The 144,179-nt window shown below is 35.3% G+C and overlaps 1 protein-coding gene across 1 annotated transcript; it reads left to right on the top strand.

Annotated features, from left to right (window-relative positions):
* Nucleotides 1-60,273: 60,273 nt before the first annotated feature.
* PTBP2 (polypyrimidine tract binding protein 2) lies at nt 60,274-143,693 on the top strand. Its single transcript, XM_088022349.1, has 14 exons — nt 60,274-60,354; nt 62,069-62,099; nt 92,117-92,192; nt 103,556-103,728; nt 104,628-104,771; nt 110,170-110,334; nt 110,426-110,536; nt 116,286-116,481; nt 133,461-133,615; nt 135,064-135,097; nt 135,515-135,607; nt 141,314-141,530; nt 141,629-141,706; nt 141,859-143,693. Exons 1-14 carry the CDS (start codon nt 60,347-60,349, stop codon nt 141,989-141,991), a joined length of 1,614 nt encoding a protein of 537 aa, XP_087878475.1. The 5' UTR covers nt 60,274-60,346; the 3' UTR covers nt 141,992-143,693.
* The last annotated feature ends 486 nt before the right edge of the window (nt 143,694-144,179 follow it).

The following is a 144,179-nucleotide window of genomic DNA, read 5'->3' as shown; positions in this document are numbered from 1 at the left end:
TTCCTGAGATTAGGAATTCCTCATATCAGTGAGGTCATATGATACATGTCTTTCTCTGATTGACTTATTTCACTCAGCATAATACCCTCCAGTTCCATCCACATCGTTGCAAATGGCAAGATTTCATTCCTTTTGATGGCTGCGTAATATTCCATTGTGTATATATACCACATCTTCTTTATCCATTCATCTGTCGATGGACATCTTGACTCTTTCCAAAAGAAGAAGATAGCAGGAGGGGAAGAATGAGGGGGGGGAATCGGAGGGGGAGACGAATCATGAAAGACGATGGACTCTGAGAAACAAACTGAGGGTTCTAGAGGGGAGGGGGGTGGGAGGATGGGTTAGCCTGGTGATGGGTATTAAAGAGGGCACATTCTGCGTGGAGCACTGGGTGTTCTGCACAAACAATGAATCATGGAACACTACATCAAAAACTAATGATGTAATGTATGTTGATTAACATAATAAAATAAAATTAAAAAAATAAATAAAATAAAATAAATCATGGGGATGTAATGTACAGCATGTTGACTAAAGTTAATAAATCTATATTTGAAAGTTAAAAAAAACCTTTTCCTTTTTTGATTGAAAAAAGGTAAAATCACAGAGTATGCCTCAATTTTTCATAATTATTTAATTTGCTGTTTTCTGTATTTATATTAAAAGGATTTTACGGTTTTTCTTATTATTTTACCATCATCCCATGTATTGAGCTATTTAAAATGTTTTCTATAATTACCAAACTTAAAAAAACTTTATAGTTTCAAAGGTTATGGGATATAGTTACTCATATATAAAGCACATTATTAGAGAAGACAATATGCAAATTTTAAATGACCAGTCTTATTTATGAAATTATAGATTTAATAAATTATTTATTATTAATTATATTAATAAGTATACTAAATATAATTCTTTATTAAATTATATTTTCTAAAAGTGAATATTTATGAGTATTTTTATTCAGACTTATTTGTATTACCAAAATCCTATTAAATCAGTTACAGATAAAACTAATTATAGTAATACCTTCATGAAATACTAGTTGCAACATTAAAACAGTACACACTTAGTATAGCATGCTATTAATGATTCTGCAGTAGAGAGAACAAATCATCTGGATGGCATTGTTTAACATAATACCTCAATTTTTTAATTGAATTATAATTGACATACAATATCATATGAGTTTCAGGTATATATCATAATGATTTGATATTTTCATTCATTATACAATGATCCCCATAATAAGTCTAATTATAATCTGTCATCACACAAAGTTATTACAGTATTATTGACCATATTCCCTATACTGTACTTTTCATCCCTGTGATTTCTTTTATAACTGGATGATTGTACCTCTTAATCCCCTTCATGTATTTCACCCAAACCCCCCAACTCTTGCCCTTCTGGTAACCAACTGTTTATTTCCTTTATCTAGGAGTCTGTTTCTGTTTCATTTTGTTTTCAAATTCCACATATAAATGAAATCATATGGAATTTCTCTTTCTCCAACTTATTCACTTATCATAATACCCTCTAGGTCCATCCCTGTTTTTGCAAATGGCAAGACTTCATTTTTTTAAATGGCTGAGTAATATTTCATTGTATATACAGATATACCTCATTTTATTGCACTTCAGCTTATTGTGCTTTGCAAATATTGTGTTCTTTGTAAATTGTTTGTGGCAACCAACCATGCATTGAGGAAGTCTATTCATACTGTTCTTCTAACAGTCCTGCTCATTTTGTGTCTCTGTGTCACATTTTGGTAATTCTCACAATATTTCAAACTTTTTCATTATTATTTTCTTTGTTATGATGATCTGTGATCAGTGATTATGATTTACTGAAATCTCAGATGATGGGTAACATTTTTGAACAATAGGTTTTTTTAAATTAAAATATGCACTTTTTAAAGACATAATGCAATTGCACACTTATTGGCTACAGTGTAGTGTATACATTTATATGCACTGCGAAACCAAAAAATTCTTTTGATTCATTTAATTGCAATATTCTCTTTATTGTGGTGGTGTGGAACTAAACCCACAAGATCTCCAAGATGTGCCTGCATGTACCACATCTTCTTTATCCATTCATCTATCAGCGGACGCTTAGGTTGCTTCCATATCTTGGTTATTGTAAATAATGCTGCAATAAACATAAGGTGTTCAAATTGGTTTTTCATTTTCTAGGGATAAATATCTAGAAGTGGAATTGCTGGCTTGTAGGGTAGTTCTATTTTTAATTTCTTGAGGAAATTCCATAGTGGTTGTACCAATTTACATTCCCACCAACAGTGTATGAGGGTTCCTTTTTCTCCACATCCTTGCCAACCCTTACTATTTTTTGTCTTTTTGATAATAGCCCATCTGACAGGTGTGAAGTGATATCTCATTGTCGTTTTGATTTTTATTTTCTTGATGATTAGTAATTTTGGGCATCTGTTCATATGCCTGTTGGCCATCTGTATGTCTTCTTTGGAAAAATGTCTATTTTAGTCCTCTGCCCATTTTTTAACCTGGTTGTTTGGGGTTTTTTTTTTATATTAAGTTGTCAACGTGATACTTAATTTGACATATACTTTTAATGCCCTCTTTAGATTAATTCATTTTTCCAGATGTTTAAGATTATTTACTTGTAGAGTCAAATCTATATAGCCACATCTACCTGAGCTTTTCATGTAAAAATTTGCTGACAGTTACATTAAATATTTGTACTTGAAAATTTGAAAATAAACGGGAAAGATGTTTTCACAAGGAGTGAATATTATACACTAATTTTTAAATAAATGGTGTGAACCTGAAGTGGTAAGAGCAGTCAATTAAATCTAGTTCCTCACTTTTAAAATATTTCAATTTCTTAGGAAGAACAATGGGACCATTGAATTGTATAGTATACACACTGACTATCTTTGTTCTGAACTTTCTTTTTAAGCATGTTTGTATGGCAAACAACCTTAGAAGTGATACAGTCTCCCTATGGGGTAGAGGGCAGATTTGTTTACTGTCCGGTGTGATAAAGATAATGTCTCCCTTCAGGGCAAAGGTCTGTCAGGTTTGTTTTCATTTTATTATAAAAGATTTGGGTCCCCTGAGCTCAGGGTTCTTCATCTGTGACACAATCCCACTGTGTGCACAGCATCTACTTGGATGTCTCCCATTACAAGTCAAATGTAAATCTCATGTAAATTTCTGTGCTGTGAATAATAGTCTTTTGTCTCTGACCCAGGAGTCTCCTGTCTGTATTTTGTGTCTTTATAAAATTCTACCAGGCTATCTTGCAAGTAGTGTTCTTGACAATCCATAGCTTGTCATTTAACAGGCATTACACAATCAAGGATAAGCTTCTGCTTCATTAAACTTTTCATTATTCCTTGGATGTCACCAATCTTCTAACTACTAGGATCCTCTTCACAGGCTTTTCTTTCTCCTAGAATGCCCTGCACCACGCTGGTCAGAAATACATATTGAGAGACTTGCCAGGGGCCAGTTGGTGCACTAAATGTGGACAAGACAGTTCCTACCTTCATGGAGAATATAATCTGAAGGATCTTCTGTGTTAGCAAACTGCTTTGCCCTCTAAGACCTAGCTCAAATTTTACGTCTTCAGAGAATCCTTTCCATTCTTCTCTAGGTGTGCTTGGTTGTTCTCTTCTCCATGCTCCCATAGGGTTTTGACCCATATCGCAACTTTACTCTATCTCCCTGCAGAGACCATGTCTTATTTTTTTTTTAAATTCTCATTATGTACCTCAGTGCCTGGCACATACTTGGTAGTTAATAAATGTTTAACAAAGAAAAGAAGAAGAGATGAACAAACAAAGAAGAATATAGATGCCATACACTGTTTAGTCTGCTCTCATGCTAAGGAAGAGATGAGGATTAGGCTTTGACTCACATTTTATTTCATTTGTTTGTACTTTGTCTCCTAAATGAACCAGAGGTAAGTTTCCATGTCAGCACACATCCTTACTTTTTACCCAGAGTTACAGATAACCTTTGCTTAGGAGACCCAACCTTGTATAAAAAGAAAGGTTATGTGTTTTCACAGAAGCTGCTGGAAGCCTGGGTCCATAGTACAGGTGCCCTGGGACTCAGAATAAGGGACACTAAGACATCAATAAAAATGTAAAGAAATGGAGAAAATTGTTTTTCCCAGGATTCCTCTCTGGAAAAATACTATAAAAGTTTGGGAAGAATCTGCAATATGTCAGGGATGATGGAGGAATAGCAAAATAGCTGATAGCAATTACCGGCTTTCTCAGAAAGTGGAACATATAAACTGCGGGGCTCTGGTTTCCACAAGGGGTGTGTAGATTTGAAGGCAAAAGAGGAAAAAGCTGGGCACTCTACTAGGGATCTTTTTTCTTCTCCATTTTCCCTCCTCCTAATTCCTCAGCGTCTCTGTTAAGTAAATGTCAAATAAACAGTTAAAAAATTTCAGTTCCTTGGCATAGGTAGAGAGGAACAAAGCTGGTGTTTTATTCTGGCTTTGTATTTTGGAGTGACACAGACCAGCGTTGAAATCTTAATTTTGGAAAAGGGGGTTAGCCTTTCCAGGCAGGACCAGCTACAAAATTTGTGGGACCCAGTGCAAGATAAAAATGTGAATCCTACTTGGATAACTGTAGTAATTGTAGAGCTAATCCATGCCCAAGGGCACTGCCTCCCCTTCTGTGGGGGAAATGCATGCATTTATCAGATGAAATCCAACCTGTCAGCCTCCCCATTGCTACGGAGGTGGGGGGTGGGGGGGCGTCCCCTGGCGGCTTTGATGACTCCAGATAACCTCAGGCTGATTGCACACCCCCTCTTCCCTAATAAAATCTTCCATAGTCAGAAAAAAAATGTGGAGCCCCTTGTGATAAAATTAAGAATTTCAAGATAGTGAGAGTAAAGCATTAAACCAAGCATGGGGGCCCTTCTAAGTGTGGGCTCTGTCAACTGCAGAGTTCACATGCCCTGTCTCTGGGGTGCAGATTCCTTATGTGAAAACCGTTGGTGAAATTGATGCCCTTGCAGGGATCCTGTAAGGGTTACATGAGTTACCAGGTAAAAAGTGTCTAGCCTGTTGTAAGCATTCAGTAATTACTGGTTCTCTTCTTTCCCTTCCCCTACCCTCTCCTTCTCTTTCTTTCCCCCCTGCACCCTTCATTATAAAAGGAATAATATGTTAAATACACCTATGCTATTGGTTAAATTAACTGTCAAAGAAACAAATATAACATACATGCGGATAATGTTAGAGATAATTTTCTGTAATAACAAAGATAGTACAGGAAGACTGAAATCCATGAATTATCTCAAATCACATCTAAGCCATAACATAAAAGTTCTCCCCATCAATTACTTTTTAATAAGAATGAATAGGAATCAATTTTTCTAGTGCCATATTTTACAATTACACAATATAGTGCTGGAATTAGAATAAAGATCTTTTCTTAGTTCAACTTCATATACATTAGAGTACTATGCTTTAGTTATCTTACAGTTCACAGCACAATCACAAAAGAATGGTATCTCCTGCATGTAAATTTTTAACAAGAGTATAAATCAGAAGAATTGGTCTTATTTTGGTTATTTTTTAAATAGTCAATCCAGACAATAGCAGAAATATGCAGCATGCCAAGTCTCCTGAATATGAAACTGAAGTATTTTCTATGATATTCCCTCCTGAAAATATTGAGAAAATGCCAAAGCGTCTGTTATGTAAATTAAATATCAGCCTTGGGCAGCTATGAGTTATGGGTCATTCACATTATACAGTAAAATGTTTTACTTTTTCTTAACTAGCACAAATTCCCTCTAGACCTGAAGTCAGAGTGACTCACAATCACACTTAAGTACAGAATATGCAAATGACAGTGCTTCTGAAACCCAGTCATGACACCAAAGAAAATGTATTGTACAATCACTGAAAATTATATTTTCGCATAAATTTTCTAATATTTTTGTTTTAATTGTCAAAAGAGTTGATGCTTTTCTTTCAAAATGCTTATGCCTAGAAAAAATAAGTGTTGTAAAATCAAATTAAGTTTTAACAGAATAAAAAAATATCCATTGGTGGGGTGCCTGGGTGGCTCAGTTGGTTAAGCACCTGCCTTCGACTTAGGTCATGAACCCCGGGTCCTGCGATCAACCACATCAGGGCTCCTTGCTCAGCAGGGAGCCTGCTTCTCCCTCTCCCTTTGCCTGCCACTCCCCGTGCTCCTGCTCTCTCTCTCTGTCAAATAAATAAAAGCTTTTTAAAAATATATCCAATGTATCTTATAAGCAGGTGCATCATTTCGATTTATAACATGGTTCATATACCAAAAGATTCACTCTCTCTTCATAAAACTTAACAAAAGCATTATATACATATTTAAAGAATGTGTGTGTATACCTAAGAAAAGATCCTTGATCTTTTTCTACTTACTGTTTATTGAAATTTAAATAGCCCCAAAAGACAAGTAATCTTTTGTTCTCCTCTGGTGTTATTATATAATAAAGCCTTTGTTGCTAACTTCATCACAAGCAGGAGTTCAATGGTTTAAGAGCTTCCAAAACCCCTATAAATATAAATGCAATCACATCAATCTGTGTAATTTAAAATGAGGATAATTCCTATTCTGCCTACCTCTGAGGGTTGTGATGAGGATCAGTGGGGATAAGGTGTAAGAAAGCTTTCTTCAAGTTCTAAAGCTTTCTGTAAGTGTGTGGGAATACGGTAAAAGGGTGACATTGTCATTTCTAAGTATTGTCAAACACTACTTATTAAATGCATGATTGCTTGTAACACTGTGTTACGTGTGAAGAACTGGACTGAGATGGTGGCACCACCATTGTGTTTGCAAGTTAAGATGATATAGTTTACTTCAGAAACCACAAACTCCCCATGGAATACAATGACTCTTTTCCCAATATCCAAAGGAATATTTGTTACTAATATTAATGGCTGGAAAAATATTTCCTTTGTTTTACTTATCACGTGGAACTAGGATTGTAGCTTTTGTCATGGACTAGTCAATTTAATAATATTTTTTAATTCAAAAAAGCTCACTGCTATGCAACAAGTCTCATAGTAATTTTTCCCAAATGTTTCTAAATGCCTATGTTCTACTACAAAACATTATCTACCAATAGTTTTCATTTACTTGTATTTGGTTTTACACACTTCAGCTAGAAATATTAGAAATTTGAGAATTCTGAACTATGTCCTAGGCCTGCACCAAAGTTTTAAGTCATATATGTGCAATGTTAAATATTATAATGAAAGTGCCTTAAGAAATATATATGCATATATATTTAGAAAGTGCCCTAAGAAATATTTTGTGGGTAATAAGTATATGTGTAGTTATTATCTTGCTACTTAAATGTGCTTTCCACCTAATTTGTTTTATTACTTAAAATAGCAAAAACATTGCATTTTATAATATTTTCAGTTTTCTTCACCAGACTGTTTTGGCATGTATGTGACCAAGGTAGTCTAAATGTAGAGGAATATGACAGCCATTTTCTTGCTACTTCTGACTCTTATATTTTGCTTAGCATTTTTCCATATAAAGATATACTTATCAGGAAGTATATTTTTAAAAATTTTCATCCTTAAGTAGGGATCTAACTAAGGATTAATTAGAAGGCATACATGATTTATAGTGACACAGTGATCACTGTGGTATAAGCTTATATATGTGGATAATTATCTCTGAGTTTGGTAATAGATAAATATGGATATTCAGGAAACTAAAACTACATCCTGAAGTTAATGTATCTGAAACAACAAAAAAAGAGAAAAGACTGAGGAAATTAGAAACTTCATCTCCTCCTGAATTTACTCTCTACTTCTATAGAATAAGAGCATTTGCGGGGGGAGGAGAGGCAGAGGGAGAGAGAAAATCCTAAGCAGGCTCCCTGCCCAGTACATCAGAGCCCTACGCAGGGCTTGATCTCACAACCCTGGTATCACGGCCTGAGCCAAAATCAATAGTCAGACACTTAACCAACTGAACCACCCAGGTGCCCCTAGAATAAGAGCATTTTTGAGGGATACTCCAGCCTCGACATTCCCTAATGGAATGATTCTACCTAGGCTTTGCCAGTGGATTTTGACAAGTCAAACAAAAAAATGCTGCTTTAGAAAATCACATCAGGACTTTCTGCTTTAAGTTTAAAGCCTCTGGGGCGCCGGGGTGGCTCAGTTGGTTAAGGGTCCAACTCTTGATTTTGGCTCAGGTCATGATAGGGTCATGAAGTAGGGTTCCGCACTGGGCATGGAGCATACTTGAGATTCTCTCTCTCCCTTTTTTCTCCCCTGCCAACCCACTCACACTCTAAATAAATAAATAAATAAATAAATAAATAAATAAATAAATAAAACTTTGAGTCTCTGGATTGGTCATCTGCTGGCCACAATCCTAATTACCATGAAGCACTTTAATTTTTGAATAACAAACAAGTCATATAGGGAAGAGAGAAATGGAAAAGGACTTCATGTATATGGAGTGTCTAGTATATATTAGGTATCATATTAATTGACTTATGTTAGATATTTTATTAAAAAAGAATGAGGCCCCCAAATTTCTGAGAGATAGAACACATACGACCAAGAAGTTACTTGACAGCTTAATATGGATACAAATATATATGTGACAGTGCTACTTAGTGAGTTCTAACCTAAGAAATTATGAATAATAAAAAAATGTCTGCAGTAATCAAGAAAGTGTGGTACTGGAGATAGGACAAACACATAGATCAATGGAACAGAATCAAGAAACCAGAAATGGATCCATTAAGTATACTCAACTTATTTTTGACAAAGGTGCAAAAGCAATTCAATGGGGAAAGGACAGTCTTTTCAGTAAATGTTGTTGGAACAAATGAACATCAAATGCCGGGGGGAGAACCTTGACCTTTATAAACCTCAAAATGGATCATAGATCTAAATGTAAAATGAAAAACTAAAAAAACTTTTATATATGACCTCCAATTAGACCAAGAGTTCTGAAATATGACAACAAAAGCAAGGGAAAAAAATCAATAACTTGACTTCATAAAAATTTAAAACTTTTGTTCTGTGAAAGACTGTGTTAAAAAGATGAAAGACAAACCATTGACTGGGCAAAAACGTTTCCAAATCCCATATCTGACAAATGACTTGTAAGCCAAATATATAAAGAACTCTCTAAACTCAACATTAAGAAAACAAACAATCCAATTAAGAAATGGGCAAAAGACTTGAATTCACCAAAGAGGATATGCAGATGGAAAAATAAGCACATAAGCACATAAGCACAAAATAAGAAAAATAAGCACAAATAAGTTCTGATGAAAAGCATCAGTCCTTTTGAAAAGATTTTCAAAATCACTAGGCATTAAGGAAATGTAAATGAAAGCCACAATGAGCTACTCTTACACACCTATCAGAATGACTAAAATGAAGGATACAGATAATACCAAGTGGTACCATGGATGTGAAGCTACTAGATCTCTCATACATTGCTGGGGGGTGGGTGTAAAATAGTACAACTACTCTGGAAAACAGTTGGGCAGATTCTTATAAACATTCACTTAATGACAGACACAACCCAGCAATTGCACTTTGGGGTATTTGTCATTGAGAAATGAAAACTAAGTCCACGTAAGAATCTGTATGTAAATGTTTATAGCAGTTTTATTTGAACAGCCTGAAGCTGGAAAAAACCGGAATGTCTGTCTATGGGTGAATAGATAAGAAACTGACCGTTGTATGAAATAAAAAAGGAACACACTATTAATACATGAAAGAACATAGATGGATCTCAAGGGCATTATGCTGAGTGAAGGAAGCCAGTCTCAGAAGGTTACATACTGTAGGATTCTATTTAACATTCAATGACAAAGTCGTAGTGATGAAGAACAGATGAATGTTGGCCACAGGTTAGGATTAGAAAGAGGGTGTGATGGCAAAGGGTAAGCTTGAGGGGCTTCTTTATGGTGACAGAACACTATCCTTATTGTAAATGTGGTTATATGAATCTATGCATATGATAAAATTTCATAGGACTACATACACACATAAACATAAAAGAGTGCATGTAAAAGCTGGTGAACTGTGAACAAGTTGTGTAATTAAGTTAATAACATTATACCAGTGACAATTTCCTGGTTTGATAAATAAGTATGGTTACTTAAGATGTTATTGGAGAAAGCAGGGTGCTGTTTGCAAAGAAAATCTTTGTACTATTTTTGCAACTTTTTGTGTCTTACATTATTTCAAAATAAAAAGTTTTTAAAAATTAATGTAAGATGCAACTGGAATGTAAATTTACTTCCACCTGCAACTTCAAGTCTGTATGAATATCTATACTGGCTAAAAAGAAGAAAAACCTTGACACATCTAAAATATTCAAATCCATATGACAACAGATATGTAAAGAGCCTAGATTTTTGAGTGATTTCTCTAGTAATAAAGTATTCTAGAAATAATGTTTATAAAACTGGGAAAATAATGATTTATGGGCCTGGCAAGAGCTTTAGAAATGAAAAAAGGAAGGAGTAAGGAGATTTGAAGCTAACACCAGAGGCTACCATTGGAGATAAATTTAGGGAAAATAAACACAAGAAAAGTGGAGTTATCAGAAAAAATTTAGTGATAGGCTTGCCTAGCATTGAGTTTCTTAGTGATGTTAAGACAAAGGTTGCAATCTTGACTTCAAGTTGCTGTTTCTGTTACTTACTGTCATTTTAAGCTAATGATTGAATTTAAAGTTCTGCAAATAGGCAAAAGACTTGAACAGACAATTCACCAAAGAGGATATGCAGATGGATAACAAGCACATACATTTTCATGTGCTTATTTGGAAATTCTTATCTAGTTCATAAAGTGACAAAGTTTATAAGTTATGGTAACATTTGTCTCTAAAACTGTCTCAAAATTCAAGGAGTTCTTTTACAGTTGGAAGTATTCTGTGATCATTGTAGGGTCTTCATTCATGTGATGTTGTTTACAAATATCTTACCATCTTGGAAATATAATTGGCCTTGGCCCACAGTTTCAAATGATTCTTTTATCTAAAGAGGGCAAATTTCTCCAAAGTTACAATAGGAAAGGTTACAATCTCTCTAGATAACTTTTTTCCTGAAGAGAATTTGCTAACATTTTACATCCTTCCTCTAAATTAAAGATTATAAGTGGCAACATCAGAAAATTGGGTATTTGTGATATGGAAGACAAGCATCAGTCCTTGGATGAATACCCAACGCACCAGATTATAGACACTGATGCAGCCACCATTGCAGCAAATGGACTGCAACTACATATTTTGAATTATTGAAGCAGTGGCTTGAAACTATTCAGTAGATCAGATGTATTGCCTTCCTTCAGGAGATTGATGAGAATTCAGTTCTGCTTGCTACACTCCAGCGCAGAGGACTGGAGGGCATTTAGCACACTGAGAAAGGTCAAGGTAAGACTGTTTTGGTTTCTGAACCTAAAAATTCCAAATTCTTTGCTTCCCATTAAAATGAATGAAGAAAAGCTATGTTTTGATGGGTAACATCCAAAGACTTGCTTGAGGCATAAAGGAAAGAAACTACCATGGTTAAGACCAGGAAGTGCTTATTTGCCGCCTTCTAGAGCATATAAAGGAGGACAGTCCTGCTCACTATCTTGTTCCTAAAACATTATCATCTCAAAAGTTATATGCAGCTTAAATAATGGAGTTTCCAACATGGAAAATACATTACTAGGGGGGAAAAGAGAGAGAGGCAAACCAAGAAGCCAACTCTTAACTATAGAGAACAAACTGATGGCTGCCAGAGGGGAGAGGGGTGGGGGATGGGTTAAATATGGGATGGGGATTAAGGAGGGCACTTGTGATGAGCACAGGGTGATGCATCCAAGTGTTGAATCAGTATACTATGCACCTGAAACTAATATTACACTGTACATTAACTGGAATTTAATAAAATCTTTTTAACATACTTTTTTTTTATGTATTAGAGAGAGAGAGCGCACGCGCACAAGCAGGCAGAGTAGCAGGCAGAGGGAGACGGAGAAACAGGCTTCCTGCTGAGCAGGGAGCCCGATGCAGGGGCTGGATCCCAGGACCCCGGGATCATGACCTGAGCCAAAGGCAGTTGCTTAACCAACTGAGCCACCCAGGCGCCCCTGGAATTTAATAAAACTTTTTAAAAAATAAAATACATTACTATATTTGGCTCTTCTTTTTGGCAGATATTCCAGGAACAAAACAGCAAAGTAATTTTGCGATTCAAATTGATTGCGAAATGCATTTTTCATTACAAAAGCTGCAGTCAGATTTCACTGTAGGCAAAAGTTTAAAAGTTTAGGAAAAGCACTAGTTATGTGGAATATTAGATTTCTGAGAAAACACTTGCACTAGTGACCAAAGATATTTAACTCTTGAGTTCAACTCTTTGGCTAAATCAAAACAGCTTCACATTGTACGACATGTTTTAGGATGTGATGAATACCCTCAGTCAAACATGTTCAATGGAAATGTTAAAAGGAAACAATTGTTCATTGAGCTGAAATAGTGGGGATTTGATATGATGAAGGTTTTTTTCCCTGCTTATGTTCTTCTTGTTAGCATGTCAGATTGATCAGAACTAGAATTCTATCAGTCTCTCCCACCATTTCCCCCCTCCTCGGACTCTCTCTAGCATCATAGATCACAAAGAGCTTGACACATCTATTGATAAATTCTGGAAGAAGGAAATGTGATAAGTAATGTGCATGGACACACACGCACACATACACACACACACAGTTTCTTCTCTTTGAGTTTATTTCTGAAATTTTTTCTACTATTCTTAGCCAAATTAAATAATAAGGCTCAAAATAAATCTTCCTTTGAGACCCCAAGATTGGTAATCTCCTGGAGAAAAGAGGAGCACTATTTGTTATTTAGAATACCCGTGGTAACAAAAAGGGATACATACATCCATCAATTAGGTTTCTATTCCACCCTTTTTATTAACATTTGACATATGTATATGAATACATGTAACATTAACTATTTGAGACGCGAATTGAACAGTTACTAACCTACCCCTAACTGAAGAATATTGCCAAAAGTATTGCATCTATCTGTGTGTCTTTTCCCCATATCACTTCTTCACCTCCCCATGCCCCAAGAGGTACCACTATTATGAAATTTGTGTTTATCCTTGTTTCCCCATGTCCTCTAGTTTTATCACAAACATATTTAGGTCTAAACAATACACTGTTTGATCTCTTGGTTTGAAGATTGTAAAAACAGTAACCTACTGTACACATTCTTCTATGATTTTCCTTGTTTAAGCAACATTTTATTTCATTCATGTTGTTGCATACAATTGCAGATCATTCATTTTCACTGCTGCATGAAATCACATTGTGTGAATATTCTACAATTTGATGACCCATGATCCTGTCAACAGACATTTGGAGCATTCTAAATGCTACCCAGTTATCCAAGCCCTTATCATCACCCATTTCAGGTTGGGTAACACTGACTATCAATGAGCTAAAAAGTTTCTTCAGTTAGAACAGGATTAGCACCATGATAAATTATAGCCTCTTTTAAGGAATAACCCGAGAAGGCTCTTTAGATCCTTTTGATCATGGGATGCTTAGCCCTAGAGTAAGTCACACAACTGATTCTAATATTCATTCCCTCCCTTTATGGTACACAGGTTTTATAATACTGTATTCTGCTTCATGATTACTTTGAATAAACATGGTCTGAGAAACATTTTACATAATGCAAAGAGTTTGTGCTTTGGATTCAGTCACATTTGGATTGAAATCCCGATTCTGTCACTTTCTAGCTATGAGAGCTTGAGTAATTTATTTAACTTCCCCAAGCCTCAGTTTCTCTTTCAATAAAATGGAAACAATAATACATATTCATAATATTGATATCATTATTAAATAAGGTAATATATTCATGCCTAGCATAATGTCTAGCATATAGAAGGCACTTAATAAATGTGTAGGGAATAAAGGACTGAAGAATGAGTGGTAGAAGTGGTGAACAAGGGGGCAACAGAGATAGCTGCAGAGCACAGAAGGTAACAAAGTTGTGTGAATCGGGTGTGAGAAAACACTTAGTGGTGGGTCCCTTTCAAAGGAGGGAACACATGCCCCTTATTTACAGGGCTGCCACACACACACAAGTGGTATTCTCTGGTATTGTGCAACATGGCAGCCTTGTTTTAAGACATTTATATTCTTTTTTTTTTTTTTAATATAATATGCTGGTCAAACAAAACCTATCTGCACATGATTGGCCTGGATAATTATTATTCAATCCCTGATTTATAGAACTCTCATCCAGGGTTGGAGGAATGATCAAATAGGTGGCAAAACCAAAGCTAGTATCTTTTGTGTGCCTACTATATGTCATGTATCTTCTGGGATGAGACAAGAGGAAAGTGCTGTTGAAAACATCTCATCCCTTTGCCCAAGAACCCAAAATTCGCACCTTCTGTCTTGTGACATAGTCTCCTGGCACTGTCCACTTGCCTGGGGAGTTTCTCTTTGTCTAGGCCTTGTGGAGTCAGCCCAGGCCAAAGGGCTTCAAACACCTAAGATACCCTTCAAAACTGCAAAATACATATACTTAAAATAAGCTCGTCAGCTTCTCCACAGCAAGGATACACTGGATGTTCATGTCCACCTCCCTCATCCCTCCTGTCCTCCAGCCTCGTTCTAGTATTTCCTATTTCTGTCATCTTTTCTTCAAAGCCCTACTCCCTAAAGCGAAGATGTTCTGGGCAGTCAATCTCTAATCCCCTTTATTCACCTCATCCTGGGAACAACTCTAAGGAAACAATCATTTTGCTTGACTAATTATTGTAGTTCAAGTTCTTAGTTTGTATTATACATATTATCTACAACATTAGTGCTGTGAAACCTTTCTCTCCCTCCCATTATTAATTCAAGTAAGTTACAGTCAACCATACAAAATTTAAAACAGAGCTGAGCATATTTCAAGGCCAAAATTTGCTAAAAAATGGTGGCTACATCTACCAAATTCTGACTTGTAAAGTATATATTGAACTTGAAAAGTGTTAGTCATTCTGGCCTCATGCCACCCTTTTGAAAACCTGGTCTTTCATACAGTGCCCACTATTGCTGCTGGGTGATTAACCTAGGTTTGTCATCAATCTGACCTGCTTGCCTTGCATGCCTTAATGATTTCATTTTATTTTGCCTAACCTTACCATATATTGCCTGGCAATTTCAAATAACATCCCTGACAACTTTCTTTTTGTCACTATGTCAGAGATCTCTGAAACACCGAACAGGTATAGCCTTACCTGCCCATTCTATAGCATTCTTATGACCAGATTAGTAGAAAAAATAATTAATATACAAATTAAACATTATATGATAGATTACATGTACAGGTTGCAAAATTCCAACCTTTAGGACATGCTGGTTTCATTCATAATGACTGGGAAGTGAAAAGTTCTAATCTGGCTTTCCCACTCGCCTCTGTTGCATGCCTTATGATGGAGTACTCCTGATTCTTCCTTCTCTGGCTCCGTGTATGTCAGCATCACCTCAGGTCTTTCCAGAACCATAAGCAACCTTCTGGCCTATCATTTATTCTCAGTTCTGTGCTCCATTCTCCTGATTACTATGATATCCACAAGGAATCATTCTTCTGAGGAGGAGCTAAGGTAAAACTCATTTCCTTCTGACAACAAGTATGTTACTGTCATTCCTCTTTTGTGTTGCTAGTATGTCAGCTGCTCACCACAGGAGCATGCTTCAATAGGAAGAGTTTGCCTTCTCATTTTTATGCCCTTGGGAGACTCTCCCCCATTGGAGAGCAGGGGAGCAAAAGCCATCCTCTGCCTGGTTGAGTCTGGACCAGAATGCGTTCAGCTAAAATGGAAAGGAAATATTACTAATACTGGCTTAAGCAAACAGAGGTTGTTGGTTTTTTTTTTCTCTTATATAACCACAAATTTAGAGGCAGGAAGTGTACTGCAGCTATTTTACAGTGCCATTACAGACTAAGGCTCACTTAAGCTATCTTTCTGCTCTGTGTGCTAAGCATGTAGTTTTTGTCCTCATATTTACAGAATGGCTACTGCACCTCCATACATCACATCTGTGTTCAAGGCAGGCAGAAAGCAGAGAGTCATTTGCCATTTCATCAGAGTTTGTCCTCTGGACTTCCTGGACCCAAGCAGTCTCTGTTTATGTTATCATTGACCAAAATTGTGTCTTATAGCCAATCCAGCCTCTACAATCATGGCTCAGAAATCAAGTGTTTTAACTTTCCAGCCCTTAGAGTAGAAGAAGACACAAATTTTACAAACATATTACTCCTTCCATTGAAGGGCAAATCAGAGAATTTTTCTTAAAGTTTAAGGAAATTATATTCATGAAATATATATTTCTCTATGTATATCTATTACATTTTATTACAATTTTGATGAGGGTACTTAAGGCACTACATAAGTAACTCTCGAATGATAGATATTTTGCAAAATAACTAATATCTTAAACATGATACTGCAGGGCCAAAGTATGTGAAATAAATAGGGGAAGATAACAGGGAGGGGACAATACAAAAAGAAACACATTAAGAAATGGAAGAGGAGAGAAAACTGAATTAAATATTGTAACAGTACGTGAACAACCATGCTAAGTGCTTGTTTCTCAAAATCAAAGTCAACACTTGCACTCAATCTCATCTTCCCAGGATGTCAAGGAGGATGCTGCAGGAGAGAAAAATTCCAGATGCTTCAGTGCCTTCACAAAAACACACATATAATCATTTTCAAATACAGAAGAGATTATTGATTTTATTATGCTACAAAAAATATTAGACCACAGGCTTTAAAAATGTTGTTTCTATCTGAGGAATTCAAAACAATTAGTAGCCTTTAAAAGGTACCTAGAAGAAATTTGCTAACGATACACTATAATATAGGGTAAAATTATAGTGAATCAAAGATCCTTTTCTCATTTTCTTTTTTCCTCTCCATCCTTTCTTTTATATTCTCTCTTTTCCTTGCTCTCTTTTCCCTACACACACGTGCATGAACACACACAAATTTATCCAAATACTATTGTATTTCCCTAAAGTGTTTTAATAAAATACACATTTAATAAAAAATATGCATATTTGTAAATAAAAGTAACTTATTAGAACATTAAAGCATATGGTTTAATTTAAGAAAACAAATGTTTCAAATTGTTCCCTTTGGTTGTCACATTTTTTTTTTTTTTTAATTAGGCAAGATAGGATGGCAATAACATTTTCTATTGTCTGGTCTACTCCTTTATCCTCGCTTATACCCTTGTGTATAAAAATGCAGATACAGTTTGCCACACATTTATTATGGAGCCTGAAAATAGTTGCAAAAAATGTTATTTACCTTTAGGATATATGTCTCCAACATCTTACTATGATAATAATAATTTTCATTTTCAAAATAACACCTCAAAATCTACTTTTAATATTTGTATATATATCTTGATTCCACAATTGTGAATATGTCTGTGACTGTATTGCAATTAATACATCAAATAGAGATCTCATGAATAGTACTTAATGTTTTATCACAGCAGGATAAATAGTTGCATTTTAAATTCATTAATTCATTAACATAATCTTGGGGGGACCTGCTCTGTACCAAATATCGTGATCGCTTCTTTTCTTCTCTGTAGCCTGTGGTTAAAGACTGGAGACTAAGCCTGGGTCAGTCTTCTTCTCTACTCAGTTGCTGACATCTAACTTAGTGTCTGGCACGTAGTAAGTGTTGAATAAACATGTGTGGAATGCATAAATAGACATTCATCTTAAAAGTCTGTTTCTGTTTTCTGGCCCACTTCTTAGTCATTGTGAATCTAAACTTTTCTTTCCAAAAGAAGAATCCTTTTCCTTGTAGCAGAAGTTCAGGCTTGAATGGTGGTTCCATTTGTTTCCCAGCCATCAACACGTGCCAAATGGCCTGAAGCAGTACACGAGTGAATTCTGAAAGCATCTCTCTTGCTCTTCCCACTCACTATTACCTGAATTCAGATCACCAGCCAGGACCTTCTTGAGTGTCTTCTCAGAGGCATCCTGTTGTGAAAATCAAGCGCTTTTAAATAAAAGCATCATTGAGTCAGCCAAAAGACTGCCCAACCAAAATGATCCTCCCAGCAGAGGGCAAAACTTCTGTGAACATCCGTTTCGGGTTCCCTTTCTTAAAAAGTATAAGTTAGACTTCAACAATCTTAAAATAAATAGTGTTATCAGATTGCTTTCATTTCTGAGAGAAAATTCTCTGGGCACATTGTGACTCCTGGGATTTTCTACATAGGTCTCAGGGATTCTAGAACCACATTGTACATTTAATGGTAATTATGAAGCAGCTAGGGTATGAATTATCTCTCATCAAAAATCATTCCAGGTCAATGAACTTCTAAATAGTTCCTGGAGCTACCTGCTCCCTCGTGCAATTAAATAGGAACCCATATATTTAGACACCTACAAATGTTCTCAGAAGCTGTGAATTCTAATCCTGTTCTGTCACTAAATTGCCTTGTAATCCTGTGTTGCTTTTCTACTCCATGTTTTTTCCCCACTATAAAAATGAGTATGAACATAAAACTTTTCTCTTGAGGACATTGTGAGGTATAATTAATTAATGTACATAGCACATTCTGGGAAACTCAGAGGAGAGATATATTGTATAAGTATAGAGTATTACACAAAAATCTCTAAACTGACTTAATTATACAACAATGTACATTTTCAATATGGATATTTTGTCACTATATTTTCTGTGCCAATATTATAATTTAAAATAATTATAGTAGCTTTACTTTTCAAAAAAAGACATCTTTTTCTTAGAATACCAAATGCCACTAGTCTTTTAGCTATGGTTACAATGATAGCCTTAGTAAATTTCTATTAGGAGCCAAAAGTCAAATATAAGAAATTCAGTGAGAGTGAAGAAAATGACTGCCACAGTTGGCCTGGGTTATGGATGTTTATAATGACATGCTGAAACCATTAGTGATGCATTAGTGTTCTAAAGATGGCCTTACCATGGTTCCACACAGAGAGCCAAATTTGAATTTAAAGCAAAACTTGATTAAATAGTGTCTACGGAGCAAAAGGCAACAATGTTAAGGGGTGGGAAAAACTCTGAATGTCACAATGACAACCCAAAATTTTCTTTTGTTTGTTCCACCAAATTGAAAGCAATAACAACCTATCATCCACCTATTGTGCATTAAGTCCCATAACTTGTCAGCTACTGGAATACTTGCCCAACCACGTAAGTATTTCCAATATATGCCAGCAAGCAATGACAGTGTCAAATTCCACCAAAGTGTAGAATTTATGATCTTAGAATCTACTTCCTTTTCTTATTGAAAATACATATATATATATTCAATAAATATATATATTTGACAAATATATATATATTCAACAAATTTATCTATCTATCTCTATATATATTTAAAATCCTCCCTTCCAGTAACCGAATTATTTGACCTTTTCATGCCTGTCATCTGTTATTCTCAAATTACTTTACTAATAATCATAATCTGTGAAATTTGTCTGTAATGTGGGTATTACTACTTCTGTTTCAGCAGCATGTCCCTGACGCTGGTCCTGTCTATTACTGCCAAGATGTCTGATTAGAGAAATTAGGAGTGGAACTGGAGACCAGAGCCAGATTGCAAGGTGGGTGGCAGGTGGTTCTGCTGCTTTTTTGTGCTATACATGTTAAAAAAAACTTGCAGCTATGGTTCCTCACAGGGCTCAGTTTCAAAGTCTGACTCCCTAGCAGAACAACAGTGCAGTGAAGTCTGGCACAGCAGCGGCAGGCCCAGGACAAAAACACTGCCCTGATCCACATCCTTCGAAGCTCTGGCAGCCTTGCCTTGATTCACTGCTCCTTGCTTGTGTTTCAGTTCCTCCCTCCCAAGAAGCCAGCAGAAGACCAGAATGACCACCCACTTTTTCTGAGATGGTCAAATGGAACTCATAATAATCTTAGAGCATTGGCATCTGGTATGTCTTGCTTATCTGTTTCCTACTTTTTTGTGATAGTAACACTACATAAAAATAAAGTTGCAAGGATAATAAATGTATAAGGGGAGGCACTGGATGGTTGAGTGATCCCCATAAAACAACTTAATAAAGATTTGTCCTTTCAAATATTGTATAATACACACCTTCTTTAGTTTTCTTGTGGTTGTTAAACCTCTGATCCTCAGCACCTAAGAATTATGAGTTTATTACTACCTATTGATTAGTATTGGGGGCTAATACCTGAGTAACACTGTCACCCTTAAATTTGTTTTAATTAATTGCCAACCTGCTTGGCTATTTCTTACAAACTTTCACTAACCATTTACGCAGAGAGGGAAATGTGAGTCTTCTATGGAGGTGGAAATTCTTCAGATTTGTAAAGATGTTGAGTGTCATAAGCATATTCAGAGGTTCCCAAATAAATATTAGACCTGGAGTGCAGTCTTTTTTTAATCAAAATGTGAAAGATTCTGGAGTAATTGATATTGTTCAAATTATCAAAAAAAGCTGCTGAGCTCACAATTTTGTATCCATTGTATCCTTTCCTGAATTCCACGTAGTAAAGTGAAAAGATCCACATCGGCACTGGAAGTGATTAAAAATCCTGTTTGCGGATTGGACACTTCAGTAAATTTCAGGAAAAAAACATGGATGAGCTCATATTCAGAGGGCTAACCACATAACATCTTTGCGAAAATTAGGGAAGGAAACCTCCTGAGGGGATAGAGCCCTGAAGGCACATTCGCATCTCTCTAAATGTTGAAGAGCTCCAACTGTTCAGTTCCCGATCTCTCCTCTCTCCACCCTTACTCATTAGAAATTTCTCTTGCCTTTAAATAGCATCTTAATACTGACAGCCAGATTTGTATTTCAGCCCCGTTTGCCTGCCTTAACTCTTGATTCATGTATCTGTTGTCCACTCAGCATACCCACCTTGATATCCAATCGATCTATCAAAGTGAAGATGGCCGAAAAATAACTCTCGGTTCCCATACCCTCATGCAAACCTGATCTTTCCTAAGTCTTTCCCATTCCAATTAATAATACTACACTTCATGTGTATATTTAGCCCAAATTCCTAGAAATCACCCTCAATTCTTTTCCCATCTCCTACTGCAAACTTGAAGCATGTTCTGTGAGCTCTATATTTATTTTTATTTATTTATTTGTTTATTTATTATTAACATATATTGTATTATTTGTTTCAGAGGTACAGGTCTGCGATTCATCAGTCTTGCACAATTCACAGCGCTCACCATAGCACATACCCTCCCCAATGTCCATCATTCAGCCATCCCATCCCTCCACCCCCCCTCCACTCCAGCAACCCTCAGTTTGTTTCCTGAGATTAAGAGTCTCTTATGGTTTGTCTCCCTCTCCGGTTTCATCTTGTTTCATTTTTTCCCTCTCTTCCCCTATGATCCTCTGCCTTGTTTCTTAAATTTTATATTTACTTTGAATCCCAGTTCAAGCCATTCTCACACGCTGTACTATGACTAGCTAGTACAAGCCACTATCATCTCTCATCACCACTCCTCTAACAGCCTCCTAACACTTCTGGTCTTTATTCTCGTTCCCTGTACAATTCATTCTTCACATAGAAGTTATCTTTTTAAGTTATAAGTCCCACCATGGCATTGTACAGTTCAGATCGCTCCAACAGTCCCCTATCAGAGCTAGAATAAAATCCAAACTTACTATTGTGATGAACAAGGCTTACATCTCTGGTCACTCTCTAGCTCTCAGACCTCATCTAAAACACTCTACTTCTTGTTCTCAGCCCTCCTGTTAATGGCGTTTTGGTTCTTTCTCGAAAAGGTCAGGCTTGTTTCTACTTTAGGACTCTACTATTGTTCTGGTCACCCATGCACTCATGCTACACATGTTTATTGAGCACCTCTTACAGGATAGGTTGTTTTATGCAACAAGGAAACAGCAGTGACAACAGAACCAGCCCTCAACGGGTTTACATTCTTGTGCCTAAAAGACTGTTTCATCATCTCTCATAAAGACTCCTAAAATAGCCTCCTAACCCTTCCCTTTGTTTCTATTCTCGGGGAAAAAAAAAATTAGCAACAATATCTTATATCTCTGACTGCCCTTGTTTCAAAACTTTCTGATCATGTCTTATGGATACAAGAGCTTCTTGAATCCCTTAAAGGATACTATTAGAATTTTACTAGCATCCTAAATTAATTTTGTTTCCCATAGCGTTAATTATCCTGTTTTCTCCTTTAGTTCTTTTTTGCATTGTATGTTTATCTCAAGTGTCTTGTTTTTCTCAGTTTTCATTTCTATTAATGAAGAGAGAACAAAGTTGATTAACATAGGGCAATGACACGGGTTTCTTCTACAAAGACAGTAGAAAAGTATGTTGACCACAATTGAGATTCTCACTTCTTTGTAGGTCACCTACTTTTTCTGTCTTTAAAATGTTGGAATTTTCTCTTGATATTTGGATTTTTTTATATTTCATGAGTTTTCCTCCACATATGTCTTTAAAACATCTTCTCCTACTAAAATTCAACCCTTTCCAATATAAACTTGAATCTCAGTTTATTCTGTTATTGCTTAATTATGCCATTTCTCCAGTTGTCTTCCGTTAATAATGTATCTTTTCTTCCATTTTCCTTCATTCTTTCTTTCATTTCCTCTTTTCCCTCCCACCCTGCCTCCTTTTCTCACTCTCTCTGTCTCTTTCTTGAGCTGTTAACAGTTGCATGTCAGACCTCCTGGGTCAATTTTTTATTAATTACTTTTATCATATTTTAATCTATTTATTTTTAGAATTATGTTTCTTGAAATTTCTCTGCTTCATCTTCTATATCATTGGTTGATCTTCTGTGGTGTTCATTATATTCTTCTGAATTGCATCAATAACTTTGGATATTAGAGAACCATAGAGGAGATCCTGACAAAGTCTAAAATTAGAAACTAAAATTCTTTTTTTTTAAAGATTTTATTTATTTGACAGAGAGAGAGGACAAGCAGGGGGAGCGGCAGGCAGAGGGAGAAGTGGGCAGAGGGAGAGGGAGAAAGAGAGGCAGGTCCCCACTGAGCAGAGATCTTGATGTTGGGCTCGATCCCAGGACACTGGGATTGTGACCTGAGCCAAAGGCAGATGCTTAAATGACTGAGCCACCCAAGTGCCACTAGAATCTAGAATTCTAAATCTAACCAAGGACTAGATACACACAAGAACTCAAAAGCTTTACCTCCCACAGATGTTTTTGTAAAAGTACTGAAAAATATATTTCATGAAACAAAACAAACTATATATGTGTGTGTGTGTGTGTATATATATATATATCATAAAGAGATATAAATGTGCTTTGAGGAGCTATGGAATTAATACAGAATATAAAAGTAAGAAAATTACAGATGACATCTATGCATAAGACTAGAAACTACTGGTCCAAATTAAAACAGAAGTCAAGAGGGCTCTGTGAAGACATCACCTCAAAAAGATAGTAGGTTTCCTTCACAAAAATGTGACTGAAAAATGTGAATTTCTTCTGTCAGTAAGGAAAAGGAAAGGCAATTAGAAACTCAGGGAAGCACAAATAGCTGTACAAGAAAGCTGAGGTTCTAGAATGAGAATTTAAAAATGTGGCATGATTTTTAGTAATTTATGTTCTGTAAGAAAAATACCATTTGACTTAATCTAAAAACATTCAGTGTTGAACCGCACAGTTTTAATCACATATGATTAAATTTTCTTCTTTACAGGTAAATCACACAATTTGAATATCAGTGAATGATGTTTTATAATTGTTATAAATACTGTTTTTAGTTTCTTATTTTTAGATCAACTATTGTCAAAGATCACAAAAGCTTTGATTATATTATAGAATTATTTAAGTTAGTATGTGAAAGAAATGACAAAAATGACAGCAATTGGAAGGTGGCATGACAAGAGGTAGAGAAACATGTAAAGAAGCTAACTCCTCATGTTATATAAAAGAGAACTCAATAGATTCTGCCTAAAGTTGATGTATTAAGATGTGGAACTTTAGATATTTAATATTATAATAATAACTACTTGAGTAATTAAAATCAGAAACAGAGTGGTAGAGGAAGGAAGAGGGGAAATTAGAAGATAGTGTAACTGTAATCACTTTCTTTTTTTTAAGATTTTATTTACTTATTTGAGAGAGAGAATGAGATAGAGAGAGAGAGCATGAAGGGGGGGAGGGTCAGAGGGAGAAGCAGACTCCCCGCTGAGCAGGGAGCCTGATGCGGGGCTCGATCCCGGGACTCCAGGATCATGACCTGAGCCGAAGGCAGTCACTTAACCAACTGAGCCACCCAGGCGCCCACTGTAATCACTTTCTACTGGCAACACTGATTCAGCCAATATCGTCTAAGTCAACAAGCACTGGCAAATACATATCACCTAGAGATATAATGGTAACCTTCAGAAGAACCAATTTTTACCATTTTTATCAGAATTAATTAGCCATATGAAAATTATGAAATTCTTGGTATCAAGGTGACACACTGGTTAAAATATTGCCCAGAGAAGTTAATTAGTCTTCGTGTCATGTGACTAAAAAATAATAAAGCATTATTACAAAGTAAAAGTATGTATTCTTAAAAGAATGAAGTATATGAGATGTGTAAATTAATCTTTAATGTGAATTATAACCATTTCTTAGTTCAACCAGAGGGCAAGCAATTTAAGATAAACAATAATGAATAAATAAAATGTAAAATGTATTTAAACAAACACACTAGTTTTTGCTGAATAAAAACCAACCAAAATATCTCAGTGACATTCAACAATAAACTTTTATTATTATTAATATTACTTTGCTTACGGGGCTACAGGTCAGCTAGGACAACTTCTTTAGCTTTTAGAACTGCTGCAATGACTCAGCTCCATAGTTCAGGAGTGCAGGCTGATCAGGGCAGCAGTTTTCTGAAAAATACTTTTCTCATGATAAAAGAGGAAATTTCTACAGGGATGCATGAAAACACATGTTGCCTCTTAAGGCCGAGGTTCAAAATTTACACATTCACTTCTACCTTCATACCAGCAGGCAAAGCATATCACATGCCCAATCTCAACATCAATGGGGCAGAAAATATACTTCTCATATTTGCTGAACTGTATTCTAAGCTACCACATACACATAGGTGAAATCATTTGTTTCTATTGAGCACTACTGATTTCATTCAGAAATACATATGATACATTTAATAGTAATTATTATTATTCCAACCAGACTTTACCTATATTTGTTTCTCAAGTATGAAAAGGCCAATAAAAGCTTTGCAAGTCAAGCTGCCAAAAAAACTAAGTTAATCGAGTACTATATAACCAAGCCATTATTTATCATCTCACTATGAGCAGACACCAAAGCAAATTGCATGGTAAATTATTCTCAAAAAGGAAAAGTATCATTTGTTCATTGTCTCGGCATACACATTTATGTATACATTATATTAATTCTAGAAACATAACATTCCTCTTTGTGTGAATCGAATATGGATAGCATTTTTTTTGTATAGCATTTGATAGGAAATGCTCACTTTGTTCTGTTGAATAACACTATCATTTGGAAAAATAAAAAAATAGCACATTGGACACAACATAGTCCAGTGAAGGTTGACTAAAAGTAACAGCAGTTCTCCAATGAATTTCTTAGTATACATTCAAAAGCTCTTTAAACATAGAAACATTACTTTTAACCACCAAAAAAAAAAAAGAGTATTGAATAGGGCCTTATCTTCTCTATGATCTAAAAGGAGAAACATTATAGTCTTTTAAGATAAACATTGATTCGAATTTCATAAATGAAACATGGCTAACCATTAAGATTTTTTTATTATTTAGGTACTGCTAAAAAGAACATTAATTTTAGGCTTAGAGACATATGGATTTGGTTGATTGGCCAGCATGTGCAACAATCTAAATTCATTTTAGAAGAATTTTAAATGAATCAGCTGGTAAAACTCCAAGCAGAAGCAACAAGCTAACTGAGAAGTAGGCCATTTTTCTCTTGATGTTTCTTTGTTTCTCTTTTTCATCTTCTTTCTCCATTTCCAGCCCAGGAAATAAGGTTAAGTCCTCATGCAAACATAGCATAATAGTTCTTGTGGTCTTGCCGTGCCTTCCTGGCCCTCCCAACTCCCCCACATTTCCAAACTGTTAAGACCTACACATATTTAATTTATCTGTACTGGAAAGAATGAGACTTTCAAAGTCTTGCATGATCCTCAAACTCTAGAAAACCTATGAAGGGGAAAAAATCAATAAAATTTCCACTGAAGTGAATAATTCAGCAAAGTTCTTTGCTGCAAATACATACAGATAGATGTATAGATGAGTAGGTAGATGATAGATAGATAGATAGATAAGAGAGAGGGGGGATGGACATATAGGTATAGAGATAGAGACATATATGTACACATACATATATATTATATATATGCATATGCATGTGTGTGTGTGTGTGTGTGTGTGTGTGTGTGTGTGTGTGTGTGTGTATCCTTATAAGCCTATGTAGATGCAGTGGTGCACTATTTTCATGATGTTCCTGAATAAAAACATCTCACTAAACCTACCTCAAATGTATTCCTGACTGGGATGTCTGGGTGGCTCAGTCGGTTAAGCATCTGCCTTTGGCTCAGGTCATGATCTCAGGGTCCTGGGATTGAGCCCCACGTCGAGCCTCCTGCTCAGAAGGAAGCCTGCTTCTCCCACTGCCCCTCCCCCTGCTCTCTCTCTAAATAAATAAATAAATAAAATATTTTAAAAATGTATTCTTGACTTATATTTTAATAATAAATCAATAACTTAGAGCAGCAGTATCTGTGGGGCAAAAAAGATTGCCCAAGAAATATATCCAAAAATTATAAATTTTTGTTTAATTTTTTTGAGGAAAGGATTAAATGTAGATATTTACTTTCTCTTTTACTAAGTAATCTTTCATTTTTTGAGTTAAATTTTTGTCTTCAATGGTCTTTCAGGTCTCTACCCGTCAAATCTCTCATTCCTATAATTGCAACCTTTTAAATAAGTAAATAATTTAGATGCTTGATTAATTCAAATTAGCCCATGTCTTCCACAACCAAGCCAAATTGGTGATAATTCGTGGCACCCAAATAGGGAAAGTGAAATGCTTAGCAAACAATGATGACATTTAGTAGGTACTCACTAAATCTTTGTTGAATGACTCAATGAATGAATTCTATAAAACCAAGGACTGAAAGACAAATTTAGCTCATTTTTCTTTATTTCACAAAATTTCAACTCACAAACATTGGAACTGTGACTGAATGAAGGAGAAAGTGGGTATCTGTATTTAATTCCTTCTGCATGAATGCTTAAAAGATTTAAATACAGATTTATAAGATGAATTTGTCCTAGATATATTTCTTGAACAATCTTTTCTTTCCCCACCAGCACCGCTGCTTTAAGTTACTGATTCGTCATTAAAGTATAAGTCAGGAGTACATTTAAAGTAGGTTTGATGAAAAATAAATTAAAATAAAAAAATAAAGTAAGCTTAGTGAGAAATGTTTATATAAGAAAATCATGAAATAGTATTCTTTATGAGTTTATGAGTATGTAAATGAATACATTTATTTTTGAAATATTCTATGAAGGAGTTTTACTGATGTGGTCATGAAAACATGCTCTTCAGGTCTCTTGCCATGAAGAGCAAAATTCACTGAAGGCCTCAGCTGCTTATGTTCATCTAGATCTACCCCAACCCTGGGCCAGTCACACCATGGCCGTGCTTCCAGATAAAGGCTGAACAGAGTGAAAGGGATAAGCTCGGTCTTGCAAGACTTGGCACTACTTTAATAAGTGGCTTTGACTCAAGGACTCTCTTTTAACCTGACCACAACTTTCTTGGAACTGAACTTTGGTCTGAGTCTCTTCCTGCTGATTCTTCCTTCCTCTGCTCTCTCTCACAGGTGTCAAACTTACAAGGCAGTTTGAATGCTCTGTCCCCTTTATCTTTTAGAGTTTTCCCCCAATAAATCTCTTGGACTTCCAATCCTACCATATCATTTGTTTCTTAGACCATTCTAACAGAGCTGAATAATTCAATTTAGTTGAAATATTATTGATTTTCTTCTCTTTAAGATCTTCTCTAGGGTTTGAAGATCATGCAGGCTTTTATAGAACTCTTACTCTATCCCATACAGATAATATATTAGTATTAACCATTAAAATATGTATAGGTTTCAACAGTTTGGAGCTTTTATTTATAATGGGAAGTGAGAAGGGCAAGGCAAACCCAAAATAGGTATCTAACTAAGTTTGCATATGTATGTTAGACTCCCAGGTTGGATATGGAGAAAGGAAATGAAATAGAGAAACATGGTCTACTTCTCCTTCAGCCCATTGTTGTCCCTGCTTAGACCTTCACTTGCTAATTCAATTAAAATACTTACAAAGTGAGTTCAAGTTGTTAAACATAATGGTTTTTGAACTCAATCAGATCCAGGAGATATTGCCGTTATGTCTCTGAGCCCAAGAATGATTATTTTATTAAGAGAGTTTAAGTGTAGTTTAAAAAAATTAATGGTTAGCCATGTTTCATTTGTGAAATTCAAAGCAAAGTTTATCTTAAAAGACCTTATAAAATGACCCTATTTTAGTAGAGGTCACAAAAAATTAAACTAGTCAATATATGACTTTTTTTCTCAAAAAAAGTAGTATTTCTTATGCCTAAGGAGTTCTTGAATATATGCTTATGCTAATTAATTTTAAAAACTGCAGTTTAAGTATGGAGATTCTCAAAAAGTTAAAAATAGAGCAACTCTATGACCCAGCAATTGCATTACTAGGTATTTATCCAGAGGATACAAATGTTGTGATCCAAAGGGGCACCTGCGCCCCAATGTTTATAGCAGCAATGTCCACAGTAGCTGAATTATGGAAAAAGCCCAGATGTCCATTGACAGATGAATGGATAAAGAAGATGTGGTATATATATACAATGGAATATTACTCAGACATCAAAAGGGATGAAATCTTGCCATTTGCAATGACGTGGATGGAACTGGAGGGTATTATGCTAAGCGAAATAAGTCAGTCAGAGAAATTATCATATGGTTTTACTCACATGTGGAATTTAAGAAACAAAACAGAGGATCATAGGGGAATGGAGGGAAAAATAAAATAAGAGGAATTCAGAGAGGGAGACAAACCCTAGGATACTATTAACTACAGGAAACAAACCGAGGGTTGCTGGAGGGGAAGTGGTGGGGGGATGGGGTAACTGGGTGATGGGCACTAAGGAGGGCACGTGATGTAATGAACACTGGGTGTTATATGCAACTGATGAATAACTGAACTCTACATCTGAAACTAATGATACACTATATGTTAGTTAATTGAATTTAAGTAAAATAATAAAAAACTGCAGTTTACTCCAAAATTAATTTTCACTAGATGGTGGCAATGTTTCAGATGTGCTTTGTCTATCCAATGTGACAGTTCTTTTTTTTTCATAATTTTATATCAAGCATGTTTCATTGAATTGCTTTATTGTTATTTTTTATTATAAGCATGAAAATAATTTTGAAAGAATGCCTGGAAGAGGAGAGCAATAAGTTGTATAACCTGTAAAAACATTAAAACATAACAAAAACTGCAATATATAATACTTGAATTGCTTGACAGAACAGAAAAAAACTTTATTTGAAGTCATTATAATTGCATACCTACAAAAAAGCAAGACTATCAAAGAAAAATTCTTTTAGTATGAACTAACATGGGATACTACTGTGACATCTGTAAGACATCTAAGAAAAGAATAAAATGGTGCTGAGAATTTTGAAGGAAGATGTGAATAAATGAGAGGCCAGCTTGTGTTGCTTAGAATAAGTATGGGGTTTGCTGGCCTGGAGAGGAAACCACTACAAAGACCCACCAAGACAAATTTTTAGGTCCCAGCCACATCAGTTTCTATTTCTTAAGTACAAGGCTGTGTTCCCTTGTCCCAGTGGGAATGTCCGTTGGAGGGTATATACTCATGACTATGTCTAACATAAATGTGCCCACTCAGTACCTCTTCTTGGTCATGTATGAGTGGAAATGAGATAATGGAACCCCAGCAGGTGAGGGGGAGTTAGGACACAGGTTAACCACATCCCCCTCCAAAGGCTACTGGCAAAGACAAACCCTGGGTTTTAATCATAAGATCCATCATATATTAATATATTTCCTTCATTGTAAATTGGTTCTCTCCCCAGAAGCCACTCCTGAGAGAATATAAACCCCTCAGGGGCAGGTGTCTTTGCAGATTTTGTTCACTTATGCACCCAAGCACCAAGAATAGTGACAGGTAGAGAGTAGGCACTCAAAAAATAACTGTATTGAATGAATAGGTCAACTCCCTCAGGAGACTGTCAGACCCTCAGGAGTAAAAATCATGTTTAATCAGGCTTTGTAAATCCAGCATCCAGTTCACTGACTGAGACTCTTTCAGCATCAACGAATACATGTTGAATTAATTGATTGATTATTTAGAAATAGAATTAATAGAAAAAAACTTTTCCTCACAATTGAGAGCACGTTGGAAGATATCTTTGAGCCACATGTATATGGCTTTTGATTATCAGGTGTCCTGCAAACTTTTCTAATCAGCTGTGAGTTTCAAGGACAAGAATGAGAAGGTAATTCATTTTTCTATGGCATCCACACAGAAGCTGATGCAATTCTCAGGACAGAGCATGACTGAGGGCGACACTTCCCAGAACTCAAGCATTTAAATATCACCTCTAGAGTTGCTGCTTCTCCCTGCACCTCTGCTGCACTAATATATTTTTCAATTACTTACTATGAAATTTTAGATTTACAGAAGAGTTGTAAAGATAGTAGGATAGTTCCCATGCACCCTTTACCCAGGTCCCCCAATGGTGACATCTTACATAACAATGGTACTTTGGCCAACATTACAAAATTAACATTGGTACACTATTAACTAAGTTACAGACTATTTGCATTTCACCACTTTTTCCACTAATGTCCTTTTTTATTCCAGGACCCAATCCAGAATACCATGCTGCATTTAATTATAATGTCTTCTTAGTCCCCTGTAACCTCTGACGATTTCTTGCCTTTCATCGTTTTTCATAATCTTGACTGACAGACACTTGAAGATTCATGGTCAGGTATTCTACAGAACGTCCCTGAAGTTGGGTATATCTATTGTGCCATGATTAGACAAGACTATAGATTTGGGAAAAGAACAGCACAAAGGTGAACTATATTTGCCCATTAATTTTTTTTCGTTTTTTTGTTTTGAAGATTTTATGATTTATGAGAGAAAGAGAGAGAGCAGGGGGAGGAGCAGAGGGAGAGAGAAAAGCAGACTCTGTGCTGAGCCCGAGTCTGACTTGGGGCTCAGTCTCAGGACCCTGAGATCATGCCCTGAGCCAAAACCAAGAATCAAATGCTTAACCGACTGAGCCACCCAAGCACCCCATTCTTGAGTTTTTATTTAATTTTTTTATTATTCCAACTGATAACTGCTATTTTACAAAGCAGTGTGAGCATTTTGTATCATGTGCAACATGTGTCAAAATTGATGCCAGTTTCTGGTTGTGCTAAGCCTAGAAATCCTGGTAGATAGCTTTTTTGTGTACCAGAACAATTTAGTACATATTCTGGATGTACAAAGATAGGCTGGAAGCCTAGTCTGGAGTGGAGGTCAAGGCCTAAATTGAATGGTTAGGTGAAAACACCTGCTCCTGTTTTGATCCTTCTAGTTACTGATCTCAGCAGCTGCTAGAAAAGAGGAAATAAGAAAGAGACTATTTGGTGGGCATATATCAAGTTACTTATATTGATGTCATGGGGGATGACATGGTATAGTACTTGACACATAGTAACTGTAATAAATGTTTGTTGAATTAATAAGTAAATGACTAAACAGCCAAGTCACAAAAGCATATCTCCTGGTACCAATGACAGAATATTGGGCTTTGGGGACAATGGATCTGACCCAATATGTCTGCAGTTTTTCTCTTCAGGGGTCATAGTGATCTGAAAAATTAGCTTTATAACAGGTAGTTGAAGAGAAATGGAGAGAAAGATCTCATCAAAGATTACATTGAGTATAAAAGCTAGAAATCAAGTTGAGATACACATAATAAGTTTCTTCTTGCTTTCTTTTTGAACCTAAAGGAAGAGTCTAGAAAAAAATATTTTTGTTTCCCCTATTTTAATTAGATCTATGTATCTAAAAACCTTATGTCAAAGCCTTCACATGTTTGACATTGAAATTAATTAAGTGCACTGTGGTCAGTGCTGGCCAGAATTTTCTTTTTCTGGCTAAACCTAACTGTTGTATATATTATTGGTAGTTTTTATTTTTTATTATTTTTAGCATTTCACTTGGAGGAACCTAAAAATGCACATATCGCTGAAAAGGCAGTTTTTCTATTCCTGAAATAATTCCTCCTTAAAGAATGTTCCTGGCTTAAAGAAAATTTGGAAAAGGTTTTCTCTTTGAAAAAACTCATATGATTGAAGAGATTTCACCTTCAAAGAGTTTTACTCCAGAGGGAGCCCCCTTTGAGAATTTTAAGCATTGCATGGGAAATGTATGCTTTGAAGATTTTCATGTTAAAAAACAGTTGCATGACTTGGGTATCCTCTTTGAAGTTTTTTAAAAAACAATATTGAAAGGATTTCCCCCTTTGAATGTTTTCTTGTTACTAAGTACTGCTCTTCTGAAAAATGTTACTCTCCACTCAAGTGGTTTGCTTCTTTTCATTTTTTCCCCATTATTACCATACCTTTTATTATTTGGGTCGAATAAGAGGGATAGAAGATGCTACTCTACCAGGGCTCCTCCTACATACTATAAAACTAGAATTGGATTTCCCAGTCTCACCCTGCGTCAGATCAGAATCAGAAGTACTATAAAAATTACTACCCCATATAAGGAACCAACATGGAAATGTGACCTCATGTAGGAGATTTTATAAGAATTGGTGATGTCTGGATGAATTACTCAAGAACATTATAAATTGGTTATAGGTAATAGAGAACATCTCAATGAATAATCTCTTCATATTATCCCTAAATCAGATACTGCTAAAGAAGAGACAAAAAAATCTTTTGGGGTAGATCAGATGAGGCATATCATGACCAATAGCAGGTTTCCTTCATTTAACTAACTTCCAATGAGACTCTACTACATCCTAGGTGCCAAAGAGGACATGGAATAAATAAGACATCAACATTACCCTAAAGAAATTTACAATCTTACAAGAAGGGATAAAATTCACAAAAATAGCTCTAACCTCGGGTCTTGTGTTAATAAGTGCATCAATACTAAAAAGCCCTTATCAGACTTTAGAGAAAGGAAAGGCTGTTGGTGATTAGGGGGATAACAGTCTTTACACAGAAAGGAACATTTCAGATAAGCATTAAAGCAATGTTTTCAATTGGAGAATAGTAACTCATTGGGTCAAGACTCAATCTGATGGGATATCATTATCATTCTCTTTTAATGAAATAGAATGGTAAAGAACAGAATACAGTACAATAAAAAAGAAATTTTACACCACTCACAGTAAGGGGAAAATGTGCTTTCATGAAAATTGTGTTGCGTTTTATTTTTATGTACATGTATGTGCTTGTATTAATTGCAATGTAAAATACATTTACTACAGTGAGTCTGAGTAAAACAAAACAAAACAAAACAAAAACCACTTGAGAGCCACCACATTTTTTTTAGATTTTCTTTATTTGAGAGAGAGAGAGAAAATGAGCAGGGGTGAGGGGCAGAGGGAGAGAGGGAGAGCAGCAGAATCCCTGCTGAGCAGGGAGCCTGATGGCAGGGCTCCATCCAAGGATCCAGAGATCATGACATGAGTGGGAAAGCAGTCGCTTAACCGGCAGGCAAGCCACCCAGGTGCCCCTGGAGAGCCACTGCATTTTTTGGCAAGCCTAACAGGCTCACTAATGTTACGTGAATGAGTGAATGCTTGTATGTGGGGTTTCTTACTGTGACCAAATACATGTAATAAAATGTACCATTTTAACCACTTTAAATGTACAACTCAGTGGCATTTAGTACACTCACATTGTTGTGCAACTATCACCACAATCCATCACCAGACTTGTTCACCATCCCAAACTGAATGAACCTCTATACCCATTAAACAATAACTCTCCGTTACCCCTTCCCTCAGCCCCTGGTAATCACTATTCTACTTTCTGTCTCTATGAATTTGTCTATTCTAGATTTCTCACATAAGTGGAATCATACAATATTTATCCTTCCTCATCTGGCTTATTTCACTTAACATGTTTTCAAGGTTCACCTATGTTGTATCAGGTATCAGAATTTCCTTCCTTTGTAAGGCTGAATATATGTGTTTTTATTAGAGCATCTTCTTAGAATGCTGGCATAAAGACCACCCTGTAATCCTCATACAGCCTTTCTAGCTTTGCCCTGATTCCAGCACTTTGAGGTCCAGAGTGATGATTCTTCCTATTGCCTATTTACAGCTCAACAGTTTTCCCCTCCCTGCCAGAAGCACTAGGTGGGGTCCGAGGTCAAGACCACCTGTAACAGAAGCATGCAACAAACTGATTCCCTTCTTCTGTCCCTGAGTGTTCCTACCTTCAGCAATCATATCTTCATTTTCTGGACTCTGTAGCTTATCACCCCAATTCTTCCAGACCAGCCACCTGTGTTTTCTAGCTTGGCTGAATTTCCTGAACTCCTGACATATTGTCTGACCATAGATCCCTAACGACCTTCTTTCCAACTGCTATTCTGTACTGGGGGTGATAGTCCATTACAATACATTCAGTAAGCAACTTTAGTAAATATTTGCTAGCATAAGTTGAATTCTTTTTTATTATTTAAAACATTTGCAATCACTGACACATCATTGGCCATTTGAAATGATGTTTAGTTGACTATACATTTAATTCCATAGTAAAACTTTTAAAAATCTTTGGAAATATGTTTATATAATAATATTTTGATATAGCTGAGATTTGTTTAATTTTCAGCTCTATTAAAGCAATTTTGTACCATTCTCCATATATATGAGAGGTTGCTAAGGGAACTATTCAATGTAAATATCAAGTAATTCAGGTTTGTGCTTCAAAGGGCAAAGAGCTAAATTTGAGAGATCAGAGGAAGATAATAGTGAGGTTTTTTTTTTTCTTTTTTTTTTCCACTTGAAAATGCGGAGAGACATTGCAAAGTCTCCTTTTGTTCCTGTGCAAGATGAATCGACCATGGCACCCCGTGACTTGCCTCTCATGATACTTACAATAATTGTTGAACAGCTCTCTTCTGGGCTGGGCTATGTATATGCTACATGGGGACTGTCTTGTGTTCCTTCTTGTTTCCTCCCGTTTCCTGGGCCTGACACCTAGCCAGGCCTGTTGTAGGCTCTCCATAAATACTTCTTGTTTAAGTGAATAAAGGGATAAACTGGCTAGACAAATATAGCAGCTTCTTTGCTTTTCCTCAACTTTGCCTGTATTTTTCTTTCATCTAGAAGCAACAATCAGTTATGCAAGCAATCCAGTGCTGGGCAATGGTCATCCTGACCCTCACTCTAAGTGATTAGCTCAGGAATGGGAATGTGACCCAAACATGGCCAAATCATGATCAATTTTGGATTTTTGCTGGAACTCCTAGAAAAAGAGAGACCCTCTTTCCTCTGGGTCACTAAACTAAGGGATTGTAAGCCAAGAGCTTCCAGGGGCCTCCCCATGAATAAGGCCAACAGAGAGGACAGCAGAGTTGACCAAGAGAAAGGCTGAGGCTTTCTGACGAAGCCTGAGTACCTGAATCCAACTCTGCGTGACCTTTTCTATCTCTGTACTTTTCAGTTTCATGAGCCAATGTATTCCCTTTCACTGTTTAAGAGTTTGAATTTTCTGTCACTTGCAAACAAGGATCCTGCCTGAAATAACAAGTTTTAAGGTCAATGGCCCATTTGAAAAATCATAGTAATTATGAGCAAAATTTCTCATTGTGGAGGTAACTTTAAATAACTCTCAAAGTTGCCTGTTGTTGTTGCTGCTAACCATATAGTTTTGAGAGAGGACATTGTTGGTGTCCTCTCCCAAAGGTATTCCGCAGCTTCACAATGTGCATTAGCCATGCATTTTTAGTAGAATTAGCCTTGCCTCCTGCTGTGTTAATCTAAGCGCTTGAAATTCCTGGCTCACAGTGATAGTTTAAGTATAGGCATGTTGCCTGCTGTTGATCCAAACAGAGTGAAAACTGGAACTCTCATTCAATGGTTGTGAAAGGAAAATCTCCCTTCTGAGTGAATGTGGTGTGCAGCTATGACCTGGATTTGCTGCAGCCATTTTGCCACCATGAGGAAAGCCAGCTTGAGGAAAGAGTCAACACATAGAGGAAGACAAAACTGTAAAAATTAGAAAAAAGTAAAGTCTAATCTTTAATCAATTTAGTCTAGCTCTGGACTTTTTAGTTCATGAACCAGTATATTCTATTTATTGTTGAAGCCAATTTAATTTCATTTTCTGCTATTTGGGTTTGAAAGTATTCTATTAAAATGTCTTAATTAAACCACTAATCAGTCAACTGATAAGAAAATTCACTGCAAAGTGCCTTATTTTGCTAAAATACCTCTTCTGAGGACCCAAAAGTAGCATATGTGAAAGTGTCTACCAAAGATCATGGCACATAGGAGTATAAGAAATGTTGATTGAATTGGTGAGTATTACTTTAAATAATAGCTATCATTTTAGTTATACCAGGCAATGCTAAGGCTTTGACATGCACCTCTTCACTTAATTCTCACATCAAATTACAATAACCATAATGATTAGTTCAGGGATGTTCATATGACCCAAGCAATCCAGAATGAATCCCAAAACTTTTGTAGGAGCTACAGAAAAAGAGGGTTACTTTTTCCCATTGGACATGAAGTTGAAAGAATAGAGGTCAGAATCGTCTTCACACACTTAATGAAGGTCCTCTCTTTCTCTTTCTTTTAAAGACTTTATTGATTTATTTGAGAGACAGAGCACGCACGAGAAGGGGGACGGGCAGAGAGAGAAGGAGAAGCAGACTCCCTGCTGAACAGGGAGCCTGAGGTAGGGCTCAATCCCAGGACCCTGGGATCCCAGGACCCCCAGATGCTTAACGGATCGAGCCACCCATGTCCCCCGATGAAGATCCTCTCCAAGAATGGGACCAACACAGAAGAAACAGAGCTTAAGAGTTAAAAGAAAAAGCTGATCTTAATGTAATTGTTTCAAGTTCCCTTGCTCAAAGTTTTCATGTGTTCTGTATCAGTTATCTGCTGCTATGTAAAACAAAACAAAACTCCAAAGCTCAGTGGCTTAAAACAATAAGCATTTGTATTTGCTCATGAGTCCATGCATCGGCTGAATAGTTATGTTGATCTGGTCAGGCTGGTTCATTTTGACTAGGCTTACTTTATGTACATGGTCATCTGGGGACTGACTGGTGTATGATGGCTTCATTTACGTACCTGGTGGTAAGTTGTCTGTAGGCTGGGGCTAAATAGAACTACAACTGATCTTTCATCATCTGACAGGCTAGTCCATGTTTGCTCACATGGCAATGACAGTGTTTCAAAAGAGAGAGCAGAGTGTACAAGGACTGTTTACTCTTGTATAAGAACCATCACTTCTACCAAATGCTGTTGGCCAAAGCAAGTCACAAGGTAAGTCCAGATTCAAGTGGGAGGGAATAGACTCTGTCTTGATAGAAGTCCCATTGGAACAGATGTGGATACAGGGAGGCATGAAGAATTGGAGACAGTTTTTAAATAAATCTACCACATGGGCCTAAATTGAGTTTTACTCTTAGAGGCCTCAGTTATATGAAGCAATACATTCATTTTTTAGTCAAGCTTATTTAAGTCTAGTTTCCTATCTCTCATGTCTATCAGAGTTTTAACTGATACAATGATTGCCTCTCCTTTGTAGCCATATTTTGGGTTCCTATAGGGTGAGAGCCACATACATATATGTCCCTCAAAGTTACTCTCATTAGGTGTTTGAAAATTTTGCTATTTTAGGCTACTGTAGTGGAGGAAATATACCGGGACTGTCCAATAGTAGCCAATAGTTATATGTGGCTATTGAGCACTGAAGTGTGGCTAATTTGTACAACAAACTGACTTTTAATAGTATTCAATTTTTTTTAATTTTATGTTTAATAGCCACATGTGGCTAATGATTAGCCTAAGAGCACAGGTCTAGACTGATAATTTCACCTATGCCCCAAGCTAGCTGAATGACGATGGGTCAGTCATATAAGCCTTCTAGTCTTAGGTCCCTTACCTATTTGATGAAGTGATCAGACAAAATGTTTTCTAAACAAACTCTTAACTTTAATATTTTATGATTTTAAGTAATTCAGTAACTTTTGCCAGAAGGATGAAAAATTCTGTAGGAAGTTTGATATTTTGTGAGGATATACAAAGAGTATGAAAGATTTTTTTTTTCTTTTTTAAAATAGTATGTATAGCTCTTTTTCCTGCATTAACAGTAGTACATGAATGCTAGGGAAAACTGACAATAAAGGAAAGTGGAAAATAAAAGTCGACTATAACTGGGATAAGCATATCATTTACTGTCCAAACACAGACACTTTTGAGAGTGGACAAGTGGAATCCAGAACTGTCCCAGACAAACTAGGTTATATGGCCACTCTGTATATAATCCACAATATGCCTTAATATAAACTAACAACATAACATGGGGCTAATGTAATGTGTCCAGGTGTATATGTTTTCTGATGTTCTGTCATACTATAGGAATAGGTTTTACAGTATATAAGGAAAGAAATGGATGACATAGCTTTCAGTCAATTCTTCAAAAATAATTGTTTCCTCTGGCTAGAGCTTCAAAAGGTATTGAACAACAGTGAATTAAAGATCAATATATCAGAGAGAACCTCTATAAAATATTGCAGACTAAACCCAGATGCACATCTTCTAACAGCCAGTCAAACACAGGGTAGAATTTGCCTCTTCTATTACTTAGAATTAAGTTTCTTGTGAAAATACTTACTATTGCTTTAATTCTAGGAAAATAGGGGAAAAAAATTTCTCATTTATGTGAATGATAATTTGCTTACAAAATGAGAAGGTAATTTAACTATGACAATAATAATGGTGTTTTAGACTTCTTCATTACAGTATTAGAAATGATTTTGCTTTGAAAATAAAATGGACCTTAAAAAGATCAAGTACTATCATTTTTATGTAGCATTTCAATCTATATTAACTAATTTATTTTCTTTCTCAACCTAACTGTATCTTTATATTTAAAGTATGTTTCTGGTGGACAGTATATAGTTGGTTCTGCTTTTTATCCAGAAACTGATAATATCTACCTTTTAGTTGAACTATTTAGCCATTAATATTTAATGTTAGTATTGATAAAATTGGGTTTAACTCTAACACCTTAGTTTTGCTTCCTCTTTATCCTATCTGCTTCATCATTTCCGTTTTCTTTTTTTGTCTTCTTTTTGGTTTTTGTTTGCTTGCTTCTAAATTTTTATTTAAATTCCAGTTAGTTCATATAGAGTGTAATATTAGTTTTAGGTGTACAATACCGTGATTCAACACTTCCATATAACACCCAGTGCTCATCACAAGTGTACTCCCTAATCCCCATCCCTATTTCACCCATCTCCCCCTACCTCCCTTCTGGTAACCATCAGTTTGTCTCTATAGTTAAGAGTCTGTTTCTTGGTTTGCCTCCCTCTCTCTGTCTTTTTTTTTTCCCCTTTGCTCATTCATTTTGTTTCTTAAATTCCACATATGAGTGAAATTGTATGGTATTTGTCTTTTTCTGACTGACTTATTTCACTTAGCGTAATACTCCATAATAGCTCCATCCACATAGTTGTAAATGGCAAGATTTCATTCTTTTTTATGTCTGAGTAATATTCCATTATATATATACAACATCTTCTTTATCCATTCATTAGTCCATGGACACTTGGGCTATTTCCATAATTTGGCTATTGTAGATGCTGCTGCTATGAATATCAGGGTGCATATATCCTTTTGACATAGTATTTTTATATTCTTTGGGTAAATACCTAGTAGTGCAATTGCTGGATCATAGGAAGTTCCATTTTTTTAAAGATTTTATTTATTTATTTATTTGAGAGAGAGAGAGAGTGCGAGCATGACCAGGGATAGACAGAGGGAGAAGCAAACTCCCCGCTGAGCAGGGGGCCCGATCTCAGGACCCATGAAATGATGACCTGAGCCAGAGGCAGCTGTTTAACTGACTGACCCACCCAGGTGCCCCAGGGTAGTTCTATTTTTAACTTTTTGAGCAACTTCCATACTATTTTCAAGAGTGACTACACCAGTTTGCTTTCAACATTGCAAGGGGGTTTCCTTTTTTCCACATCCTTGCCATCACCTGTTGTTTCGTGTATTGTTGAATTTAGCCATTCTGACAGGTATGAGGTAATAAATATCTCATTGTAGTTTTGATTTGTATTTTCCTGACAATGAGTGATGTTGAGCATCTCTTCATATGTCTGTTGGCCATCTATATGTCTTCTTTGGAAAAATGTCTATTCATGTCTTCTGTCCATTTTTAAATTAGATCATTTCTTTTTTGGGGCTGTTCAGCTTTATAAGTTCTTTTTAGGGGTGCCTGGGTGGCTCAGCCATTAAGCGTCCGCCTTTGGCTCAGGTCATGATCTCAGGGTTCTGGGATCAAGACCCGCATCAGGCTCCCTGCTCAGTGGGGAGCCTGCTTCTCCCTCTCACACTCCACCTGCTTGTGTTCCCTCTCTCACTGTATCTCTCTCTGTCAAATAAATGAATAAAATCTTTAAAAAATATATGTTTCTTTGTATATTTTGGATACTAAACCTTTTCAGATATGTCATTTGCAAATATCTTCTTCCTTTCCATAGGTTGCCTTTTAGTTTTCTTGCCTTCTTTTGGATTGAGTATTTTTATGACACCATTTTATCTTTTCTACTGACTGCTTAGCTATAATTCTTTGTTATATCCTTATAGTGGTGGCTGTAGGTTTTACAATATGCATCTTTGATCACAGTTTCCCTTTAAATATTATACCACTTCATGCATAATGTTAAAAAGCTCACATTATTCTTCCTTTCTTCCCCTTCCATCCCACATATTATTGTTGTCATACATTTACTTCTACATATGATATTTTTTTCATTACAACATTGGAAAACAAATTTATTATTGAAATAAATAAAATAAATTGAAATGAAATACATGAAAAGACCCAATTTTATCATTTTATATAACATTTCAACCAATATTAATGACTTTCTTTTAACTCACAGTAAGTTGTTATTAATTTCTGCTTTAAGTGGTCAATTATCTTTTGAAGAAATTCTAAAAATAGAAAAATTTAAACATACCCACATATTTACCTTTTCCAAAACTTTTTATTCCATTATTAAGACTCAATTTCTATCTAGTACAGTTTCTTTTTATCTGAGAAATATTTTTCTTGTTGTGTAGATTGACTGAGAAATTTTTTCAGCTTTGTTTGAAAAAGAATTTTTTTCCTTAATTTTTGAAAGATATTTGCTCTGAATATTGAATTCTAGTTAGACAGCAATTTTTTTCAACACTTGAAAGATGTCATCGTATTTCTGGATTGCCATTTTTTTTTCCAGTGAGAAGTCTGCAATCATTATTTTCTCTGGCTGCTTTTAACAGTTTGTCTTTATCATTGATTTTTAGCAACTTGCTTTTGATATGTCTTTATGTGGGTTTTTGTGTGTTTATCTTGCTTTTTTTTTGTTGAATTCATGGACTTGTGGTTTTATAGTTTCTATCAAATTTGGAAAAATTTTTAGTCATTAAAATTCCCATCTTCCCCTCCAAGTCAAAACTTCAATTGCATGTGTTTCAGACTAAATATTGTACCATAGGTCCCTGAAACTCTTCATTTTTTTTCAGTCTTTTCTTCCTTTTTGTGTATCAGTTTGTATAGTTTCTATTGATTTCTATGTCTTCAAGTTCATTGATCTTTTCATCTGCTGTCTCTAAAAACTCCATTCAGCCCATCTGCCAGTTTTTTCCTTTTAAATATTATCTTTTTCAGCGCTAAAAGTTCCATGTGATTTTTTCATTTTGTTATATATGTTATATAATAATTTTATATATAATAATCTTTATGCTTTTATTTCTGTCATTACATTTATGTTTTTTCTTTAAGGGCTTGACTCTATTTATAATATCTATTTTATGTATGTGCTAAAACCCCTCATCTCTACAGGTTTTGGGTATATTCCTATTGATTGATTGATATCTCTCTTAATATGAGTCTCATTTTTCTGCTTATTTACATGTCTTGTAATTTTGTATTGAGTTCTGGACAGCAAATTTTATGTTGCTGTGTGTCTGTGTTTTGTTGTCTTTAAAGAGTGTTGAATTCAGTTTGGTAGGCATTTAGGTTACTTTTGGATCAATGTGACTCTTTCATGATTTTCTTTTTGTGACTTGGTCAGGGATGGTCAAGAGCATTCTTAACACTAGTGCTAGTTAGCCCTACTGTTAGGTGTGAGCTTTTTGGGTTTTCTGTTGAATGTCCACGGAGTTCAACAAAGGCTCTGTACTGTGGCTTATTAGAGAACTCAAATCTCTCCCACTCCCGTGTTATCTCCTGGCCCTGTGTGAGTAATGGACATTGCTTAGCCTATAGCTCCTGAATCATTTTTGACCAGCCTTATGGAGTTTCACCCTATGCATGTGTAGCTCAGTATTCACCAGTAGACTCAAGAATAACTCTTGCAGATTTTTGGAGCTCTTTCTCTGTTCTCTTTCCTTTCCAGTTCTCATCAGTTCAAATTTCAGGTGTTTAGCTTCTTTTAAGTCTCATATCTGTCACCTCAATTTATTGAGAATGTCATATTCTGCTTTGCTTATTTTTCTCCTTACCATATTCCAGGAAGTATCTTCAGGCACAAAGCTGAAGAGATCATAAAGTTCACCTCATTTATTTTCTTTTTTCTCACTTATGCACTGCCTGTTGTCCAATGTATGAAAACAGTTGTTTCTTTATATTTTTTCAAGTTTTCTAGTGTTCATTTTATTTTATTTTTGTATTTTTTAAAAAAGATTTTATTTATTTATTTGAGATAGAGCAAGAGAGAGAGAGAGAGAGCATGAGCAGGGCAGAGGGGCAAAGGGAGAGGGAGAAGCAGGCTCCCTGCTCAGCAGGGAGCCCCATACAGGGCTCAATCCTGGGACCTAGAGATCATGACCTGAAGTGAAGGCAGATGCTTAACCAACTGAGCCACCCAGGAGCCCCTCTAGTGTTCATTTTAGGGTAGGAGGGCAAGTCAGGTCCCAGTTATTCTTTAATGGCTAAGGATGTTAATGAGCCTAGCCCAGATTCTTATCTGTGGTTGAAATGTCTTGACTGTTTGTTAGGGAAGTTATTGTTTTCCCCTGCATGCTGCTATATTAGTTGAGAACCCTCATTTTATTATACAGAAGTATGTTCTATTTGATTTACTCCTGAGAGCTGGAGATGGAACATAGCAATCTTAGAAGAAAGAAAAAGAAAATAGAGTGGCCTACTCCCTGTGACCATTATTTCTGCTGTAGCTCAAGGATCTTGTCCCCAGTGCAGCTAAGCCAGATGCCCAGACTGGTGAACTTTGTTGCTACCAGGGTCTCACTCAGGAATTTTGCCATTATTTTTTAAACCAAATGGTATTAATGGTTAATTTCATTACACTCTCTAAACTGTTTACGAACATTTGTGTGCAGTATGTATGAAATATTTCACAATATAAATTAAGAGTTTTGCTTACAATAAGGATAAAATGTTGGAATTATGAAGTTCACATTTTGTATTTTAACCATTGTGAGATAAACACATTCTGGTGGGCACAGTGCTACCATAAAACAACAAGCAAGCAAAGAAACAAACCAAGACATAAAAACTTACTTGCCAATGGACCATGAACTCTAAAGGTATCCAGAGGAAATTTTTAATTATTACGATGAATTTGATTAAATATATTTCATATTGTAGTATGGTAAAAAGAATTGGTGGAGTAAGGTGAAAAAATGTAGTTTCTGCCCTTAAGGATCTACAGGGTATATGTAGTGGTGGAGTTGGGGAGCCCCAAGCTTAAGGAGATAATTGGAAAATAATAGATAAGAATGGGTGATGGAGAACCACAGAATATTATTACATCACAAAAGGAAAGATTTTGTGTTGAAGCGACATATTAAATGACTCTGATAAAATATGCAGAAATTAAATTAGGGAAAGGGCATATGTGGTGTGGTGTGGTGTGGAATGGTATAGTGTGGGAAAGTCGGAAAAGTCATAAACAGACATAAACAAAGGCATTGAGGCAAAAATGGAATGATGGGTGCAGGATATTGGTGTTCTATCTGCCTGGAGCATAAAGTGGGAGACTGGCAATGTCTGGAAATGAGGCTCAACACTATGAAGAGTTTTTACACTATGTTAACAAACTTGGACTTCACCTACAGTGAAATGGAGCCATTAGAAGATTTTAAGAAAGTTAGTTCCATATACAGACTTATTTTTGCACAGATGTCATGGAGTGTAGCATTCATAGGAATAAGAACAGTGGTTAGAAAAGTCAAATGATTATTATAGCAATTGAGTTAAAAGATGCCTGTCCCTAAAAAAAGTTTAATGATAGAAGAGGGGGAATAATTGACAGATCAAGGGCCCAGATAGTATAGCATCAAGGAACTGGAAAAGTCTCCCTTCATCCTCAAAACTAGAGGAAAGGTATACATGTGAATGGTTTATGTAAATTATTTCATAGGTGAGAGATTGGCAAATTCAGAGAGATTATGCATTATGGCCTCGGTGTTGTCAATGAAAGTGGCCTGAAAGTGAGTGGAGAATTGGGTGAGATTTGTGCAGATTTGGAAGAGTAGTTGAGGGAGAGGAAACAAAATACAGCTCAAGGGATTAGTAGAAGAAGCTGAGGATCCAGCTGCAGTTTGAAGTTGTGATTTTATGGTGGCAGCATCTATAAGACTGGGAGATTTTTCACCTAGTGGCACTCAACTGCTCAGGTGTAGGAAAGAGTAGATGGTAGATTAAAGCTCTGATTCGGTTTTTGTTGCATTGAGTTGAGACAGTAAGGGTTCAGAATTTTTCTGAGTAGCAATTAAAAGCTTTCTTTTGATAATCAAAACCTACCTTTTAAAACTTCTCTCTCATCGCCTATAAGGAGGGAAGAAAATGTATTCATCAGGGGTCCTCTTGGGAAGAACAAAGTATAGAAATATTTGGAAGAATTATTTCTTGGAGTTGTGACCTCCAATTGTATATTGAAGCAATAAATGATGCTCACTAGAATGATACTCATGAGCAAGGGAGGAAATTCTGGTTTGCTTCAACAGAGAGAAGGGAGAGTATAAAAACAAGAAGAAATAAAGAAGGAAGAGAGAGGGGCTGCAGATATCTAACCTGCACAATATAACTCCTCATTGTCACCTCTAAATATTCAGGGACAATCTAAAAAATACTTGGTAGAAACTAATTTATCATGTCAATTAGACAAGGGACTGAATTTCACATACAGGTTAATGTAAAATGTACAAATGCAGGAAACACAAACATAGGAACTAAAGACAGAGTAGATGATGAGAATTCAAGCTCCCAGGAACGGACATTGGTGATCCATGACAAGTTTACCTACAGTGTCAGGAAAGCCCCCCTAATAGCTTCTGAAGGACAGGATTCAAACTGATCCCTCTGTATCTCCTGACTGCTTAGCATATGCCTTACACAGAGGAAGCATTCAATAGATGAACTCTATTCTGAGTCATCCTTCTCAAGGATGAATGCTACCTTTACAAGAGGAACAGAAGGAAAAAAAGTGACTGGATCTCTGACCTTTCACTGCCTTCAAATAAACAACTCAAAGCACAGCTCAGCACTGTCATTTTCAAATAACAAGGGCATGACATTTTCAAACATTGGAATACTGTGATAGCACATGTAAATTTTCTAAGAGAGACTGTATAACCAGAAACATATGTGCATTCAGTAACTATTATAAATTCCTGTGGCTAGGCTACAAGGAAAGCCACCCTTGTAACAACTCTGTACCAAAAGCCACAGATACCTGTTCTTAAAGGTAAGTGCTGGCTCTCGGCTCTCTGGCTGAGGTCACTGTCTGGAAAAAAATTTGTTAGGTTGGTCAGTACAGCAGTTAATACTGGATTAACTAATTATCAGGTTAAGTTTGTGTTTAGGATGCCAGCAAAGCTGGGGCACCACATTTTTTTTTTTTTAATAAAAGGCTTCCAAGTATAGTATGGGAAAATTTGTTGGGCAAGGTTTACTTTTTGTTTTTTAGATTATACTGGGAGCTGATGAGATGTGTAGGAGAGGAAAAAGTTTTCCTCAACCTTCTTAGGATCCTTGGCTGGGTCTGAAAATTAAACTGGTAAAGATAGATTAACAGAAGAAAAGTATACACATTTTATTGACTTTTTACATGTACATGGAAGCCTTCACAAGAGAATGAAGAACTGAAGAAGTGACCAGAGTAGGAAGCTGTTGTTCCTTTTAGGAAAAGAAACAATACATTTGGGAAGAATTGACAAAACAGAGAGGTTTGAGTTAGGGGTAGCAAGTGGTAAAGCAGTCACTGGGAAGATAAGGATGAGTTGTACAGATTTCTTGACCCCAAATTCTCCATCTCTGGTGATAAGAATGTCATCCTTCTTCCTTGTACTGGGAAAATGTCTTTTATGGGAGTTTCATGATCTGTTTCAGGGAATAGGGGTGAGGGGGATGGTGGAAGGTCAACGTGATATTCCTGCTTCTGCCCTTTTCTCAAAATCTTCCAGCATAAGATGTTCAGCATGCCAAGTCCCCGTGTTTTGCGGTAGCATGTCCTGGACCCCGTAAGATGGAAACCATACTTTTGTTAGTTTTGTTAGTAATTATGTCTTCAAAAATTACACCGTAGGTAGATATTTTCGGCAGACACAATGGCGTTGCATCCTAAATAGAGAGGTAGCCGACAAGTTGGGATAGTCCCTGAGGAAAAAGAAAATATCCAAGTTCAGTTTGATAAAGATAAAGGGCAGAAAATACGTCAGAATTTTGCCTTACTCATTCAGCTATCAAGTCTTAAGCAACTCAAGCTTAACAGCTGACAATATGTTGACTGATAAAAATCCTTGGGGGACTGATTTAATGAATAGATAAGAATTATTCACATATTAATTATAATTAGCATATCAACTGTATGTAAATTACTTCTGAAGTATTTGAGGGTATTGAAGGTGCTTAGAAACAGTTGATAGTCTATGTTATCTTAAACATTCTGCTTACATTTATACAATTAAATTGTACTGTTCATAAGCAAGGAATTATTTTGACAAAGATGAACTTTATTTAAATTTAACTCAAGCTCAGACCTTCTAAATTACACAAAATCTGAATATTGTGGAGTACGTTGAAAGGTTTTATTGTAGCTGTTAAATTCTTTTTTTCCCTTTTTTTCTCTTTTTAGTGATATCAGGAAGGAATTCCAGAAGATGTGCTCATACTTGACATGAGTAAAAAAGGTCCAAAGATTTATTTCATAAATTATTAAAACCTTATCTTAAAATATGCCCTAATTGGTCACATTGCATTCCACAACCTATATAACATCTGAGTGGCCAGATTGGTATCTTCTTTTTAACTATATCCTTGTGCCCTATGGGATACAGGAAAAGAAAAAAAATCTCTTCCTCTGCCTACCTGAAGTTCTCCAACTGGAACCCTGTAAATTAGGCTGACAAAAGACAGATTAATAAGAGAAAAACAAATAGAAGTTTACTAATATGTGTATTTCATATATACATGAGAGAAACTCAGGGGTTACTAACTCAAAGGGGTGACTAGACCTTGGGCTTGTATAGCATTATAACAAAGGAATAATACTTTTTTTAAAGAAGTAGCAAGACAAAGGAAAAGTACCTCAAGATTCTAGGACTCAAATCACGAGGAGGCAAATATCTGGAAAACTAACAATAGATAAAGGCTATTTAGTAAAGTTGTTATGTAGATTCTTCCGGTGCTGTTTCCAGGCTGATAAGGGTCTAAAGTTGTCTCCAGTGATTCACTTTTGTTGTTCCTAGTGGAGGGGAGGAAGGACATCTTTATAAATTTATGTCCTGCTTTTAGACAAATAGGAGGAGAGCAGATTACATTTTATATATTTGCTTCTCAATTGCCTTCAGCTCAAAATCATCCTTTTGCCAAAGTGGCGTATTTTGAGTGGCAAATTCTTCTATGCTTCAAGGACAAGATTTTGCTTATTCCTGCCCAAACTTCACAAACCTTTCTGTATTTATAGAAATTGTGAGAAAGGGATAGTTTTTTTATGAGATATAAATAAACTGTTTTTCTCGTTAATACCAAAAGAAAGTCCATCAGTCCATTGCATTTACCAGGTAAAATCAAGGCAATATTATCATATTATTAGCAATAATATCAGTGGGAAAATATCCTATTGGCCTATTATAGAAGCTTCAAATCAAAGATAGTTTCCAGGCTATACTTTCCTGAAAAAGCAGCTAATATAAGTATCTTGCTTAAATATCCTTGATGTATTCCAATGTTAAAAGAGAAACTATAAATTCATTGTATTGGCTTTTTTCCCTTCTGAGATATCAAATGTGTCCAACAGGTAACAATTTTATGAAATAGTCTTATGACTTCAAAAAAGTTAAAATTTCAGGGCGCCTGGGTGGCTCAGTTGGTTGAGCAACTGCCTTCGGCTCAGGTCATGATCCTGGAGTCCCTGGATCGAGTCCCGCATCGGGCTCCCTGCTCAGCGGGGAGTCTGCTTCTCCCTCTGACCCTCCCCCCATCTCATGTGCTTTCTCTCTCACTCTCTCTGTCTCTCAAATAAATAAATAAAATCTTTAAAAAAAAAAAAAGTTAAAATTTCAATGTCTACCCTAAATGTCTACCCGAATATCTTATAAGGACCCCATATCTTCCCCTGCTTAAAACCTTCCAACTTCTTACTGCATTGCCTTTAGGATAAGGTTCAAACTCATCAGCATGGTATATATAGACATTTCAGGATCAGGTTTCCTCTTCATTCTCCATTCCTTACACCAAAATTCTCAACACCATTAATATCTCTCTGTGTACAGGTTCTGAGCATTTGATATTCTCTCCTGACTCCCTGCTTTGCAGATGGTGTTTCCTCTATTGGTGATGCCTTCTCTGCTTCGTCTACTGGCAACCTGACAGTTAAAGCTTCAGCCCCCCAGAAAACCTGATCATGTATCCTCAACCTTCTCTAGCTTACATTCAAAAAAACATTGTGTGGGAGACATCTTTTGTGCTTTTCCTGGTTGTGCTGGTGCTGCACTGATTTTTTTTTTTTGCACTGAATTTTAATAATCGATATTCTCATCTCTTCTCTCTACCAGAAATCAAATTAACTGAGGTTGAGGACAGTTGGGTTTTTTTGTTTGTTTTCAGTATCTTGCACAGAGATTGAAATATGATAGTTTTTCAATAAATAAATAAATGTTAGACACCTTAACTTTCAAAAATTTTGAATAGCCACAGTCAATATATTTCTTTATCTTTACAACCTGGATTATCATACCTGTAGTCTCATTCTCTTCTCTTTATCTTCTTTCAAGTCTCTGCTTAAATGTCATGTTATCAGGATGGCCTTTCCTAATCTCCCTATTGAAACCTATCACTCAATTCTCAACTATTACCCTCTTTCTACACTGCCTTGCTATTTTTTGATACAGCAGTTATCATCTCCTGACATACATACATACATGCATAAATATTTTTTCTGTCTCTCCCACTGGAATGTAAGTTCCTTGAGAGCAGAGTCTTTGTTTTGTTCTCTACTATATCTCTAGTCTCTAAAATAGTGTCTGAAACATAGAAAGTATGAATTTCATTCATTTAACAAATATTTATTGAGTGCCAGGTACTGTTCTAAGTGCTCAGGGTACATTGGTGAACAAAGTAAGCTCTTTCCCTTGTGAGTGGCCCGGGGAGGCAGTGGTGAGGGAGGAAAAAAAAAACAACAAAAAATCAACATAATGAATAAGGAAAATATGTGCTATATTGGAAGATGTTATGAGAAAATGAATACAGAGTGAAGAGGATCAGGTGTGCTAAGGGATCAATTTACACTATTAAATAGGGTGGTCAAATAAATATTTATGAATAAATGTTTATTGAATAATACATATTTGTTCAATGAATGAATGAATATCTTCTATTGCATATGGTCAGCTATTTAATATATACTTAAACTTGGATTAGTTAAATAACTTCAGCTCACTAACAACTACAACATGAACGGAAACCTTTGGAATAGAAATTATTTTGTTTGAATGGGATATTTCACCTAATGTAAAAAAAAAAAAAAAAAAAGCTAAATGTTTCATCCCACTCAGTATATGCAGCTAGAGGAATAGTAAACTCTGATAAATTGCCAGTCCATTGTTCTTTCCATTATATCAGACTGGTTCAAATTCAAACTTTCATTTCTGAGTTTACCTACTAGCCTTATGGAAAGACAGCACATTTTATGTATATAGGTAAAGTCAACTTGTTTTTCTGTATTTCAGTCTTCCAAGCTATGAAATAGGATAAGGAAGAAAAGATTTGCCATCTGGTATGCAGGCATATCACTAGAAATATAATGTTCCTAAATGAACCTTTCTGCTAACTTCCCACTCTAGCTCATTTGTCTTATATATCTATGTAATTACTTATTCATATATTCAAACATTTTTATTGAGTGCCAGTTCTGGTCTAGGGACTGTGCTAAGTAAGCACTTAGGATGTAGAGATGATTACCACTATATTTAAGAAAGTCTATTCATTAATTCATTCCACAATTATTTATTGACTATTTACTTTGTGCCAGGCATTGTTCTAGGTGTTGAGAGGGCAGCAAAGAAGAAAAAATGCAAACTTACTGTTCTCATGTAGGTTGTATTTCGGGAGGAGAGACAAATAATAATCAACTAAACATATAGATACACATATAGCCTAATATAATATTAGGCTCTTAATTCCTAAGAAGAGAAATAAAGTAAGGAAGGAAATAGAGTGAGGGGATAGAGTTGCTATTTTAAATAAAATTCTCCAAGGAGGCCCATCTGAGAGGGTCACTTCTGAGTAAGACTTGAATGAAGTAAAGGAGAAAACCCTGTGAAGATGTAGAGAAGAGCATTCATGACAGAAAGCACTGCCTGAGGCTGACTTTCTTTGGCAGTGGGTTCTAGACACAAGGTAGCCTGTATCAGTAGGTATAACCTCAAGAGCCAACTATGCTAGGATCGATTATGCTAATCCATGTTTAGTCATGTTTGTTGCTTGAAATCAACCATGGTGGAAGTATTTATGTCATGTAAGTCAACAAACATAACAAATCAGAGTTTTTCTCCCAGAGAGCCACTTAAACATTCACTGACATATCACTGACTCTGTTCCCAAGTACTGAGGGAGGGGAGAGTGGTAGAGGTGAAATAATTTCCATAGGGGCCAGATCCGACTTCTGTGAGACCAGTTCTCTTGGTGGAGACCTAACCAAAAGGTTCTGGTTGTTTCTTTATGTATCACTTCCTGGACCCCAGTGTTTGAGGTGGGGGAGTAACCTCGGTAGTCACTGCTCTGAGTAATTGGTAAGTAGCATCAGTGAAAAAGCCCTTCCTCCCTACCCTTGCACTTCTATGCCACTCTCAATTTTTTAAAAATGTTTAGTCCATAACACCTGTTTTATCATGTTCACAGTACCACCACCAACTAAACCTGAAAGAATAAAAAAGCTAAGTGGAGGACCGAACAGAAAATACCACCACCTCCTGCTCCCGCCAAAAATGAACAGAACGTAATAACAGCATTAAGGTACCTAAATAAAAATATACAGTTCATTTGTGAAGCCCCCAAATACTCAACATTTTAGAACTGTTATCACAATTTTTTAAGACTTTATTTCAAGTATTAATATGATGGAAATGATGGTGAGGCAACTAATACATTGCAAAAAAATGTCATACAACGTATTTTTTCAATTAATTGACAGTATATGCAGTTACAGTTAATGTGTAGACAGAATCTTATTTTTACCCATTTTATATAAATGAAAGAAGATTTAGTTTATTAACCCAGATCCTATACACATAAATAATACTTTAAAGCAAAATAAAGTGTTACTGATTATAACTCTTTGGTTGCAAGTAATAGAAACAACTTGACTGACTCACAGAAAAGAAAGAGAGAAAGGGAAAGACCTTAGGAAGGACTGGAACTAGGAACTAGAAAGCCTGATAGCCAGGTAGTACAAGTATAGTCTCTGTTAGCAGCTTCAATCCTTTATTCCTTCTGCAGACCAGTTACCTACACTCCTTAGCTCACATGGTACAATATAGTTGTCTATGACTTCTGAGTTAAGATGTTACCTTTCTAATCACTTAGGAACACCGACTGAGAGTTTTTCCTCTTATATCTAAGTTTCTAGGTGGAAGAATTTGATTGACACACTTTGCTAAGCTGCCCGTTCTTGGTCTAACCAGCTATGGCCAAAGGAACTGGGCTTTCACATTACAAATAGGGCTGCTGAAAGTCCATCATGTGAAGAGAGTCAGGGAATTGAGAAAAAGATAGTTCACAGAGAAAGAACATGTATTTATGTGCTAAGCAAATATACTATAAGTGCCCACATCAAAATACTTCATAGCAAATTCAAGAGTAGAAAGGGACTCAAAAAATCACCTAGTTCAATCCACTGCCCTGTGCAGTGATCTCTTCCATCCTGTCTCTGATGGATGCATTCAGCCTCTGCTTGAACATATAATAACAGAGAGCTGACTAAAGCATGAGGCCACTCATTCCAGTGTGAGGCACTTTTATTGTTAGAAGGTTCATTCTTGCACTGAGCTGAAATTTGCCTCTCTGTAACTTTAATCCATTCTACTTTGTGGAACAATAAATAATATGCTTAATTCCTCTTTTTACATGACAGCCCTTTATTTATTTAAGGATGACTAACATGTTCTTCGCTGGTTTTCCCCAGGGTAAACACCTCCAACTCTTTCAAACATCTTTTCTCTGATATGAATCCCTCATCCTTCCCTATTTTAATGGCTAGTTTGCTTTCGATTGTCTAGAAAAGATATTCCTACTCCAAATGTATAAAGCAGTAAAGGAATCTCCCTGGCTCACATCACTGGCAAGTCTACTAGAGTCAGTCTTCAGAATGTAGGTGATCCAGCAGTTCAGTTATTCATTCATCCTTCAGCAAATGTTTGGGGAGCATCTACTTTGTGCCAGGCATTTGTTCTAGGCCCTTGAGATACATCAAGGCCAAAACAAATTGTTGGTTATAGAGCTTCTATTCCAACAGAGGGAGACAGATGGTAAGCAGTAAATGTAAAAAAAATAAAATTATATAGTACAGTAGAATGTGGTGAGTGCCTTTAATAAAAAGAGTAGATAGAGCAAGGAAAGGGGGACTGAGATGATTGGAGCAGGGTGGCAGGTGGCTGTATTTAGTAGTGTGCTCAGTGTGCATCTCATTGAGATTTGAATAAAGACTTCAAGAGGAGAGATTTGGGGGGGCGTGCATGCAAAAATTTGCAGGAAGAGCAGAGCAGAGAAATAGATTAAGTGACAGCCCTAAAGTGAGGCAGTACCTGCCTGGCATGTTCTAGGACCAGCAAAACAAGCCAGTTTTTACATGGCAAAAAATGAGTGAAGGGGAGTCATCAGGGTTGAAGACAGAGGACAGGGGACCAGATCACATAGGATTATAAGCTTTGGTAAGGACCCTGCCTTTTACTCAGAATGAAATCAGATTCCATTTCAGGGTTCTGAGCATAGGAGCGACATGATCTTACTTACATTTTAAAAGAATCTCCCTGGCTCCTATTCAAAATAGATTGTTGGGAGGTAAGAGTTTCTTTCTGTTTTTCTGTAGTCTTTACATTTAGGTAACCAGCTTCTTTTGTGATTATAGTGTGGTTGCCCGCAATGATCAGAGCTATATGCTTCTCATTTGTGTCCATCAAGCGGGAGATGATGATTATTACCACCATCAAATGATGGCAAATTTCATGCTGATTGACCCACCCCTGAACCAATCCCTGGGTTCAAAGGAACGCCATATTGTGATTGCCCTTACTTCTGAATTACCTGAAACTATCACCATGGAAGGGAAATGATTACTTTGACTGGCTTATCTGTGAAACTAGGAATGAAGGTTCAACTTTTTCCACAGTGGAAAACTGAATGAACGTTGAGCTGCCAACAATAACGCCCTCTACAATTATCCTGGTCTAACATTTTCTTAACATTTATTCTAACTAAACATAATCTGTGGGCAAAATTTGAGTACAATACTTTCATTTCGTTAACAAATCCTGAGATTATAATTATACTTTATGATTTCTTTATAGGGTCTGTCATCAAACCATGTATCCCCTAATGTGTAGAGTATTTTGCAGCTATTTCTTTTAACCTAAATAGGAGAACTTACACCTATATTCCTGTTGCATTCCTTTCAATATAAACTTGAATGATGATTCTATCTTCCTAGTGTAGGTTATCTGTGATTTGCAAATTTGGTAAACATACTTCATTGTAAATATTAAATAAGGACAAAATCGTATTCTTCTTTTCTTAAAAAGACACTTTGTTTCTCTAATAGAATATGGGTGTAGGGGATCAGGGAATCATAGACAGAGGTGACAATGCTCCAAGAGAGACATCTATTGTAAAATAATTAAGAGACTTAACCAAATCTGAACTATTTTCGGCTCTCAATTCTCAGTTTTTCATTGCTAGTGTTAAGGAGCGAATGTATCCAAACTACCTTTAAAACTTTCAAAATATTGAAAGATTTTGAAAAAGCTGATGGTTTCCATTTGTTATTTGGTTCCTTTCTTTGTGAAGTTATCAAAGAAGAATACAGCTGGGAAGTTACTCATTCCAGGAATGAATTTAAAACCTGTATTTTTATTTGCAAATCGCTTGTCAGTTATCATTTATGTGGCTATTTACATAAAGCCACATAACTTATAATGTGGATTTTATAATATATTTGTAACATTTCATAATTTATAATATTTTAAAGCAAAATGATGTTTTCTTTGTATGTAGGATTTTTTTTCTCATCTTTTACTTTTCTGTGTATTTTTCTTTACTTTTCTCATTCTCTCCCCTAGTTTAGTCCTTTATGCATGATCATTCTAAAAACTGCTGATCCACTCAAACTATTGTGTTCTCTTCCAAGAATAATCTCTATTATACGCACAGTATAGGAAGGACAGCCAGCTATGCTGAGCTTTTTTTCAGTGAGCATGTAGATAAGCAGTCACTTTTGCTGAATACAAAAGAGTCAATGTTTGTGCTAAGACAGTCCTTTGCTCGCTGCCATCTAATCCTTTCGTTTTTTAATGTAAAATGTATTTTTATCAAAGTAACACATGCACAAAGCTTAACAAGTAAATAGTTCTGGAAGATTTATTATGAAATAAACAAAACCAAAACTATACTCTTCTGTCTCACCCTTTTCTTCTCCCCAAGTACCATTCCCAGAAACAACCACTTTGAACTCTTTTCCCTGATTCTCCTGGTATTTACCTCTATGCTTCTGAATGATATGCTCACTTGCTGTTTTCTCAGCTATCAATTCTAGACATATTCTATTGACTTCCTACTTTGGAATATGAGAATTTATATTCCCGCCACACACACAGACACACACACATGCACACATCCACACTTCTATCCTCCCATGAAATTGTTTCATAACCTTAATTTTATTAATATTCAGTGCTTACATTATTATGAAGATGTAACTATTTTTATGATTGATCCAGAGTGCATTGTGATTTATTTACTTACAATTTTTTATTTATCTCAGAGTTAATTTTTTTCCCCTAAGCTTGCCAACAGCACTACAAAACTCTGCTCAATATAGTCAGACATTTTTGGTCTATATAAGTTCCAGGCTTTTTCTTGGAGACATCTTTCCTGGTGCCTTCTGTTCTCATATTGTATTGGAACCCAAGGACTGTTGTACCACTGCATAGCTCTTGGCCTAGGTCTTCTTTGATCAATATCTAATTTACTTTTCCTCTCTTATATGTTGGATCTCTGGCTTCCTGGATACCATATGTTCTTTACTGATGTATTCCCTCATTGGGAAATACATCTTCCAGAAGATTTCCAAGAAGAAATGCATAGGGAACACACTTTCTGACATACAAATGTAGTATATTTAGAAGTATGTTTATTCTATTTTTATACAAATTGATAGTGTGGAAAGGAATCCTTGTTCTCAGTACTTAGGAAGCTCTGTGCTATGTCTGCTGGGGAGGGAGACAGGTGGGCATTGACAGGTGAAAAAGGGTATCTTAGTACAGTTTTATCTTGAATTTCTCTTATTATAAGTGAGGTTGAGCATTTCTGTTTTTACTTTTCTGTAATATTTATCCATATTCTATTTGTATGCTTACTTATTTTTCTATTTGGTTGTTGACATTTTTATTGGTAGGAACTCCTTAAATATTAAAGAAATCAGCCCCCCTTTTTACAATAGGAATTGCTAATATTTTCTCACAAAGGCTCAAGGACCTGGAAGATAATTTGATAGCATTTTTAAAAATTAAAAATGCATTCTACCCAGGAATTTAGTTTGTGGTATTTTTCCAGCAGATATATTCACACATATGGAAAATGACTTAGAAGCAAGAGTTTTGATTGCAGAATTGCTTGTAAATAGTAAGATTGGAGGCAACCTAAATGTTCATCAGTGAGATCCAGTGAAATAAATCATGATTTACTCATTTGGTGGAATATTATGCAGCCATATATGAAGAATGAGACAGTTCTAAATGTACTGATAAGGAAAGATCTCTATGACATATTTTTTAAGTTAAAACATAAAAAACAGAAAAGTGTATACTATAATTATTACTTCAAAATAAAAACTAAAACTATATATGCAATCAATTTATGCAGTAGAACATTATGCAATAAACTGGTAAGATGGGTTGCTTCTGGAATACAGTAGCTGGGGAGCAGGCGTAGAAGGTATATGCTTTTTCTTTTTGTAACCACTTTATTGATATATAATTTATATACTATGAAATTCACCAATATTAACTGTATAATTCAATGAATTTTAGTATACTTAGTGTATTGTACAACTATCACTACAATCTAGTTTTAGAATATTTCCATCAGCCGAAAAAGAAACCTGTGTCCATTTACAATTAGTCCCCATTTTCACTCTCAGCCTTAGGCAACCATTAGTCTATTTTCTGTCTCTCTATATTTACCTTTTCTGGGCATTTTATATATACTTTTATATCTTTTGAATTAACTTTCCCTATTTTGAATTTATATCACCTATTCAAAAATACATACCAAAAAACCTGATCTAATTGATCATATTATTATTCCTTCTTCTCATAAGAAGAAACTGCTTTATGAAAAAGTTAAAGGAAGTTGTTGGTACTACAAGCAGATGAGAGGTGAAGATAGAAATAAAATCAAAACATTATGAACAAGATCCTATTTCCTACTTTTATTGCATCCATATTAGATCTCATTTTCACTTAGCATACACTGAAATTTAGATTTAATCATTGTTCACATAAGTGTAAATCTCTGTAAAAGGTCAAAACATTTACCACTCAGAAGGGAAAGAACAAATCATTACACTGAAAAAAGATATGGGTATGAAAATGATACTGTAAAGGCACTTCACTTTTTATTGCCTTATTTTGTTAGGAATCCATAAACACTAATATAATCTTGTCATATATTAAAAAGGCTGGCCATCTGCTAATGTTGAGATTAATAATCTGCCCCATGGTTAACTCATAAAATCATACAAATTTAGATTTGGATGAGGTTTCAGAAATTTATCAATGACATCTTCCCAGATTTATTCCACTAGATACCAGCCAATCTAATTACTTCAGTGACATATTTAACCTTTGTGAAAATCTCTATATAGATTTATTTATACCAATATTGTTGGCTGTTAACAATCCAAGAGCTAAATTTGTTACTGGTTTCTTGTCAAGTGAATAATGATACTTAATAACAAAAATAATAAGTATGATGATAGCACCCTTTACTGAATATTTACTGTAACCCATCACTGAACTAGAGAGGTGCTTTACATACATTAAGGCATTTAGACTTCAGAACCGTCTAGGAAGAAGGCCCTATTTTTAATCCCATTTTCATTTTCAGTAAAGTAAATCCCATTATTTTCAGTAACGGAAACTTTTTCCTGGAGAGGTTAATGAACATGCCTAATGTCACACAGCTGCTAAATGAAAGAGCTCAAATTTGAACCCAGTTTTTAATCAACATGCTTTTGTGATATACATTGCTGCATTAGCCCAATTCCTGACTCCATATTATACTTTTGTCCTTTTGCCTTATTCCCTCTTATTTGACTTTATTTCATCTGATATTTTATATGACTTGACTTGTAAAGAATCTTAAATTTTTTCTAGATAGTGATGGGTTTAAATAAGCAAGCATATTGACTATTGTTTGTTCATAGTCTTGTACTTTATTAGGAGAAAAAAAATAAAGAAAAACATGTTTTTGTGAATACTGTAATTTCTTTTGGCACCTAAGGACAGGCTTCCCCTTGGGAGACAGTTTGTCTTTGCCAATAGATCAATATTGATTGAGTCAATGTGGAGAATACAGAAAATTTTGCTAGAGTTCCTGCCCTTTGGGAGCTTACATATTGTTGAGGGAAAATACACGTACAAAACCACAAACAGGTGAAAAGTGATTATTAATGGCATATAATGGGTCCTTTATGTACTGTAAGTCAATGGTGAAGGCAAAGGAAAGGCATTGTTGGAAATAGATATTTTTAAGGATTGCCAATCCCTGAGGTAAGTCAAGAATTTTTAACATTTGTGTGCTTTGAAGAGTTCTATAGCAAAATATTTGGACAAGATGCTCTTTAAGGTCTGTCCACCTTAAAAATAATATAATTTTATGAATTATACAGAAAGTACCATTTAGTACAGTGAAATTCCCATTAGGAATGGGGTAAGAGGGTTGCATCAAGGATGTATAGGAAAACCAAACTGGGCACTGAGAGTAACTGGAGAAATATAGGGAATATTTTTCATTTCTCAGGATTTGAAGTACATTTGTGTTTGTGTTATGGTTGGGGGTGATGGGCGAAGAGGGTAAATTGCTGGTAAAGCAATTCACCCACTGAGCGAATTTCTCCCAAATGGATGCTTGTTCAAACTTTGTTGAACCTCTGAAAAACAAGTTAAAGAAAAGGTCCAATATGGTATTAGAATTAAAATGGAGACCGTGAGATAGATGGAAAAGGGAGTCAATTTGTGTAGCCCATTTTAATGTTCCTTTCCTCTCTAACCAATGGTGAAGACTGAGGTACCACTCTCATCCCCACTTTCCCTTTCAAGCCCCCAAATGGTAGATCCTAATTTATCCTAGCATTTTTCATAACTACCCTCTACCACATGGCTCAACCGGTCTTCTTTTCCATCCAGGGCATTTTGACTATTTCCTACAGGTGCCCACTAATCATCAGCTGAAGTGAGAATCACATTTTCCTCCAGTTGGCGTGGAACTACAAGTGTCTGGAAGCAAAAGCCTAGGTTTCAGTCTGATATCCAATAAGCAGTGGTCTCATTTAAGGGGGGTAAAGGTGTTTTGTTTTTTGTATCTGTTTTTGTTTTAGAGGATGGAGAGGGTCTGCAAATAAAAGATGGCGTAAGAGGAAAGCTATAAAATAGTTTTTCCTTGGCCCGAGCAGGTCGAGGGTAGCCAAGTTGGGACCTGGTTTGGAGCGAAAAGTGGAGGCTGCCTGGGAACAGTCCTACGGTCCCGGGACCACCCTCCTGAGGTGCAGGGCAGTGGGTGTGGAGGGTTGAGAGGTGTACCACCCACGCCTCCCCAAGAAGGACATCAGGGACTTCTCAGAGGAGCGTGCAGAAGGAAGCCAGGCCGCCGAGCTCCACAGCAGCAGGCCTGGGCCTGGAGGGCGGAGGGCCCCAGGCGCGCGGCGGCGCGGAGGAAGCGACCGCGGCGGCGCCCACTCCCCCTCGTCCCCGCGCCCCGCCGCTCGCCTCCTGCAGCCGGGCGCCGGCACGCTCGGCTCTTTCCGCCGCCGCCGCTGCCGCGCGCTGCCCCGTGCGCTCCGGCACCTTCGGCAATTTCCGTCGGGCCCTGGCCGCCATTTTCTCGCCGCTTGTGTGTCTCGCTGGCTGCGTGGCTCGGTTCTTGTGAGCGAAGCTTTGTCCGGTTCGGCAATGGACGGGTATGTAATGGGGCCGGCGAGGAGGTGTGTGAGAGGGGAGTTGGACCGTCCTTCAGCCCGGTTCGGGGTCGGCCAGAAACCCTCCGGCGGCCCCTCCCAGGGCTGGGCTGCCGTTACCCAACCCCCGCCCCATCGCACACACCCCTCCCTTCGTTTCCCCCGGCGGGCTCTGGTCGAGAAAATGAGAAAGAAAGCGGGCTTGTAGACAGGAGAGGCATTGGGGCGATGGCGGGGGTGGCGACCCCGGAGCGGGAGCGGGTACGGGCTTGGCGGCGGGGGATGGGGTGGGAACCCCAGAACGTCTGGCCCGTCCCTGCCCCCTCTAGGAGCCATTTCGATCCGTAACCTGGGACCCGAACCCTGGGTAGCCGCGCCTGTGGAAGCGAGTGTGGTGCCAGGCTGTGGGGGGTGTTGCTGGGGGAGGGAAGAGAGGCATCTGTGTGCACCCCAGCCGTCCCCAACCTCCCCGGCCTCGCCTGGCCCGCCCTGGCTGGGGGAGATGCCGGTGGCGGGAGCTCGGGGGAAAGCTAAGTGGGAGCCGCTGGGAAGGCGGGGGTGGGGGGGCGGGGGGGCGGGGAGGGTTGCGGCGGCGGGAGGAAGGGGGAAGGCAGATGTCATACTCCTTTGTTTTCACTTGAGTCTGGTAGTGGGGGCGGGAGACAGAAAAATGCCTTTTTGTGGGGGCCTAAGAATAATCAAGGCTTGGCAAGAGGGCCCAGAAATTAAATCATCTAAAAAACCAAGTGTTTGTGGTCGACATCAGTCACATGGGCAAAGGCCAAAAGCCATGGCAGAAACAAGAGCAGATAGTCAACACAGGGCCATTTTTTTAAGCCACTTTGACCAGTTTCTGGAAAAACAAAAACAACTACAAAAAGCTACAGAACCGTGCTGCATCTTTGAGAGCCCGAGTGGAGACAGAATGCTGAGTGAGGTGAGGCAAGGGCTTTGGGAAATGACTCGGACCGGGGTCTCCCTGGTACTTAATGCTCTACATCTGAAAAGACTCCTAAGGATTTAACTAATTGTTGGAAAAGAGGCACCCTTGACGGCGAAAATACAGCTGTATTCAGCCCTCCTGGCGGTATAAAAACAGTATCATTTAAAAAGCACATTTGTTAGAATCAGTGACAACATATGAAGAGCCAAATAAAATATGATTTATTTTGATTAAGTGTTTGGAGTTTAGTGTTTTTAAAAGATACTAAGGGAAGACCTTTTCAAAGTTAACAAAGTAACAGAACTTAAATTATCCTAGAGGTTGTTTTCCCCATGAAACATAAATCTGGAGCAGTTCACTGTTTCACCAGATAAACATGGAAATTGATGACAAAACTTGGTAGTGGAATTAATGTTTCCTGATTCTCTCAAGATAACTAAAGAGTTGGTTTAAGTTTTAAATTACTAATCTAAGTGTACAGGCTTTGCAGAAATGGCATTATACTGCTTGGGGTTTTGTTCTTTTTGATATTTAAAGGGTTGTTTAAAAAATACTGGAAGTTTAGTGAATTTATCTCAAGTTTGAAAGCAATTTCTAGAAAACCAAGTTGAAAATAGTACAAAGAAGTGTCACTGACAGCCTGTGTATTTGTTTTCCATTTGCATTGTGAGTGGAGGATTTATGAATGAACTACCCTAAAAAGTTTTAGGGTCCAACAGTGATCATTAGAAAAAGAATGAGGTTGAAACTGTTGTTTTTTTTTTTTCTTTACAGAATTGTCACTGAGGTTGCAGTTGGCGTGAAGGTAGGAAAAAATTGAAACTAATGAAAACTGAATTGCTGTATCTACTATTATCATTAATGAAAATTTTCAGTTAGCTTTTGAAAGTTAACAGTTAAAAGTATAAAGTGTTTTGTTGAATTTTAAAAGTTGGGTTATATAGTTTATAATCTGTGTAGACAAAGCTAAGTTTTTCTAGAAAGGCAGTCAGTGAGAACATTTTAAAGTAGGTATGAATGCTGTTCAGGGTTGAAAAATGTTTTCAGACCTGGCTTTTTGTGACTGTATAAATGATATCCCAGTTTTCTGAGGGGAAATTATGATTTTAAATGGACAGATAAGTGATTTGACCTAAATCATGCAATTTTATTAATCTGGGTTTTTTTTTTACTTTTGATTATGAATACTAAAATATGTATTTCAGTAATGAGCGACATTAGAAATCAGTTATCTTGTTACTTAAAAGAAACTTGTTAAGGCCATTAGCTTCAAATTGGAGTCAGAAGTTAAGGGCTGGTTTGTCTTTCCATGAAAGGAAAATGGGCTTTATGGTAGAGATCATTTGGAATCTTTCCTCACTTTTTGGCCAGGAAAACTACTCCTTTGAACCTTAGTTCTAATGCTCAGGCTTTTTATTTCCTGGAGTTCTTGCTTATTTTTACAGTGTAATATGTTAAAATTTTTTTTGCAAACCTATCCACCTTGTTGGGGCATGGTCCTTCTGTTTTTTTAAATTTTTCAAACCTAGCACATCTTCCAGGCCTCATACGCAAATACTTGTTGATGGAATGACATTTCCCCCTTTCAAGTGTGAGTAGTCTTGACAGGCTGTGTGTCCTTGGTGTAGTGATGGTGACTATTTACCGTATTTTTTGGAATTCTTAAAATTTCATCCACAACACTGTGAAATTCTTTAGAATACTTTAGGAGATACTTTGTTTTTTCAAGTTCTCTGCCCTATAATGCACTAGAAATTTGTCCATACTTTAGTATTTAGGCTTATTTTTTGAGTTCATATTACATAGATCGGGAGAGAAATAGTGAGCTTTTTCTAGGGAAGGTATTCTTATTTGGCAATGATACTTTGTAAGTTGAGGTAGTTGCAGGATTTGAAATCAGGAATAGGTCAAGAGTGCAAGATACAGAATGTATAGTTACCATCCAAGTAGGTATTCTCTGGAATTTTGTAAAAGAATGAATGATACAGGTCTGAGCTGTCCACTGTTAGTGGATGAGGAGAGAAGGAGCTTAGACAAGAGGGGAGAGAAATGAGGAGACAAAGAATTGGATGTCCAGGTATGGTTTATTGGTTTTACCAGTTTTCTGTATTAGTAGTTCGAGGAGAAAAAAATTGGAAAATGATGTAAAAATAATTGCCAACCTTTTTTTTTAATCCATTGTTTAATATCAAAATTTGAAGTTTTATGAAGTTTTCTGAGATAGTGGTTAAGAATTTTTGCTTGGGAGTCATGCCGGTGTACGAGTAATTAAGTTTTTCTATGTATATATTTTTTTAATGTGCATGGTTAAAAAAATTCGTAGTGGTAAGTATTTCTCCCTGAGTCCTAGTGCTGTTTCTCAGGTGTAGGTGATTACATTAAATTTTTTCTGGTGCATTTTTTTCCTGAAGTGTTATTAGTTTGTATATTATCAAACATTAGCATCCTTGCTTATTTATACGAATGGGTTCATACCACATGTAGTGGCCGACATCTTGCCTTTTTAAAAAAATAGCTTTATTGTGATAAAATTTGACAAAAAGTAAACTGCACATATTTAAAGTGTACAATTTTTTGACATACGAATACACCTATGAGACCATTACCACAACAAAGATAATGAGCATCCATCACCCCCAAAAGTATCATTTTGCCTTTTTGTAATCCCTCCCTTCTGCCTTTCTTTCTTCAAGCAACCATTGCTTTCTGTCACTCTAGGTTAGTTTGCATTTTTTAGAATTTTAAATGAATCAAAATGTACCTTTTGTTTTGTTTTTTGGTCTTATTTTACTCAGTGTAATTATTTTGAAATTTACCCATGTTGTTTATCAATAGTCTATTCCTTTTTCTTTGCTTAGTAATACTACATTTTATGGATATACAGCAGTTTATCCATTCAACTCTTGATGGGCATTTGGGTTGTTTCCATTTTTTTGACTATTGTAAATAAAGTTACTGTGAACGTACTTGTAAAAGTCTTTGAACTTTCATTTCTCTTGGGGAAATACCTTTGATTGGAATGGCTGGATCATATGGTAGGCATATGCTTTTTAAGTTTTTAAAGTAAGAAACTGCAGACCATTTTCCAAAGTGGTGGTACTATTTTTACCTTGCCCCCAGTAGGGTATGAGATTTCTAGTCCTTCCATATTCTCTCCAATGCCTGTGATTGTCTTTGATTATAGACCCTCTGGTAGGTGTGAAGTGGTAATCTCCTTGTGGTTTTAATTTGCATTTCTCTGAGGTCTGTGATGTTAATTATCTTTTCATGTGCTTTTTGCCAGCTGTGTATCATCTTGGGGGACCTGTCTCTATATCGCTTGCCCACTTTTTAAATTGGGTTACTGTTGAGTTTTAAGAGATCTTCATTCTGGTTATAAGTCCTTTATCAGATATATGGTTAATATTTTCTACTATTTGTGTTCACTTTCTCAGTAGTGTCTTTTGAAGAACAGCAGTTTTTAATTCTAATCAACTGAAGTTTACCAATTTTATCTTGTATGTCTCGTGCTTTTGGTGTCATATCTAAGCCATCTTTGTGTAACCCAAGGTCACGAAGATTTTCTCCTTTGATTTCTAATAGAAGTTTTACAGTTTTTGGGTTTTTTTTTTTTTTACAGTTTTTTACAATTTTTACAGTTTATGCATTTAAGTTTTTTTGAGTTAATTCTTTTTTAATATGGTGCAAAATATGTCGGCATATTTTGTTTTGGGGTATGGACTTCAACTTTTTTCAGCACCAGTTGTTGAAAAGGCTGTCCTTTGTTCATTGAATTGGCTTTGCACCTTTGTCAAAAATCAACTATCTATGTATGATTCTATTTCTGTACTGTTTCCTTTCCCATTGACCCATTTTTGTCCTTCTAGATGCCAAAAACATACTGTCTTAATTACTATGATTTTATATTAGTCTTGAAATCAAGCAGTCATGGTCCTCTTTGTTCTTTTTCAAAGTTGTTTTGGCTCTCCCCGTGTCCTTTTTTATGAGTCAGTTTCTACAAAGAAGCTTGCTGGTATTTTATTGGAATTAACTTGAACGTATGAAGGAGCTTGAGGTAAATTGACATCCTAACGATCTTGAGTTCTCCCACTCATGAACACAATTTAACTTTCCATTTACCTAGATCTTTTAATTTTTTTCAGCAGTGTTTTCAAAGTACAGTTTTTGCGCATTTTTGTCAGATTTATCCCTATTTCGTGTTTTTTGGTGCAGTTGTAAATGATGTTTTAAAAAAATCTCAGTTTCCAGTTATTAGTGCAAAGAAATACAAATATTTTTGCATGTTCTTGTATTCTTTACTCTTGCCAAACTCACTTGTTAGATCTAATAGCTTTTTTGTAGATATCATCAGATTTTCTATACACACAGTTTATCTTAACTCATTTCCTAACTGGATACCATTTTTTTTTCCTGCCTGTGGCATCTAGTACAGTGCTGAATAGAAGTGATGAGAGCAAGCATCTTTACTTTGTTCCTGATATCAGGGTGAAACACTAAATGATACTATTTCTTTCTTAAATGTTTGGAGGCAATTCACCAGTGAAGTTGTGTGGACCTGCTGTTTGTTTTCTTTGTGGAAGTTTTAAATGACACATTTAATTTATTTAACTAGATATAGGACTATTTGGGTTTTCTATTTCTTCTTAAGTGAACTTTCATAATTTGTACCTTCCATAGAATTAGTCCATTTCATCCAAGTTACTGAGTTTATTTGCATAAAGTTGTGATATTAACCTTTTTATATTGTTGATATCTGTAGACTCTAGTGATGTCACTTCTCTGATTCCTGATACTGATGATTTGTCTTTTTTTTCCCTATCACTTTAGCTAGAGATTAATTTATTAATATTCTTCAAAAATCACTTTTGGTTTCAGTGAGTTTTTGGTTTCTTATTTTATTGATATCTGCTGTTTTAGTTTTCTTCTGCTTGGCATTTCTTCTTTTTCAACTTAGTTATGTTGAAGCTGATATCATTGACATACCTTTTCTAATATAGAGGCTTAGTGCTGTGTATTTCCCTTTTAAGTACATCTTTCATGGCATCTCTCAAATTTTGACATGCACCCTTCTTTTTATTCAGTTCAAATACATTCTGGTATACTTTTTTGACCCCTGTGTTATTCAGAAGTATTTATTTAATTGCCAAATACTTGGAGTTTTCCATAGATGTTCCTGTTGTTCTAATTTAATTTCACTGTAGCTAGAGAACATATTGAAAGACTTGAATCTTTTGTAAATTTGTTGAGACTTGTTTTATGACCCAAATATGTATCTTAAGTTTTATGTGTATTTTATAGGGATGTGTATTAGGGATGTGTATTGACATTTATAGAACACTACCCAACAGCTGCTGTTGGGTAGTGTTCTATAAATGTCAATTATTGATAACATTAAAGTGATTTCTGTCCTTCCTGATTTTTTACTGTGCTAGCACATTGAGAGAAGGATATTGAAATCTCTTTTACTTGTGCATGTGTCTGTTTCTGCTTGCACTTCTACTAGTTTTTGTTTTATTTACTAATTTTTTTTTGAAGTTTATGGTTAGTACATAAATGTTTCGGATTACTATGTCCTTTTTGTGCATTGACTCCTTTTTTTATGTAGTGATCATTTTTATCCCTGGTAATAGTCTTTGCTTTAAAATCTACTTTTTATGATATTGGTATACCCATCTTGGCTTTCTCTTGAATAGGGTTCACATGATACATCTTTTTTCATTCTTTCACTTTCAACCTGTTTGTGTCCTCAGATTTAAAATGTGTTTTTTGTATGTAGCATAAAGTTGGAATTTGATTTTTACATCCAACTTACCCTCTTCTTTTGACTAATATGGTTAGTTTTAAAACTACTACTTCGCTATTTTTTCTTTTTGTGCTTTGTGTTCTTCCCTTTTTCTGCTTTCTTTTGATGAGTATTTTTTTTAGTTCCATTATATTTCTTATTAGTTGATTAGCTTGTAACTCTTTGTTATATTGGTGGCTGTTTTTTAGGAGTTGTAACATAGATCTCAAACTCACCACAATATTCCCTCAAGGAGTATATATGCCACTTCACATAAATTATATGAGTATTAGAATACTTTATTTCTCCTCTCTTGGCCTCTGTGCTGTCATTATCATACATTTTACTTCTATAGATGTTATAAATTCTATACTGTTTATTGAAACAGCCAGTTAACTTTTAAACATGACTTAATAAGAAAAACATCTTCTGTATTACCCATAATACAGTTATGTGTATGCATTGAATATTCAGGGGGGATTCTTTGCGGATTCCCAGAGTTGTTTCTGTGCAACTCTCTTTGGTACTCTGCTGTACAAACTCTCCTTGCTTTGGTCTCCTTGGACTCATGTCCTCTTACTTAACTCGGAGTTTTTGAAGTTGGGCCATTTTTTCCACCTGAGCTGTGCCACGGCCTGGTCTTTCTCTCAAGAGAGTAAGCTGGGGGCAGTCATGGACTCACCTCATTTGTTTTTTGAATTTCAGGGATCGTTGTTCATCGTTGTTTGATCTTCAGTGGTCTTGAAAACCATTGTTGTATACATCATGTGTGATTTTTTTTAAAGTTGTTTCAACAGGGCAGACTGGTGCATGTTACACCATCTTGCCTGAGACTAGAAGTCCACCTTTCTTTTCTTTTTAAAAAAATTACATAATATGGTCTGCAGTTCTAGATCTGCCTCATTCTTTGTTACATGGACACACCACAATGTAGTTCCTACATTGATGGCATTATGGTTTGATTCCAGTTTGCAGTTAAAGACTGTGTGGGAATATTTACGATGGAAGTAAAAATGTTGTGTCACTTGAAATTTAGTTAAGTATATGAAAACCACATTGCCAAAAGGATTCTTGGCTAAATGGTTTTCCACAGCTGTGTATGGGAGTACCTGTTTCTCCACACCCTTACCCAATTCTGGGTTTTACAAAAATTTAGAATGTTAGCAAATTTTAGGCTAAAAAAGTGCTTTATAATTTATATTTTGAAATGGGTGAGATTTTAAGAATTTGACTTTGTATTTCTTGTCCTGTGAACTGCCTCTGTATACCTGACCTATTTTAATGATCATCTTTGTTAGATTTCTGTGTAAAAATTGGTATCATATTCATTGTAGGTACATTTTCTTTCAGTTTAATCTTTGAATTTTTTTTCCTTTGAATTTCTTCATGTAGTTTTGGGCATATAGATTTATTTGTATTACTAAGTAGTATAATTTCTTCTTTTTTTAGTTTATTTGATCTTAAACATTTTTAGCTTCTGTTTCTTCTATCTTTTAAATGGGATTATAATAGTTTTGAAGATTAAACGTGATTATGCAGAAAAAGTATTTTTCACAACTAGGTTTTCAGTTAACATTAACCGATTTACACTACATACAGAATATTCAAATTGTATAGCTTTAGGATATGTTGAAATTTCATTTTTCATTATCTTTATAAATTTGCTGTACCTAGTTGATTTTAGGCTCCTCTTTGGTTAGCTTAGTGAGAGTATAAAAGGAAATTTGTGAATTTTTAATAAGAGGTTTGTTGCATTTCTTTAAAATGGTTTTTTAGATTCCTTGTCATTTGTAATATCAGGGTTTCATTTCTATACCCTTAACCATTTGCCACTGTGAAATCTTTGCAAAACAATTGGCCTGTTACTTAGGAAAACAAAAATGCCTGAAGTGATTGCATAGTAGTTCAGGATGATGCTCAGTATGGTAAAATGTTAACTTTTTGGATGGATATTTTAAATAGTGAAATTTGTAGTAGTTCTCTTCTAAGTTAACTAAAAGAAGGCTTTAAGACTGGACAGTTAATAAAGAACATAGTTGTTAAAATAAGCTGTTAGCATTTTCCAAGTTGAATTTCACTAGTATTTTGAAAGCATGGTGGTAAAGTGCTGAACTTACTGTAGAAGTTTTGATATAGCTATTGAATTTACCAGCATTGGCTGTTTAGATAGTTGCAATGAAATAATGCCAACTGTTACTTTTTGTAACGATTGAACATAACATTGTTTATAATAGATATGTTATTAAAAACTTGGGGTTTTTAGATTCTGGTATTTCTTAAAATGCTGTATAGATATTCGTGCGTGCTTAGGTATTTACATTAGAATTTCAAGTTGCGGACATTTTTAGTGTGTCTACTAAATGACAACACTGTTAACTTGTAACTCAAGAGACTGAGAGAATACATACTCCTTGAGGGTAGAGGTAGATATTATTCAACAACAATGTTTTATTGCTCCTCCATCATCAGTAGTACATGTTAAATAGTACATACTCAGTAAATATTTAATGACTACTAAAGGGTCTCTGGCTTCAGTGTTCTTATAATCTTATGAGCCACTTATCAATAAAAAGATAAACCAATTTTATTTCACAACATTCTTCCTTTTTGCTGGAGATACAGAAGAGCTGTGTCTTTTAGGTCCTCATATAGTTGAAGAGATAAGTGCACAAGGTTTAAGCATGTGCCATATGGCCATGGTAGGGAGAGATTAGTTCGGTGTGGTAGGATCAGAGCAGACTTCACAAAAGTAGTGAGTTGTGACATATGCAGTGTGAATAGTTTGGGATGGGAGGTGAGTAGTATATGTTGAGGGAATGGCATGGCCAAAGTTGTGTTGATGGGCTGGCACAAATTCACAACCACTGAACAGCTTTTGTGCCAGTAGGTTTGTATATGGGTTTGTATTTGGACATGAGAAAAAGAGAAGATGGCAGATAGGTTGTAGAAGGTCTCAAGTGCAGGTTATTAAATTTGTACTTCATCTGGTAGACACTGTGTATACCTGTAAGTTCCCATATATAAAAGTAGCTCACTGTTATGCTGTTTTTGGGAATTTGGAGAATGAGCTCTGAAGAGATTGGCTTTGGTATTACACAGAGTGCTATGATTTAGAATAATGAGTCTCTGTAAATGTTAATATTTTAATCTCTCATTTGGTCTGTGTTGCTAAAGTGTAATAGCTTTCTTAATTTAGTTTTAGACATGCTGCATTAGGGGCTAATGTGGCTAAGTAATATTTTTACTTTAGAAGTAATATGTCAAAAAAAAACTTACGACAGACAAGTGTTTTTGAAGAATGATTCTTTTTATATAACTATTGTGAATTTTGAGCATAGAAAAAGACAATAGCTGCCATGAACCATTATTTATCTGTCACTTAGTCCCAATAATCATCAATCATTGGTAAAATTTGTGATATCCACTCTACTTTTCTCCTCCTGTATTATTTTGAGACAAGTTGCAAATACTGTATTTTATTTTCATTATTATTTTTTAGAGAGAGAGTGTGTGCCAAAAGGTGGGGAGGGACAGAGGGAGAGGGAGGGAGAGAGAATCTTAAGCAGGCTCCACGCTTAGCATGGAGCCTGACGTGGGACTTGATCTCACGACCCTGAGATCATAACCTGAGCTGAAATCAAGAGTCAGATGCTTAACTGACTGACCCACCCAGGCATCCCTGTATTATTTTATTTGTAAATGTTTTGGTGTGCCTCTAAAAGATAAGGACTCTCTTCTGTTTGTTTTTTTTTTAAACAATACTGTTAGAATGTACAAAAAAATGAACAGTTCCTTAATGTTATCAAGTGCCAAATTTGTGTTAAAATTTTACTTGTCTCATAAAAGTCATAGTACTTTCATAGTTTTTTTTTTTTTTTTAGTGGGGGGTGGAGATCAGGATCAAATAAGATGAACACATTCAATATATTGATATGCCTATTTTATTTCTTTTAATCTGCAAGTTCTCTTTTCACCCTGTGGGTTTTTTTGTTTTGTTTTGTTTTACATGGCATTTTATTTTTGAAGAAAACTTGTTGGTCCCACAGAGTGGCCCCAGTCTGCATTGATGATTGTGTTCTGATGTTGTAATTTAAAATGTTCATGTGTCATTGGTGTTGGATCTAGAGACTATCATATTTTCTTTGTTTTTGGTAATACTTTATAAGCTGTGGTATGTTTTTCCACTAGAAGACATATGCTGTCTGATTTGTGTGTGTGTGTGTGTGTGTGTATGTTATTCCCAATAATAATTCTTGTAATAACTTCTTTCACCTTGTTTGTGCTCAGCATCGTCTGTGCTCAGTAAACATCTGTTCATCAGTGTTCTCAAAGGATATGTAAAAGAAGTGTATCTTAAAAGTTCACTTAAAATTTGTATAATCGAAATGCAATATTAACATTTAATGTAACCTGAAATTATTGGTGGTGGACAAGAATGTTTTTTCAGTGGAGGTCCTGTCGGGTTAAGAACATGTGATCTAGAATTTGCTAGCAGGCTAGGGTTTGGCCTCTAACTTTGAAGGTAATCTCTAAGCTTTAGTTTAACAAATTTTTAAATGGTTTTAATTTAATAAGACCTACCTCAAAAGTTATTTTGAAGATGAGATGAAATAACACGTAAGATTTTGCACAGAATGGCACATGATGATCATGGTTGTTACTATAGCTTTTTATATACCTTATTTGGAAAGAGCACCTCTAGATGCCAAATAATGTAAATTTTTTACATAGCTATTAGAGACAAAATTTTTTATTGTTTAAAATAAAGTTAAATTTTTTTTAATTGAAGTGTAGTTAACCTACAGTATTAGTTTTGAGTGTATGTAATTTTTTAAAAAGTTTATTTGTTTTTAGTAATCTCTGTGCCTAGAGTGGGGCTCATGACCCCAAAATCAAGAGTCACATGCTCTTCCCACTGAGCCAGGCAGGCATCCTTTCAAGTGTGCATTTTTAAGAAAGCCTGGAGTCCATGTTAAAAACAGCTAGTCAGATAACACTAAAGAGAATTGGTTAACTAAAAGAAAAAAATTACTCAATTTAACAGAGAACAACAAAGAGATGAAAATAGTAGAGGGGTTAAAAGATACAGAGAAAAGCAAGAGGAATTCTAACAAATATCTAATTAGAGTACCAGAAAGAGAAAGTAAAGATTTCAGAGAAGCAGAATATGAAAGTTTAAAAGAGTTAAAATTTTCCAAAACTGATGGGCTTCATGAATTTTTAGGTTTAGGAAGCACAGGAAAACTTAGACACATCACAGTTAAAGAGCAGACCACCAGACAACAGAGAAGATCTTTAAAGCAGCCATAGAAAAATCAGATTTCTTAAGAAAGAATAAGAACTGGAAAGACACAATGTGCTTCTTCAACATATGGGTATAGAAGATAGTGAAGTTGTATCTTCAGAGTGTTGAATGAAAATGCCTATTATTCTATAATCAGCTAAATTATCACTTAAAGAGAAAAACAAAATAGTGACATTTTCGGAAACACTGCCCCTTCCTCTGCCCCAAGAAAGGCAATTGAGGAAATTGATCAACAGACCCACTGAAGAATTTCTAGAGGTTGTACTTTAGGAAGAAGGTCAATGACTCCAGAAAGGAGGTTTGAGGTAGAAGTAAGGTTAACCAAGAAATTGGTAAGACTGGGTAAATTTAGTTACTGACAGTATAAGAGTAATGGCAGTGATTGTTTGATTTGGGGTTTAAAAAATAGAACCAGAAATATTAAATAATAACATGTAAGAGTAGTCGAGTAACTGATGTTTAAGTTCTGATGATTCTAGTATTGTTTTGAGCTGTGTTGTCCATTATAGTAGCCACTAGTCATACATGGTTATTGAGGACTTGAGGTGTAACTAGTCTAATCTCCAGTTGTAAAATGCACGTAAATTTCCAAGACTTAGTATGATAAAAAATGTAATTTTTATACATATTAACATGTTGACAATATTTTGGATTAAATAAAATATCATTTGTATCCTTTTTACTTTTTAAAAAATGGTTATTAGACCATTCATAAGATCTTACGTGTTGCTCATTTTACATTTCTTTTGGACATGACCAGTAGGATGTAAATTTCAAGTCCAAAGGGAATCGGATAAGGGTCAGCATAGTAAAAACAGGAACAGGCTTTGTAACTTCTAAAATAATTGGAGGATGGGGGTGACTGAAATTTTACGTATTATGGATACTAAAGCCATGTTACTTGTATATACCATGATTAACTCCTGTCTATGGCTTGTTTTTTTATTGATGAATAGAAGTTGGAAATTTTAACATCTCATTTATGTTTTGGTTTTAAGAAAGTTTTCTTTAACTCAGGGTCTTAATACAGTGGATTTTATTTTGAAAGTTTTGAAATTTTGATTTTCACATTTAAGGCTTCAGTCTATCTGGAATTTAATTTTTGTATAGTGTATGATAAAGGTTTAATGATTTTTTTTTTCCCCTTGGGGATAACAAATTTAGTACCAACTTAATTGAATAGTTCATGTTTTTTTCCCAATGATCTGCAGTGTCACCTGTCAGGTTTCCATACGTGCATGGAACTTTTTTTTCAACTATATGTTCTGTTTAATTTGTCTGTACCACAGTGTCTTAATTTACTGTAGCATCTTGGAATCTTGTGGAGTGAATTTCAGAACTTTGTTCTTCAAAATTGTTTTGAAGAACGTTTTCTTTACCATGTGTATTTTAAGATCATTTGGCTGACTTCCATGAAGACTTTTTGGGTTTTGAATAAATTGCACTAAGTTCATAAGATAATTGGAGGAGTATTTACATTATCAACAAAATAAGATGGCAATGCTTGAACTCAAAGGGAGAGAACTATAACATTTCTTTGAAAAATTTACCTCTTCCGCATAATATTTTCTCTAATTATAGAGGTCGTGCTTAATACTTTAGGCAAAAAGGAAAATAGATTACTAGTGATTTTACCCCGGTTAATCAGCACAATACGTACTTCCCATCATTTCCCCTATATATTACAAGGATTTTGAGCAGCTTACATGTAAAGGGTGAGGAAAGAGGGATACTTCTTTGACAAATAGTTCACTTTCTTCCAAAGTTACTGGTTTATTCAGTGCTTTTCTAGAAAATTACATTTTACTGGGCTTCAGATTTCTCAGCATTGTATAGCAGTTGTTAATTCTCCCCTTTGTATTGCTAATATTAAACATTGATATTCTGTTTATTTCTCTTATCAGAGACCTTATTTTACTAGTTTGTACAAAGAACCAGCTTTTATACTTTTTTTGTTTCCACAATTCATTAATGTCTGTTTTTATCCTTACTTTTCTGCCTCATGCTAGATTTTGTTTTTTAGTCCACTTTGACTCCTGAACTCATTGACTTTCTTGTTTAAAAAATATATTCAAGATTAAGAAAGATTAGGTGATACTTTTGGCAATAAGTTTTTTTTTAAGGATTTTTTTTTTTTTTTTAATTTATTTGACACACTGAGAGAGGGAACACAGCAGGGGGAGTGGGAGAGGGAGAAGCAGGCCCAGTGCTGGGCTTAATCCTAGGACTCTGGGATCATGACCTGAGCTGAGGGCAGATGCTTAATGACTGAGCCACCGAGGCGCCCCTGGCAATAAGTTTTTGTTTTTAGAGTTCTTTTTTTTTAATTGAGAAATAATTGACATATAACATTGTTAGTTTCACATGTATAACATAATGATTTGATGTATGTGTATGTTATGAAACAATTACCAGAATAAGTTTAGTTAATATCCATCAGTACATAGAGTTAAAATTTTTTTCCTTATAATGGGACTTTTTAAGATTTTACTTTATTAGCACTTTGAAGTGTACAATGCAGTACTGTTAATTACAGTAACAATGCTGTACATTGCATCCCCAGGAGTCATTTATCTTATAACTGCAAGTTTGTATGTTTTGACCACCTCCACCCATTTTGTCCATCCTCTACCTTTGGCAACCACCCATTTGTTTTTTGTATCTGTGAGTTTAGTTTTTATTTTATTATTTTTTTAAATTAGATTTTACCCATAAGTGAGATTGTACATACAGTATTTGTTTTTCTCTGACTTAGCAGAATACTCTCAAGGCCCATCCATGTTGTTGTAAATGGTAGATTTCCTTATTTTTTTTTAATGCCTGAATAATATTCCACACCACATTGTCTTTATCCATTCTTCCATCGACGGACATTTAGGTTAGTTTCCGTGTCTTGGTTGTAAATTTTGCAGTGAACATGGGGATGCAGGTATCTTTTCGAGACAGTGATTTCCATTCCTTCAGATAAATTCCCAGAAGTGGGATTGCTGGATTGTATGATACTTTTAAAAAATTTTGGGGGAGGGGGAACCTTTGCTGCACCAATTTACATTCCTACCTAGCCACATAGTGGCTGCACCCATTTACATTCCTACCAGTAGTGTACAAGGGATACCTTTTTTCCACATTCTCACCAACACTTTTATTTCTTGTCTTTTCGATAGTAGTCATTCCAACAGGTGTGAGGTGATACCTCATTGTGGTTTTGATTTGCATTACTCTGATGATTTGTGATGTTGAGCACTTTCTTAAGTACCTATTGGCCATATGCCTGTCTTTGGAAAGATGTCTATTCAGATCATCTTCCCCTTTTTAATTGGATTATTTTTTTTCTGAGTCATGAGTTCTTTATATATTTTGGTTACTATCAAATACAGTAGTATCCCTTATTCCCAGGGGGTACATTCCAAGACCCCCAGTGGTTGCCTAAAACTACCTACCTGATTTTTTTTTTTTAAAGATTTTATTTATTAATTTGACAGAGCGAGAGAGGGAACACAAGCAGGGGGAGTGGGAGAGGGAGAAGCAGGCTTCTGCTGAGCAGGGAGCCCAATGCAGGGCTCAATCCCAGGACCCTGAGATCATGACCTGAGCCGAGGGCAGATGCTTAACGACTGAGCCACCCAGGCGCCCCTAAATAGTACCTAATTTTATATATATTGTGTTTTTTGCTGTGCATGCATACTAGTGGTAAACTTTAACTTACAAATGAGGTGTACAGTAAGAGATTAACAACAATAATAAAATAGTACCATTTACAGTTAGGTGAATGTGATCTCTCAGACGATCTTATTGTGCCGTACTCACCCTTCTTCTGGTGATATGATTAAATGGCTATGTGATGAGATGAAGTGAGGTGAACGATGTAAGCATTATGATGTAGGATTAGGATGGTATTGACCTGACAATACTTCAGAAGAAGGATCATCTGCTTCCAGACTATGGTTGACCATGGGTAACTGAAATTATAGGTAAGAGGGGACAACTGTGTATGACTTGCAAATATTTTTTCCCATTCTGTAGGTGCTCAGGTTGCATTTGCTTTTGTGTCAAATCCAAAAAATCATTACCTAGACTATGTTAAGGAGCTTATCACCTTTGTTTTCTTTTAGGAGTTCTGTGGTTTCAGGTCTTGAATATTCAAGTATTTAGTCTACTTTGAGTTAATTTTTGTGTATGGTGTGAGGTAGTAGTCTAGTTTCATTCTTCTGCATGTGGCTCTTCCATTTTTCTGGTATCATTTATTGAAGAGACTGTGTTTCCCCATTTTATGTTTTTGGTTTCTTCGTCATAAATTAATTGATCCTGTATGTGTGGGTGTATTTCTCTTCCATTGATCTATGTATCTTGTTTTTATGCCAGTACCATCCTGTTTTGATTACTAGTTTGAAATCGGAGTGTGATGCCTCCAGCCTTACTGTTCTTTCTCAAGATGGCTTTGGCTATTTGGGTCCTTTGCAGTTACATACAAATAGTAGGATTGTGCTTTCTATGTCTGTGAAAAATGCCATTGGAATTTTGGTAGGGATTGCATTGAATCTGTAGATTGTTTTGGGTAGTATGAACATCTTAACAATATTGATTTTTCTGATCCACAAGCACAAAATGTCTTTCCATATATTTGTGTCAGTTTTTTCATTTTAATTTTTTTAAGCTTCACTATTAAACTTGGAAGATACACAAAAGTAGTATGAAGGTACAGTAATACACAAATCCTTCCTCTTGGAGAATATTAAAGGAAATCTCAGATAATTTCATACCATCCCTAAATACTTTATTGTGTCTCTAACAGATAAAATCTCCTAAGGATGATATTGATACCATCATTATACCTAAATAAAATTTAAAATAGTTTCTTAATATTATCTAATTTCCAGTAGTAGGCATAATTTCCCAATTGCCTCAAAAATGTTTTTCCCCCTTTCAAATCAGGAATCAAGGAAAGTCAATATGTTGATTTAGTTAATGTCTTTTAAGTCTCTTTATAAATCGATTTACCTTCTCCTCTCCCTTTTTCTTTTATTGATTACTAGAGAAACTGGGTCATCTATTCTGTATGATTTTCCACCTTGTTGATTTTGGTGATTATACTTCCATGTCATTTTATACGTATCTCATATCCTATTTTCTGAGATGAGGCTTGATCAGATTCAGGCTTAATTTTTAGCAGGAATATTTTGTAGGTGCACTCTGTGTAATTTCTATTGTATCACACCAGGAGGAATAAAATATGTCTATCTCTTTGTGATGTTAACATTTATCAGTAGGTTCGGGTTTTGTCAGTGTGATGCATCTAGAATAGAGTGCTCCATCATCCTTTCACTTCCTTGGTTTTATTAGTTAATGATTGCAGTTTCATTGGGCATTGCAAAAATGGTGATATTCTTTTTCACCCCTGCATATTTGAGATTATTCTGTTAAGGCTTTACATCAAATATTTGTCATACTGGAATACCCTTTTTATAAGAAAACAGGATAGATTTTGACTTTAAAAACATTTCCTGATGAGTTGGTACTGTAGTAACCTCCAGTGTAGCCACTGGTTTTTTTTGTTGTTGTTAGAATCATTGTGGTGGCAAGGACTTTTAGTTTATTTTCCAGTTTTACAGCAGTGATTAAAAAGTCTTTGTTTCATCTTGAGTCAGTGAGAGCTCATAACATGGGTGGCTTTGATACTTATTTGCTTGAAGTACCTTTTCTTGTTCCAGACCTTTAATTAGCCATTTCTTTAAGAAAATTTTGGTTCCTTTGGGTGGGTAGTGGTCCTTAGAGACCACAATAATGTGGGTGCAAAGGTGCAAATAATTGCTGTTAGGTTGTTATTACTTCAAAGCTCTTTTAGTGGACAGAGCTAGCAGTGTTTTGAAGACAAATACTGTGAGCTCATTTGTTATTTCCAATTCATATTTAACTTTACAGTTTTTATTACTCTGATTTTATATTTGTATCCTTTGTGCATTGAATATTTTTCCTTCCTAATATTAAAATATTACATATGTATACTAATTTTTCTTTTTTTTATTATGTTATGTTAATAACCATACATTACATCATTAGTTCTTGATGTAGTGTTCCATGATTCATTGTTTGCGTATAACGCCCGGTGCTCCATGCTGTACGCACCCTCCTCAACACCCACCACCAGGCTAACCCATCCCCCCACCCCCCTCCTGTCCAGAACCCTCAGTTTCTTTCTCAGAGTCCATAGTCCCTCATGGTTCGTCTTTCCCCCGCTTCATTCTTCACTTCTTGCTTTTTTTTTTTTTTTTAACATAATGTATTATTTATTTCAGAGGTACAGGTCTGTGATTAAACAGTCTTACACAATTCATGGCACTCACCATAGCACATACCCTCCCCAATGTCTATTACCCAGCCACCCCATCTCTCCCACCTCCCACCACTCCAGCAACCTTCAGTTTGTTTCTTGAGATTAAGAATTCCTCATATCAGTGAGATCATATGATACATGTCTTTCTCTGATTGACTGACTTCGCTCAGCATAATACCCTCCAGTTCCATCCACATCGTTGCAAATGGCAAGATTTCATTCCTTTTGATGGCTGCATAATATTGCCTTGTGTATGTGTGTGTGTGTGTGTGTGTATATATATATATACACACACACACACATACAACACATCTTTATGCATTCATTGGTCGATGGACATCTTGGCTCCTTCCACATTTTGGCTATTGTGGATATTGCTACTATAAACATCGGGGTGCACGTGCCCCTTCGGATCACTACATTTGTATCTTTGGGGTAAATACCCAGGAGTGCAATTGCTGGGTCGTATGTTAGCTCTATTTTCAACTTTTTGAGGAACCCCCATACTGTTTTCCAGAGCGGCTGCACCAGCTTGCATTCCCACCAACAGTGTAGGAGGGTTCCCCTTTCTCCGCATCCCCGCCAACATGTGTCGTTTCCTGACTTGTTCATTTTAGCCATTCTGACTGGTGTGAGGTGGTATCTCATTGAGGTTTTGATTTGGATTTCCCTGGTGCCGAGCGATGTGGAGCACTTTTTCATGTGTCTGTTGGCCATTTGGATATCTTCTTTGGAAGAATGTCTCTTCATGTCTTCTGCCCATTTCTTGATTGGGTAATTTGTTCTTTGTGTGTTGAGTTTGATAAGTTCTTTATAGATTTTGGATACTAGCCCTTTATCTGATAATATCATTTACAATCTCTTCTGCCATTCTGTCGGTTGTCTTTTGGTTTTGTTGACTGTTCCTTTTGCTGTGCAAAGGCTTTTTATATCTTGATGAAGTCCCAGTAGTTGATTTTTGCCCTTGCTTCCCTTGCCTTTGGTGATGTTTCTAGGAAGAAGTTGCTGCGGCTGAGGTCGAAGAGGTTGCTGCCTGTGTTCTCCTTTAGGATTTTGATGGACTCCTGTCTCACATTTAGGGCTTTCAACCATTTTGAGTCTATTTTTGTGTGTGGTGTAAGGCAATGGTCCAGTATCATCCTTCTGCATCTGGCTGTCCAATTTTCCCAACACCATTTGTTGAAGAGACTGTCTTTTCTCTATCGGACATTCTTTCCTGCTTTGTCGAAGATTAGTTGACCGTAGAGTTGAGGGTCCATTTCTGGGCCCTCTATTCTGTTCCATTGACCTCTGTGTCTGTTTTTGTGCCAGTACCATACTGTCTTGATGATGACAGCTTTGTAATAGAGCTTGAAGTCTGGCATTGTGATGCCACCAGCTTTGCTTTTCTTTTTCAACATTCCTCTGGCTATTCGGGGTCTTCTCTGGTTCCATACAAATTTTAGGATTATTCCATTTCTTTGAAAAAAGTGGATGGTATTTTGATAGGGATTGCATTGAATGTATAGATTGCTCTAGGTAGCATTGACATTTTCACAGTGTGTGTTCTTCCAATCCATGAGCATGGAACATTTTTCCATTTCTTTGTGTCTTCCTCAGTTTCTTTCATGAGTATTTTATAGTTTTCTGAGTACAGATCCTTTGCCTCTTTGGTTAGATTTACTCCTAGGTATCTTACGGTTTTGGGTGCAGTTGTAAATGGGATCAACTCCTTAATTTCTCTCTCTTCTGTCTTGTTGTTGGTGTATAGGAATGCCACTGATTCCTGTTCATTGATTTTATATCCTGCCCCTTTACTGAATTCCTGTATGAGTTCTAGCAGTTTTGGGGTGGAGTCTTTTGGGTTTTCCACATAAAGTACCATATCATCTGCAAAGAGTGAGAGTTTGACTTCTTCCTTGCCGATTCTGATTGCTGGGGCAAGGACTTCTAGTACTATGTTGAATAGCAGTGGTGATAGTGGCTATCACCAGATAGCTGCCGTGTTCCTGACCTTAGGGGGCGACCTCTCAGTTTTTCCCCATTGAGAATGATAGTCACTGTGGGTTTTTCATAGGTGGCTTTTATGATATTGAGGTATGTACCGTCTATCCCTATACCCGTGAAGAGTTTTGATCAAGAAAGGATGCTGTACTTCGTCAAATGCTTTTTCTGCATCTGTTGAGAGGATCATATGGTTCTTGTTCTTTCTTTTATTAATGTATTGTATCACACTGATAGATTTGCAGATGTTGAACCAACCTTGCAGCCCAGGGATAAATCCCACTTTGTCGTGGTGAATAATCCTTTTAGTGTACTGTTGGATCCTATTGGCTAGTATTTTGGTGAGAATTTTTGCATCCATGTTCATCAAGGATATTGGTCTGTAATTCTCCTTTTTGATGGGGTCTTTGGTTTGGGGATCAAGGTAATGGTGGCCTCATAAAACGAGTTTGGAAGTTTTCCTTCCATTTCTGTTTTTTGGAACAGTTTCAGAAGAATAGGTATTACTACTTCTTTAAATGTTTGGTAGAATTCCCCTGGGAAGCCATCTGGCCGTGGACTCTTGTTTGTTGGGAGACTTTTGATGACTGCTTAACTATCCTTAGTGGTGATCGGTCTGTTCAGGTTTTCTGTTTCTTCCTAGTTCAGTTTTGGTAGTTGATACATCTCTAAGAATGCATCTATTTCTTCCAGATTATCTAATTTGCTGGCATATAGTTGCTCATAATATGTTCTTTTAATTGTATTTCTTTGGTGTTGGTTTTGATCTCTCCTCTTTCATTCATGATTTTGTTGATTTGGGTCATTTCTCTTTTCTTTTTGATAAGTCTGGCCAGGGGGTTATCAATCCTGTTAATTCTTTCAAAGAACCAGCTCCTAGTTTTGTTGATCTGTTCTACTGTTCTTTTGGTTTCTAGTTCATTGATTTCTGCTCTGATCTTTATTATTTCTCTTCTCCTGCTGGGTTTAGGCTTTATTTGCTGTTCTTTCTCCAGCTCCTTTAAGTGTAGGGTTAGGTTGTGTATTTGAGACCTTTTTTATTTCTTGAGAAAGGCTTGTATTGCTCTGTACTTTCCTCGTAGGACTGCCTTTGCTGCATCCCAAAGATTTTGAACAGTTGTGTTTTCCTTTTCGTTCGTTGCCATGAATTTTTTTAATTCTTCCTTAATTTCCTGGTTGACCCATTCATTCTTTAGTAGGATGCTCTTTAGCCTCCATGTATCTGAGTTCTTTCCGACTCTTCTCTTGTGACTGAGTTCTAGTTTCAAAGCATCGTGGTCCGAAAATATGCAGGGAATGATCCCAGTCTTCTGGTACCGGTTGAGACCTGATTTGTGACCTAGGATGTGATCAATTCTGGAGAATGTTCCATGGGCACTAGAGAAGAATGTGTATTCTGTTGCTTTGGGATGGAATGTTCTGAATCTATCTGTGAGGTGCCTTTGTTCCAGTGTGTCATTTAAAGTCTTTACTTTCTTGTTGATCTTTTGCTTAGATGATCTCTCCATTTCAGTGAGGGGGGGGTATTAAAGTCCCCCACTATTATTGTATTGTTGTCAATGTGTTTCTTTGCTTTTGTTATTAATTGGCTTATATAATTGGCTGCTCCCATGTTAGGGGCATAGATATTTACAATTGTTAGATCTTCTTGTTGGATAGACCCTTTAAGTATGATATATCCTTCCTCATCTCTTATTACAGTCTTTGTTTTAAAATCTAATTTGTCTGATATAAGGATTGCCACCCCAGCTTTCTTTTGGTATCCATTAATGTGGTAAATGGTTTTCCACCCCCTCACTTTCAATCTGGGTATGTCTTTGGGTCTAAAATGAGTCTCTTGCAGACAGCATATCGATGGGTCTTGTTTTTTAATCCAGTCTGATAGCCTGTGTCTTTGGATTGGGGCATTTAGCCCATTTACATTCAGGGAAACTATTGAAAGATATGAAATTTAGTGCCATTGTATTGCCTGTAAGGTGACTGTTACTGTGTATTGTCTGTGTTCCTTTCTGGTCTATGTTACTTTTAGGCCCTGTCTTTGCTTAGAGGACCCCTTTCAATATTTTCTTGTAGGGCTGGTTTGATGTTTGCAAATTCCTTTAGTTTTTGTTTGTCCTGGAAGCTTTTTATCTCCCCTTCTATTTTCAGTGACAGCCTAGCTGGATATAGTATTCTTGGCTGCCTGTTTTTCTCGTTTAGTGCTTTGAAGATATCATGCCAGTCCTTTCTGGCCTGCCAGGTCTCTGTGGATAGGTCTGTTGCCAATCTAATGTGTCTGCCATTGTAGGTTAGAGACCTACAAATCTCTCGAATTCTGTCCTCATGATCCAGTAGGTGCTTATCTCTCTTTTTCTCAGCTTCTTTATTTTCCATCATTTGGTCTTCTGTGTCACTAATTCTCTCTTCTGCCTCATGTATCCTAGCAGTTAGAGCCTCCATTTTTGATTGCACGTCATTCATAGCCTTTTTGATTTCGACTTGGTTAGATTTTAGTTCTTTTATTTCTCCAGAAAGGTTTCTCTAATGTCTTCCGTGCTTTTTTCAAGCCCAGCTAGTATCTTTAAAATCGTCATTCTGAACTCTAGTTCCGACATCGTACTAATGTCCGTATTGATTAGGTCCCTGGCATTTGGTCCTGCCTGTTGGTTTTTTTTTTTTTTTTTTTTGAGGTGATTTTTTCTGTCTTGTTATTTTGTCCAGAGGAGAATAGATGAATGAGAGAACAAATGCTAACAGGGTAACAACATCTCCGGAAAATACACACTAAATAAATCAGAAGAAACGGGGGGGGGGGAGAAAGAGAAAGATAAAAACAAAACAAAAACAGAATATTATCAAATATGATCAGGCTGGTGCATAGATCAGTGCCACACACTAGTTTCTCGTGTATTTTGGTCTGTTAGAAGAAAGTGCCTCCCAAAATTTTAAAGAAAAGAAAAACCTATATATGTACAAAAATAAGGGGAAATACAATGAAGGGATGGAATATGACTGTAAGGATGAAGATTATAAAAGATTTTATAAAAGGAATTCGTAAGAAGTTGATTGAAAAAAGAAAGAGGATTTAAAGAAAAAAAGAGGATGTGATCAGGCAGGAGACTAGAAAAAAGCCATACACTAGCAATTTTGGGTATATTTTGGTCTGTTAGAAGAAACTGTATCCCAAAATTTTAAAGAGAGATGTATATATATACACATATACACCAAAAATAAAGTTAATTACTATGAAGGGGTAGAATATGACTCTAGAAATGAAAAATAAAAAAAGATTTTTTAAAGAAGGGATTGATGATGTTGGTTGAAGAAGGGAAAATGAAAAATTTAAAAAAAAATAAAAAGTTAAAAGAAAACTTAAGTTTGAAAGACTAAAGAATCATGGGGGAAAAGCCATGAATTGTATGTGCAGTATTTCCCTAGCGGTGGAATTTTGCCGTTCTCATTGATCGGTAAACTTGGTCTTGGCTGGCTGGTCTTGCTGATCTTCTGGGGGAGGGGCCTGTTGCCTGGTTCCCAAATGTCTTTGCTGGAGGCACAATTGCCCTGCCCTTGCGGGGTCTGGGCTAAGTAATCTCGGTTTTGCTCTCGGGAGCAAAGCTCTCCCTGCAAGCTCTTCGTACAGCTTTGGAGGACGAGAATGAAATGGCGGCCTCCCAATCTCGGCCCTGGAGGAGCCGAGAACTCGGGGCCCCACTCCCCAGTGAGCCCCCAGAGAAAAGCAGTAAATCACTCCGGTCTCCCTGGTCTCCGGCCGCACTCTGTGCTCACCCGGCCAGTGACCAAGCGTTTTTTTCTCTGGCCCACGACCCGTTTGGAATCTCCAAACCCAGCAGATCCCTGCGGTGCTCTTCCCGGGGGAGGAAGGGGAGTGTCCCTGGATCTGCCGCTTGTTGGGTCCCTGCTGGAAGAGCAGTAGCCCGACTGTACTGCGGATCCCGGTTTATGGCAGCCCCAGGCTGAGAGCCCACTCCTCGGCTCCATCTCTGCAGCCAGCTTCCCTGCTCTGATACCTGGGAGCTCTGCCGGGTCCTGAGACCACACTGTCCCAGCGAGGGTTCCACCCCCTGCTTAGCCACTGAAGTGACGTCCCTCAGCGGAGCAGATTTCTAAAAGTTCCGATTTTGTGCTCTGCGGTTCTATCACTTGCCAGTAGCGGCTGACGGAGGCCCCTTCTCCCACCGTCTACCTTCCCCTATATCGCCTCGGATTCACTTCTCCACATGTCCTACCTTCCAGAAAGTGGTCTTTTTTCTGTTCAGAGTTGCTGCTATTTTTTTCTTCGATCTCCTGTTGACTTCGTAGGTGTTCAGAATGGTTTGATCCCTCTCTAGTTGAGTTCCTCAGGCCTGACGAAATTTAGGTCTACTACTCCTCCACCATCTTGCCCCTCTAGTCCTAGTTTTTCTTTTTAAGGGAACATCGGTACTACACTGGCATTATAATTACTGGATATAAAGTTTCTTTGCAATTACTTTTGTCCTTATAGTATAATTACAGAATTCTGAAGTTTATTGAGAGAATTCTGTGTGTAGTTCTGTCAAGCTGATAGTTAGGTTTAATGGTTTCATTTTGGTTTTGATTTTTAGGATCCCCTCCCCCCCAATTTTTGGCTTAATTTCCCCAAGTAAAAAGTAAAACAAGCTACGTTTATAATGATTCTTAAATTCCTGTACACTCTAATTTGCTTTTTCTATCTCATCATTTTCATTAATTTTTGGATGTAATGTAAACAAGTGTGAATTGCTTCCTTCATTCTCCCTTCCATCACCCTAGAGAGAAAGTGGCAGTGTATACAGATTATAACAGCTATAACTTCTGGAAATCACTCCATGGCTAGGAATTTTTTGTCTTTTTTTTTTTGGTACTGCTGTATGGAAAGTATATGAGTATCTCTGTTCCTGATAGCCTGCGCAGTAGAGTATATTGTTCAGTAATTGGGGTTTTTTGCTAGTCCGATATATGAGATGGCACATAAATGTATTCATTTGAATTGGTTTTTACTGTGAGCAAGATGAAATAGCTTTTCAGTTTAATCTTTTGCCTATCTTTTTTTAATGGGGTAACTTTGTAATTTTTCACAGTAGTCTGTATTTGAAGTTTATATGCTCGTTTTGATCCAAGTTTCATCAGATTAAACTAAAACAATTGAATTTTTTGGTTTTTCTTTTTCCTCATCAAAATGTCTTACTGTGAGCAAATATGTTTTGTACAATTTCTTTATGGAATTTCTTGAGTTACTCGTTACATAGATTATGATCTGTTTTTGTGACTTTCATGGGTATTTAAGTACAGGGATGAATTGCACATAACTGAAACATATCAGCTTGAGAATTTAAAAAACCATGGTACACCAGTATACTAGAATGCTATGAAAATGTTGATAAAATGAAGTTCACTAGTAGTGTTGAGTTTTTTAAGGATCTCTAAGCTGTTTTATTAAATGAAAGGAAGATGATGTGAAGCAGCATTTATGGTGTGATTCTCTTTTGTATGAATATTAGAAACAGAAATACAAATTTTTGGAAAGGATTTGTAATAAATTTAATGATAATTTTGAACTGGGAAGAACTTCACATTTCTATCTGTTTGGACTTGAATTTTCTGAATATTTGGAATTAATTAGTATTGAATGTTATCAGTGCTGTTGCATATGCTTATGTGTTCTTTAATCTCCCTTCCACCCTGCCATGAGTAGTGACTGCCAGGAATTATTTTATCCTTTTTATATATGATTTTGTCATGTATATAGCAAAAATGTATTATTTTGTGTTATCTTGAGTCTTATGAAAATGGTATGCCCATTTTATGTTTTCTGTGACTTGTGTTTTATTTTAACAGTTTTTAATTATCAGCCATGCTTTTGTAGTTATGTAATATTCATTGCAGTGTAGTATTAGTCTGTGAAAATACCCTGATATGTCTCATTTTTTGTTGGAATTCACCTGGCTCATTTACCATTTTTGACTTAACAGTGGTGCTCTGAATAGTTTTGTATTACTTGGTGCATGTGTGCAAATGTTTTTGAGAGTATATATCTAAGAATAAATATTGGTACGATGTAGAGTATGTTGAACTTTGCAAGGTGTAGTACTAGATTATTTTTCAAAGTATTGTTCCAATTTATGTTAATGGTAGTATAGAAGAGTTCTTGCAGTTTCACATTCTCACCAGCACCTGGTCAAGTATTAAATCCCTTAATTTTGCCATTTTTAATGAGGTGTTACATCTTTATTTTCCCTCAACATGTTTATGGCCATTAGTGTTTCTGCTTTTGTGAAATTTTATGAAATACCTATTTGTATCTTTGCCTAATAAAAATTTGAATTTTGTAGGTTTTTTTTATGTATTGATTCTCTGTTGGTTGTATGTGTTGTTAATATTCTCTCCTAGTCGGTAGCTTTCCTTGGCACTTCATGCTGTGTTTTGATGAACAAAAGCTGCTAATTTTAATGGATAGAGTTTCAGTATGGCCACAAGTTCCCTGTGCCATCATAATTAAAATTATTTATGTGTTCCTTTTCCACCCATTTGAATATTTCCCTTGTTTTTATGGGAATCTTAGCTGTTGATTGTTGGAAATCAGTAGTGGTTTTTAAGTTTTTATCTGTTGTTGGAATAGTTTCTTTCATAGAGATTTTGTTTCCACTCTGTAGGAGAATTTATCAGTATTTTTAATGGTTTGTGTTCTTGTTTTTTAATTTAAAAAGTCCTTATGTATTCAGATCATGAAGGTATTTTTATACGTTACAAAAATTTTTAGTTACGCCTTTTACAATGGTTTCTAACATCAGAAAATTTGTTTGTATATTGTATTAGGGATCTAATTTCATTTTCCCCCCTTATAGAGATAGCCAGTTGAAATTACAGTGCAGTTTCTTCATATGTTAGGTAAATATATGTTAGGGTAAAGGCTAGGTTACTGTATTAAATGCAGAACATAGTGGTATAAGTAGACAAGTTTATTTCTCATAAGCTAAAGTCCTGCTGGTTTAAGAAAATGGTATCAGTCTGCTTGATGAGGTTATTCACTGGGCCAACTTTCTTTCATCTTGTTCCTTCATTATTTTCTAAGTTTTTGTTCTTGTCTGCAGGGTCTGATAATATAGAATTGTGCTGTCTTTTTGTTTGTTTTTTCCTTTAGTTATTCTCACCCTGAGGTTTGTCTGTTCTGTTGTTTTGTTTAAAACTCAACTTTTGTTTTTTATTGATCCTCTTCAGAGTATCATTGCCATCCGTATTCTGTATTTTTATTGGTTGTATGAGTTAGTGCTTCCACAGCTTCTAGTAGGTGGCTAGCATCCAGTGCACGTCTCCTTGGCAGCATCTCTGTGTTTAAAGAAATACTCACCCGAGTACCTTCTTTTCTGAGAATCTAGCTTTTCTCAGGAACTTGATGTTTGTTGGCATCCTTGTCCCTATGACTTTGGGTCATGGTTTCGTCTTCTCCAGAAAAGAAAGTCTTTGGGCAGTTCTCAGTCCTGAAACCTGACAGAGCCCAGGGACTCTTGTCAACGTCAGTCTTCAATTCTTGCTTGCCTTCCTGGTAGCTTAAGCAGCTTTTCTACCTGGGTACTTGGATTAAACTATTATGATGAACAGGATATTTAATAACCAAGATTAAAAAAAAAAAAGTTTCAAGTACTGGAATGAAAATGTGATTCAATTTTTGTACTCATATTATTTTTTACACTTACTTTTTTCTTTTACGTATAGATTGTATCTTTGCATATTAGCGTTTTCCTGATTGTTTTTGTGGGATGTTCACTTCTCCTGAAATGGTCATTTTTGTTACACAGGAGAAAAAGTTTCTGTGGTCAGATTTAAAAAGGGACATTAGTGCCTATCTTAACATTTCATTTCCTTTTTAAATTGAATCTAAGATCAATTGACATCCATCTTAGATGAATTTTAAGAATACATATTTTTAGTAGAGATTGTTAATCTGAGTTTAAGTTCTAATTCAGTTTGTTTCAGTAGCCACAACTGTGGAACAGCTATCAATTACTGTTTTTATTGAGTCATTTGATTTTTATATCTCTTCCAGCTTAAGCATCTATGCCAAGATATATAAAATAAAATTGTCCCATCATTTAATGTGGAAACATTAATATTTTCAGTACTGTAGAATCACTTATTTTGGTCATAGAACTGGTAAGCTTTATACTCATTGGAAAGACCAACATAATTTTTTTAAAAATATTTATAAACATTTTCAATAATTTTGGTAAAAATATCTAGAATTTCAAATAACTCGATATTCTGCTGACTCAGTTATGAAGGCCGCTAAACCTACTCTTCTAGCAGTATGTGTGAAATCATTTGTGGGAGAAAAAAGCCCACAAAAATTAAAGCATTTTTAAAAAATTGACAAGACTTTGCCATTCTCGAACATACATTATAGGAAGGAGTGTCCTGCATGCATCATGTCAGAATTACAGGCTTTCTTTTATACTTCAGTAGATCTAATATTCCTCACTCCTCATCTCCAGAATTACTTTGAATCCTCTGGGGTGGAAGGATTTTGACTCACACAAGTATTTAAAAAGTAAACTGATAAGACGTATTTGAAAAGAAGTCAGGTATACTTTTGAAAAGTATGGGAGTCTTTGTTTTTTGAGAACTAGGGCAATGGTTAATAGTCATTCATTGACTAATTAGTCAACAATTATATGTGGACCATGTGCTTGGTGACCCTTGGGAATATTATAGTGAACACTGCTGATGTGGGTCAGACATGCTGTCTGGTAATCACTGTTCATGTATTATAACATTTAATCTCAAGGATTTTGACGTAAATGTTCTCTCCATATTACGAATGAGGAAGTTAAAGCTTAGAATAGTTAAGTAATTTACTAGTTACATAGCTGGTAGGTGGTAGCTAAACTACAGAGCCCCTTTTCTTAATGCCGTATCACATACTTGCCATAAAAACAATGAAAATTAGGTTAAGCTCTCATATCAACAGACTAAAAAAAAAAAATCACACGATAATAGCAATAGATGCAGAAAAATCATTTGACAGAATCCAACATCCACTTATGATAAAAACCAGTAATAGTTTCTAGTTTTAAGAGAACTTCTTCAACTTGATGATAAACATCTACAGGGGCGCCTGGGTGGCTCAGTCGTTAAGCGTCTGCCTTTGGCTTAGGTCGTGATCCCAGGGTCCTGGGATCGAGCCCTGAGTCGGGGCTCCCTGCTCAGCGGGGTGCCTGCTTCTCCCTCTACTTGCTCTGCCTGCTACTCCCTATACTTGTGCGCCCACGTACTCTCCCTCCCTCTCTCTCTTTCTCTGACAAATAAATAAAATCTTAAAAAAAAAAATCTATAAAGAAACTACAGCTAACATCATACTTAATGGTCAGAACCTCAATACTTTCTAAGATTAGGTACAAGCCAAGGACATTTCCTCTCTGTTCCTTTCAACATTCTATTGGAAGTTTTTGCTAATGTGCTAGGGCAAGCAAAAGAAATAAAAGGTATACAGACAAGAAGGAAAACATAAAATTGTTGTTTGCAGATGACGTGATAGCCTGTGTTGAAAATCTGAAAGAAATGACAAAAAATCTGGAACTAATAAGCAGTTATTGCACTGTTGAAAGATACAGGTTGATATACAGAAGTCAGTTGCTTTTCTGTATATCAGTGGTGAACAAATGCAGTTTGAGATGAAAAACACAATACTCTTGACAGCACCCCAGAAAATGAATAGCTAGGTATAAATCTAACACAAAATATAAGAATATCTATATGAGGAAAACTACAAAGCTCTGATGAATGAAACAAACAAAACCCAAAAACAGATGGAGAGATATTCCATGTTTGTGGATAAGAGGATTCTATATTGGGGGCGCCTGGGTGGCTCAGTCGTTAAACGTCTGCCTTTGGCTCTGGTCATGATCCCGGGGTCCTGGGATCGAGCCCCACATCGGGCTCCCTGCTCGGCGGGAGGCCTGCTTCTCTCTCTCCCACTCCCCCTGCTTATGTTCCCTCTCTCACTTTGTCTCTCTCTGTCAAATAAAATCTTAAAAAAAGAAAAAAGAGGACTCTATATTGTCAAGATGTCAGTTCTTTACAACTTGATCTGTAGATTTAATGCGGTCCCAATCAAAATTAGAGCAAGTTATTTTGTTGATACCAGCAAGCGGATTCTAAAGTTTCTGGGGAGGGGCAGAAGATCCAGAATAGCCAACACAATACTGAAGAAAAACAAAATTGGAGGACTGACACTACCCAGCTTCACTTACTGTAAAGCTACAGTAATCAAGACAGTGTGGTTTTGGTGAAAGAATAGACAAATAGGTCAGTGGAACAGAATAGAGAGCCCAGTGTAGAGCCCCCATAAATATAGTTGGCTTATCTTTGACAAAGGCGCAAATGCAATACCATGGAGCAAATACAGTCCCGTTAAGTGCTGCTGGAATGATTGGACATCCACTTGCAAAAGAATGAATCAAGACACAGTTAACACTCTTTTAAGAAAAATTAATTCCATGGATTTAAGGTTCCTCCTCATCTTTCCGTGGTTTGATAGCCCGTTTTGTTTTACTTCTGAAAAATATCCCATTGTCTGGACATTTCCACAGTTTAGTTATTCCATCTACTGAAAGACTTTTGGTTGCTCCCAAGTTTTGACAGCTATGAATAAGGCTGCTATAAATATCTGTGTGTAGGATTTTATGTGTACATTAAATTTTCAACTCCTTTGGGTAAATACCGAGGTGCACAATTGTTGGATTATGTGGTAAGAGTGTATTTGTTTTATAAAACTTCCAAACTATTTTCCAAAGTAACTCTCCCTCACCAGGGATGGTTTGGGGGAAGGATGAATAAAGCAGAGCATAGAGAATTTTTTAGGGCAGTGAAAATACTGTATACAACATTATAATGATAGAAATATGTCTTTATACATTTGTTCACACCCATTGAATGTACAACATCGAGTGAACCCTCAGATAAACTGGATTTTCACTGATTATGATGTGTCACTGCAGGTTGATCCTTGGTAATAACTGTACCATTTTGCTGGGAGGTTTTGATAATGAGGGCCTTAATGTATGTGTGGGGGCAGGGAGTATATAGAAATCTCTGTTGCCACCTTCTCATTTTCATTGTAAACCTAAAACTGCTCTTAAAAAATAAAAGCAAAAAAAGAAAACATTTTTATTGTTGATAGTGAACCAATACTTAGGCGAAAGGAAAGAAGGAAAAACTGTTGGCTTTGTGGAAAAGGGAGAGAGATTGACAAGAAAGTGGAGTTAGTTTTCTATTTTAGGGGTTAAAATTTTAAATGATTCCCAGTAGTGTAACAGGTGACATTTGTTTTTCAGTGAGTATTTGGAAGATATAGATAAGTGACAGATTCATATTTTTGTAAAGTTAAAGATGTCTTATGCTAATGTGTTTTTTTCTTTTTTTTTATAGAGAGGATCTGACGAACTACTCTCAGGCAGTGTTCTCAGTAGTCCGAACTCTAATATGAGCAGCATGGTGGTTACAGGTAAGTGTATCTCTCTTAACAGTTTTGCTTAATTCTTTGCCATTTTATGGGGCAGAATGTTAAAATGAAAATTTAGTCTTTTATCAGAATAGCCTTTTATAATTTATGTTAAATGTTTTAAATGTTTCTGTTGAAACGCTACAGAGGAAATTTTACTAGAGTATATGTGTGTAAAAAAAAAAAAAGTGTGTGAAGTGTGTAAAAAAATGTATTAAAAAAGTAAAAAACCTAAACTTGATGATTTCTGTGGGCAGGCACCTAAGTCTGATTGCCTTTTTTTAATCACAAAAATATAACGCTTTTTCTTTCATATTCTAAGTCCCCTCATTCTTGCCCCTTTTTTACTTTTTAGTTTTTGTGTTTGCGTTTCTTAGAATATTTTTTACATAGTCCCCTTGCCTCCCTGAGGGATATGTTCCAAGACTTGCAGTGGATGCTTGAAACTGCAGGTGGTACGAAACCCTAAATATACTATGCTTTTTCCTATACATAGATACCTTTGATAAAGCTTAGTTTTATAAATTGGGCATATTAAGAGATTAACAAGAACTAAAAATGGAACAATGTAACAATACAGTATAATGAAAAGGCATACTCACCTTTTGTCTTCCTATGATGATGTGAGATGATAAAATGGCTGTGTGATAAGATGAAACTAGGTGAATGATGTAGGCATTGTGATACAGTATTAAGCTACAGTATCTCAGAAGAAGGATCATCTGCTTCTGGTCTGTGGTTGATAACTGGTAACTGAAACTATGGAAAGCAAAGCTGCAGATAAAGGGAATTACTGTGTTTTAAGTATTCTACATCCCACAAGCCCTGAAGCCCAACTAAATAAAAATAAAAAGATTCAGGGGCATAGTTGTCTTTTCTGTGTGCTTTCACCCTTTTTTCTTTGCTCTAACAATATTTTAATTCTTTGAATTGAGTTCCTTAATGTTATCTCCCTATTATCTTCATACTTAGGGTATTTTTCTTGTATATGTCTGAAATAACATTGTGGGTTGTTTGTAATGTCTGTCTAAACAAATATAAACTAATTTTGGACCCTAGTTTTATGGGCCAGAATTTGAATCTGATGATGATGACAACAACTGAATTAGTTTACCTTATAACCCTGCATTTTACATTGTTTACCTAAAACCAGAGTTCCTTTCTTGAATTACTTGCTTGAGGAATTAATTGTACTGGATACTAAGACGGTTGTAAAAGATTAGAAGCATTTTGATTTACTTCAGGTAGCTATTGCTTATGTATATGTACACCTTGGCGCACACATACACGTGCTTGGCAGTTCAGTTAAAAATAAAAACTGTGATGAAGTACTTACCAAATATAGTCATGATGTGAAAATGAATTTGCCCACACATCATTATTACTGACTTTTCCATGATTACAAAGCAAAATCACTAGGCCATGGTTTTGATAGTCAAAGTACGGTATACAAATAATTAAACAGGTTCAAATGTCTGTAATGCTTCTTTGTTAGTTTCATTTTTTAAAACAATAATATAGCGATGAACAGTTGAAATGTTTTAAAAATTAATATGTAGGGCTATGACAGAATAACTGATAGCAGCCTTCTCTTCTCCCCCAATATGCCCTCCAAAATCAACAATTATGAAACTGTATAAGATATATTGGACAATTGTTTGGAATTGATGAGCAGACAGTACTAGGTAATGATCCCTGAAAGAAGGGAATAGGATTATTATCACATGAAGTGAATCCCATAATCACTTTGGCTTTCTGCCTTGGGGTACTCTGTTATTATAGCACAGGAAAGGGGAATCTAAGTTGAGTATGGAAGTCTCAGTGAGCCAAAAAGACAGATTGGAATTCAAAGCTGCTCAGACATCTGGGATTTGTGGAGAAGGGTCCTGAAAAAGGAAGTTCTCTGGGGGTTTGAACATAGGGCAGGGGTCAGAATTCAGTGTGGGTATTCATTTGATCAGCATTTTTGAATGATAGCTGGGCTGCCTGTGTGCAGGTTGAGAACTTTGCATGGTCTGTCAGAACTGATGTGCTTTGGGGCTGAGAGCTAGAATCGTGGTTCCAAAGGTTGTTTAGTGCTCTGAGACCTGAGAGTTCTGGGAAGTCAGAATGCAGACATCTTGGAGAGAACCTCAGGCATTTAATTTAGACTACAGAAAGCCCAGTCGTTAAGAGAATGGATCACACACTATTGTAAGTGCCAACCTTAAGACTAAGTTTAGAAACAGATAGTTTAGGCTGACAACACATTAAAGATCACTAGTAATTTAATTGCTTGCCTAAACAAAACAGTACCCCCTAAGGAAGACATGATTCAGTCTTCATTTTGTAAACTGTCATTCACAATATCCACCGTACCATTAAAAATTACAAATTATGGAAATCATGAAAACATTCCATAAAATAGAGAAGCATTAAATAGGAGCAGATACCAAAATGATCTAGATAATGGAATTAACAGACAAAGAGACTAAATATTTTTAAAGCTGTAAAGGAAAATACTAAATAGTGAACACATAGAGGCATGTGTTAAGAGAGAAAAGACAAGTAGAGGGCATATAGAAATTTCTGAAATATATTTGAGATGAAGAATTCACTGGGGCTAACAGCAGATTGGAGACAACTGAAGAAAGGTTATTGAACTTGAATACACATGGATAGACATTATTAAGTTTCCCAGAAAGACGAAAATATAGGGACAGGTAAGCTGTCTAATACATGTATAATTGGAGTTCCAGAGAGGAAGTAAAGAGAATGGGGCCAGGTATATGTAATTGAAGCAATAATGGCTGAAAACTTCTAAAATTTTAAGAAAAATACCAAGTTGGATAAATAAAAAGAAACACGCTTAGGCACATAATAGTCAAAATATTGAAAACTGATGATAAAGAGTAAATCTTACAGCAAGGAAAAAGCCATCTCACAGGAGACCAACACCTTCACTTCACTAAAAGGGAAAAAAAAAAGCTAACTTTAGATTGAATAGAATGACACTACATAAAAACTTGGATTTGCAGGAAGTAACCAGGAGTACCAGGAATGGTAAATGTGTGTGTAAATTAAAAAGGCTCCCTTTTAATCCTTTAAATCTCTTTGAAAGACTGTTTATGTACATTAGAAAACAAAACAAAACCTTTGTATTATGTCGTTTATGTATGTAGATGTTTCTGTGACAACAGTTAGCACTAAGTGAAAATAAATAGAATTTTACAGTTGTAGGGTTATTATTTATATGAAATGATAGAATATTAACTCTAACGTAGATTCTATTAAGTTTGCATGTAATCTTCAGAAAGAAAAAAAAGATACAAGGAAGTATAGTTAAATGTGAATAGAGAGAAAGTTGGAGGACTGATTCCTTGTTTCCGAAAGTTGTTGTAAAGCTGAGTAATCAAAACAGTGTCATATTGGCATAAAGACAGATAGATTAGTAGAACAGAATAGAATGCAGAAATAAACCTACATAATTATGGACAGCTGGTTTTTGACTAAGGTATCCATATGTTTAAAAAAAAAAAAACTTAGATCTGTATCTCATACCATAGTTAAGAGTTAGCTCTGAGTGAACCATACATGATGTAAATAAAGTCTAAAATTATAAAACTTCTAGAAGAAGACAGAGTAGAAAATCTTTGTGACCTTGGATTAGGACCCCAAAAACATAATATGTAAAAGAACAAGTGGGACTTTGTTCTTTTGAAAAACTTCAAGTTTTTCAAAACACATTGATAGTAGAATGAAAAAAGCCATAGAATATCTGAGCGTCTTTGTAAAGCATATAGTTGATAAAGAACTTTGATCCAGAATATATATAAATTTGGACTGTATAAACTCTAAAACTTAACAAGGCAAGAGACAACCCAATGTAATAAATTGGCAAAAGTACTTGATAGTTCAGCAAAAACATATGGCAAGTAAGAACATGAAAAAGATACTCAAAAGTATTAATCATTAGAGAAATATAGATTAAAACTAAAGTGAGATAACATTACCCCCCTATTGGCTAAAATTTAAAAGATTGACCATACTAAGTGTTGGAAAGGATGTGGTTGAACCAAAACTCTCATATACCGTTGGTGGGAATGTAACCTTGTAGAACTACTTGGGCAAATAATCTCGCAGTTTCTTAAAAACTTAAACATCTATGAAATGATGCAGCTGTTTGTCTCTTAGTTATTTATGCATGAAAAAGGAAGGCATATGTTCATTAAAAATAAAGCTAAAAAACTTAAGGTGAATGTTCATGTAGCTTTTTTTGTAATACCCAAAGCCCAAAACAATCCAGATGTCCATCAACAGCTGAATGGATAAACAGATTGCAGTTTTGGCATTGTATTCCATTGCATACCATGAAATAGCACTCAGTCTTAGAGAATAAGCTTTTTTTTTTTTTTTTAAGTAAGCTCTCTGCGCAATGTGGGACTTGAACTCATGACCCCGAGATCAAGAGTCTAATTTGTCTGATATAAGGATTGCCACCCCAGCTTTCTTTTGGTATCCATTAATGTGGTAAATGGTTTTCCACCCCCTCACTTTCAATCTGGGTATGTCTTTGGGTCTAAAATGAGTCTCTTGCAGACAGCATATCGATGGGTCTTGTTTTTTAATCCAGTCTGATAGCCTGTGTCTTTGGATTGGGGCATTTAGCCCATTTACATTCAGGGAAACTATTGAAAGATATGAAATTTAGTGCCATTGTATTGCCTGTAAGGTGACTGTTACTGTGTATTGTCTGTGTTCCTTTCTGGTCTATGTTACTTTTAGGCCCTGTCTTTGCTTAGAGGACCCCTTTCAATATTTCTTGTAGGGCTGGTTTGATGTTTGCAAATTCCTTTAGTTTTTGTTTGTCCTGGAAGCTTTTTATCTCCCCTTCTATTTTCAGTGACAGCCTAGCTGGATATAGTATTCTTGGCTGCCTGTTTTTCTCGTTTAGTGCTTTGAAGATATCATGCCAGTCCTTTCTGGCCTGCCAGGTCTCTGTGGATAGGTCTGTTGCCAATCTAATGTGTCTGCCATTGTAGGTTAGAGACCTACAAATCTCTCGAATTCTGTCCTCATGATCCAGTAGGTGCTTATCTCTCTTTTTCTCAGCTTCTTTATTTTCCATCATTTGGTCTTCTATGTCACTAATTCTCTCTTCTGCCTCATGTATCCTAGCAGTTAGAGCCTCCATTTTTGATTGCACGTCATTCATAGCCTTTTTGATTTCAACTTGGTTAGATTTTAGTTCTTTTATTTCTCCAGAAAGGTTTCTCTAATGTCTTCCGTGCTTTTTTCAAGCCCAGCTAGTCGTCATTCTGAACTCTAGTTCCGACATCGTACTAATGTCCGTATTGATTAGGTCCCTGGCATTTGGTCCTGCCTCTTGGTTTTGTGTGTGTGTGTGTGTGTGTGTGTGTGTGTGTGTGTGTGTGTTTCTGAGGTGATTTTTTCTGTCTTGTTATTTTGTCCAGAGGAGAATGGCTAACAGGGTGACAACAACCCCAGAAAAATAAGCACTAAAGAAACGAGACTTGAAACCGGGGGAAAAGAAAGGGAAAGAAAGAAAAAAGAAAAGAAAAAAAGTTAAAAAAAATATGATCAGGCTGGTGAATAGATCAGTGCCACACACTAGATTTTGGGCGTGTTTTGGTCAGTTAGAAGAAAGTGCCTCCCAAAATTTTAAAGAAAGAAAAATATATGTACAAAAATAAGGGTAAATACAATGAAGGGATGGAATATGACTCTAAAGATGAAAATTATAAAAGATTTTATAAAAGGAATTGATAAGATAAATCGGTTGAAAAAAGAAAGAGGATTTAAAAAAAAGGGAGAGAATGTGATCAGGCAGGAGACTGGAACAAAGTTATACACTAGAGATTTAGGGTATATTTTGGTCTGTTATAAGAAAACGTATCCCAAAATTTTAAAGAGAGAACAACTTATATGTATATCAAAAATAAGGGTAACTACTATGAAGCGTTAGAATATGACTCTAAAAATGAAAAACAAAAAAGATTTTTAAAAAAGGGACTGATAAGATATTGGTTCAGAAAGGGCAAAAAGAAAAATTCAAAAAAAATTAACTTTTGAAAGCCTAAAGAATCAGTGGGAAAAAAACCATGAATTCTATGTGCTGTATTCCCCTAGTGCTGGTGTTGTGCCCTTCTCATTGATCGGTAAACTTGGTCTTGGCTGGCTGTTCTTGCTGATCTTCTGGGGGAGGGGCCTGTTGCAGTGCTTCTCAATGTCTTTGCCAGAGGCGGAATTGCCCCGCCCTTGCTGGGGCTGGGCTAAGTAATCTGCTCGGATTTGCTCTTGGGCACTTTTGTTCCCTGCAAGCTTTCCGTACAGCTTTGGAGGACAAGAGTGAAAATGGCAGCCTCCCAATCTCTGCCCTGGCGGAGCCGAGAACTCGGGGCCCCACTCTTCAGTGCGCCCCCAGAGAAAAGCAGTCAATCACTGCCGTCTCCCCGGTCTCTGGCCACACTCATGCTCACCAGGCCAGTGACCAAGCATTTCTATCTCTGGCACACGGCCCCGTTAGGAGTCTCCAAACCCAGCAGATCCCTGCGGTGCGCTCCCGCGCCTCTCCTCCCGGGGTAGGAAGGGGAGTGTCCCCGGATCTGCCGCTTGTTGGGTCCCTGCTGGAAGATCAGTGGCCCGACTGTGCTGCGGATCCCGGTTTATGGTAGCCCCAAGCTGAGAACCCGTTCCTAGGCTCCGTTTGTGCAGCCAGCTTCCCCGCTCCGATACCTGGGAGCTCTGCCCTGCACTCAGGCACCCCCGGTCTTTTTGTGACCCCGAGGGTCCTGAGACCACACTGTCCCAGTGAGGGTTCCACCCTCTGCTTAGCCACTGGAGAGATGTCTCTCAGCGGAGCCAACTTCTAAAAGTTCCAATTTTGTGCTCTGCGGTTCTATCACTTGCTGGTAGCCAGCTGACGGAGGCTCCCCCTGCCGCGGTCTATCTTCCTGTATATCACCTGGAATTCACTTCTCTGCATGTCCTGCCTTCCAGAAAGTGGTCGCTTTTCTGTTCAGAGAGTTGCTGCTGTTCTTTTCTTTGATCTCCTGTTGACTTCGTAGGTGTTCAGAATGGTTTGATCCCAATTAGCTGAATTCTTGGGACCAGACAAAATTTTGGAAACACTGAGTTTTAAGATTTTTTTCTCTCTTAATGATGAGAGTCTGTTTATGTTCTCACAGTGTCCAATTTGAATATGTTGTATATAAGAGGAAATAGGAAAAAAAAGAGAACTTTAAGAACTAGTGATTTTACTTGCCTGGACAAATATGCCATTGTCATCCAGGTGTCTGAAAAGGTACTTTTACAGACCATGTTATAAAGAAACTTTTATGGTTATCAGATACAGAACAGGATTTCATTAATTCCAGCTTTATCCACAATGTTTCCTCAAATTCACTTTATTGTAGAATTTGGTTTCTTTTTTTTTATTTTTAAAGACTTTATTTATTTGACAGAGAGAGTACACAGCGAGATAGGGAACACAAGCAGGGGGAGTGGGAGAGGGAGAAGCAGGCTTCCTGCTGAGCAGGGAGCCCGATGCGGGGCTCAATCCCAGGACCCTGGGACCATGACCTGAGCTGAAGGCAGACGCTTAACGACTGAGCCACCCAGGCGCTCCTAGAATTTGGTTTCTAAAAGCATATATCTCAATGGCCTTTCCCTTATCTGTCCAGGGTTTCTTTCTAAACATATACCTTGTTTTTTGTGTCAAAGAAAAAATAATTTTAGAAGTGTGAAAGTTAATGTCATTAGAACCTCAGTCTCAGGTAAGTATGTACTAAGTCAGTGCATTAAGATTAATTTGTAATACGGTAGTTCCTTCAGAAATAAAAGTGAAACATTTCAAAAAAAAAAACAACTAGCTCCAACTAGTATTGTGATTGGATTTTATTGAAAAGAGTTTGTAACTATTTGTCAGTGGGAAGTAGCCTTGACAATTAAAATTTTTTGAGTCATTTCTTCATAGCTGTGGATATGGAATATTACTTTAAGTTAGGTATATATATTTCTGCCAGTGCTGCTAATTGTTATTCCATAATAGGATTTATTATTGCTGAAAGTGTGACATTTTGTTTTATGTGAAAGAACTAAAATCATTCCATAGATTCTGATATATGTTACTCAGAACTCTGGGATATTCATTTTAACTTCTACATGAAGACATTTTTATATGTCATTTGGTTTTGTTATAATGCTTTGAGAATATTCCAGCACATGAGACTTATAGTTTAGTCTAGACTTCTATTTTTTCTAGCTCATGTGTAAGGTACTTTTGGCAAGTAGGCTGTGCAGCTTCTTAAAAATACAGTTACAGCCAGTTTTTATGATAAAGCTAAGATTTTTTTGTGTGGTGGCTGTCGATCTTGACTAAACAGCTAGCAGAATAACAGAAGTATGTTTCTGTATATACCTGCATTTCTGGTTAACTCTTTTTTGAAATTTCTGTTTTCCCAGATAGGAAAGTAAAAGTGTACAGACATTGATTTTTCATAACTCAGATTCTTTTTATTTTTTATTTTTTAAGCCAACAGCTTCTATAACATTATGCTTTGCCCTGAAGTCTAACTTAAAACTGCTTGGAATTGAAACTGCTTTTCTTCTCAGTTTCACATTTGATAAAGGATGCTACCAGTGTTTTTTATAAATGCTTGAGTGTGAAAGACTTAAGAGATTGAACATGTACTTATATTTTGTTAGTTTCTGCTGTATAAACAAGTAGAAGTATAAAGTTTTGAAATGTACTTCAGGATGATACACTGTTGGAAGTATAGAATTATAATATTGGTGAATGAGTGGGACTAAAATAATAGATTTACAAATTAAATAAGGTGGTTTTTGAGACCCAAGTGCTGGAGTGTTCACATCAGCAAGTAAAGATAGGACTTTGGGGCCAAAACAGCTTGAGGAACTCCAACTATTATTTGGAATGAGTACATAAGCAGAAGGTTCAAAGCAGCTTTAGATGAATCAGGGAAGTAAGAAAACTAGAAATGAATTGTTAAGGGTGTTAGGAGAACAGAGAGATTTGGTAAGGATGAGAGGGCTCACAGTATTTTGACCATGAATGGATTTAACAAATTACAAATTAATGAGACTGTTTATGTGAAAACTGCAGATAATGACCAGTAAAGAGCAAAGGTCAGTCAAGGAAAAAAAAAACTGATCAAAGGTGAAGATGTTCACTATAGAATTGAGGTAGAAAACCACTTTTGAGTTTGGAAGAGAAGTTTTCAGGTAGAAATAGTTTTTACATTTTTTTTTTTTTTACATATTTGTTTTGAATTTGAGAAGAATATCTTAAGCAAAAGGCTTTAAGAAGGCTGAATAACATATGGAAAATGATGTGATTAAAGATTTCTGCCATTTATATACAACCTGTATGCATAAATAAAAGCATTACTGCATTGTTGTTGCCTTAGTTCTTCGGAATCATTTTAATTATTACTGGTTTTACATTCACAAATCAAAAGTTTGTGGGTTTACCTGGGGAGTGGAAGGGAAAAGATCATGGAAAGAAGTCCAAATTATTGTACTTTGTCTTCTGAAGAATCACAGATCTATAACCCAGAGAGACTCAGTCTTCCTTACTTCTCTGTTAGGCTAATAAATGGCCTATGTGTTTCATAAGCTAAGGGCTATACATTTTCTTGTGTCCTTTTTCTTTTCCAGGGATGGAGTGTTTTTATGTTTGAAAGTATGCTTAATCATATGACTAAAAAAGTCCTTATTTCCTCATTTCATGTTCTTACATTCTCATATAAAATGAATACTTCCATAATATTTAGCACTGAAATATGAATATTTAGTAGCCACCCCTTCTAAAACTATTCGCCAAATGAGGGAGTATCAGAATATGAAGAGAATGTAAGTTTTGATGTTACATGGTCTTTGGGAGAAAAGTACAGATCTTTTGTTAGCAGTTGTATATAATGTGATACTTGTTTTTGAGATCCTCCTATAGTGTGTACTGGTCACCTCTCCCAATAGACTGTAAGAGAGCATTGGGGATCTTACTGGTAATCTTGTTCACTGCTGTACCCCCAGAGCCTCAAACAGTGCCAAACACGTTCTTGATACTCAGTAACTTTTCTTTTATTATTATTTATTTATTTTTAAAGAGGGCTGCACATTCCAGTGGTTGGGAAGGGCAGATGGAGAGGGAGAGAGAGGATCTTAAGCAGGCTCCATGCCCATTGCAGAGCCTGACACGGGGCAGCATCTCACCATCCTGAGATCATGACCTGAGCCAAAATCAAGAGTCGGATGCTTAACTGACTGAGCCACCCAGGTGCTCCAATACTCACTAACTCTTAATCGATGTGTGAATGAATTTTAAAGACACTTAGAGATCAAATTGATATTAGAATTTTATAGCTATTGTTGAATATATACACACATACAACACACACACATACAATGTTTATGGATAGTGTTGATTTGGGGAGTACCATGAAGTACTGAAAGCTACATACAAGTGGAGTATACATATATATTTCTCAGCTTATTAAGTATTCTTTGTTTTAGTTTAGTTTCAGAAATATCCTTTAGTCCTTAGACCATTTGGAACCACTGATACAGAATAGTGGGTAGATTGCAAGTTCTTCAAACAATTTTACATAAAACATCACCTATTTTATTGTGTCTTTAGTAGGACTTTTAGTTTTGGTGTGACTTTGGAATCAAGGCAGGTAACTAATTTGTTGATTGAAGTATATCAGTTTAAAGGTCAGTAACAGATTAAGTTAATCAAGTCTATGAGTGTTTTATAGTATATAGATGTTGATAGTGACAAAATAGGTAGATTAAGTGGTGGTATGAATAAATTAGGAGAGGCTCATTGTAAGTAAGCCATAATGTGGATTGACTGCATAATTACTTTTACAAAATTGCCTTCTTTGCTCCCACTTTTGAGTGTGATATTTTCCAAATTGAACCATATATAATTTCCCAGGTAAAATTACAATCTCCTTAATTTTTGCCAAGTCAAAAGTTTCACATTTTTTGTATTTCTGTTAGTCGGTAATAAAATGATTAAATTGTAAGATAATTGTGTTCTTTAGCACAATTTCTTTATGAAGTTGTATTTTAATGTGTTTTTGCTTATCATTTGTTACTCTTTACATATACTGTTCAGAAACATTTATCTAATAGTTATCTTAATTGGTAATGTGATTTTATTTAATAGTAATTGGTAAATATGATTTTCTCTATTCCTTTGGAAGCCCGGCTTTTGAATTTTTAGGAATTATTCAGGTGTACTCAGCTATGTTTTTAAGTTCTTTTTTAAACTTTGTTTTGTGTTATTTTTTTTTACACAAATGAGGAAAAATAATAAAGACTTTTTTAATGTCTTTCAGCCAATGGTAATGATAGCAAAAAATTTAAAGGAGAAGATAAAATGGATGGTGCTCCTTCTCGTGTACTTCATATTCGAAAATTACCTGGTGAAGTGACAGAAACTGAAGTTATTGCTTTAGGCTTACCTTTTGGTAAGGTGACCAACATCCTTATGCTGAAAGGGAAAAATCAGGTATGCTTCTTTCAGGACCTATAAAATGTTAAGCCCCAAACTACCCAGCATGCATGAATTAGCTAACTTCTAATAAAAGGATAGACTATAGTAGGTCCTAACTTTTCTAAAAGAACATAACAGAAATCTTACTCTGACTTTTCCTGGTAATGCTGTTTGAGAAACTAATGCTAAGGAGCCAAAATGAATAAATCACTGTAGTTTTCAATTTTGCCTTTTGAATTCACTTTTGGATTGTTATAGATTGGATTGTTAGATTTTGGATTGTGGAAAATACAAAAATACAAATGGAGGCTTTCTTTTATTGTGGCTCTACTCTTTGTAATATCAGAAAACAGTGGGGGCACTAGTAGCATCTTATCCTTTAAGCTTATCCAATGGAAATATTTATTTGATAGCATTAGAAGAAAATAGTCACTAATCCTAGGTATTCTTCATTGGATAAATGTACCTGTGGCAGAAAGACCAAGGCATATTAAAATAAGATTTTGTTTTAAAATTTCTAATGATACCATTTAGAAGAATTTAGTGACATTAATGAACTATAAATATAATTAATGTCACTAATCTGATAATTTTTAATTCTTTTTCTTGTCTCTTTTGAGTTATACTGCTTTAAAAATGACTTTGAGATCTCTTATGTTCTCTAGTATCGGAATGGTAAAATTCTGATATTGAAAAATGTTTAGATTTTATTCTCTCTAGCTTTTGTTGGACTACATTTGTGGTGTATGGAAAATAAGGATAAGTAAGGATGACTTATTTTAGTGTCTAAATGTAACTGGAAAGGTTGTACTCTAGAGACTGATTTTTCTCATTAGCTGAATAGATTACACAGATATTGAAGTTTACTTGAATATAATTCATAGTATTCCAATTTTTGCTATTTAAATTTTCAGGCATTTTTGGAACTAGCAACAGAGGAAGCAGCTATTACTATGGTTAATTACTATTCTGCTGTGACACCTCATCTCCGTAACCAACCAATTTATATCCAGTACTCCAATCACAAAGAACTAAAAACAGATAATACGTTAAACCAAGTGAGTATGTGTGGGTACATAAACAAAATGGACATATTAAGCTCAGACTTATTAACAGATGTAACTATGGGCATTTTCTTGTTATTTTTAAGATATTTTCTTGCGATATGTCCCTAAATATTAAATATGTTAATTTACAAAAAGTATGTGCAGTCTATTTTCATGTTTTAAATTGGTACTTGAATTAAATAATATTTTTTCAGAGCATTAAGGTTCTGGTCAAAATGTTCATTTCCACGTTGCAAGTTCAGATTTTTGTGTAGAAACTTGTTTATGAGATAGGGCTCACTGTTAGCATAAACTGTAGAACTCTGCTGCTTAGACTTGTAAGGTATGATTTTTAATGCCTTTAGTTATTTGACTTTTTATAGGTCTTAGGTTTCTCCTGGAAATAATTTTATTGAAGATGTATGAGTGGTTTTACTTGGGGAATGTAAGAATTGAGGATATATGAATATATGGATTTATTTTTTAAAAATGTGATATAGAAGATATTATTTAAAATTAATATATTTCTAAAAAATATGAGAATGGGTTTATGCCTAAATACATAGCATTGCAGGAATGGTCTAAAAACTTTAGCTCTTTTAATATAGTTTTTAGCTAATTATATCTTTTCTGTTTCAGTAAAATCTAAACTATATCGGATTCTTTGTCTTACTGAAAATGTAATGGACTAATAATTCCTCATAGATTTTAACCATCATAAAAAGTGACCTTTCAAGATCATTTTGATAGTTTATAAATAAGCATTTAAAACTTTTTTTTGAAGGCTAAATATTCTGGATTTTTTTGTTTTAATTTGGTAATAATTTTCATTAATTTTGAACCACAAACTGTACTTCTAAAAATTTATCATTGGAAATATACCAAAAGAAAATACTCTGTATTCATTTTACTTAGAATTTAAAATGGTATTTATATTTCAATTTTGTTTTATATATTAGTATTTTTAGTAAAGTAATTCATGAAGGCATTCCCATTTTAAAAGCTTCCAATGCAAGAAACATGAAAAGGATAAAAATAAGGCATCTTTGTAATCTTAAATAAGGTTAGGAAATAAATGCACTTATTCTGGTTTGGGTTATTCCAGATACAGGGAACAATCAATGCAAAGTTGCTTCTGTTGAAAAAAAACATTGTTTTGCAGCCATATTTTTAGTTTTCAGAAACCCTTTAATCTTTTCTGGTCATTTTTTTTTGTTAAAATTGGTTGTGTTTTATGATTTCACAGTTCTTTCAGTATACTAATTAATAGTACTTTATTTTATTTATTAATTTTTAAAACCATACCTTTCTTTTAAAGATTTTATTTATTAGAGGGAGAAAGCATGCGGGGGGAGCCCAATAGGGGCTTGATCCCAGGACTCCCGAGATCATGACCTGAGGTGAAGGCAGACGCTTAACCCACTGAACCACCCAGGTGCCCGTAATTAACAGTATTTAAAAAAATCCTTCACTATATATAAATTATTTCATTTCCTTCAGTGTTAGCTGTTAACGTTTGTTTTGTATCCATCTGTCTGTCCCTCCTCCCCCAGTAGTCTTTTCATATTTCAGAATTAGGTTTTACTTGTTGGACTGGTATGCTTTCCTCTAGATTAAGTAATGAGTTTGGATACTAAGCTGGGATCCCCCAAATACCAAGAAGGTCTGGGCCAATAAAACTCCCTTTAGAATTCCTGTTTCTTTGAAGGGAGCATTTTGTTGTTTTTGTTTTTTAAAGGTTAAGGAGAGGAGATGATGCGGGAGAGGAGGAAGAGGAGTTTTAACTGTTCATTAGGCAGACTTTCCATTAACCCTTTTATATCCCCCCTCTGCCCTCTGTGACTCTCCCAGTTTCTCTGATTCATGTGGCTGTCAGTGCAAACCCTGTTTGCTATGTCTTCTGTGTCATTTGTTTCTGTTCATTTTTTGTATTCCAGAAATTTGATGAAAGTATTCTCAGCTAATGACATTCTCTCTTATTCAGTATTTGGGTTTATTCCATTTTGTATTCGTTTTTGGGCATTTTTTATTAATTTTTTTAAAGATTTTATTTATTTATTTGACACAGAGAGATAGCGAGAGCAGGAACACAAGCGGGGGGGAGCAGGAGTGGGAGAAGCAGGCCTCCTGCAGAGCAGGGAGCCCAATGCTGGGCTTGATCCCAGGACCCTGGGATCATGACCTGAGCCGAAGGCAGACGCTTAACGACTGAGCCACCCAGGCTCCTCTTTATTATAAAGTTTTTAATTTTAATTCCATTACAGTTAACATGGTGTTATACTAGTTTCAGGTGTACAGTGTAGTGATTCAGCAATTTTATACATTACTCAGTGCTCATCATAAGAATGTACTTTCATCCCCATCACCTCATTTATAGGCATTTTCATGGGCATTCATAATAGGAGAGGCAAATGAATATGAGTCAACCATGAATTCTTCCATGATCTTCATCAGATTACCAACTCTTTTCAATTTACTCTTATAATATCTGCCTAGTTTTCATCATCTTTCTTGTTACTTGAATAGCTCATACACACACAATCACTTCTTGGCTATATTGTTATAATAGCTCTTACTGATCTATTTTTTACTTTCCCCTCTTCAATTCTTTCTCCCTAGTACCTCTCCCTCCTCTTTCCTCCTCTCCCCTTCCCGTCAAACAAATCTGACTTAAGTTACTGCCCTGCAGCAGATCCTTTTCATGTTCACAATAAAGGCCCTCAGAAGAGGTGGCTACTATTTCTGTTTTATTGACTATATATTTGCCTATGCTTCTACCCAAAAGTAATTGTAAACCTGGCATGCTTTCTCTTCTTTCCAATCTTTTGGGGCCACTGTGTTTCTGTGATGCTACTTTTGCCTGGATTATTATGGCCGGCCTGCCTGCCCTTGTACTACTTTTCCAACCCACACTTCACATGGCCAGTTGCTACACATCTTCATGTCTCATCTTAGTTCCCTCCAGAAAGTTATCTTTTGATCCACAAAGAGTGGATTAGGTTTGCACTAAGAAACCTCAACACAAATTAAAATCATAGTGAAATACTACCATGTACCATCAAATTGATGAGATGAGTGATGCCAAGTGTTGGTAACAAGGTAGAGAAGCTAGAACTTTCATATATACGTATGGGAATGTAAATTCATAGAATCATGTTTAAAAACTTGAAATATGTAGTGAAGCTGAGCATATACATATTCTTTGACGTAGTAAATCTATTCCTAGTTACATACCTGAAAAAACATTATATGTGCATCAAAAGATATGTATGAGAAAGCTCATGGAACACTAATGCATTAGTCCAAAGCTGGAAATGATCCAAATGTTCCGCAGCAGTAGAATATGTTGTGGCATATTCATTCATTGGAATTTGTTAGAATACAAAAGAATGACCAAGCTGCTGGTACCTGTAAAACATGGATGCACATCATAAAAGTAATATTTATTGAAAGAAGCCAAAACAAAACAAAAAATGCCAGACCAAAGTAGAATACATACTATGTGATGCAATTAGAGTTTTGATAATGTTCTATTTTTTATCTAGTCATTTCATAGATCTGTCTAATTTGTGATGTTTTATTGAGCTTATACACTTCTGATTTGTGTCCATTTATATGTGTATGTAATGGTTCTCTAAGTTTAATTAAAACCTAGGTTGGCAAGCCAACTCTGTTTTCCTCAATTAAAAAAATGTAGAAAGTTATTGTTAATGATAATGGAGAACCTAATTATTAAGCTAAAAAGAGAAGGTGGAGAGAAGTGAATAATATTGGGGAAGAAGGTATGGAGTAGACATATACCTGTGTGCTTATATAGACTAGATACATATATGCTCATATGTGTAGATGGTATCTCCGGAGGGGATACCCACAATAATATTGGTGAGGAATGGGTAGGGGAAAGCAGGTAGGGTGATAGGGTTGCAGAGGAAACTTTACCGTTTGTACCATTTGGATAGTATATATATGATCATGTGATTCCTTTAAAAAGACATTCCATTATTTGAAAGCGGAGATGTTAGTGTTTTCCTAATTTGTGCTATTTCTTTGCTTGTAATAACAAATATATCCAAGGGCATGCTTTACTAATGAAGGAAGTAATATTGCAGTAACCTACTTAAAATACTTTGAGTCACTTAGCCAATATATAAATTTGTAGGTCATATTATTTCATGAGCATTTAAATAATGAGGTTTAACCAGATGGGCATATGGTCTCTTTGAATTCCAAACTCTGTGATCTCCTGGTTATGTGACATTTCAGTGAACTATTTCTTTTTTGTTTACAGATTTATTGAGATATATTCGATATATTGTGTAATTTAAGGTATATAATGTGTTGATTTGATACACTTCTGTATTGCAAAATGATTATCGCCATAGCAAATGTGCTGCTAGAGGGAGCACTATTTTTGTTTATTCTCATAAGTGTTGGCCTAATTCTTTTATGTTCTCCTTCCTTTTCATTTATGATGGTGTTCAGTTAATATTCCTATTCATCTGCCAGCATAGCTTTTTCAAACTCTAAAGCAATGTAACAGTATTTGTCATTGTTACTTAATAGTTATTTGCCTTTATATAGGTTTTTTGACTCCAGATAGGTAGAAAAATTATTTCCTTATCAATGAACCTGTCACAGTAGTAATATTCTATTCTGTTTTTTTTTTTTTTTTTTTTTCCAAAAAAAACTCAGAAATTGTGTCTCAATAGTAGTGGATCTCTCCTGGTTTAATTAGCAGTATCTTAGAATTTATGCTAGTAATGAAAAAGAACTTAATATGTATCCTGAGTATTCCTCCTTTAAGATTGTATTAGACATAAGCTTTATGGGAGTTTTTTTTTTGGGTAATCTAGTAATCTTGCTGAGGTTTACCATGTGCCTTTCTCATGGAGTGAATAATGTTAGATTGAAGTTTTATTGGTCTCTAAAAGTTTCTGATTATGTGAATCTGCCAAACTGTATTTTTTTTTTTTTTTAAGATTTTATTTATTTATTTGTCAGCACAAAGCAGGGGGAGCGGAGGCAGGGAGGGAGAAGCACACTCTCGCTGAGCAGGGAGCCCGATGTGGGACTCAAATCCCAGGACCCTGGGATCATATGACCTGAGCTGAAGGCAGACGCTTAACCAACTGAGCCACCCAGGCGTCCTTATATTTTGTTCTTCTGAAAATAAATTACTTTGCCTATCTTTGCTTGTTCAGTATAGGTCCCAAACCCTAGATAATTGTTTTGAAGTAAATACTAGTAGAATACTTGAATTATAAACAGATAAAACCTGGCTATTGAGTGACTTAAATTTTGTTTCATCTGTATGTGTCCTAGAAAAGAAATGAGCTAATAGTGTAACATGCAGCAGAGTAGAAGTGAAAATACTGAGTGTGTTTTAAAGTGTTTATCTTTCAATTTTCAGCGTGCTCAAGCAGTTCTTCAAGCTGTGACAGCTGTCCAGACAGCAAATACTCCTCTTAGTGGCACCACAGTTAGTGAGAGTGCGGTGACTCCAGCCCAGAGTCCAGTGCTTAGAATAATTATTGACAATATGTACTACCCTGTAACACTTGATGTTCTTCACCAAGTAAGTTTAACTTAATTTTCATGTTTACCCATAAACTGGAGAAATAATGATACAGCAGATAAATAATACTTTGATTTTAATGTTTTAACAGATATTTTCTAAGTTTGGTGCTGTATTGAAGATAATCACATTTACAAAAAATAACCAGTTTCAAGCTCTTCTCCAGTATGGTGATCCAGTAAATGCTCAACAAGCAAAACTAGTAAGTCTGGAGCTTTTTTTTTTTTTGAGATAGTGATATTTTTCAGGGGCAGATAGACATACACGCATATATGTAGCTAATGTTATTAATACTGACATAACTTGGCAGTATAGATGGCACAAATTGGTGTCATTTAGATACTATTAGGAAAGCTTAAATTCGTGATGAGTGTTTCTTTTTAAGGATAGTTGTATGTGTAGTTATCTATAATATAGACTTCTGTTATTTTGCATTTTTGTTTGACGTAGGTCCGAAGTTTTAAGCTCTTGAGGGTAGAGCATGCACACCAGTAAAGATCTTAAAAGTTTTTCAGTGGGAGTTTCAGAGTAATTAATTAAGCTATCAAGACAGTTTGGCTAAAGTATATCATCACACATGTGGCTCAGATGTTATGATAGGTTCTTAGTTTATTTAAGACTACAGTATATTTAATATTCTTTTTAAAGATTTGTTTTTAAAGCCAGCTTTTTTGAATAGGTTTCTAGTCTATTATTTACATCCTTTATATTTTTTTATTGTTATATATGGAGGGTAAGAAACTATTTATTAAAAGAAGTAAAATCTGTTCCCACATCATGGCTACCCTTGAAAACTGCATACCGTATTTTTACTTCTAAATGCCTTAATCCTCTGTTCATGTATTGTATTTAAATCCACCTTTGCTCTAGCTCTTTAACTTCTTGTGTCATATTATCTCATTGTGATTATTATTCTGTTGTTAAACCATTAAATATTCATTATTAAACCATTACATCAACTGTCTTATCTTCCTTTACCTTCTGTCTTACCTCTTTTTCTCTCTTTTACTCTTACTTTCAAACTAATTACAGTGTAGTACTTCAGTGCTTTCTCTAGATTAAGATAGATTGTATGGAACCCAGACCATTTTTGATTGTTTCATTGTGTTTCTATCCTCAATCTCATTTGGGAAGCAAAAATAGCTTCAGGTAGCACAAAGTCTGCACCGTTAATGTTGGCATAATTGAAATAGTTTAGCAAGTATTATATCATTTTTTTCTGATATTTTATGTTGTAAACAGAACAGGAATTTTTCCTGTGTTACAAGGGGAGGCTAAAATTACTTATCATAATACACACTATATGTGAGGTAGACATATTTTCAGCCTGTTTTTCTCCAGTATGTTGTTACTCACTGGTTCTTAAGTTACAGGACCTAATCTTAATTATATTTTCCTTTTCAGGCATACATTAACACTTGGAATTCTTTTTTCCAAAAATAATTTCTCTTTATGTGCCCAGCCCTCCAACTTTGGAGATACCTTGTATTTAAAGAGTAGCCAAAATCCATGTGGTATGAGGTTTGATCAGTAGCAGACAACCTAGAAGCCATGATCTTTATGGCATTTTTTTTTTTTTTGTACCTTCACAACATATTTATAGTGCGTGTTTTTCTTAATGTGGAATATTTTTTGTCATCCCTTCTGATGCAGAGGGATGAGTATTTGGTAAAAGACCAATGAAATGGAATTTGATTTGGAATTACACTGCATTTGGGCTATAATTCAATGGGGAAAGTAGTTTATATGTGTATTTTATCTGAAGTAATCTATAGTAATCTAAAAGATTATGCTTTAATAATGTTATCAGGTATTTGAAGTTTTCATTTAGCCAATCTTCCGTGTACAGATAATAAGCATCAGGTATTTGTTAACGTCATATACACTCACTCAGTTCTTTTCTACAAAGATGTACAATTAATTGTAATTCCAGGAGAGTAGGTAATTATTTAATATTAATTACTAATTAACTATTCTGGTATCTGAACTCAACTTCATTTCACTATTATAATGAGAAGGAAAAATATTTATTTCCCAAACTTGCTTGCCCCATTATCTTGTAACCCTGACACCTTGTTAAAACATATAGTTTTGATGACTGTGGTAATCTTTCTTCATGCCTGTATCTGGACTGTTTAGTATACCTAGAGAATATCATATAATCTAGCACTTGGTACCGGTTGAAATTCATCATCATCAACTACAACTAGACTAGGCCCTTTACTTGAAAAACCTTACCATATTTCTCTAATCATCATGATGTCCCATTTTTCACAATGACTATACCAGAAAATTCTCATTCCACCAAGTCCCTCCTTACTCCCCCTTATGACCTTGCCTCCTGCTTCTCAGGAAAAATAGAAACTATCAGATGGAAACTCAGTCAGCTTTTCTCACAAAATCTGCTTATACCACAACTATCTTTCTCTTCTAATAAAAAGCATAGATATTTCTAAGACCGTAACACCAGATTCTATCCTCTTCTGCCCTCCAAGAGACTTTGCATTGTCATCCCCTCTTTCTCTTATATTTTTCTCTCTGTTGGCTACTTCTCACCAGTGTTTCAAACATCCTTAAATCTCTTTCATTGTATGTGAATTTACCCTGAATTCCATGTAACTCTCCATCTGTTCACCTCTTCTTTTCCCTTTTCATTTATAGGCAGATTTACTAAATAAGCTCTCTTTGTTTGCTGTTTATACTTACCTCCTTTTTATTTTTCTACCTACCGCAATTTGGTTCCAATCCCCCTTTACACAAATTGTTTTTCGCAGTGTCACCAGCGATCGCTACAGTGCTAAATCTCAACCACATTATTCAGCCCTTATCATCCCTATCCTCTTAGCTAACATTTGACACTGTGAGCCATTCTCTTTCTTAAACTCATCTCTTCTCCTGGTGTCTAACACTTCTCGCTTAGATATATTCTGCCTCTCTATGTCTTATCATATCCCTCCCCTTTCTGCATGGGGGACTACCTGTTCCCACATCTGTATTATACCTTTGTGACTCTGACAGTGCCCACATGCCCACACTCTCTAGCATCAGATCTTTTCTAAGAAATCCAGACTAGGAACTTAGTGGACCATCAGGCACCTTCAGACTTAGTGTGTTCAATTCAACTCCTGTAACTTAACCCCCCTCCCCCCCCAGAAAAAACCCTGCCTCATCTGTGGTGTTTACTGTGATAGTAAAGCTCAGGGTACCAAATTTGACATCAATAACAAGCCAGAAAACATGGCTTTTATTCCTTTTACTTTCAGCCTATCACCAAATCTTACTGATTCTCATCCTAAATTTCTGTCAAATCTATCCTTTTGTCTCCCACCTCTCTTGCCACCACCCTAGGCTAAGCCAGGTGTTACTCAAAGTGCTGGTCTCTGATGTTACCAGGAGCTTTTGCCAAAATACAAGTCAGCATACTTCTAGCTATAATGTGTTTAGTGTGATATTGATAAAGATTCTGACATAGACTCCTTATCTTCATGCAGATGAGTTTGGGCTGCTAGTCCATGAATCACAGCTTGAATAAAGCACTGATCTAAGCCATCATCTCTTAAATCTTCAGTGGCCTTCTGACTCAGGTCACCACTTTGACTTCTTCCCCTACACCTGTTTTTCCACAGAGTACAAAGAATGATCTCAACTTAAAGTCCTATAACTTCCATTGTCAGTGCCCTTTAGTGACTGACTTTTGTCCTTAGTATAAAGTCCTCAGTCCTTAACATGGCTTACAAAACTCTTAATCAGTCCTCAGCTTGTCTTGCCTTTTACTATATTGGACTTTTTAAAATAGCTTGCATATGCTGTATTTTTCTCTGATTTCTCAGGCTTACAGCTTGATGCTGCATTTGCTTCTACTGCTTTCTCTTTGTCTTTTTATGTCCAACTCTTCCTGTTTTCTTTCAGGTTTGCAAGTCTCAGAGAGGTCTTCCATGAACTTCCAACTACATTATATCCCCTCCTTTTCTTAGTTCTCACTACCACACATCAAATTTATAATTATTGTTAGATGTCTGTATTTTCAGTTTTACTCTAAGTCATGTAAAGAGTGGATACCTTGTGTTCTTTGTTTTCTGCTGAATTCCTAGAACATAGCACAGTGTATGGCACATTGTAGGTATTAGAACTTTCATCCCATGTCACAACTCTCCCAGCATCTGCTGTGTTACAGATCTCTTCCCATTTTGCAGTCATCCTTATATATCTCAGTATATTATGGAATGAGTTAGTTCTAAACTTTAGTAGAGTTGCTACATTTTTATGCTCGTTTAAACAGTGGAGGTTATATAACCTTATAGGCAAAAGAATACAAGTTTAGAAAGAGAATCTCAAGCCTACCTCTCCTCTTCTAGTGACAGTTGCTCCATATGAATGGGAGATGAAAAATGTGTCTTAAGCACTGGGAATTCAGTTAGCTGGCAAGGTGTACCTTTAGGTTTTGCTGAAGAGAATTTATAGTGTTCTTCAAAGTATGGTCCAGAGCCCACCTAGGTTCTTGTCATGTAGATTGCTTGTTTAAAAAAAAAAAAATGGGATTCTTAGGTATCCTGAACTAAGAAATCATAATCTTTGGGGGTGGCAGCTCAGTGCTCTGTTTCTGTTTGTTTTTGAAAGCTCTGGGAACCACTGCTATGTAAACGCAGTTTGAGTGATAGAGCCAACGAAATTCTTTTTATATACTAGTTAAAATTTTTGGCAGTTATTTTCAGTTAATTTGAAAATTTTGCCCCCTAGCATTATGCTTTATAAGAGAATAACAGCTCAGAAAAAGATTAACAGTGGAGGTATTAGTGAGGGTTGGAGGGAAAAATTCAACAATCTCTTGAATTTGTCCTAAGGTTCATATATATTTCAGTCCAATTTCTAAAAAGGTCATGCAAAAAAGTGTTGGTCTCTTATCAAAATAATACTAGATTTACATGCCTAATGGATCTTGGTCTATATAAACATCAGGCTTAATCTATTGATGTATTATCAGAAGAACTGTTATTTCATTTTCACAGTGGTTTATAGAGCTAAACATTTTTCATTTCTAAACCATTTTATACAGTAAATGTTATTCTTCTAATGAAAAATTAACAATATATTCCCTTGTTCTTTAGTTTGTTCTAGGCTTATATCCAGCTGGAGTAGACATGATGATTATGTAGGACCAGGAAAAAAAAAACCCATAATAATTGTAACAGCAGCATATGTCTTTTATAATTCACATTGTACTTTGACATATGTGATCTTTTATTTAATCCTCAAGGTAACCTTGTGAGGATCCTGGCAGCCATTATTATCTGTTTTCCAGATTAAGAAAGATCCTGAGATTCAGAGGTTAAGTAACTTGTTCAAGATGACCTAATTCAGTGTAGGCTTTCAACTCTAGAGCTTGCACTCTTCTGTTCCCGACCTTTCCTGGGATGACATTGCATTTTCTAATTCAACAGTCTATTTTGATTCAGGTTGAGCACCTCAAGTTAAGGAAATAATAGTATTCGCCCCAGTTCATGGGAATTGCTATTATGCATTATAGTGATACTTATTTGGCTTGAAGCACTTCATAAAATGTGACATCAAAGTACTGCCATCCAGCAAAAAATGTGTATATATAATAAAATTAAAGTATGCAGACTGTTATGGTATGACTTTGGCAGGACTGACTATATTTGTAATCCTTGTTTATTTTTTTTAAATTGAATTATTTGCAGATTTTTTTTTAAATTGAAAGCATTAGCATATGTTTCACTGGTTGTATTTTAGATTTAAGTAGCACTTTTCTATTTAAAGAAGATAGTATTTGTGGAAATGAATACATGTACAGTTGGGATAACAATGATGTATGATACTTGATCCCTTTCCTGGTGTCTTTTATGTGCAGGTCTTCATTGTTGGGTTTTATTGTCGAAGTCCTGTTCTTTTCATTCCTTAAGACTGCTGATATACTTTATTCACTTTTACAGGCCCTAGATGGTCAGAATATTTATAATGCTTGCTGTACCCTAAGGATTGATTTTTCCAAACTTGTGAATTTGAATGTAAAATACAACAATGATAAAAGTAGGGATTATACTCGACCTGATCTTCCATCTGGGGATGGACAGCCTGCATTGGACCCAGCTATTGCTGCAGCATTTGCCAAGGAGACATCCCTCTTAGGTATGATTTTTATTGTCTATACCACTTTTCTCCCATTTTACCAAATGGGAAGGTGCCTGTTAAACTCCAGTAAGTATAATGAATCCCCCATTTTGGAATTTAAGAAATTGTGTTAGGCTTTATTTTATTTTATTTTTTGGACAAGAGGCATTTGAATGCTGTTGGTAGGAAAAAACCTAAAGTATTAGGAAAATTCTGTCAGCTATATTCCTTTCACCATCCTCATTTTCTCTCTCAAAATAAAAAGAAAAGCTCTGATGAAATACTGTTGAGTTCCTAATTTCACGTTAAATTTGATGTCACACTGTCTAGGTCTAAGGCCAGTTTTAGAGTCCTTGTGTATATTCTTTAGAGCTAATCTAATGGTTATAATTTAGCACTGCATAGAAACAGTGAAAAGTGAACAGGCAAAACATGTAATGGAAGTAGTCATATGGATTTTTTTCAACACATGTTATAGCCTGTCTCTTAAAAAACAATTTAAACTAGGAAGGATTTTCTATAAAATTTATTTTGGTATTCACATTTTGTCTTAAATTATTTATATTTCACCTCATTCTACAATGGATCTGACTCACCTCACACAGACAAGAAAAACAATGCAAAAATTTGCAACTACTAGTTGATGGAATCAAGATGAAGAAAAAATAGGGGAAAGTGTTATTTTGCAAATGAAATGAGTGAAGTGATTTATAACTTAAGATGAAATTTTATAGTTTTATTTGCTGTGTTTGGGAAATTCTTGGTTTCTTATATATGTGTAAGATTATCTTTAAATTAAAGTTTCTGTCCATTTGGAACTGAAGATTGATGAGTTATAAACTAGCTCTTATAGTTCAGTTTATGTCTCAGTAAAAGTATATTATAATGAAGTAATTCTTACAAGTAGATACATATTTACTGTAGATATGTAACACTTGTGCTATCCATTATAAGTATGTAGTAATATAAGTGATACATCCATGAACAGAGACACCTTATGCACAAGAGAAGCAATTGATATTTGAAATTAATTCTGGTAACTTCAGACAGAATTGACCCTTTATTCTGATTTTCTAATACATCTAGCACAAACAAACCATAATTGTTTATCATGATTTTAACACATTCTTTAGGTTAATAACATTCTTTTCTAACAGAATCTCTTTATCACTGTGTGGGCTTAGTTTAAGCCTTTATTCCCTCAACTTGGCTTGTTGACTATTTGATAGTGTACCATTTTTAAAGGTAAAGTCAAGAGTGGGACAATGAGTGATACATGGTCTTTGCTTATAATTATTACTATAGATTCTTAAATTATTTACTGATAGAAATTGTATTATTTTATAGAAGAGAAAAACAGCGTTTATTGAATAATTCCCAGGTCCTAGGCATTCTACTAGGCACAGTAGATCTGCTGGAACAGATACATTATTTAATCCTTAACACGAAGTAGATAAATTCAAGATTTTACATGCAGTTTCTGAGAAGTTTAAAAATTCACATCCAGGTCATTAAACAGCTTAGTGTAAAATATCAAGAAATTCCAGCTAGCATCAAGCACAGGACCATAACAATCCCTTCCTTGGACTTGAAGGAGTTTGTGTGTTTTGCCCATTTGGATATAGTTAGACGTGTCTGTGTGTGTTTGGATTCTGGGTGGAGTCCTGGTTAGAAGTCACCTGGATTCTTCTAGGGAATTCATCTCTGTTTTCCTTGTAACCTCATGGCCCTGGTGAAATTTCTTTTAAGTAGTAATGAAATGTCTTTCTCATAGAAGATTATGAAGCCCTGGCATCATTGTATCCTCCTCTATACATTTATTATTCATTTTTCAGGTGTTCTGCATTTTTTGCATTAAAAGCATATGAGTAAAGTTCACTACTTAATAAATTTGTCTTCATTTTCTAGCTCTATTTTGAATATTTCAGTATATCTTTATTTCTGCACTCTGATAAGAAAGAGTGAAGATAATGTGAATTCACCTTTTTTTTTACTAAATGACTTCATCATTTACCTGTTTTAATGGTTTTGCATCTTGTTATAACTGGGTTTTTATATTAAGTATCCCCAGATATTTTTTGAATGTTAGATAAGTTAAAAGTTTCAAAAATCAAATAATGCTATGGACTCTGGTAGTTTTGATAATTTACAAGAGGTAACCATTTTTTCTTTTATTTTCTATGTAAATATGTAATTTTATACAAAATTAAAATCACACTGTATGTGCAGTTCTGTGTTATGTTTTATTGTAATTATTAGTAAGAATTTTTAAAAAATTTTAATAGCTGTCTAGCATGCTAGTGGATTTATAGTACTTTTGAAAGTACCTTTATTGGACATTTAATCTACTTCCATACTTTTTATTAACATATATATAGCATTGTTACAAACACCCTGTACATAACTTTTTTGTCTTTCAGATTATTTCCTGAGACTAGATTCCTAGAGCTAGATTTATCAGATCAAAGAAAATGTTAGAGACTCCTGATTCTTACTGCAAATTTCTTTCTAAAAAGATGATATTAATATGAATGATCTATGAGGCTGGCTATTCTACTTTTTTGCCTATCAGCATTGAGTATTATATTTTGGATTTGTTAGGATATTAATTTGATAGGAATACGAATGTGTCAAACTGTTATTTTAATTTTTATTTTATGAGCTAGCTTATAAATTTTAAATGCTTATTAGACATTTACAAGTCTCTGAATTAGTTGTCTAAGTTCTTTCTATTGGGATGTACAATACATGTAAAATGTGTATTCAGGGTATTCATACTTCATAAGAGCTGAGTCTTCAACTTGATTCACAATATTTTAAACTAGCCAGTTTATAGGAAAATTATTTTTAAATAATTTATCTCAATCCAAAAATATCCATCTATGGGACGTGAAGTTAACTTTTTCGCCCCACACATTTGTGGATATTGTGATCTTTATAAGGAACCACTTGTGTTTTGCCTTTTAAAGTAGTTTTCAAACACCCTTTATAGTAACATTCAGTATTACTTTAGTGAGGTCACGTCTTCTGGAATGGTAACTAAATCTTTTCTATGTTTATTTGCCTCTAGTGAAATTTATTAAGTCAGGTGACTTCAGCATACAACAAACTGGTATCAGTGAGATCCATTTCCTGCTGAGTCTTCCTCAAACAGTACTTGTTCAAAATGAAATAATAGATCTCTCTTTATTTCAAAGATTCTGTAAGAACACAAATAACTAGGTGATCCTTCTTTTCTGCGAATATTTAGGGGGATTCACTTTACCTTGTATAATTTTTATATCTAAGAACTTGACTGAATTTGGAATCAATATATTTTAATTGGTTTATTTTACACAGTAATTTTTTTTAAAGATTTTATTTATTTGAGAGGGAGAGAATGAGAGAGAGAAAGCACATGAGAGGGGGGAGGGTCAGAGGGAGAAGCAGACTCCCTGCTGGGCAGGGAGCCCGATGCAGGACTCGATCCAGGGACTCCAGGATCATGACGTGAGCCGAAGGCAGTCGCTTAACCAGCTGAGCCACCCAGGCGCCCCTACACAGTGATTTTTTTAAGACTAGCTTTTATACCTGGCTTCTGTTTTCCTTTTAGTAACTAGGGGTTATAGTGTCTCAGAAAATTAATTTTTTCAAGAAGGAAAACTGAGGGCTTTGTAATTAATTAGAAATCTGACATCTAAATACATAATCACAAACCTGGCAGACTATTAGTTATTCACATATTCTACTTCATAGAACAAAGTGATAAAAATCCTTGAGATTTATAAATTGAGACATCGTTACTATGATCATTTTATCATGTTTAAGAAGTGCAGTTAATTTATTAAGGGGTGGATCACTTTTAGAAAAATTGCTAGAAGTAATTTTTCATGATCTTGTTGTCTACCTTTTCAGAATTAGGGAAGATAATTTGTACAAAGAATACTTATGTTAGAGCTTTCTATGCATTTTGAGTTGAATAAAGTAGCAGTCACCCATCTCATCATATGGCCTTAACAGAAAGGCAAAACAAATTTTTTATGAGAAATCTGTTGACCTTAAAATAATTGATAATGGAAAACAGCTATAACAAACCTTTGTTCATGAAGGTAAATCTGTAGTTCCATAGAACAGTATCTCAAGTTTTTCTGCACATTGAAATCACCAGGCCCTACCCTAGACTGAGAATCATGAATAGTGAGTTCTAGGAGTTTGTAGTTTTTTTAAGATCTCAAGATGATTTTACTGTGTAATAGAAATTGATAATTACTGCTATAGAGAAAAGTTTGTAATTTTTAGATGCTAAATTTTAGCTTTTTAACAAAGTTAAAAAGTTTTCTTTAACAAAGTTAAGTTTTCTCAGAAAACTTCTTTATAGCTTGTTAAACAGTATTTTATACTTTGTTTATTCATGCCAAATAAATATATCTTGGTATAATTGTTCTGATAGAACATTGTTTAGCTGTTAAATTGAATTTGTTTTCTTCTGTGTTTGTGATACATAAAATTAACAAGTAAGCTTTAAAATATTCTTTTAAAGTTATTTTTAAGTGATTTCTGAATCTTGTTTTGTTACTTTTGAATGGCTTATTCACATGGTAATTTTAAAAAACTTTTTACTGTCGAAGAGTTCAGTCATCATATAGCAATGTAGTGAATCCCACATTCGCATCATCTTGATTTAGTAGTTTCTACACTTGTTTTATCTGCTCATTTTTTCTATTGTATTTTGAAGCAAATCCTTGACATCATGTCATGTCATCTCAAACATTATCATAATATCTTTACAATAATGACATTTTCTTATCAAACCATAATATGATTATCATACCCATCAAGTTTGACAGTAATTTCTTAATGTCATTGAATACCCAATCCATCTTCAAATTTCCCCAGTCATCTCAAAAAATGTATTTTAAGAGTTGATTTGTTCAGAATAGGATCCTCTCAAGGGCCATACATGGCATTTGGTTGTTATTTCTCCTAAGCCACTATTAATCTGTGATAGTTCTCTGCCTTCCTCTTCACCCTCAGTTCCTCTGACTTAATGAAGAAACCTAGTTATTTTGAGAAAAAGTCCTACAGTCTTGATTGGTGTGGCTGTTTCTTTGTAGTGTCAACTTGTTCCTTGCGTTTTTTTATGTAAACCAGAAGTTAGCTCCAAAAGCTTGATTAGATTTAGGTTGTGGTATTTATTTATATTTTTCAAGCAAGAATACTTTATAGGTGTTCTTGTGTTTGATACTGTATCTCAATTGGAAGCATAAAACATCTGGTTATCCCATGTTTAGTGATGCTTTAAGATAGATTGTGGTTCAGGAGGTGACATTCTGAGCCTTCCATTATATTTCTCTAATGGCTTGAGTAGTATCCACCAAAGATTGGTGCGTTAATTTATTTCATTTGGGGGTTGTGAATGTTGCCTTTCTCCCTTAATTCACATTTCTCTGTATTAATTAGTTGAAAATCTTTACAGAGTTTTCCTTCATCAACTAGGGCTGTTTATCTTGTAATATGGTTTGTACAGGACAGTTAAATTCTTGCATTTGTTTGTTTTTGGCGGAAGAAATTGATGCCCAGCTTTTGATTTTTCACTAATTTTTAAACCAGTGTATGAATGGGTGTACAGCCTAGCTTCTTCCCAGTACTGCTTTAAACTCTAGAAACTGTAGGTTGCCTCCAGGTTCTGATAGCCCCAGAGTGGTTTGAGATAGTGACTTTAGTCCAGAAATGAGCTGTTTTGTTTATTAATGTAATATTTTTTATTTTGGTCTTAGTGGTTCAAAAAAGGGAATGGGTGGTGGATAAGGGACTAAACAGAGTTAATTAAAATTTAGATCTGTTTCTCTCGAGAAGGAATTCATCCCCCTAAAATAACCAGGAAGCATTAGTATTTCCTTACTAAATACCACTAGAATATACACTTCTCTCTTGTAGTTAATTGTGAGAGAAAAAAAAATGATCCACAGATATGAGTGTGAGTTTTCTCAAAGGATTAAAATCCCTTAGGTGATGTTTTCCTTGTATCCATGTGTATGTGTAGTCTGTTTATAGTTTTTAAATATGATTCTATAGGATGTGCAATGAAAACAAACATCTTTTGTGAAACATGGGTATTTTATATGTGCTATTACAGTAGAGTGATGAGGGGGGAAACTGCAAAGCTAGACTAATTGGAAATTAGTATGTAGCAGTGAGCTAATAGAGCAGTATTCATATGTTTTCTTATATTTAAATGATGCCTGTTTTCCCATGTGTGTTTTTAGAAAATAAGATATTCATTGTTGTCTTTTAGATATTATTTACTAAATTAGGGTGTTTTAGTATCCTCCAAGGTGAATGCCTTTTGGAAATTCTTACTTGTTTTTCTACTGAACCATTCAATAGCCACAGAGCTTAGGAAGAACAAAATTACCACCTGGGATTTTCATGAATTTATAAGGCTACTTTCAGTTAATTATTGTGGTATGTAGGCCATTAAGTAGACTTTTCTAAAAAGAAATGGTGGTCGAAATGAGTCTTAAGTATACTTTATACCAGTTTCTAAAAGGTGGGGTCTTGTAGATGATTGGTATAGGTAGAAGGGGTTAGCTGTTTTTTTCTACCACTATTTGTTTTCCCTATAAAAATTTGGCTCCACTATCAAAATGCCTAGATCTTTTGGGGTAATTCCTGTGATAGAAATAAATATTTAGAAAATTGCTAGTTTAAAAGGAGTTACTTAGGTGCCACCATAATTGCTACAGTTCTTCATATATCATGTAGCAAAAACACATGAAATACTATGGCTTAGAATGAAATTGTCTCAATGCTTGGAACCAAAAGGTTGTCTGATGCATATGGATACTAATCACTAGCCATTTCTTGAATATGTATTAAGTGCCCACATCATTCTTAGGTGTTTTCTGTTGCCAAGACAGATTGTTTTTTTGTTGCCAAGCCCATTCAGTGTTTAACCTGGTTATTATATGATTGAAAAATCAAAAGTATTGTTCATGTGTCCCTTCAAAATTGAATCCAAAATAGATATATATATATATATATATAACACACAAACCAAAATATAGTAAACTGAGTTTGTATTTTTACATTTTCACAAAATGTACATTAAAACTTAAAAACTAAAATCTTAATTTTAGCAAAGCCCTAATCTATAATATCTCATTATAAGACTGCATTATAGCAAAGAAAATTATGGTCATAAAATCAGACTGAATAATTCATCTACTACAGACGCATTTGCAAGTCATCGTCCAACAAAAACTAAAACAATTACAAATACACAAACATTCTAGAAATACTTCCTAGAAATATTAAGCTACATAGATTTTTAGAGTGTATCACTGAATGCCTTAACATTAAAAATTTTTTTAAAAGCCATATAATTAGAAAAGTAGTATTTTATCATGTTCAATGTATCATATTTTTGGTCAGAAGTCACATGAAAATACCTGTACTAACTCACTGTCCCATAACTTTGGCTTTCTCATTTCATATCTGTTTTAACATGTAAGAAGTAAGAAACTATAGAAGTTAAGTTGAAACTTCTCTACGAGTGCATTCTTAGATGAGTTCTTTGGATTATTGAACTATCCTCCATTTTGCTATGGCTGAATTTTTAAAATATTAGTTTCTCAGTCTTTAAAATGTTAGAAAAGAAGTAATGAGCTGAGATAGAATTGTTCATTTAAAATACCTGTCAATGGATAAAATTTTAACTTCTAAATCATAAATTAACTTGAAGCAATAACCTTTAGATAGTTTAACTCTTTGAGTCCTATTTAAATAATATTTGAATGACTGTGTGTTGAATTATTTTTGTTTTCTTGGTAAGGGAAATGTTGGTGGTAGTTGCATACTTTGGAAGTATAATGGGCCACAGGTGTGATATGAACATTAGAAGAAATAAGGTTACCATGTCAGTGCATATTTACTTATTCCCCAGCATTCTCAAATAGGATAAGCTTATTCCTGTAGGGCTACAATGTTATTCGTAGACTGCCTTTTAACTATCCAGGATAAAATCTTCATATAAAGTTCTTAATGGATGATCACATAGCCTTTGCTTGAAATAATCTGTTAGGTTCACCCATTATATTGTTCTCAGGTATAGTTTTAAGAAATTTTATTTACCTTTATTTTCAAGACAGTCTGTCAGAGATTTGAATTTATTCTAGTGTTACTGTTCATATTTTTCAGGCTAAACAGCCTGAATTCAGTAGTAACCAACGCTAGCCTTTGGATATAAAAGGTAGGTTTAAATTAAATCAGACTGTAGATTTTATTTTGAAAAAGTGTTGGTTTTTAAGAGTTGACAGTTATATATATATATATATATATATAGTATGGCTGAAACAAAGAAAAGCCAGTATGTTACTGCTGCTTCTGTAATTGATAGAATAATAACTGTGTGTGTGACCACAGTATAAAATGTGCCTCTATCTAAAGCAGGTGAAAATTAGGTAGATTTTCACTAGTTCCTCTAAAGATACACCAAGAAAACAATAGGTAACATATAGGAAATCTCATTTCAGTTCTTCTCTCGATCTTTTTCCCCCTGAGTTCTTTCTAACTTCATTATTTCGCTTCCCTTTTAGCTTCTATACTTTTTTTTCCTGTTGATCTTGATTTTAATTTAATGGTGTTACTCTCTGAGTCTGCCTTTCCTCTCTATGCCTCATTTTCTAGATATTTCTGATAACCTTGTTAAGTAATTGGCATGAGCATTTCATACCTCTGAATGGATTCTGCCTCACCTCAGTGGCATCCTCGTTAATTCATTCATTGAATTATTCAGCGTTCATTTTAGCACTGTGCTAGGCACTTCAGGGATTCAGGAGGTTTCTGTTGTGTAATCTGGTTTACAGTCTGGTGGAGGCAGCAAACATCTGAGTAGCTCTAATGTGAGGCAAAGTGAAATCTGTAATAGAGTTGGTGTCATATTAGAACATAATGAAATGTCTAATGAGACTCATTATCTGAAGGAGAAATTGGAGGGTTTTATGGGCCAAAGGCCATTTGATTTGGATATGAATAAGAATAAAAAACAGCATGAGCAGATGTGATAAAGTATATATCATGTTTAGGGAGTGACAAGCATTCACTTATTAACAAGCCATATTGGAGACTGACTAATAATGTCTAAATAAGATATAGTTGTGACTCTAAACCAGGGACACGAAATGAGAATGAAGAGAAACAAATATGGGAAAAATTAAACATAAAAGTAATAGTACTTCATGGAACACTACATCAAAAACTAATGATGTAATGTATGGTGAGTAACATAACATAATAAAAAAAAGTAATAGTACTTGGCATCTTATTGATATGAGTACTTATGAAGAATTAAACTTGGGGAGAAGTCCACTAGACAGTAGGAAATTCTGCCTACCACTTGGACAATAGTTCCATGAGCTTGTGAATTGGGAGAACAATGTGATATTTTAAAAGCTTGGCTTAAGATTCTTCAGATATAAGAGGGCGAGAGGATTAATGACTTGAAATTAAAATTGAAACTTAAGCAGTGCACATTTATATTGTGGGAAAAATTAAGCAAGAAATTGAGGGATTAAATAGGATTAAAATTAGAAGTTCCTATTCAGTTCAGTAGTTCCCATAAGGTTATTCATGAGGGTGGGTATAAATAAAAATAATGGATTAAGGATATAAATATGATAAGAAAGCATTTATTACTCTTTGAAGAAGTGTGCTATAAAAAAAGGAAAGAGAAATGGAAGGGTAGTTCAGTAAAACAGGGCCGGAGGAAAAATGTTTGCATTGAGCAACTATGCATAATCATACGGGCTCCAAATCCAGATGTCCTGAGTTCAAAATCTGTGTCAGCTTCACTGTCTTGGCCTCCACATTTGTAATGGATGTAATGACAGTGTTACAAGGCCATTGTGAGGATTAAATATGTTAAGTGCAGTTTGTATAGTGCTTGGCATACAATGAATGCTCATTTCATATTAACTAGTATTTTTTGTGGGTTTTTTTTGAAGATTTACTTATTTTAGAGAGCATGAGTCGGAGGGGGAGAAGAAGAAGGAGAGAGAATCTCAAGCAGACTCCTTGTTGAGTGTGGAGCCTGACACATGGCTTGATCTCAAGACTCTGAGATCACGACCTGAACTGAAACCAAGAGTTGGACGCTTAACCCAACTGTGCCACCCACGCACCCCTAGTATTTGTTTTTAAGGCTAGCTTAAGTCCTAGAATTGATTGTAAAGGATTGGATCTAGAGTATAGTGAAAATGCTGGAGCCTAAAAAAATAAAAAAGTACTTGCTTGCTTAGGATCATTGTGAGAACTAGAAGGGATTATTATCAAGCTCACATAGAAATATGGGGGGGGGGAATGTAGGGGCAGAGCTGGGACCAGAACTGAAGTCATCAGTTACGTAGTCCATATTCTTTCTTCTCACCATTTTATGTTTTTATGAAGAAAGGGAAAAGGAGAAAACAGATGAAAGGGAGTACTTTTGAAGTTGGTTGAAAAATTTGAGGAAATTCTGATCTCATTCTTAGACTTGCTGAACATACCAAGATTGAGAGTAGGATGTGGGGCTTAGGTCTGATGGGTTTGTACAGAACCCTTGCAGATAGACTTGGATATCAGCTAATGTTAAATACCAGAATGTTTATGGAATCAGTTTTGGGGTGTGTATGTATGTTTTCACTCTAGTGCTCACTACAGCAGCACATATACTAAAATTGGAATGTTTTCACTCTATTACTTACCCAGATGAAAGCTTAGCCAAAATACAAGATTGGATTTATCCATGTCTGGCATTGAAAGAACATCAAAAAAACACTTAGGCTACATTGTAAAGTCAAGCCAAGGAAAAATAGAAAGGGAGCTACTCAACATAGAGGCCAAAAGTGGGTTCAGTAATTGTATGGAGTACGAGAATTGAGAAAGATGGAAGAATGAAGTCAGGAAAGGGGATTTTAAATATTGGAAAAAGAGAAAAATCAAAGATGTAGTAAGAGAAGTTGCTAAAATGGATTGATGTAGTAAAAATTGTCAAAGAAGTTTTTAAAAAAATTGTGAACCAAGGGTGTTTAATGTATCACAAGATGATGATGGGCTGGGAGAGGAGGAGGAAATAAAGCCAGGTGCTAAAGTCTTTCTGTGATGAGATGAAATGTTCCAGTGACCTGATGGTTGTTTTGATGAGAAAGGATTGGATGCAGAATCTGTCTTAATTGATGGTGGTAGAACTGCAGTATGAAAGCAACATTGGATGGTAGGGTAGAAATGATGAATAATGCATCCTTTTTCCTTCCTTTGGGGAAGGGTTTAGGGAGATAAAAATGACTTTTTGAGAGGGTTATAAGAAAAGTTTCATTAGGATAAAGCAAGCTTTTAATTAAAAAGTTTCTCTAAGGAACACATTGAATAAAAATGTAGTTGTTAATGATAGAAAAGAGAATTCCAGCAGGCAAAATAAGGAATTGAAAGGAAGGTGGTAGAAGAGGAGGAATGGATTGTTTCAGGAAAGAATAGCATTTGTCATTCTTGTCAAAATTGAAAGTTTCAGTTTCAAATCAGGAAATAAAATGTAAAAAACTGCCCTCCCCACCCAAGACCCTATACTTGCTGAATTAGAAAGGGCCTCAAAGTCCCACCCCCTATCCTCTATTCAGTAGTATGTGAGACAACTACCGGATGTCTTGAACCAGAGTAAAGAAGTTTTAGGTTGGGAAATGAAGGGATAAAACAAATTCTGTACCTTTAAAAATCATAGATAAAATTGTCATAGTCAACAGGAGCCTAAGGAGACATGACTAAATGTAATATGGGATCCTGGAACAATAAAGGGTATTAGAGGCATACCAAGGAAGTCTGGCAAAGTATGGACTTCAGTTAATATTGATTAATTGCAGCAACTATAGTAATGTAAGATGTTAATAATAGAGGGAAAAAGAAGTGCCCAGGTTATATAGGAACTGTAGAATCTTCAGTTTTTCTGTAAATCTAAAACATAAATTTTATTAAAAATCATAGATAACTTTGTAAATGATTTAAAGTAAGTTAACAAAAAGTTTAATTCTTCTGAACAAGATTAAGGATGTCTATGTGACCTTAAGGGAAGAGGGCTAGATAAGTAAGTTATATCCCTTCATCCCACTGGACCTTGTATCCTGTACATGGCTGTGTGTTCATCCATTTCAGTGGAATAAGGGTTAGCAATAATAATTTGTCAGAACGAACATGAGCAATTTAAAATTGCCGAGTCACTCAAAATGTCTGGGTGGCCCACCTGATGAAGATCATTTCACATGGAAAGTATCCCTGTGATACCTTTGTATGGCAGTTTATGAAGCTCTTCCACATTATTTTGTTGTAACAGTCCTGGAAGTAGAACAGGTATTTTTGATCTCTCATCATCAACATGCATTAATAATGTTTTTTCCAGCATACCTGCTGCCTTAGCTAAAGATGTAAATCATTAAAATTACAGCTAAAAATATTTTGCTGGAGCCAATGTATATAACATGTTTTATACAATTTTTACAAAGGGAAGATGGTAAATTTATTGACTTACAGCTAGGAGTTAATATGAAAAATACAGAATCTTTCAGAATTTATCATTGTGGTGTAAATAGTGCATCATGAAATATTTTGTATGTTGTTTTTATTGTAGAAGACATTTAGATTAAACCTAAATTTTTTTTTCCTGATTGACAGTAATTTTTCAGAGAAGAGCTTACTGAGAGAAATTGTAGAATCTTTCATTAGAGGCTTTAAAAGTCCAGTAAAAACTCAAGACTAATTCCAGGGATTTAGAACTGTGTAAAGATGGCTTAAATAGCTTTTCTAAGTTATCAGTCTGGGGAGGGGAGGGGCGGCGGGGAGGAAATAGTGGAAGAAAAGTACATGCTAGTGGCATCAAGTACAGTGACTGCCCTAATCTCTTAAAGTACTCTTACACCATACTCTGGGCTTCCTAAAATGAATAAAAATGACTTGGTAGAATGAAGGGGGGGAAATCGGAGGGGGAGACGAACCATGAGACTGTGGACTCTGAGAAACAAACTGAGGGTGTTGGAGGGGTGGGGGGATGGGTTAGCCTGGTGATGGGTATTAAAGAGGGCACATACTGAATGGAGCACTGGGTGTTATATTCAAACAATGAATCATGGAACACTACATCAAAAACTAATGATGTATGGTGATTAACATAACATAATAAAATTAAAAAATATATATATAACCTGACACACTAGCACAGTGGCCCAGATTATAAATGGATAAGTGATAATAAATCGAAAAGTGGGGAGACATGAAGTAGACAGTGGGGATCTCACAGCTTACATTCCACTTTTTGCTAAGCTTCCCCTTACCTCCATACTAGGAGGTAAATTGCATCTCCTTTGAACCCATTTTCTCACTAGAAAATTTGCAGTCTTATTGTTACTTAAAGTGCAGTGTTAATAAAAGGTGACATTTCCTGGCATTTAAAAAAAAAAAAAAAGTCTGCCGATCTGTCACACTAAGACTCCAGCCTGGACTTTTAATTTTCAGTTACTATTTTAAATTAATTTCAGTTTTCTTTTAATTCTCAGTGATCATTTTTCCGTAAGTCTTGATGTTTTAAATAATTTTGTGCCACCAAGTTACCTACCTTCATTGTAAAACCCAGATTTCAACAAGAAATGTATTTCAAAAACAGTTGTCTTGAATATTTAAAGTTTCTTAGAACAAATTTTCTATCACCTTTGAATATTTTGGTGAAGTTTTCATGAGATTGTTGAATTGTATATTGACATTGTAGAGATGTATTTCAAAAGAAGCTTTTCTGCAAAAATGAAGTATTAAGCTTAGACTGTCGTGTTTAGATTGATACATCAAATTTAGGTAGATTGGTATTTTATATTTCATGAATTAATAATTTTCCTTGAAATGTCAACAGGGAAAGATGAGTAATAGATGACTTAGAGCTTAATTCTGGAAGTGTCAGTAGTGTGTAATCTATCTGCATGTCTAACATTCTTTTTTCTTTTCTTTTTATTTAATATACCCATACTCTCTTATAGCATTTTCTTTGAAATGAATAAATGTATTTTTTTTAATTTCTTAGCATTTCTTAACCTCATGTGTACAAAATATACCCAAGTATACATGGCAGTGGTTCACAAAATACCTAGAGATTTCTTGGTCTCTAACAAAGTCAAAACTATATTCATGACAATACTAAAATATTATTTGTCTTTTACTCTTACTCTCACCTAGCATACATTACTCTGAAGGCTAATAGAATATGGGATGTGTTCTTGTTCTTTTTAAAACAGTTCTTGGTTTTTATTTCTGGTATTTTGAATATCAGTTGACATAATCCAAATAAACAAAAGGTCTTTGTGGTCCTCAGTAATTTCTGAGTTTACTTTGTAAAGGGGTCCTGAGACCAAAAAGATTGAGAACTTTTTCAGTGTGGGGATACAAAGTTCAAGACAATTCTATTAAATAGTATTTTAATAAACAGAGGATGGTGGTAAGAGTCAAGAGATGGACAGGGAAAATGCTAAGGATTTAGGAAATTGTTTAGATTAATTTTGGTATCTAATTATAATTAGTTGTTCAGTTAAATTATCTTGGTTTAGTGGGCCCTGAAAATTGTTTGGTAGAATTGGAAATGAAACCAGAAATTAAACGTTTAATTTTTCATTGTGGACAAGAGCTGAGGCTCAAATGTCTTTCTTTGATGGATTAAAAAAAAAATCTTTTATTCTTAAAGGAATTTGAGGATTGATACTGAACTTTTTTCTTCTGCATGCCATGTGTTGTTGGTGTTTGTTTTGGGCCACCGACTGGAACCCATTAAGACCAAGAAACTTAACAGAATTTTAAGCACTTTTTCCACGGAAGAGCAGCAAATTAAAGGCAGGGAAACAAGGGAATGATTTGACAATGTAATGGCTACATCTGGAGTTTCTGCCACCAATTATTGAATAAATTGTGTTATCAACTTTAGTTGAATGCTATGTACACTGAGCCACAACTACGTGAAAAATACTTTCAAGGAATGATAATTAAAGGAGGAGGGGGAGAGGTCATTTTCATTGGCAGCAAAGTAAGATACCCATTGAATATTTAATGGAAACAACCTATAAAGTATAATGAGAGCTACAGTATTTAATGTGGGGAAGTTTGAAATGCTGTAGAATAGTTTGCAAAGGTCCACCACACTAGTGGATCCAAAAAGGCATCAAAGACTACTAAAGACATGAGAAGTTTTTATTTTAAAATTAGATACTTGTTTCTGGGTTTTACTTTTAAAATAAAAAAGGATGAAAAATAATACATAAAATGGATGAGCGGATGGAACAAGATTGGCCATGAGTGCCATGAGTTAATACTTGTTAAACCCGTGTGATGGGTGTGTGGGGTTTGTTATTCTAGTCTCTTTCTCTCTCTCTCTCTTTTTTTTTAATGTTGGATATTTTCCATAACAAAGAATAAAATCTAAAAAAGAAAATGGAGAAATAAGAAAAAGGGAATCTGGAAAAGTGGGCAAAAAGCACTAAAGCTCATCCACAAAAAGATTGAAAAAAATATTATTCCACTGTTGAACTGCTCAGAGAGAAGAGAGAAAAAGAAATTGGAGGGAGGGGCGCCTGGGTGGTTCAGTCGTTAAGCGTCTGCCTTCAGCTCAGGTCATAATCCCAGGGCCCTGGGATTGAGCCCCCGCATAGGGCTCCCTGCTTGGCAGGAAGCCTGCTTCTCCCTCTCCCACTCTCCCTTGCTTGTGTTCCCTCTCTTGCTGTCTCTCTCTCTGTCAAAAAATAAAATCTTTAAAAAAAAAAATTGGAAAATATTTATTAAGTCAAACTGCAGATAATAAGAATTGTGACTCTTAACCCTTCAGACTGTCAATGAAATCAGTTTCTATAAAGTAAAAAGATAAAAAAAAAAAAAACTTGGCTAAAATATTAAGAGATCTGAAACCAAAGGCAACATCACATCCTTATGACATACACAAGAAGGCTGGTGGAAAGAGAAAAGAAGAAATAAAATATGAACTTAACGGGACAACAATACTAAGGGCCATTTCTCTCCAGGTATGTCATGAATTAACTTCATGTAGGTTGGATGTTTCCTTTTTCATGGGAAGGAGAAAAATACAATTCATTAGTGAACTAGTATTTATTGAGATATAAACTGGCATGGAAGAATTGAAGGGAGGGAAGGATTTTGAGTTTATTCTTAAATGGTGAGAAAAAATTCTCTCTAGAATAAATGACTGGCGTATCTTAAACATGATAGAACAATAGTAAGACTGGAAAATAGAACAATTGAAATAAGGAAGTGGTAAAACTGGTAAGCAAAAGGTAGGAAAAGGCTGAAAGAGAAAGCTTGCGTGTTAACAGTGACATTTTCTCAGTCTTTCTACTGGGGAAATGTGTTTGAGTAATTTGTTGTGTTCATTATGACTACTTGAGTGTGAAATTAAGGCAAATAAACTTTGGTAAGATTTTCTTTAGGTCATTTGAATGAATGAATTAAATAATGATGTGTTCCGGGTGATAGTTCTCCAAGAACTGAAGAATTTACTATATTTGTTTCATAAACTGTAATTGTCTGCTTTCAAGTATGAGTTTATGAAGAAGATAGCACTTGTATAACAATGTGTTGAGTTATTGTTGAAGATACTTATTTTAGATGTGCCTTCTTGCTATAAACCATGGAAGTGAATTTTTCAAGTTTCTGACCTAGAAATATATTCTTTATGCTTTGTTTGCTTTTCCATAGGAAATGGAATATTATATATTTAATTTTTTAGCATACTACAGGTATGTACCTTAGCCCTAATATTTAATGATTTCATTGAAACCAGTTAATTTTCTCTAATTGCTACATTATCAGCAAACCATTTTTCTAAATGTTATAAAAATTAACTTTCAGGAACCATTTGGAGTGGTCAGCCCTAAGCCATGCAGCCATCGTGCTTAAATTGGTTTTTGTAAACGACTTGTGTGTGTTTCGTAAAATATGCTTTATTTTAAAATTAGGGCTTCCTGTTGCAGCTGTTCCAGGAGCTCTGAGTCCTTTGGCTATTCCAAATGCTGCTGCAGCAGCTGCTGCAGCTGCTGCTGGCCGAGTGGGTATGCCTGGAGTCTCAGCTGGTGGCAATACAGTCCTGTTGGTTAGCAATTTAAATGAAGAGGTTAGTAAAATAATTTTCTAATGTTTATTCTTTAACTCCATTTCATTTGTGAAAGTTTTTCATGTTTATTTCATTTTGCACTTGCCTTTCTTTTTATGTACATTCATTAGTCAAAGTATTTTCTGTATGTTTCTACTTCTGAATAAAATCTATGTACTTGTTTAGGTAATATTTCCTTAGTCATATCTCTTTATATATTATTATTATTATTATTTTTAACCTAACTACCTATTTTTCCTAAGAAAAATATGGTGAAGTACTAAAGTATGGCTTTTTCTTTTTGTTGTTCTCAAAGGCAAATGTGGTCTAATTTGCAGATTTAATTGTAAAACAATTTTGTTCTTTGCCTTTTCTAATTATTTGCTTGTTCATTTCATGCTTATGTGTCATTGCATTTTTTTAAATCTTATTTTATGTGAACTACTCTAATACATTTTTCTTTGAAGGTTCTTCCAAAGATCTTGACGAGGCACTCTTCCAGTCTTTCTTAGTAATTTTTTCTTTGCAGTTATTAGTCATTGTCTTCTAAAAATATTTTTCAACTTTATCCCCTCCCCCCCTTGTTAAATAAAATTTATTGCTGAGTTATTTTCTTTAGTTGTACATTTTATGTCTGGTATATTTTATTTTGATTGCTATGAAAGCTGGTATGAAATGTGGGAAGCTCAGTGTATCAGTTTACAATGTCCAATTTGAATATTTGTTTCATTTTTAATTGGCCTCTGTTAATACGAACATTAAGCTTATTTTATCATTTAATACTATTGTCATTCACAGTTCTGCATGCTAAAATGTTTGAATCAGAGTGCCTTTGTTTTTCTTTTAAGAATTTTGCCTGCATTTCATAACCAGCCATGCTTATGCAGTTAAAGTTCAAAGTTTAAAATTCCTGTGCATGCTTTCCTTCCCTATGTTGAGATGAAATGCTGTAATTTACTCTTTGATATAGATGTACTTTACCCATATTTGTCTTGGATGACTACATTTTACTCAGTTTTTCTTGTACAGTACATAAACCAACCATTTTCTGACCAAATTCCTGCATTTCCTATGTACTGACCTATATTTTATTTTTTTTTTGTTCCCCAATTCCTTATTTTTTTCTTCTGCATTGCTGTTTCCCTTCCCCATTTCATCCTTTTCCCCTGTGTGTTCACCTTCCCTTTCCTTGTCTTTCCCCAAATGCCCATTCCCTTCCCTGTCTTATCCTTTATTTTCCTTGTCCTTGTCTTCATTCCCTGTCTCCATTCCCTATGTTCATGCTTCTGTGCTTGAACAAATGTTCCTCGGACCAACTTGCCCCAATTAACCGCCTTGAACCATGATCCATGACCACCTCACCATTCTGCGGGAACCACCCTTCGTTATGGATGATCTGTTCATCTCCGCTCTTCCTCGACTCTTCTCTCTTCTTGTCTTACGCTGCTTGCTCTTCTCTCCTTCTAAAGATGGTTACGCCCCAAAGTCTGTTTACCCTCTTCGGTATGTTATTGTTAGCACTATACTTTTATTATTGATTTGATTTTTGTTTCACCTTAATTCTTATTTGTAGCTAGCACTTTGGCTTAAAGTTGAATAGTAAATCTTTTGCTATTTTTCTTTGCTATTTAAAACTCTCCATAGACACAAAATTTGTTTTAATGCATGCTGATTTATTTTGCATGGTCTTTAATTTAATATCATTCACATAGCTTTGAGGGTTTATCAAAAATTATTCTTTTCAAAATTCACTGTTCAAAATCTTGATCTTCTTTATTCATTTGTGAGAATGATGAGTTTGAATGAGTGATCATGTTGATGTCTGAATGTTTCATTAATATGTCAGAAAGATAATCTTCAGCTGACTTGCATGTAAAATTAATTCCATTTTTGGATTACCTCTCTGTGGCTCCAAAAAAGGTGTTTATGGAGATGTGCAGCGTGTGAAGATTTTGTACAATAAGAAAGACAGTGCTCTGATACAGATGGCTGATGGAAACCAATCACAACTTGGTAAGATTAAATTGTATGTTAGCTATATATCTTTAAATCTGAATCTGTTAATAAAAACAAACCCCTTTATGGCAGTAAGAAAACATTTTTTTTATAGCCAGGCTCAAAATGTCATGTTAATTTTCATATTTTAATGTATTTATACATGATGAACATGTTTGCATATTCTGCTGTCCTCTTACCAATCCTCAAGTACAATCTAATGGAAAACGGTTTGGGCTCCAAAATTTCAGTAAGTTTCACATAATAATGATTGCGTTTATATTAAAGATCTTTAGTGTTTTTCTTTTCTGGTTACTCTCTATAATAGAAGTTAACTGTTCATATAGTCTAAGGAATCCTAATTTTAATTATTCTAAGTATTTGTCTAAACTTAGTAACAGAAAGAGTCACATGGAAAATGTATTTTAGAGATACCAGGCTTTTACAAAATGAAAAACTTGTGCCACATACACCATTGTTAATCCCTTTTGGAATCTTAAAATATACTTGATCACACATATATTCTTACTTAGGTAGATATTTTAATTAATGTATCATTTGACTTTATATACAATGTCAGATCACATAAATCCAGAATACAACTGCATATTCACAATGTGGTAAGACTGTAAATATCATCATGTTCTTAGCTTATAATTCTCTTTATTCAGATTCAGGGTGATGATGCCTCACATTGGCTTTCACATTGTTAATTTTGAGGTAAGGGCTGTCAGTTTTGCTGTTAACAGCCAGTGAAACTCATAAACCTGAACAATGTGATATATTTGGCCTTTGGTAGCAGATAGAAGTAAGTTTGAATTTCATTGTTTCTTACCAGCTATCATGGTAGCTCAGACAACATATAAAACTATACATCAGACTCTCCACTTTTTAAAATGGAGATACTCATCTTCAATGAAAGATTTATAAAAGTGCTAATCATGTCCTAGATGCCTAGTAAGTGTTTTCTTCTGCTGTGTATACTTCTGTGCTCGGGTAAGGGTAGTCATGGCCATTTTTCTATGTACATTGTAAGTAGCATTTTACAAAGCATTAAAGCTTTCTCAAATGTTTCATTTTTTTCTCATCACTCTGTGAGCTGTGGATGGCATTACCCTTCATAAAAAGGATATACAGGCATCATAGTTGAGAAGTACCTGAGGTAGAATTTAACCAAACTCTTCTGGATATTTTTTATATAAGGCCTATTTTAAATAAGTGGCATTTTAATTTTTACTATAGTTGCATTAGTTTGCTTGGGCTTTTAAAATACCACAGATTGAGTGGCTTAAACAACAGAAATTTATTTTCTCAGGTGCCAGCAGATTGACTTTCTGATAAGGGCTTTTTCTTCCTGGCTTGCAGTTGGCTAACTTCTCCATGTGTCCTCACATGGACTTTCTTCTGAGCTCTCTGGGTTTCTCTTCCTCTTACAAGGACATTAGTCTAATTGGATGAGGGCCTCATCCAACCTTCATTATCTCCTTAAAAGTCCCTGTCTCCAGATGGTCATATTGTAGGATTAGAGCTTTAATATATGACTTTTGGGAGAATACAGTTCAATGCATAACAGTACTTACATTTGTAAATCTTTTACTTCTGTTTTTTGTAAGATCTTTCTAATAAAGCTTTGACATGATTTAGTTTTTAAACTATATTTAATAGTAAATTTATTTCTCATTGCTAGATTTTGCTTTTTTGAAGTAGATGACCATAAAAATATGTACTCACACCATTAATGCCTTTAATATTGAAAAAAATACTGATTAATTTTTAAAATTTAATATGCTTTATTTCTGGTCACTGTTCTTTTGGTTTTCATAGGACTCTATTTGGAAATACTCATTGCTTCATGATATAGGTAGATTTTTTTTATGCTTAGGAAAGTAGTATGGGGGAAATACAGAGAATTAAGAGATAGTAGTGTTTAAATGTGAAGGAGATTGTTGCAAGCCTTAGAGTCCATATTAAATCATTTGAGACCACAGTTTTAAAATTTGTGAACATGAAGATTTTCTTTAATAAACATTCTACCATGCCTATTTTAGTGTTTTCTTAAATTGGATGTCTTAAGAATAATTTGTGTATGTTATCCTTAAATGAACTTTAACAGAATTTTAACAAAATACCGAAGTAGTAGTTCCTTCATATTAAACTTTTTTTTTATTATATAGCTGCCATCTCAAAAGTAAACTTAGTTCTTCATAACAGACCTTTATCTACTAAATTACATCTATCAAAGTGTTCTGTAAAATGAGTGGAAATCCTATAACTGTTAGGATACTTGAGTAGTTTTTAAGTATGTGTATATATTGGCTTTCACAGTGGAACTACAATGAATAATGAAGAACTGTCAATCACACTTTGAGTCTTGCTGGTCTCACAAAAGAGATTTCAAGAGATCTCTCCCTCTGTCCCCCCAAGGAGGGAAATAGCAAATAGTATGGAGTATAATGGGGAAACAATAAATTTAAAAATTATGATAGAATCTAAGTCCCTGTGCACCAGGAATAACAACAGCAAATGTAAAGGAGTAAATGCATTAGTGAAAAGACAGGTTATTAGATCTGTTTTTAAAAAGTTCGTTACAAGAAAACGTATAAAGCACAAGGATTGGAAAGGTTGAAAGTAAAAGGGATATAAAAAAGATAAATCACCAGGAAGATAAAACAGTTTTATGTGTGTGTACCCCCTAATGAAATAGCCTCAAAATATGTAAATCATAAATTAATAGAACTAGAGGGAGACCTGAACAAATCTCTTATAGGAAGAGATTTCAACACACCTTTCTGAATTATGTCAGGCAGACAAAAAGAATATCAACAAAGATACAAATGGTGTGACTAAATTACCTTAACAATTACACATGTATAGAATTATGCATTTAACACATTGTTTTTTAAGTACGTGTGGGAACATTTATGAAAACAGGCTTCAGTAAAGAGTAAGTATCCTATAGACCCTATTCTCTGTTGCACCATTTAGAGTTAAGAACAAAAAGATACATTTAGAATTTCCCAAAACTAAAATGATAATGAAAGTACTATACGAAGTAGATACATGTAGTACAGTGAAAGTGTTTTGACAGGAGGTTAACTTTATGAATGTTGGTATAAACCCAAGGAAAGGAGATGATGATGATAATAAAGACTAGAAATCATTGGTATAGAAGACAGTTGAGAGAAAAAAAAACAAAGCTAGAAGTTGGGTCTTTGAACAAATTAATAAAATAGACAAATGGATGTTGAGATTCATTTTTTAAAAAATGAGAGGCAACACAAATAATACTTGGAATTTTTAAGGGGATAATTGTTGATAGCTCCAATTACACATTTTTATAAACTCCTCCTGTATAAAAATGTATAAATTTTTTTTTATCATCTTTTGACTTTCCGTCATTCATTAATGTCTTCTACAGAGATTAAGGGAAAAGTAAATTATATTTAACCAAAAGTGCCATTTCCACTGTGCAGCACTGGCCTTTTCCTCTTTTATCATTGATTGCTTTGCCTATTTACACTATATTTCTTATAACTGATTTCAAGATAGAGTCCTGTTATTTAAACTTGATTCATCTTAAATTAGTAATTCAAATAATCTTTTTGTTCAATTGTGTGCCTCAGTTTTTGATAAGCTTTTTTTTTTTTAAATAAAAACCATGAAGACCCCTCATCTTCAGCCCTCATCCTCTTGAGATTACTTCAGATTCTTTTGTCAAGTCAGCTGACTACTTCCAGAGTTAGCTCTTTGATTATTTTGGTTTATTTTAATCCCATTATTCTATCATCCATCTCCTCTTGGTACAGCTACTATGCCTAGGACTTTATTGTTTTCTTATTTCTGCCCTTCGGTATATCAAAACTGAGCTGTTTGTGCAGTCTTTTCATAACTTTTCCAAAACTGAACTAAGATAGTTTTCTTTATAACAGCCTTCATCTGCTTTATACCACTTTATTCCCCCAAATTCACTTCTTATAACACATTTGTATGAGCTAGTAGCACTCTATCATAAGAAATAGAATGATAGAACTTTAAAAATGTTTTGTAATTCAAGTAAGTTTTATTATAAAAATGTACCATCTCTATGAATAATTGAATTGATTTTATAAGTGAAAATTTAGAAGTATATGTGAAATGCAGTGGAACTAGTGAATTCAGGACTAAGAGATGATTTTTTTGTTAGTCTCCATTGAAAATCTAAGAAAAAAACATTAACAAATACATAACACTACAGTAAAAACAGTCGGGAAGAGTAAATTTGTTTTTAAAGATTAAGAAAGCTTTAAGTGAAAAAAGAGCATAGTTTTGATTCTTCTCTGAATGGTCCCTTAACACTTTCTTTTTCAGACCTGCTTTATATTTAACTGGTTCTATACAAGTACGTATGACAAGATGCACAGAATTAACAAATTCTGTGTATCTCCGATGTCAGACTGTGTACTGCAGTATACTAATCAAATTAAAAACATTTTGAGAGTAAGGATTTTGTTCTTGTTTCCCTGCTCTTCCATATTGCCTTTATCTCTCTGCTTTTAATACTCTAATACTTTAAGTAGTCAAATCAGACCTTCAGTTTAAAGTATATATGACTTCTGAAATGGTCTTAAGTTGTGACTAGTGAGTAAAACCTAAAACGTAGAGAACTCTTCTGTAATCTCAGATCAGTTCATTTAGCTTAAAAATAACCCGACTGCTACCTCAAGAAGTAATGTTCTGTGTTTAAGCACTGTGCTTTGTGCTGGGATAGAGACAGTGGTTCCTACCTTCATGTACTTTGCGGTCAGAAGGAGGATTTAGATAATTAAAATAAATTGTGATGAATTTAAAAAGAAGTAAAGGATGAATATTTAGTGAGGTTCTGAACCTTTCCAGAGAAGAACGATGTTGAGAAAGGCTAGGAGGAATAATGAATGAGTTGGGAAATTGTTGCAGATAGAACAGCATGGGCACAGGGCTAAAAGTAAGAAAAACTAGCATGTCAAGGAGGTAGGTTTTGTATAGCTGGAGCTTAAAGTGCAAGGAAATACAGTACTAAAAAAACTATAACTTCCATGAGGGGTAGGATGGTTCTTGTCTTACACTTGATTATCAGCACTAACAAAGTAGTTGGTATTGTACATCATCAAGAAATATTTTCAAAGAGGCTGGGGAGATTTCATTCCTTAACATGGCTTGTACCTTTCCTAGTCTGACCTTAAGATTTTAAGCAGGTAATGACATCAGATTTACAATTTATAGAGTTCATCCAGCAGCTATGTGTAATAGAATGGGTTGGAGAAAAGTAGAAAAAATCCAACAGGAAGATAAATTAAGAGACTGAGTTATGCAGATCAAAACATTGTGACAGTGAATAGGAGAGAATGGAGAGATGAATTGAGGAATAATTAGGAAGAAGAGCATTCTAGGACTTGGCAATTAGGTTGTGGGGCAGAAGGGAGAAAAAGTTACAGATGAGTACTAGTTTCTGCAACTAAGTGTATGAGTTAGCAGGATTGGCGAGGAAGAGAGAGATTCATAATCAGGATTTTCATCCTATGAAAGAAACTGGCTTTTTTGCCAGAATGCTTGTCTAATGCAAATAAATTTAATCTTGTCACCAGTGGCTGTTGAAAACTTACTGATTTATTTAAAAATCATAGAATTCAGTTATTTCTGCCATTCTAAAAATTCTTTTTGCCTTGGACTTTAGTTAATATTCTTAATAGGAATTTTTTCTTTTTACAGCCATGAATCATCTTAATGGACAGAAAATGTATGGCAAAATTATTCGTGTTACTCTTTCTAAACATCAGACTGTACAACTACCTCGAGAGGGACTTGATGATCAAGGGCTAACAAAGGATTTTGGTAATTCCCCATTGCATCGTTTTAAGAAACCTGGATCCAAAAATTTTCAGAACATTTTTCCTCCTTCTGCAACCCTTCACCTATCCAATATCCCGTAAGTATCAAAGTTGGAGTTTAAGGGTATACATTTTAAGAATAAAACCTAAAATTTATTATTAATCTTTACTTTTTTTTTCCATCCAATTTTCCTAGTCCTTCAGTAGCAGAAGAGGATCTACGAACACTGTTTGCTAACACTGGGGGCACTGTGAAAGCATTTAAGTTTTTTCAGTAAGCAAGCTTTCTTGTTTTTAAATTAGTGACTTCATAGAAGTTAAGAGTTGTCTTCATAGTTTTTATCCTTTTTGTTTATGGGTAAAAATTCAAGTATTTAAGCCCTTTCTAATTTTTATGAAGTATCTAATTTCATAATTTTGTTTCAGAAGAGATCACAAAATGGCTCTCCTTCAGATGGCAACAGTGGAAGAAGCTATCCAGGCCTTGATTGATCTTCATAATTATAACCTTGGTGAAAACCATCATCTGAGAGTGTCTTTCTCCAAGTCAACAATTTAAAAAGGGGGAGATGAAGATTGAGGGTGTATCACATTGTTTGGTGTCATCACCTATTGACTGTTCAGAAAAGTGGGGACCAGAGTTTGATTTTTTTTTGTTGTTTCTTTTTTTTTTTTCATGCTGTTACCATTCCTTGGTTATAAAATGAAATGGCATACATAAAGGCAGAGTTGTTAACTGCTGTATTTCATCTGTTCTATAGGGAGGCCATTTTTATTGTATGTTTATAATTTTAGTTTAATTATACTTTCCTTTTTCAACTTAGTTGACATACGTGCCTTAAAAAGGAAAACTAGTGTTGCTATTGTGCATTTACTAGGAAAAAGGAATTGGTTGTCTAGGGCACATTGTTATATGGGAATTCAATATGTTTAGGCAGGGGTGTGTAAAAAGGTTAAGTTTTTGTTTCTCCTGCTTGGAACTTATTTAGAATTATTGGCTTGTCACATTTCTTTCTATTTAATCAAATAAGACATACTGAAGTAAAGCAGCATTTTTTAGTTTTTACTACCTTAGGCTTTCTTGCTTTAAAAAAACATTGGCCTTTTGTATCTCACAATTCTGGTCTAGATTCAGTTATGAATGTAGGCATTAGTTAAAATTAACAAGATGCAGAGTATTAATTTCTTAAGACAACAAAGTGGTTTCTGTAAGTTTGAGCCCTATGTGGAAAGCATTGTGGAATCTTAACCTTTTTGTACACACTCTTGTGGGACGTATCATATAAATGTCAGCACTAAGTAATGTCTTGTTTGTGGCTGAATATTTTTCGTAGATGTTTTTGAAGTTGACATGACTTACGTGCATTTAAATATATATTGCCATCCTTAGTTTGTAATTAAGATTTGGAATATGGTTGTGGATTTCTGAGCATGTGCAGACTGGTCTAGCTAGTTCAGGAACTGGTGCATGTATTTTTCAAAGATAAAGAACGTGTACTGCGAAAATTTGCAGGAAGATTAATTTTGTGGCAGTTTTCTAAAACTGACAACCAGGTGGGACCAAAGTTTATGTGCCTTTAGTCTTAATTTACCTTGCATTGTAATATTCAGTTTTAATAAATCTTCAAAATATTTTGTATTTAGGAATAGATCTGACTTTAATAAAAACATGGCTCAGAATCTACAGGTCAAATTAATTTGAACAGTTCTTGTCAATCTGAATTGTTGATTCTGTTTAAATGACCAATACTTTTTGAAATTGATGTACTTAGTTTCAAGATTCATAGATTCTGTTATCTATGTAGACAGAATGGTCATGTATATTTTCTATTAGTTGAGTTTTTACATCTTTAGAAATGTAAAATTCAGTATAGTTTGAAAGTGGCACAATTAAAAATTAATTTTCTAACAAAGTTGGGAGGTTTGATGGTTGTTTAATTTCCTTTTGTGTGTACTCTGCTTACCTCTGTAGCATGCTCAATAAACACTTCTGTAGCTCTGTATTCACCTTTTCTGTCTTTCTCTGCTGCCTTTTCTCTCTCCTCCTCTTTGTTTTTCACTCCACTGTGCTTCTGAATTCATGTTTATTCTCTGCCAGGGTGGGAAAGGAGTAATAATATTACAATTCTATGGCTTTATACCATAAATAAATCTAGATGCTGTGAAAATATACCAGCTGGTTTTTTTTTTTTTTCTTAATTTAAAAGATAGTAACTGCTTTTCAGGAGGACACATATTAAACATTTCCCACCCTGTTATAATCTACTGCTTTAAAGACATAACTTTTATTGTATCTTGTTAATTCTTTCTATCTCTTTTGTTGTTGTTGTTTTTTTTAGTAGATTTATGCACTAATAGATCTTTTGGATTTGCCATGCTCTCTTGCTGCAGTTTCATCTTTCATCTTTTGTGTCTGCTAAAGATTTCCTACTAATCTTAGATTACCTTGTGAGTTTTAACAAAGAGTACTAGATGTTACTGGGAAGAAACAGTAACATTTGGTCTGTTTTTGCCATGGGTGGGAAGATAATACGTTCAGGTTATTTTAAAACTTAAGGGTAATTTGTGATGTTGCAACTTTCTTTTTTTTTTAAAAAAGAGTTCAGTTAGGGTGCTCTTTGTGTTACTCATAATATTTTTGGTCACTTTTTAAAAATATATTGGTTTCAAGTAACTTTAGAGTTAATACATATTCTGTAGGTTTGTTTTGTTATGAAATAACTAAGAATTATGCAAAACTCATACAT

The sequence above is a fragment of the Eumetopias jubatus genome, unplaced genomic scaffold (assembly GCF_037043125.1).
Source record: "Eumetopias jubatus isolate StellerSeaLion01/CBP00866 unplaced genomic scaffold, mEumJub1_p1.0 scaffold_4, whole genome shotgun sequence".
NCBI lineage: Eukaryota > Metazoa > Chordata > Mammalia > Carnivora > Otariidae > Eumetopias > Eumetopias jubatus.
This window is presented reverse-complemented; position numbering and strand designations above follow the sequence as displayed.

Bases quoted from the DNA above. Each gene is read 5' to 3' on its own strand.
- PTBP2 (XM_088022349.1), top strand. The intron at 110,335-110,425 runs GTAAGTTTAACT...ATGTTTTAACAG, and splicing joins CACTTGATGTTCTTCACCAA to ATATTTTCTAAGTTTGGTGC. The intron at 141,707-141,858 runs GTAAGCAAGCTT...ATTTTGTTTCAG, and splicing joins AAAGCATTTAAGTTTTTTCA to AAGAGATCACAAAATGGCTC.